The sequence below is a fragment of the Vicugna pacos genome, chromosome 21 (genome assembly GCF_048564905.1).
Source record: "Vicugna pacos chromosome 21, VicPac4, whole genome shotgun sequence".
Lineage (NCBI taxonomy): Eukaryota > Metazoa > Chordata > Mammalia > Artiodactyla > Camelidae > Vicugna > Vicugna pacos.
The window spans coordinates 1,925,828-2,070,006 of NC_133007.1; the positions used below are offsets into that span (position 1 = coordinate 1,925,828).

The following is a 144,179-nucleotide window of genomic DNA, read 5'->3' on the forward strand; positions in this document are numbered from 1 at the left end:
TTTCCCTTTATTCTGAGAGCATGGTAGAGACTCAGGTATAATGGTGGAGGGAACAGTGGTTATTCTGGAATCTCTCTAGAGTTGGGGCCTAGGGGTAACAGTCTGTTTGGAAGAAGGGCTTAGGGGATTTACCCTGAAGCCACATTTTCAATTAACATGTCATGTTGTTTTTGTCTACTATTTGAAGTTACGAGTCTTAAAACAGAATGACGAATTCTAAAAATTTCTTTACCGAAGATTGAGGAAAATGGCATTTTTCCATATTTAAGAATATTATTTTAATTTTGTGTGACTGGGGTGGTGGAAAATAGAAATGCAGGGGCTACTAAAGCATTCTCATCCCCTTCCCCACCCTCAGGCCCTTCGGACAGAAGAGAAAGAGGGATGTGAGGAGAAGACTTGGACGGTGGACCGTGCACTGCTTTTAAATCATGACAGTTACTTGTGCTTATTTTTTAACTTTCTTTTTTAATGGAGGTACTGGTGCTTGAACCCAGGACCTTGTACATGCTAAGCACGTGCTGTACCACTGAGCTATACCCATCCTTCCCCCAATATTTGTGTTTTTAGTGGGCATAATGTGCTGGTAGCAGGTACTTTAGTGTGAGACACAGTCACCTGCCTCTGAGCATCACGATAATACCTTTCCCCTGAGCTAGAGAGCTAGATAGTCTGTTTCCAAAAGTTCAATAAATTATCTATATTTCCTTTTTTCTTAAAAAAGGCATTAACTCATGTTTCTCTTTAGTATCATGTATAAATAAAATTTGAGTTTATTAACCATTTACCAAAGTTTTAAGGGTAATAAATATTAAGTACAGATTTCTGAAACATTAGTCATCACTGAAGATCCACATCTACTGTTCTCTCTCTCTGTTAGTCACCTTACTTCTGGAGTTCTGGAAGCGGCTCCAGGCAGAACTTGAGTACGAATGGGACACGGTTGAGCAGGAAGAACAAGTCCGGCCAGAATAGGAGGCGTGGTGTCCCCACGTGGAGATAGATGAGATTACCCAGGAAAAACGGGCGCTGTTTTGATGTACTTTAGTCTGTTTACTTCTGGACTTGTCAGCATTGGCTGCATGTTGGAATCACCAGGGGAACTTAAAAAATGTTGGTGCGTGGATTCCATCACTGCAAACTCTGATGGTACTTAGTAGCCTGGTGTGCATTCTGGCATAAGGAAGTTTTTAAAGCTCCTCTGGTTATTCTAATGTGCAGCCAAGGTGAAGGAGCACTGCCTGGAATGGTGGACACAGAAGAGACGTGTGGTCCTTCCTTCACAATAACAGTAAAAATGGAAAAAAGAAAAAAAGTCTGGTATAAGTGTATAAGAAAAGAGGCATTTATTTGTATCCTTTCATAACATCAATAAAAAAATCCAAAAAAAAAATTGGCCGCTATTACATGGATGTAGAAGGAAAGACACATTGGTTTTTATAGTTGACTCCCATTTTTTCACATGTGCCTTCATTATTGCGGCCTCCTTATCATCGTAGACTAGGTGCCCCTTTGTCTTGAACTAAGCCCCGCTCACTGCTCCCCTTTCTGGTTGGGATGTGCACAAAGCAGCATGGCTCTCATCCTAAAGTCAGAGAAAGAGTAGAGGAAGCAGGGAAACATTTGTTGAGGTGCCATCAGTATTTGAGCAGTGTTTGAGCTAGGCATTTTACATAATTGGAAATGTAAATTTATTGCTGCCACTCCTGCAGCAAAAGTAAAAAAATAAAACTCTGTATCTTTGTATCAACATTTCAGAGCTATGAAAAGATAATTTTTGAGTCATCTGTATTATTGCTTCTTTCCATCAGCTGAGATAATTTAGAGCTGATGGTGCTTGCAGTCAGCAGCAGCAGGAAAGTAGGTTGTGAGCATGAATTATTCTTGGAAAGAAAATGCTTTTACTAGGAGCATCTAAAATATCTCCAACTATAGATTTTATAAATTGAATCTGATCTACAGAATTTTTGCACTGAAAACGTCTGGAGGAAGCAGGTCAAATTCCTCTTTTTATAAATGGAAAAAAATGAGGTTCAGCTACCAGTAGAAAGTGACATTTGTCTTTTACAATGTAATAAGCTTCTAATAATCCCCATTATGAATAGTTCCCATTGTTTACAACTGAAGATGGGGGTCAAAGCGTATGTTGGTGAAAGACTGTACATTCAGAGATGAAAGCTGAAACTTAGACAAAATTAGATGTTCATAATGTTTTTGAGTCCTGAGAAACAAAAGCGTATCATATTGGCAGCATACAAAAAATACTGAAGAAAAGTTTTTGGTCACTTAAACTGACAATTTTAAATTTAAAATTGCCAACTAATAAGTGTAAATTTTCATTGGAACATTCTTGTTGAAAAAGTGAAAATGAAGACACATTTCACTTTATCGTTCTTCCTTATTTAAAATTGTTTAATTTGTTTTTTAGTTTTTTAATTGAAGCGTTTAACTTTTATTGCGAATGCATGCTCCATTGTTCAGAGAGGCCAGCGTTGTGGTAGTGAGACCTTGGGAATGAAGTTGCCGAAATCCATATTTGAACACAGCAGCTTGCTTCCTGAGTGATCTTGGACAACTTAAATTCTCTGTGCTGTAGTTTCTTATAAAATAAGAATAAGAGAGTTGATTCCTCATGACTGTGGTAAGGACGGGTCGAATTAATGTACAGAATCTACTTGGAAGAATTCCTGGCACAGAGGAAGGGCCATGTGCTTAGTGACAGCTATTATTATACTATATCTGCTTTTATAATCCAGGTAAATCTTGAGTCTTACTGATATCATCTCTAAAGAAAAAAATCTAAATATAAACTCTAAAATGGAAACTCTAATAGTTCATAGTTATAGCTAATTAATACATAAAGCTCAACGAAGAAACACACAGTGGAGACCAGTTAGCTGCAGACATCTGTGAAACTTCCTGTCCTGCACGGACTCTCAGCTGTCACTACAGTCACTTCTGAAATCCAAGACAAGCTCAGGAGTAGAGCTTTACACCTTGGCCTCGTCAGGTACCCAGACCCCTAAGCTCAGACAATGGCAGGGAAACAGTTTGCTGTTCACATGTGTATTTTCAAAAAATAGTATTAAAATGGACACTATACTTATTTTGTTGTATGCTTGACATCGTTAACAGAAAAGAAAAAAAACTAAAAAGGAAAAAACCCATTCAGCAACAAATAAGGAGACTATGTCTGAAAATTATTATTTTTTTAAATTATGTTTAAGATTTAGTGACCAGTTAGGAGAAAAATCATTTCATTGGTGTAATCCCTTGATTGACTAAACTTGTTTTTTAATTAGGAAGAAGAGCGTGTTCCTTTTACCACCTGGGGAAAATGTATACATATAACCATTTGTGCAAGTGCTCTTTTTCTGGGTAAGAACCTGCCACAGACTTTTTAAAATATAATGTGAAATGCTGAGAAAACTGAAAGTCAAGCTGGGAACTATGTAGTCTCATAGAGAAAACTTTTTCCAGAAAACATCTGAGCCAACGCAGGGTGCCACTCTGGAGGTTCCACAGTCTCTTCTGCTCACAGTGCTTCCCCCAATTCTTTTCACCTCATTTATTCAAATCAGATCAGTGGTTTAGGATTCTCCAGGGTTTGATTAAGAGACCAGATGGAGGCATGAAGAATTCTAAAATTTTCCAAAAGTAACAGCCAAGGTAAAATGTCTAAGAATAACCTAACAAAAGGATAGTAGGAAATATCAAATAAATAAAAGTTAAATCTACTGAAAGATATAAAAGATGCTTCAATCACATGATTCTAGATTAAAAGATCATATCTCCAAAGTATTAGAAGTTATAAAATTGATTTGGGGTTTATTGTGAATAAAATCATATTAGTAATATAATAATAAATAAGATAATGAGAGGTTTACAAGTTCAAGAATAGCCAGAGTAGAAAATAGACAGGAAGTCCAGATATGGACTCTCATATCAATAATAAATTAATATAAGAAATGGAAGGCATTACAAATATGGAGAGAAATAAAGGTTATTCAGTAAATGGAACACGTTAGCTACTTGGGGAGAAAAGAAAAGATTGAAATCATACAGTGAACCATATATTGGGATAAATTCCAGAAAGATTTAAAACAGTAACACAATTAGAAAAAAACTAGAAATAAATATGGTTGAATATACAACCTCTAGATGAGCAGTAAGTTTCAGAGGAAAATATATACAGATTTCCATGCATCAGAAGCATCGTAATTTTAAACAAAACACCAGAGGATGTTATTTGTTTACAAATCCGACAAGGGACTAATTCCATCAATACATAGAGAGTTCAGATCACTTCAAAGGTAACATCCAAAAATCTCAGGAGCGTAGAAGGCAGAAAAGATGAACACACCTTCACAAAGGAAAAAACAGATGTCACACTCCAATGGTAATTCAGTCATTTCACGTCAGAATGAAATAATTTTCCACCTCTCAACTGACATAGCTCTGTTTATGAGGATGAAGTTCCAGTGATCACCAATCCCAAGCCTAGGTTACTGGACATTTTTTGTGAAGTATGGTTGATTTACAATGCTGTGTTAATTTCTGGTGTATTCTTCCAGCCTTCTTAGAAAGCAGTCTGGCATTTCATATCAAGAGTCAAAAATATTCATATGCTTTAATCCAATAATTCTACTTTGAAAAACTTTTAATCAGGAAGTATTTCAAAATTGCAGGGAAAAGTCAGTATGGATGCAAGTCACAGACATACTTTTTTATGTATATATATATAAAATCTCAGCCAAAATATTCTTCCAACTCTTCACATAGTAGAATATTATGCAGCCATGAAAAAGTGTGTCCAGGAAAATATTTTATGACAAGTCAAAGTGTTATGCTTATGATAAGCTTGAGAATAAAATTAATATGTAAAGTGATTTGTAATATACAAACAATGCACAGTTCTGAAGGGATTATGTCAACAGGTAGAAGCATTTTTCTTATTTTATTTTTTATTCATTTTCAGAGTTGGAGTCTTTTGATTGTAGGTGACAAAATCAATCTCCAATGTGCTTAAACAACAACCAAAAAATGGGGATGCATGGGATTTGTTGGTTCCTGTAAATGAAAACCTCAGGTCTGAGGTCTGGCTTCAGTCAAGGGGAGCTACTGTAGCCCAGATGATGTCAAGGGCTGCTTTTGTCCTATCTTTATTCTGTGTCCAAGGATGTCTCAGCATGCTGCTTCTAGGCACTCAGCATTCCAGATCATCCATCCAAACCAAGAGAGGTCTCTTTTGGCAGCTTCCTTTCTTGATAGGGGAAGCTTATCATTCACATGGGCACCAGCACGTATCTCCTCACATAATAGTGGCTCTTAATGGGTTATTTGCCAATTCTCAAATCATGTGTGAGGCCAATAGAATGAGGGGTATTATTAGTCTTAATCCAACTGAGATCTACCTCTGGTGCTTCAGAAAGAGTGGGTCAATCGAGTTTAATCACAGGACTAAAAACAGAAGGGAGGTTATTTATCCTAAAGCTAAATCTGGGTCCTCTTCTAAGACTGGGGATAGATCCAGGACAGTAGTCCTGTCCACCACTGAGTACTTTCAAATTTTCTTTAATGAGCAAATATTAAAGTTATGATCAGAAAAGATGATAAGTAGGAAGAAACTTGAGGAAGGAGAATGGAAAGCTTTCCTGTTTCTTAAGAAATATTGAACCCATTAAGTGCTTGGAAGGAAAATGGAAATGTGTCAAGTTTGTAAAAGTTCTGAAATGAATTAGAATTGATTCCGCAGACCATGTAGGAGATAGTGCTATACAGTTAGTGTGTCTTTGGGCTCTTTGAGTATTTCAGTTCTTTCACTTAATAGTTGCTTCATTTGGGGCAAATTGCATCATCTTCACGTGGTTCTACTTCCTCATCTGTAAAAGAGATATAATATTACCTTCCCCACAAGGTGATTGTGAGGATTTAGAAAAATAAATGTGTTCTGAAGCAATAGTAAGCATTTAAAAATCTTAACTATTATGATTACTTAATACATAATTAAAAAAGTATTATGCAGACTTTTTAAAAATTCATACTTTTTAAATGGCCTATATGTGCTGTACAAGAGAGCAAAGCTTAATATACCTTCTATAATACACTTTTCTCAGCCTTAACTAATTTTCACATTTAATCACACACACACCAAAAAGTTATTCCTTTCACAAGCATGAAGCCTTAACTGTGAAGAAAAGGATGATGAAAGAGTGTAGAGGAGGAAATAAAATGCTTTCTCTACAAACTGATGGCTTAAAAACTAAGAAAAACAACTTTTTAAGGCTTTGGTCACCATATTCAGTGCTAATACATAGGTAGAGATTTTCACATGCCTGTGGTTAATGTTCTAATTGTTTTCACAATTAGTAAACAATTGACTCATCACAATAGTCCTATAAATTGTTATTATTATCCCCCCATTATGTGGGTGAGGAGATTTAAGTCCCTAGAGGTTAAGAAATTTGCACAAGGCCCGACAGCTAGCATCGGAGCTGGGATCCAGATGCAGGAGTGTGGCTCCAGGAGGGGCTTGTAAACACTCCCTCTGCTCTCCCCTGCAGGTGCAAGCCAGCCGCCCGCTGTTACTGTAAATAACATGATGTGGTTCACTTAGTCTTGAAATTCACATTCGTTGTAGCTTTCTCTCTGAGGCAGCCAACAGGAGCAGCCAGGGACACTGAGTACATGCTTCTGGACAATGACCAAGAAGGTAGATGGAAGGAAAACAGTTTAAAAATGGGATCTTTAATGTGCATTTTTCAATGGCCAGAAAAATACCTGCCTACTGAGGAGAGGAAACCCTATCAGCCACGTGCAAATTATGCTTCAGACACCCCCGCTGCCCTTGGGTCCACACAGTCAGAACTACAATGGATCAGGGACGTGAATCTTGTGCAAATGCAGGGAGTATGAATACCTGCCATTTTAAGATCTCAAGGAGTATGAAAAACATGTGAAGCTTCCATTAGCAGAGACCTGCTGTCACTTCCACTATTTCCCTCATGGCATGTCCACAGCTTCACTGGTCCTATTCAGAATGAAGACGACAGCTACTACCTGCTGGCCCCTGAATCAGTGATAGGTTCTCCCTTGAAAGGAAGCGTATCCCCTTCATGGGTTACAACTAGTTCATATTTGAAGTAATTCTATAGACGTATAAGGGCTATTTTCATTGGTTCTGCTATCACAGACTTGTCTCCAAGAGAACATGCCACCAGTTACTCTATTTTCACCCATTTAAAGATATGCTTAACAGGCTTCCTTCTTTAGTGTAGTTTTAGGTTTACAGAAAAATTCACAGAAAGTGGAGTTCCCATATATTCCCTATGCCCTGCACACAACTCCTCCTGCTGTCAGCATGTTACATTAGTGGATGCACTCATTCTTTTTGACATCCTTCATTCTTCCTCCCCTAAATTTTAACATGCCTGATATTCACATCTCTTGTGGCATTTATGTGCGATTTACATCTCTTCTCACATTTATGTGAGGTTTACAGCCCATGCATGTTGTCTGTTTAAGCGTGTGTTGGGGGCAAATTTTCTGTGTAAGAATACGATCGTTAGTGAGTCTCATGCTGCTGGGTTTTTGGGTTGTCAGGTCCTGTTGACCATTGCTTCAGTTATTGGGATCAATGTCTACGGACTTTCAGTGTTCATTGTATTTTCTGCAAAACTTCCCAAGAACCTGAGTGGAACAGACCCAATCCAGAAGTACCTGACTGTGCAGTTGGGCCACGCCCATCACTGCTTCCCTCATCAGTTTTATCATCATCGTGACCCTGAGCACCATATATGAGAAAGTGGCAATCATGATGACTGACTGTGGTAAGCTCCTCCTGCAGCTGAGGTCATTTCTACACCAGCTTTAGAACCAGGTCAAAACAGAGACTGTACCCTTTAGGCACTTCAATTCCAGTACATTACAGTCTTTAGAAAACTTCAAGTGTAAGCGTACTTTCTCTAGCCTATGGGAGAAGTGAATTAGCTCCAGCTTTGCATTAGTGAAAGGGGCAAAGGAAGCATTAGAATATCCAAGCTCTGTGTAAACAGGTCAGTGCTTAATAATAATTTCAATCACATTAGATCATGTACCCTATTGTTGAAATTAAATAATCTTGTATTGCAAATAAGTGGAAGAGGGTCGTGGTTCCAGTGGGAGATTTGCTTGTGCGTTACGGAGAGGACAGGTAATCACAGTTTTGTGTGTCTTCCCCCCATGCTGTTCATGTTAGTGTAGCTCCATTCTCATCAGCTGTGGCTTCTATAATAGATGTTTTTTCTCACTGGCTTGTATCCCACCCAGCGGCTTAGCGGCCCAAGTGTTTCCCACACGCTGCATGTGGCTGGGTCTTTCTCCCAGTGGTCTGTTCAGGGGTCATCTTCTGAAAACACTAAGACCAGTTCAAATTCTGAACTAGGAGGATGACCCGTTTTATGTTCCCCAAATGCTTCTAGCAAGTTGCCCCGTGTTTTGTTTGTTTTCTTCAATAGCCCTACCTTACTGCCGTTCCGGGAGACAAGAGAATATCATTTAGCAGGATGTTTAAAAGTAGTTTTCTGTCAACTTACACCTGACAGAGGACAGCTCTTGCCCATTTGATACTGTTGTGCTTATAAATTTTAAGGAATGGCTGACTTTTTTTTTTTTTTTTGCCTTGTGGGGTATTGCGTTCATAGTGGGAGAAACTCTTACAACAGTGTTTACACTTGGAATTAACATAGTAGCTATGTTAAGGAATTCAAAACAGCTTAAATGAAAACAGTGTGAATTGTGTATATATATATATATACATATTTAGAGTGTTAGCTAATGTGTCCGTGGCTTTGATTAGGGTCTCAAAGCCGTTCACAGTTTTGCAGACTTTACTTTACTTTATTCTAGCTGCAGAGCTCCCAAGGACCATATTGACTATGGGAACAACCTAGCCATGAAGGTGTTCTTCTTCCAGTTTGTCAACTACTATGCCTCGTTTTCCTACATCACATTATTTAAGGGCAGATTTGTGACTTATCCGGGAGATCTGGTGTATTGGCTGTGAAAATACAGAAATGAAGAGGTGTGAATACAGCTTTGTGTTCTGACATTCTAACCTGTTTCATGTTTTCTCTTAGTTCCCCAATGAAGAGTGTCTTTACTCTCTGTTCCTTAGATATTTTAGGCATAAAATAATGACTTTATTTCATGTTAGAGCTATCTAAAATTTAATGAGATTTCTTCCTAATACCCCGGTGTGACCCAGGTGGCTGTTTCCTTGAACTGATGGCACAGCTGACAATAATCATGGGAGGACAGTCCATCAGGAATAACATACAAGAGGTGTTACTTCCGTGAGTACTCAGTCATGTGATCTTGGGGTGAGAACGGCCCACCCATCCACGTCATTTTCCTGCGTGCCCATCTCTAAAACTGGGGAGACTCTCTGCTTATTAAAGCTTCCAGATACGATGATGCAGCCAACAGTGTAAACATACCTGCTGTTTAATAATTATGCTTAAATACCTTCCTTTTTATGTTTAATTTAAATCCCCAGGTGCTATAGTTTCTGCTTATTAGCCCATCACTGGGGACTCACTGATCAGAGCCCTTTGAGTAATGGCCCTTTTTGGGGCCGTGAACTAAGTTTTCTCACAAGTTCCCACAACTTTCTCCTCCTTTTATACATGCATTTAAAAATCCATAACAGGAATTTGTTGAGTGCCTAGTATGTGCTAGTCACTTTATTATATGTTGTACATATATGTTTGTGTGCGTGTGTGTGTGTGTACAATTTAATCACCCAAACAATCCTTATTCTTATCTTCCTTTTGGAAATGAAGATCCTGTGGCTTAAAGAGGGTAAATGATTTGCCCAAGCTCTCATTGCCGATAAGAGACCACTGTAGTACTCAGATGTAAGACCCTATCTCTCTGAATCCATGTTCTTCTAAGAACAGAGACTCTCTTGTGTTCCTAAGGCACAGGGTTACATAATGTTTTAAGAGACACTTGTCTAAAATAATAACTACAGAGTTTTTGACTTACTGTTCTCTTCCTAAAAATGAGAAAAGCAGATGGTAGCAAAGGTCACACTGTCCTTTTGATTTTCACATAAGCCCAATCCCACATCAAAGTGGACAGTCCAGTGTTATCTGCAATTTCTGAACATTTCAAGGAGCTTACTGTATTCGCTTTTTATTGCTATTGTAACAAGTATCCCCAAACGTCATGGTAGTAGGAAGAAAAAAGAAAAAGTCTCCACTAAACAACACAAATTTAACCTTGAAGTGTTCTTGAACGCAGAAGCCTGCTGAAGTCAAAGTATTGGCAGGGCTGTTTCTGAAGGCCTCAGGGGAACCTGTAACTTTGACTTTTCTGGCTCCCAGAGGCCACCAGCTTCTCTTGGCCTGTGATCTCTTTTCTCTCTCTAAACGTCAGCATGGTTATGTGTCTCTGACTCTGGTCCTGTGGTCACATGTCCTCTCCTCTCTCTCCTCTTCTGCCTCCTTTGTCCTCCTTTAACGACCCTGGTGATTACACTGGGCCCACATCTATAATCCAGCTCGTCTCTCTTAGAGTCAGCTGGTTAGCAACCTTAACCACATCTGCAAACATAGGCCCCCTTTGCCAGGGAACCTGACCTCTTCATATATTCTGGGGAATAGGACATAGACATCTTGGGGGGGGATCATTTTTCTGCCTACCACACTAACGTTTTTAAGATAATTTCTGGCTTTGAGTTTCTGTTCTCATGAAACTCTTGATCTCTCTTCTGTGTTGCCTTCCACACCAGCATTCTACTCCTGGCCAATCTAACTGCAGAGCTCACCCCTCTCTGTGGTGTCCCCCAAAACCACTTACACAAGCAGGCCTTTCTGTTTTTTGGAGCATGGAGGAGAAACTCAATCCACTTGAACTTTGAAATAAGAAACATCCATCATTTTAAAATCTTCCATGTCACTATAAAAAAAATTTTATTTTTTAACATCACTTTTAATTTTTAAACTATTTTAAACCTTGTTACTTTTTTTAAACTTTACTTTTTTTCTTATCATCCTTCATTGTAGGCTCCAGAAACCTGCTATTCTGCCCACCGCATCCAAGTTCCCTTTCATTGTTTCTCCTCCATTCCTTAACCTTCCTTCTCTCTCCCTTCTTACCAAGTTTCTGTACATTCTCTTTATAGGGCAGTTAAATTAGTTTTTCTTTCTTTCTTTCTGTTTTTCCCGAGTGAACATCTTTGGGTGTCAGTGTGTCCTTCCACATTTCTTCACAAGGGCTTCATCTTTCAGCTTCAGTATGGATTCCTGGGGTCTGTCTCTAAACAAAGGCATTTCCCTTGTCCCCCAGCTCACCACGCCCCTCAAAAAAAACAAGATTCTGATCTTTGCTGTGAAATGAATCTTTTTTTTTTCCCTACTGTGTAGTAGACAACTCTTATCCTGATCTCACAGTCAGAGTTTTCCAGAGGAGTAAAAGTAGCTCATGTGCAAATAATACTATTTTTCTCTGTGAAAAGAAATAGATCAGATAGAGGAAATACTTAAATCACATTACTCAAAAGCATTTCCTGAAGGAAATAGGTTAATTATTTAACAATAAATTTTGTTGAATCTGGTTATCAGTGAGCTATTTTTATCAATCAAGGAGAAGGATATATTCCCTAAATTGTTACTGAGCAATTCATGTGAAATGAAACTTGCTCATATGAACTAGTTTAAAGTAAAGGATGCATTATAGTATCTGTGGTCTGTTTATACCTTCCCTTAATTAAGCACATTGTTGTAGGTTCCAGTGAACTGAACTTTGCCTCCATGTATTTCTACTATGGGCTAAAATATTTAGGGAATATATTTTGAATTATGTTTCCCTTGTTTGAAAACCAGGAATGCTGAATGGTAGCCAAGTTCGAGGGTGGCTTGTGTTTTGCTCACTGCCTCTTCTCTTTGTATAATAAGGTGCCAGTTTCCTTCTTAATTTTTCATATAAAATCCTAACATACCAAAGATCTATCAATTACTCTTGCTGCACCAAAACTATACCCATCCTCAAAAATACATACGAAGGGAAAAGAAAACTTATTAAAGTTAGCGACTATTTTCATGCTATTTAAATATGTCTAAAGGAACATAATGAAATGAATTTCACCATAACTCACCTGCCTCCACCCCCCAATTCCATGTGGGTTTCTTGAGTAGGATTCTGGGAGCAAATGGAGAAGGACAGTGATGCCGTAATCCAGACTCCCCCTGGGGTCTCCCCAGCACTTGGATCGGCACCTGGTATAAAGTAGGTCTCAGTCTGAGCCAGCTGAGTGAGTGACTCACAGGCATCAAATGTGTGACATCAGTGAATTAATAGCATTCTTTGTAGGACTCAGAGAATAAGCTGAGAGCCCTGTGGCCTTCCCAGCCTCACATACTATTTTTATATTGGGGTCATTTGTGGGAATGTTATTCTGTACTTGACAAAATGCTAGTACAATTCCAGGGTTAAGCAACTTGCCCTAGGGAAATTTTATGACAAAATATTAAGAAAAATAGTTAAATGCCCAAAATAGCATAGCATTCTCCTTTGGTGTTTAGATAATTTATGGCTATATTTTTCTTACTTTATATGTTTTCAACATTTTCCACCGTGTGTATGCACTACTATATAATAAGAAAAAGCAAATGTTTAAAAGAGAAAATCTCTCTTCTCCAGATATGATTTGGTTAGAGGATGAGTCAGATACATATAATAAGAGAATCTTAAATTCATGTGTCCATAATTCACTCTTTAAATTCAGGAACAGGAAACTCAGGAATGAAATAGATTAAGAGAATCAAAGATACTTGTATTCAAGATTAACAAGTGGAAGTGTCCTCAACAGAAATGGTGATAATCTATAATGCAGGGATTAGATGTGATAATGAAGGTACAAAGACAACATGAAGTAGAAAATGCCACATGGCAAACACTGAGTAAAGGGCAATTTACTATGATTATGCCAATATGTGTGGTCAATTCCCAAGCAAATGATTGTGTAACCCCTGCTAGATGGAGAAATCTTCCAGCCTTGGCTGGAAAGGGGGGCGGATCCAGTGTCGGTATTTTTTAAAATGTCTACAGGTTCTTCTCATGTGCAGATTGATATCCCTGCACGAGAACCATAAGCCAACAGAAAACCTAAAAGACCGAGGACAATGATGGGTAGACGACAGCCCAAGCTTTTCTGCCACAGATGAGTGGTTCCACTCAGGAAGAATGAGCAAGAGGCTCAGAGTCTTAGCTAAGGACAAGCAAGTCGGGACTTCTATTATGACCTAATGCCACCGACGGGGGAGGGCACTTCAGCACAAGAAGAGAGCGCCAGGTGAGTTAACATGGAAGTTTCATCCTGGATCCACACCATGATGGATTTGGGTCCAGGGGGTAAAAGCCCTGCTTCCCTGGGGGCATGGACCGGATTTCACAAGAGGCTGAGACAGGAAGTATGAGGCAGAGAAAAATTCCCCCAGGAGTCTCCCGAGTCTGGGTGCCAGGAAGGGTGATGGACGAGTGCGGTCCCAGCGCCACCCGCACCGCAGGTCTCCGAGGGGCTGTGTAGCTGCGCGCCCCCGGCCGGACCTCAGACCTGCCTGCAGCGCTCCGGGCTGCGGCCTGGGTATCGGCTTCAGCAGCAGGCTGACCCCGTCATTCTCGTAGGAGCTGCAGTGACCCCCAAACCTGTGGCCACGGTGATCCCAAGCCAAGGGTCTAAGTGACTTCAACCCTATTTACAGGTGACCACAGCCGGTTAGCCTGTGCTGCTCAAAAGGAAGATCCCACATGGGGCTTTGATGTGTCAGGATGGATGCTACTACCTGGCCTGCTGTGAATCGTTTCATCCTGACAGCAGCCTGGGCAGTGGAAGTTTCATCTCCCAATTTTATTTCAACTTTTTTTGTTGAAAGTATAGTTGGTTTACAATATTGTGTTAATTCTTGGTGTACAGCATAGTGATTCAGTTATACATACATATATACATATTCCTTCTCATATTCTTTTCCACTATAGGCTATTAAAAGTTATTGAATGTAGTTCCCTGTGCTATACAGTAGGACCTTGTTGTTTGATGCAAAAATTACTAAACAAAGTATTTGCAGACTAAACCTAGGCATGTATGACAGAGTTGAGTTTATCTCAGGATTCATATGTAGTTTTGATCTCCAGGATCTCTTTATCAGCTTATCATATGTAAAGAGCCTGTGGACCACTTCTCAGAAAAATGTTTTAAAATCATAAGATTTAGAGAATAAAGAAGGAAGATAATTATACTGAAAAGCAGATACCAAAATATAGAAATGGGCATTTGTGATACAGTAATATCTGAATTATTGGAAGAACGTGTTGATTAAGAGGATCAAGTGATGGGTCTTCTAACCGCAACATTCTGCCATAGCAGTGAGTGTAAATCATCTTCTGAGATCTGCAACAGTTGCATTTGGAATGAAATAAAGTTAAATAACAAATAAGCCATGAAGTGTGGATTCAGATTCAGAGGTATCTCGCGTCCATATCCCCACCACTTCCCAGAGCTCCCTGCTCTTCCCCTAATGTTATTGAAAAGGGTGTGGAAAGTTTGTGAAGCGAAGGGCATGTTCCATTGCAAAGAAATCTCGTAGCAAATCTGGGAGCATGGCCAGTGAAAGTTAATGCTGGGATCAGAGGCAGTGGGAAACCTAGCAGGGACAGCTCTTTACAAGTCACATCATGTACTCTGTGTGTGTCTGTGTGTGTGCATACAGACATGTGGGCATGCATGTTGTATACACCTGCCTTTCGTGTGAAGCCGCCTCACTGTCCAAATTTGAAATCCATCCGAACGTGCAGTGCAGTCAGCCGAAGCTCAGCCAGACGCTAAGTTGTCTGTTGTTGCTCTGTCTCTTCTGCTGAACTCCACGGGTAAACAACACACCAGCTGTTGCTTTCAGGGACAACAGCTCTGTAGGCTTCAGGTCCATGCCTTGTTTCACTGCCAACTCCGATTTCATTTCAGGACAAATTGCCATTTGAAAAAGGGGAAGTATTAAGTTGGCCCACACGCCTCTGAGTGAGGAAAAAGATAAACTTTTAAGACAGCATCCAGGAGGGGGCAGAGCACTGGGCTGCAAGTCGAAGCTGTGTTTCTTTCAAGCTCTGCACTGACTTTGAGGCAGCATGCCACTTCTTTTGCCCTTGATTTTTTCAGCTTAAATTAGGGTCTTGGACCCGTTTGATTCAACGTTAGAGTATCACTTTTCTGCTTGGTGTCCCTCCATGGCTCAGCAATTCCTTCAGAGGGGAAAATGCCCACATCCTCACAGCAGTCTCTTAGGCTCCACCCCCAAAACCACCACTTATTTCCTATTCACTGTGGCCCACACCAGTCTCATGCTGTCTTTCCAGCGTGAGGGACCTCCAGGCCTGTGATCACTGTTCCCTCTGCCCCTCCTCTGCCCACTCCTTTGCCTCCATCTTTGCCTTAATCAAAGGTCACTACCCCATCCCCACTCCTCCCTACCACACATTCCTCACCCTCCTTTATTTTCCTCCGCAGCACTTATTACCAGCTCACAGACCCTGTATAACTTGCTTTTACTTATTTTCTCTGACGATTTTCAGACTGGAAAGGCCATGGTGGATAATAGCAGAGAAATGGGGGGAGAAAAGGTAAATGAGGGAAGGTATCTTCTAAAAGCTTAAATGCCCACCTGAAAAGGAGGTAGGAGATAAAGTAGTAGTTGTTACAACTTTGGTAAACCCAAGGTACATGGTCAGGACTAGTTTTCACAGTATTTGGGGGTAGGGAGTTAGCAATAAAAAGAAATTTATCCTGAAAACAAGAAATTAAATTCTTGGGAAGATGATGTGTTCAGCTTGAAATGTCAGTTATACTTTAATGACCTTGGTCTAATAATATCCTGCCTTATAATTTGATATGTTTAGCAGCTGGGTCATGAATCTAATGGTACCACAGTTACAGGAGCAGAACAGACCACCCCACAATGGGAACGGGACAACCATCTGTATCCCATGGGCAAACTGGAGTTATTTTATGAATATCTTGAAATGAGCAAGTCATCAGTGGAGATTTCGGTGTTGTTGGTTATACTAGAGCATGTTTTGGGTCTCAGAAGCATCGGTTACTGAGCCAAACAATGACCTAGCATACCAAAACGGAGCCCACTTTTCTCCATTAGATGCAATTATGCAGTCAGTCTTTCAATTAGGGTGCCTGTGTGTATCTTTGTCAATATTTATGTTGTAGAAAGCTGAAGATTTACTGCCAAGGAATGAAATGGAATGAATATTCAGGTACGTCTCCACCATTGATTCTGAGATCTTTCTGGTCATGTCATCTAAAGATGAACTCAGAACCGTTATTAGATATGACTCAGCTCAGGCTGTAGCCCGTGTGGCACAGCTGTTGGCTGATATCCTTCTAAATAGTCATGTGAGCCAGCCAGCCTGTGCAGAAAGCCCGCAAGAGCATCCTGCCTCATGGCAGCAAGGTTCACAGGGTCATCCCTTCCACATCTCACACCTACCTTTGACATTGTTGCTATTTCTTCTGGCCGATGGTTTCTGCCTGGTTCCTTGAGTGACCTCATGGAACATCACTGGCTTGAATTCAGGATGAGTTTGCTGATATGGAGTATAGGTTGAACACAGATCCCCTCCTTCTCCAATACCTTTGTCCATTTCTGAACATTTGCTTGGTTGGCTTCTGTTTCTCTTTGGTTGAACTTGGTTTTGAGATCACGGTTGCCTTTAAATGTTTGCATCTCAAAATAGATTTCCATACGAAATGTCATCTTTTCTATTATGCATGGCACACTTTTATCTACTAGAAGGCTGATGATGTGAACGTTTTGTTTCTGAGCACTTTCAGCTCACCACTGCCTTAAATTATTTAGTTTTTTTTTTTAAGCTTAGGAGACAGGAAAGGATTTTGATCAATAGGCTTTGCATTTATGCATGCGGGTTCATGTCTGCAAAGGCACCCCTTTGTGATTCCTGTTTATAAGTCTACAGATAGAGGGAGGTTTTTTTTTTCCTAAATTACATTCTATATATATGCTTTAAAAATATACATTATACATGGAAACGCATCTGGTTACCTCGGTGAGTGAAAGCTCATCTTGTGGCATCTTCAGTCAGCTATGCTTTGTGGCCTGGTGTCTGGTTTGAGTTTCATCTTTGCTTTTGTTGTGTTTCGTGACCAGGTGCCATTAAGGGTGCAGATGCAGTCTCTGCTGTAGAAGTTATGTTTGTTTATTCTGCTTATTTTCAAAAGGACTATAAGCCAATGACCTGTTATTCCAAAATGAGTCATAATGTTAAATATGTATTATTGAGGCTATTATCAGCATTAATAATAACAACAACAATCTGGGGGCAGCACATCATTTGGTATTTTAACACACACGAAAAAAGCCTTGGAAAAAATTTATTGTTCTAATTAAGTAAAATAAAGTTCATTGAAAGGAAAAGTTGTACACTTTTGGAGAAATTGATAGGACATTTAGAATTTATAGTCTCATTAAAATACCAATTAAATAATTCAGCCTCCCCCTACCCTGCAAAACGGGATGGAGTAACAGCTACTCTAGAGAGATTTTTCAGATTTATTCATTTTCCTATTATCTAAATAATCCCTAATGAATTAGAAAATTCAATCCATTTCTGAGAGTAGGCAGTCTGTTTTTCTGTATTCAACGCTGGAGTGAAACTTATTTATCTGTTCTTTTCGTTCAAGGGAGATAGAATTTCCAAGTGTCTTTTGAATTCTTTTTGTTCCTCTAAAATTAAGTGCCTTTGGTGGTGATCTCCTGACCTCAGTTTTCTCCTCCCAGTTTTCCCCATGACCATTAATGACATCCCACCTGCCTTTTTAGTTATGCCTCTTAGCTGCTGAAGGGGAACAGCTTCTGACAGATGACCCTGGAGCCCTCCATCCGTGCCTCGTTAGGCCTCGCACCCAGCCACCAACCCTAGTTTCCTTCGCCTGAAGTACCTTTCTCTGCTTTTCTGCCTGGGAGGACTCTTGCCAAGCCTTGGCAGGGACCCCTCCACTTTTTAGAGATTTTCTGCTCTCCTCTCTAGGCATGAATTGCACTTGATTCCTGTCTTGATGGTGCGTGATCGTGTCCGTGTCCATTGTGCTCCCCGGCTGGACTGATCTTGTCGGAGGCAGTAGTCAGGCTTTTCATCTTCCCGTCCATGTCTGGAGCACCATAGCCTGGACCCTGGGTCTCATATGTGTTTAAGGGACTTGAGCTTGTAGTTTCAACACACTCACATACAACTGTTAGATGAGGTGGCGGTAGTATTGCCCCCAATGCCCCCACAAGGTTCTATATGGCATATGGTCTTTTCTGAGTGAAATTTCTCTTTTGTTTGTTTTCGTGAATTCCCCACTGTCCTTTGAGATTATTAGAGTAACCCTGAGTTGTTAACCACAATGGCTCTCCCCCCACCAGCCAATGATCCTGCTGCCTGAGAACTCAGACATGGGACATAAGAGAAATAATCTATCAGTCTTAAAATCTGGAAGCCATAAGATACCGTTTTGTACTTAGAGCACCCACAGCACAAACACCAGTCTCTCAAGAATTTGACGCTGCCTTCCCAGAGTGCAGGTGCCGTAAGTGAAAGGCTGTGAGGGATGAAGTGAGAGCTCCTCGTCTCTGGTACTGCCTTTTCCACCCTTGCTGTGTTAGCTTGATCTTCCCTTCATATATTATGTTCTCCATTTAATTTACTGCATTTAATATCAGTTGTTCTTCAACATCTCCTTGCACCCGCCCCCTCCATTCCCTCTCTCTCCAGTGCTATCCCACCCACGCCTCTCCTGCGCTCTCCAGGGCCAGGACTGTCTCCCCCACGCCCTCACTTCTGTTCTGTCTGCCCACCATCTGCACTGACATTTCCTTAACTCCGCAGAATGAACTTTCCAAAATGGCAGCTGAGTAACAGGGGGTGATTGTAGACCTCTCATCTCTTTACTGATTCATTTATTTATCCAACCAACAAATATTGAGCACTGCTATGCCAAACACTGTATCAACTGCTGGGGAGACCAAGACAGGTAAGACTTGGTGTCTGCACTCCCCAGGCCAGGCGAGGCATGGCGAGTAGTTGATGGATTGCTAAGCAGGTGAACACAAATTGGACTTCCTAGAGCTGGAAATATTTGAACTGAATCTTGAAAGGTGAAAGGAAGTTAGCTCTCTATTTTGTGGTAGAGGGAGTGGACACTTCATGCAGAGAGGTAGAGACATATAAGAGTACACGGCATGAAGCGGCTTGGCCAGACTGAAGAACAACAAGTAGGGCTAGAACAAAGGATCCATAGGTGGGAATATCAGGTGCACAAGGCCTCTGTCATGATGGGCCTTGTGGGCTTAGACTTCAATGTATCCTTAAGGAAGCAGGAATATATTGGGATATTTGTAAGTAAGAGAATTGCATAATGTTTATGTTGAAGAATATCTGATTATTCTGGCAGCAGAATGGAAGATTCTATTTTTGGGGGAGGCCCATATTTTGGGGGGAAATGATATATCGGGGACCAGCCCAGGTAACCCAGACAACAAGTGGCACACGCCTGCAGAGAGGCCCTGTGCAGAAGGAGAGAGACATGGGAGACAGAAGTGGTGACTGCTGCAGAGGGGACTGCAGGGCCGGGGCGGCAGGCCGCAGAGCTGCTGAGGTGACTTTCCAGTGACCCATCCGGAGAGCGGATCTGCAGGGGGAGTGTAAGGGGAGGAGCTGGTTTTGAGGAGATTGTTCTGTGTGTGGCATTTTGAGTGCGAAGTGTCAATGGGACATCTAAGGGGTGATGTCCATTGTTAAGCTGGATTCACCAGTCAGGAGCTCAGAGGAGCTGTTGGTGAGGCCATGCGGGTGATTCAGTCCTGCCAGGCGGAGGCCTGAAGACGAGGCCCTGGGGAAAAGGGCCATGTACATGGCAAACGGGAGAAGAGAGGTCCACCAAGAGAAAGAAAAATAGCAGAGCAGTTGAGAGAAAACTATTTGAGGTAACACAGAGAAGGCTGTAACCTGGCTTTTGAGGGATTTGAACAATGACTAAAAGGAGCATAGTGAGAAAGGGGGGTGTGTGGGGCAAAAAAGCAAGGGCTAAAGCCCACCTTTAATTGTCTAAACTGAGGAAAAGGTGGAGGAGGACTATACTTAGGTAGCCTTTAAAAAACAGATCTGTGTGTGTGCATATGTGCACACAAATTTTCTGCCTGGGCTTTTAAAATTTATTTAAGTAAAACAAAACTTAAGGGGGGAAAACATTCCACTGAGAGGAAAATATTTGTCCACGGCAAAAGCTACCTGGTAATCAAATAAACAGGAGCTGAAAATGCCCGCTGGTTTGAAACACGCAGCCACCGGCAGTGCAACTCCTGTCTCAGTGCCGCGGTGAGGGCCGTGGGGGCTGCAGGGCTCTGAGCCCTGGAGGAGTCATCAGCACAGGCACTTCTCCAAGAAACTGTAATTTAAAGGGAAGAAGAAAGTATAGAAAGTATCAGAGAGCAATACAGGGCGGTGAGAGAGGGTTGGGAGAGGGTCAGTTTTGTTTTACAGGGGGCGTTTCTGGCCTTTCTTAGTTGCTAGGCCTTTGCTCTTGTTGGTCTTTGTTCCAAAAGCTTTTTAGAAAGTTCTTCTCGCTTGAATATCTGAACAGATTAAATCATGTTGGGTTATTTCAAGTGTTTTATTTTTTAATTAAAAAATTATCTGGAATCTATTTTATGTCAAAAGTGAGGACAATGTACCAGGCCTTCTAATGATTTAGCTAATTACACCAGTACTTGAATCCACTGATCTTAAGTGTCAGTTTTATAATATTACTAAAATCTCTTAAATATCCATGTCTATTCTTGAAATGTATACTATTTCATACATACTGTTTCCACGACCATAGATTAATACCTCGTACAGTTGGTCCTATTTTATCCTTTTCGAGAATGTCCCTAATACTACAAATTCAAACATCCCTCCTCATTATTTTATTTGTATATTTGTGTATATTTCTGGAAGAAATTTAGGATCACCTTTCATAATTTTTTCTTAAATCCATTCGGGATTATTAACTAAATTTGCATTCAGATACAAAATTTATTTTGGAGAAAAAATGTTCTATGTCCCCCAAATTTGAGTCTGCCCACTGAAGAGGATGGTGCATTCTACTGTAAATTCAATCATCATTTTTTTTCTTTTTTTAAGTCATTTATCAGAATCATTTTAACATTTTTCATTAATTTATTTCTGAATAGTCTTTGCCTTTGTTGTCATTATAAATGATATCTTTTCTGGGTTTGAACAGGGATGATTGCTAATGAAGTCTTAATTTATAGTTTCTCTTGAATAAGAAGGGGATCTGACAGTGTGGGGCCCACTTTCCAATATGGTGACTATGAGCAGTGCATTTCATTAGGATGTCCACTTGCCAATTTGCCAGTGGCTGCAACCACTCCACATATTTCTGCTACTTACCTGTCCCCTGTAGGCAGATGTGTTCATGTAGGGTTAGGTGGGTTATGGAAACAGATTCTGACATCACTGCTGCCACGCTGCTGACCCTGTGGCATCACTAACTCTGGTTCTTTCTCTGTGACCTCCCTGAATATGACAGCTCCTTTTTGGGCTGTGGACATGCTGCATCTTTACAGCACTGTCGGCTTTTCTGCAACACACCCCTGCCTCTCAGGTCAGAAGCAAATGTCAGCTCCTCCTACCCATCCACCCCATCCACGGTCTTGCCGTTCCTGGCCAGAGTGGTCCCTATCCCTTGACTGAGCAGTAACACTAAAGGGACTACAAACTTGTATCTCATCCACTGTCTTAGTTACATACCTGTGCTAGTTTACTTAAAAGTCTGCCAGTTAGGGTCTAAAAGTCTTATAGATCTCTGGCCTTATCATTTCTAACCGTTCCCCCACCCCATGGAATAGCTTACTGCAGATCTCTGCTGCCCGATCTGTAGCAATGCCCTGTAAATTACAGACAGAGAGAAAAGAACTTCTAAGCCACCACCATAACTTTGACTACCTGTGACCACACAGATCATAGAAATATCAAGATAAAAATTCCTGAAGAAGGATATTTTGCTTAGGAAGACACTTTAATTGCATACCTTACTGTGACTTGTAATAACTTCATAGACTCTCTGAATGTGCTGCACTCACCTTCCCAGACTCAAGGGAGCTTGCTCACTTGCCTATTTACAGTGCATTTCCTCCAGCATTCCCTATGCAGAGCTTTCCCAAAAGTACATTCCTTATTCCTATTTAAATTCTTATATACAATCACAATATTCTTTTTCTTAATCCTCAATGACAAATCATCTTCCAAGATTGTATTATTTCAACACTGAGAGTGAATAATATGCTTCAAGTTTCCCAAGTTTATTACCAGCAAATAACTATGGTGGGTTGAAGATTTTTAAGTATGTTATTCATACTAAGGGTATATATGTGAAAGAAACAGGTTGTAATGAGTCTTCTTCCCAGATATTTTATATTTGCCTTTTGTTTGGATTCTTTCACTGTTGAACATTATTATTACAATGAATATCTTTTCTCTTTGGGATTTAGTTCACCATTTGCCCCTCTCTCTTTACAGGAGTAAAGGAATTGATGTTGTCCTTCCATCCATCCACCACTCCATGTTGTGTATCCATTCGTTCAACAGATATTCAGTTTGGGTTCACCACCTTATCTGTGGCCTCTTTCCAGTGGCCCCTCTGTTGGCTCTGGAGAACAATATATTGCAAATCAGAGTGGGTATGTGGAAACTTGTCTACCCAGTATAGACGCATGGTGCCAGAAAAAGCCCAGGACATCGCAGCGTGGCAGCCCACCATGCAAGGAACAGCAATTCTGGCTGTGGTGGACCAGTGTGAGTAGAAAGGCTCCATGGGCTGAAGACCTTGAAGAGTCCAAAAATGCATTGGTGTTGCTTCCTAAGGAATCCAGTGTTAGGTATTGTTTAATATGAGAGGGAGATGCTGACACTATCATCGCTATAAACAACATATTTGTTGTAACTGTAATTGCTATTATTTTAATATATTTTCTTTATAATTATTATTTGTGGCTTACAAGAGCTCTTACAGAGGCAGTTGTTAAGAAGCGTGGCCATTATACTGTTACTGAAGTGTTAATTCAGTAGAAGCATGGTAATAGTATTAAGTACTCGCTCGTTAGATCCTCACATGGCTCTAAAGGTTACCCAGCAGTGCTTGTATAATGGAGATAGAAATCCATCCATTTAAGAGTTTGTAGAACCTAAAATAAGAGCAGTCATTCCACCGTATTTTACCATATATTCCAGACTATCAGTTTAAAGAAGAAAAAACATGATGAGGCCATACAAGCCCTTTGTGCATCCCCAATCATTCATTACATTCCTGGACCCCTGGGGCAGAGGTTCTTCCAGAAGGTGGTCCCATCTCTCCTCCCCACCCCACTCTTGGCCTTTACTACCCACTGTTGGTCATTAGCTAAGCATCCTCATGTCCTGCCTGTGTCTGAGCTGTGAGGGAACAGAACTCAGCTGTTTACAAACTGTACTGGATTTGACCAGTCTGAACAGTCTCTCTCCTTCCCTGCCCACACCCCCACAGGGCAACAGGGGGCGCACAACCACAGCAATTCCCATGCCAGCCCATCAGGGAGACTTCTTCCCTAGAAATATTCTTACAACCAGGGCTGTTTCCTCCCTTACTTCACTGCCAGTTTCACTCCCAGGTTACAGTCCCCAACAAAAGGCTATCCCAGTTTGAATTCCTAAATCAACTCATATTTATGCTAAGTCCCTGGCACTTTCCCATGAGCACTCACAGAAACAGAACAGGGCCTGGCAGTGGCTGTGGGCCAGGTTCCTGGGTGAGGGGACTTGCTGGGCCCTTCAGGTTCTGTAGTCTGGCCCGAGCTTAGCTCCCAGCACGGCGTCTTCCCATCTGCATGATTTCGGGCAAGGCTTCAACACTTCAGAGCTTCATTTTATCCCTGCTTCATATTTTAAGACTGTTATGTACCAAAAAGTGTGCTTAGGGAATTCAGTGAGTCAATGAATGGATGTCACATAAGATGGTCCTAAGGGAATGTTAGTTATTTTCATTATGCACCATCGAAAAATTTGGCTGCACAGACTTGGCCAGGTATCACAGCTACAGGCACAAGAATTTGACAATGTGTCACTGTGGATCATAGTCACTATTTTACACAGTAAAACAGCTACCTGAGACCACCCAGCAGTCAGACCACCCGACTCCCCACCCCAAGATCCCTGAATTTATCTGATTTGCTTGCTACCATTACTTTTTGGAGAAAGTTGGCAAATCACACAGTCAATGACTGCTAGGTTATGTCCATTCCCATTCACTCAATTTGCCCCATTTTCAGTATCCACTGTGCTGCAAAACATAGACTAATGTTCAGAATATGACAGCAAGGCCTTTCCCGTTCCACAGTCAGAGAAGCATGAATGTGTCATGTTTAATGTGCCATATGACAATAAGCAAGGCAGGAAAACAGGCTCCTGTGCTTTAAGAAAGTTTTTAGCAATGACGTTTGAAACTAAAAGTGTTTTTGTTTGACCTTCAGCTAACCAGAAAATTCAATTGACTCCTATTACCCATTCCTCAGATGTCCAGATTTGATTGTATTAGGCACTTTTTCCTCATCTCCCCAGCATGACTTTGCTCCATCAGCACAGATGGAGTGTCTCCAAGGCTGCTCCATGTGCATGGGCGTGTGTGTGTGCACACATGTGCCCCAACTGATTGGTGCCACTGATTCATATCCAGGGGTTGTTCTGTCTTATAACTCAGGCATTACTTTATTATATCCTAGAAAACTGCTTTTAGATCATTGATTGAACTATAGGCCATCCTCTTGCCCACATTAGGAAGTGACGTCTTCCAAGACACAGGTCCTCTGTGCTTGTATTTATGTATAAGTAAGAATTAAATATGCATGTCATCCCCTCATATATTTAATTTGTGCCTTCCCAATTGAATGTGCATAGTAAAGGCTAACTTCCCATAACAGGAGAACTTTTAGGAAGAAAGAAGAAGGAATTAGCCACCAGGGAGAAGACAGTATATCAAGCAGGAGTTTGGTATAAAATCATTTACTCTAAAACTGCTCTGGCTCAATAAATAAGTGGAATTGACATTGTTGTATCATACCAGAGCATCTGCTATTGAAGACAGATTTTAATTTACTTTGATATAACTGGAAAATTGTGTTGGAACAACATGGGAAATGAAGCACACTGCATATATCTTTACTCCTGAAGTGTGTCTCACAGCTACTCAGTTTTGAGGAAAAGTATCTTGTCTGGAGACAATACAATTATTTTCATTGTTGGAATTTTTCTAGCTTCCAGAAGCACATCTGCAGGTGATTCTGTAAAAGTCTAGAGTTGACTTAAATAGCAGGAAATTTTAGCCTATTGAAATCAGGAGAAGTGAAATATTTTTGCCTACCACCACCACCACCACCAGCAGCAGGCAAGCACGTGTACACCCAGAGAGATTTCACATCAGATGGAATGACAAAGCTGGTTCTGTTACCGAGGCCAAACTTGTTCTGCTCATTGCAAAACAGTGATAAAAAAAAGTATATCAGGAGACAAGGTTTTGGAGCAAGTTTTAGTAACTTTATTCAGAAAGCTGGCAGACCAGGAAAATGGGGGAATAATGTCCTGGAGAATCATCTTGCCCAAGTCAGAATTGAGGCCACTTTTAAGCTAAAATGGTGAGGGAATGTGGTTGGCTGTGCAAATTTCTTGCTGCAGGCATTCTTTGTTCTTGCAGTCATCCATGTGGGTCAGGCTGTGGTGTCCCTGTAAACCTCCAACAAAACAAAGGTTATTCTCTATTTTGCAACTTGCCATCCCTGCATAAGTGCAGAAGTTCTAACATCATTAAAGGTCAGAGCCCCAAGAATAGGCTTTTCTGTAGGTTTTAGGCTAAAGGCAACGTTGTTTTACAAAAGGTGCAGAGCCAGCAAGATTAAGCCTGGAAAACAGGGCAGAGTGCTTCAAACTAAAGGAACAGATCCAATGTGGCATCAGATTTGTTCTCTATTAGTTCGAGTTAGGGGAAATTTTTCAGTGGAAAATCCCCTCAGTTTTTTTCTTGCTTTACCTGATATCTTGTTTGTTGTCTTGTGGTCTCATGGTGTCTAAACCGTATGTTCAGTTGAATACTATTAAAATCATATGGTGCAGAAAACATATCTGTTCTGCTTCAAAAAATGACTGAAATATTTAGCTTTGTTTATTCCCATAGAATTTGGATTGAATCATTTCTCAACTTTCTTCTTCCTTCAAACCAGTATTTTACTGGAGGGATTAAAGCCCAAATTAAAGAATTTTGCAGGGAAATATACACAAAATGTTATGATAACTCACAGAGAAAAAGTGTGATAATGAGTGTGTATATGTCCATGAATGACTGAAAAATTGTGCTGAACACTGGAATTTGACACAACATTGTAAAATGATTATAAATCAATAAAAAATTTAAAAAAAAAGAATTTTGGAGAAGACTCATGTAATTCATAACAGCTTTACATCCGAATTTAAGGCTGACCCATATTTATACTTTTAATCAAGGAACACAATAAACTTACTTAGTCAATCATTTATGGCGTTTTTAACTTTGTCCCTTTAATCTTTTGGAAGTTGAGAGGCTTAGACACCTGATCTAACAAAACAGGAATCATTGCTTGACTCTGTGAATGAAAGAATCCCAGTATAGTTTCCTGCAAGTATATTTTATTAAAAATAATAAGGAATTCTTGCTCTCTAATAAAGCAACAGACAGAAGAACATACTGAGTGATTAAAATAAATAAGACTATGGGTTAACTTATCTAAACAAGTCAAGATAGTTTAGGGAAAAAAGTATGAACTTGAAGGAAAATACATATTGTGTAATTAATATCCTATTTTTAAGAAGAAAATGATAAAAAAAACCCAAAATTTAATCATTTATCTAGAAAGTAGTTATATAAAGCCAACTTATTTTCATAAGTTACATAAATAAAAGGGCTATCAAAATCTACATTATTAAAGATTAAATTATACCAAATAGATCACCAAGGTTGATTGATTTTCATGATATTAATAATTTTTGAAAATATAACTTACATACAACATATCCAAGCAGCCCTTCAGTTATCCACAGTACCCTAGTCTACAGTTATTCTTACTGTACTTAAAACAAGTAATAGGCAAGGTTCAGGCCCTTGTTTTTGGTCTGCCACTGGAATTCTGGATATTCCCTTAGGTTAAAGACCAAAAGCAAAGTAACAATTCTACTTTAAAGCAGTTACTTAAAGACTTTAAAACATTCACTATCTATATCCAGTTACAGGAAAGAATTAAGTTTTCTGAAGCTTAAAAAAAAGAAATCTTCTGCTGAAAATGAAATTCTGTCATGTATGCTGACCATAACTATACAGGCACAAAATTAATGCTCCCTTTACTGTTTTCCTACCAACATAGGTCATTATCTTCGCTTTCAAATTCCATTTATGCTAGATGAACGAACGCTTCTCCACATGCTCAATTCTGACAGTTGAGTGTGTGTGAAAGCCGTCAATCACCTCGCATGTTGGGAACACACAGTTTCTTTTCAGTGGGAAAATACACGACATAAATATATATGGGGAGGTACTAGCTCCAACTCGGTTTTACAGAGAAAAGTGCATGAACTTGAAACTGACACTAAGAAGCATACTGAGAAATCACATTAAGTGTTTCTATGGCTCCTCAATCCCTTTATGCTACATTAACGAACGCGTCTCCACATGCTTAATTCTGAGAGTTGAATGTGCGTGTAATCGGTCAATGACCTATCTTGTTGTGAACACACAGTTTCTCGAGAGTGTGGAACTATACCACATATATATATATGGATAGGTAGTAGCTCCAACACGATTTTACATTGAAAACTGCATGAACTTCAAACCGGCACTAGAAAACATACTTACAAATCGCAGTAAGTGTTTCTAAAGTTACAAAATCCATTTATGCTACATGAACAAACGCCTCTACACATGTTCAATTCTGAGAGTTTAATGTGTGTGAAAGCCATCAAACAACTAGCTTGTTGGGAAAACACAGTTTCTTTTCTATTGGAAACTACACGATATCTATATGGTGAGATACTAGCACCAACCTGGTTTTACAGTGGAAATTGCATGAAATTCAAACCAGACCTAGAAAAAATAATGAGAAACCAGACTAAGTGTTTCTACTGCAACCCATTGCCCTCATCCTAGATGAATGAAAGCCTCTCTCCATGCTCAGTTCTGAGAGATGAATGTGTTCAAAAGCCATCTATCGGTTAGCTTGTAGGGAACACACAGATTCTTTTGAGTGGGGAAAAACAATACATACATATATATGGGAGGTAATATTTCCAAGTCAACTTTACAGTGAAAACTGCATGAAATTCAAACCAGCACTAGGAACGAAACTGAGAAACCAGAGTAAGTGTTTCTAATGCAACCCATTCCCTTTATGCTAGATGAATGAACGTATCTTAAAATGCTCTATTCTGAGACTTAAGTCTGCGTGAAAGCCGTCAATCACCTCGCTTTTTGGGAACACACAGTTTCTTTTGAGTTGGGAATAACACTATATAAATATATATGGGACGGTACTAGCTCCAACTCTGTTTTACAGTGAAAAATGCATGAAATTCAAACCGGCACGAGGAAATATACTGAGAAACCTTAGTAAGTGTTTCTACGGCAAATCATTCCTTTCATCCTAAATGAACGAACGTCTCTCCACAGGCTCAGTTCTGAGGGTGGAATGTGTGTGAAATCATCTATCACTAGTCTTGTACAGAACACAGTTTCTTTTGACTGCGGAACTACACTACATACATATATATGGGGAGGTACTAGCTCCATGTCGATTTTACAGTGAAAACTGCATGAACTTCAAACCGGCACTAGGAAACATACTGAGACATCAGAGTAAGTGTTTCTAATGCTACCCATTCCCTTTATGTTAGATGAACGAACCAGACTCCACATGCTCAATTCTGAGAGTTAAGTGTGTGTGAAAGCCGACAATCACCTAGCCTGTTGGAAACAAACATATTCTTTTGAGTGGGAAACTACAGTGCATTCATATATATGGAGAGGTACTAGCTCCAACTGTTTTACCGTGAAACCTGCAGCAAATTTACCAACACTAGGAAACATACTAAGAAACAAGAGTAATTATTTCTTGTGCAACCCATTCCCTTTATACTAGATGAATGAAAGCCTGTCCACATGCTCTGTTCTGAGTTTAATGCTAGCGAATACCATCTATCACTTAGCTTGTAGGGAACACAGTTTCTTTTGAATGCCGAACTAACTACATACATATATACGGGGAGGTACTAGCCTGAAGACGATTTTACAATGAAAATTGAATGGACTTCAAACTGGCACGAGGAAACGTAACTGAGAAACCACATAAGTGTTTCAACTGCAACCAACTCCCTTCATCCTTGAAGAACTAACGCTTGACCCCATGCTCAGTTCTGAGAGCTGACTCTGTGTGAAAGCCATCTATCACTTAGCTTATAAGGAACACACAGTTACTTTTGATTGGGGAAATACACTACATACGTATAAATGAGGAGGTACTAGTTCCAAGTCAGTTCAAAAGTGGAAAATGCATGAAGTTCAGACCGGCACTAGTTAATATACTGAGAAAACACAGTAAGTGTTCCTATTGCTAACTATTCCCTTTATGCTATATGAATGAACGTCTCTACACATGCTGAATTCTGAGAGTTAAATGAGTGTGAAACCCATTAGTAAGCTAACTTTTTGGGAACACACAAATTCTTTTCAGTAGGAAACAACACTAAATACCTATATATGGGGGCGTAATACTTCCAACTCGGTTTTACAGTGAAAACTGCATGAACTTCAACCCGAAATAGGAAACATACTGAGAACACAGAGTAAGTGTTTCTACTGCAAATCATTCCCTTTATGCTAGTTGAAAGAACACCTCTCCACATGCTCAGTTCTGAGTGTTGAATATGTGCAAATGTAAACTGTGACTTAGCTTGTAGGGAAAACATAGTTTCCTTTGAGTGGGGAAATACTCTACATATATCTATATTGGAAGGTAATAGCTCCAAGTCGTTTTTACACTGAAAACTGCATGAATTTCAAACCACCACTAGGAAACATACTGAGAAACGAGAGTAATTATTTCAAGTGCTACCTCTTCTGTTTATGCTAGATGAAAGAACATATCTTAACACGCTCAATTCTGAGAGTAACTGAGTGTGAAAGCAGTCAATCACCTAGCTTGTTGGGGAAACACAATCTTTTTCATGGGGAAAATACATGACATAATTTTATATGCAGAGGTACTAGCCCCAACACGGTTTTACAGTGAAAACTGCATGAACTTCAAACCGGCATGAGGAAACAGACTGAGAAACCAGTGTAAGTGTTTCAACTGCAAAGAATACCCTTCATCCTAATTGAACGAAAGCCTCTACACATGCTCAGTAATGAGGGATGAATGTGTGCAAATGTAAAACATCACTTAGCTTGAAGGGAAAATATAGTTTCTAAAGAATGCAGAACAACACTACATATATATATATATATTTTGGGGTACTACCTCCAACTCTGTTTTACAATGAAAAATACATGAAATTTAAATGGACACTAGGAAACATCCTGAGAAACCAGGGTAGTTCTTTCTACTGCAAACCATTATCTTTTTGCTAAAAGAACGAACGTCTCTCCACATGTTCAATTCTGAGAATTAATTGTGTGTGAAAGCCGTCAATCATCTAGAACCTTGGAAACACACAGATTCTTTTCAGTGGGAAACTATATAAATATATATAGGGAGGTACAAGCTCCAACTCGTGTCTAAAGTGAAAAGTGTATGAACTTCAAAACGGCACTAGGAAAGATACTGAGAAACCAGAGTAAGCGTTTCTACTGCAAACCATTCCTTTTAGGTTAGACGAACGAAAATCTCTCCACATGCTAAATTCTGAGATTTAGGTCACTGTAAAAGCCATCAATTACCTAGCTTGTTTGGAAAACAAAGTTTTATTGAGCGGGATACTCCACTGTATATATATATATATATATATATATGGGATGGCATTAGCTCCAACTCGGTTTTACAGTGAAAAATGCATCAATTTCAAACCGGAATTAGGAAACATGCTAAGACCCCACAGTAAGTGTATCTACAGCAATCCATTCTGTTTAGGGTAGATGAATGAATCCCTCTTCATATTCTCAGTTTCAAAAATTGAATGTGTGTGAAAGCCGAAAATCACAAATCTCCTCGGGATCACATAGTTTGTTTACAGTGAGGAACACACTACATAAATATACATCGGCAGGTACAGTTTCCAACAAGGTTTTACACTGAAAACATCATGAACTTCAAACCGAAAATATTAAACATACCGTGAAATCAGAGTATGAGTTTCTAGTGGTACCTATTCTCTTTATGCTATATGAATAAACGTCTCTCCACTTGCTGAGTACTGAGAGTTAAGACTGTGTGGAAGCCATCAATAAACTAGCTTGTACAGAACACAGAGTTTCATTCAGTGGGAAAACAATCTACATAGATATATATGGGGGTAATAGCTCAACTCGGTTTAACAGTGAAAAATCCATGAACTTCAAACAGACACTAAAAAACGTACTGAAAATCCAGAGGAAGTGTTACTACTGCAAACCATTCACTTTCTGCTAGATGAATGGACGTCTGTCCACATGATGAACTCTGAGAAAAAGTTTGTGTGAAATCCGGGAATCACCTGACGTGTTGTGAACAAATAGTTTCTTTCTACAGGAAAAAAAATTTATACATATATTTTGGGAGGTAATAGCTCGAACTCGATTTAACAGTGAAAACTGCATGAAAGTCTAAGCGGTTCTAGGAAACATAATGAGAAACAAGAGTAAGTGTTATAACTACCACCAATTCACTTAATGATAGATAGACGAACAACACTACACATGCTCAATTATGAGAGAGATGTGTGTGTGAAAACAGACAATAACCTAGATTTTTGGGAACACAAAGACACTTTTCAGGTGGAAACAACACTACAAACATACATATGGGGAGGTATAAGCTACAACACGGATTTACATTGAAAATTGCAGGAAATAAAAATTGGCACCATGAAACAGACTGAGAAACAAGGGTGAGGGTTCCTCCAGAAACACGTATCCATTGGGAAACATGAACGAATGAATAACCGCATGTGTATCTTTCAACTGAAACGAAACTATGTGTTCCCAACAAGTTAGTAGAAGAACGGTTTTGAACACATTTATCTCTCAGAACTGAGCATGTGGAGAGAAGACATTTCATTTGGCACAAAGAGAAAGGATTGCAGGAGGAACACTTACTCTGGTATCTCAGGCTGTTTCCTTGTGCCGGTTGAAGTTCCTGCAGTTTTTACTGCAAAAACGAGTTGGAGTTTGTAACTACCCGTATATATTTCTGTGGTGGAGGCTGTAAGTGAATACAATATTTGTGTTCCCAAAAAGAAGGTGAAGGAAGGGTTTCACACATAGTTATATCTCAGAACTGAGCATGAGGACAGAATTTCGCTCATCTTGCAACAAGGGAACGTGTTGCATGAGAAACAATTACTCTGGTTTCCAGGTCTGTTTCCTAGTGCTGGATTGAAGTTCCTGCAGTTTTCAATGTAAAACCGAGTTGGAGCTTGTACCTCACAATATATATGTATGCAGTGGAGTTAGAAACTGAAAAGAAACTTTGTGTTCCCCACAAGCTACGTGAAGGATGGCTCTCACATACAATTACCCCTCAAAATTAAGCATGTAGAGAGAAGTTCATTTATCTTGCACAAAGGGAACGGGTTGCAGGGGAAACAATTGCTCTGGTTTCTCAGTCTGTTTCCTAGTGAGGGTTTGAAGTTCCAGCAGTTTTCACTGTAAAACAGCATTGGAGCTTGAACCAACCCAAATTATGTATGAAGTGGAGTTCGCAACTGAAAGGAAACTATCTGTTCCCAACAAGCTAGGTGAAGGACGGCTTTCACACACACATACCTCTCAGAACTGAGCATGTGGAGACACGTTCGTTCATCTAGCACAAAGGGAACGGATGAAGGATAAACAATACTCTGGTTGCTCAATCTGTTTCCTAGTGCCAGTTAGATGTTCCTGCAGTTTTCACTATAACATCACGTTGCAGCTTATAAATACCCATATATAAGTATGTAGTTGGGTTTGCATCTGAAAGGAAACATTGGGCTCCAAAAAAGCTAGTTGAAGGACGGCTTTCACACACACTCCTCTATCAGAACTAAACATGTGGAGAGACGTTCGTTCATCTAGCTCAAAGGGAACGGGTTGCAGGAGAAACAATTACTCTGGTTTCTCAGTTGTTTCCTAATGCTGATTTGAAGTTCAAGAAGTTTTCACTGTAAAACCGACTTGGAGCTTGTACATCCCCATATTTATGTATGCAGTGGAGTTTGAAACTGAAAAGAAACGTTGTGTTCCCTTCAAGCTAGGTGACGGACGGCTTTCACACACATTTATCTCTCAGAACTGAGCATGTGGAGAGACGTTACTTCATCCAGCACAAAGGGAACGGGTTGCAGGAGAAACCCTTACTCTGGTTTCTCAGTCTGTTTCCTAGTGCCGGTTTGAAGTACCTGCAGTTTTCCCTGTAAAACCGAGTTGGAGCTTGTACCTCCCCATATATATGTATGTAGTGAAATTTGCAACTCAGAAAAGAAACTTTGTGTTCCCTTCAAGCTAGGTTAAAAACGGCTTTTACACACAATTCTCTCTCATAACGTAGCAAGGAGAGAGACGTTCGTTCATCCAGCACAAACGGAACGGGTTGCAGGAGAAAAAATTACTCTGGTTTCTCAGATTGTTTCCTAGTTCCGGGTTGAAGTTCCTGCAGTTTTCACTGTAAAACCGAGTTGGAGCTTGGACCTCCCCATATATATATATGTAGTGGAGTATGCAACTGAGAAAAACTTTGTGTTCCCTTCAAGCTAAGTGAAGGACAGCTTTCACACACACTAATCTCTCATTACTTAGCTTGTGGAGAGACGTTCGTTCATCCAGCACAAAGGAACGGGTTGCAGGAGAAACAATTACTCTGGTTTCTCAGATTGTTTCCTACTTCCGGTTTGAAGTTCCTGAAGTTTTCACTGTAAAACCGATTTGGAGCTTTTACCTCCCCATATATATGTATGTAGTGGAATTTGCAACTGAAAAGAAACTTTGTGTTCCCTTCAAGCTAGGTGAAGGGCGGCTTTCACAGACACTTATCTCTCAGAACTGAGCATGTGGAGAGACGTTCGTTCATCCAGCACAAAGGGAACGGGTTGCTGGGGAAACACTTACTCTGGTTTCTCAGTCTATTTCCTAGTGCCAATTTGAAGTTCCTGCATTTTTCACTGTAAAACCCAGTTGGAGCTTGTACCTCCCCATATATATTTATGAAGTGGAGTTTGCAACTGAAAAGAAACTTTGTGTTCCCTTCAAGCTAGGTGAAGGACGGCTTTCACACACACTTATGTCTGAAAACTGAGCATGTGCAGAGACTTTCATTCATCTAGCACAACTGGAACGAGTGGCAGGAGAAACAATTTTCTGGTTTCTGAGTCTGTTTCCTAGTGCCGGTTTTAAGTTCCTGCAGTTTTCAATGTGAAACCGAGTTGGAACTTGTACCTCCCCATATATATGTATGTATTGGAGTTTTCAAGTGAAAAGAAACTTTGTGTTCCCTTCAAGATAGGTGAAGGACGGCTATCACACACACTAATCTCTCAGAACTGAGCATGTGGAGAGACGTTCGTTCATCCAGCACAAAGGGAACGGGTTGCAGGAGAAACACTTACTCTGGTTTCTCAGTCTCTTCCCTAGTACCAGTTTGATGTTCTAGCAATTTTCACTGTGTAACTGAGTTGGAGCTGGTATCTCCCCATATATATGTATGTAATTAAGTATGCAACTGAAAGAAAATTTGTGTTCCGTTCAATCTTGGTGAAGGAAGGCTTTCACACACACTTTTCTCTCAGAGCTGAGCATAGGGAGTGACTTTCGTTCATCTAACAGAAAGGAACGGTTTGCATGAGAAACACTTACTGTGGTTTCTCCATCTTTTTCTAGTGCCGGTTTGAAGTTCCTGCAGTTTTCACTGTGAAACCGTGTTTGAGGTTGTTTCTCCAAATATATATGTATGTAGAGGAGTTTTCAACTGAAAAGAAACTTTGTGTTCCCTTCATGCTAGGTGAAGGAAGGCTTTCACACACACTTATCTCTCAGAACTGAGCATGTGGAGAGTCGTTCGTTCATCTAGCACAAAGGGAATTGGTTGCAGGAGAAGCACTTACTCTGGTTTCTCAGTCTGTTTCCTAGTGACGGTTTGAAGTTCCTGCCGTTTTCACTGTGAAACCGAGTTGGAGCTTGTACCTCCCCATATTAATGTATGCACTGGAGTTTGCATCTGAAAAGGAACTTTGTATTCCCTTCAAGCTATGTGAAGGACGGCTTTCATACACACTTATTTCTCAGAACTGAACAAGTGGAGAGACGTTCGTTCATCCAGCACAAAGGGAACGGTTTGCAGGGAAAACACTTACTCTGGTTTCTCAGTCTGTTTCCTAGTCCCGATTTGAATTTCCTGCTGTGTTCACTGTAAACCCGTGTTGGAGCTTGTACCTCCCCAAGTATATGTATGTAGTGGAGTTTGCAACGAAAGGTAACTTTGTTTTCCCTTAAATCTAGGTGAAGGACGGCTTTCACACACACTTAACTCTCTTAACTGAGCTTGTGGAAAATCGTTCTATCATCTAGCAGATGGTGAACGGTATTTATGAGAAGCACTTACTCCGCTTTCTCAGTCTGTTTCCTAATGCCCGGTTTAAATTCCTGCTGTTTTCACTGTAAATCCGTTTTGGAGCTTGTACCCCTCAGTATATATTAAAGTAGTCGAGCTTGCAACTTCAAAGAAAGTTTGTGTTCCCAGGAAGCGAAATGACGGACGGCTTTGACACACAATTATGTCTCAGAGCAGAGCATGTGGAGAGACTTTCGTTCATCTAGCACAAAGGAAACGGGTTGCAGGTGAAACACTTACTGTGGTTTCTTTGTCTGTTTCCTAGTGCCGGCTTGAATTTCCTTCAATTTGACTGTAAAACCGAGTTTGAAATTGTACTTCCCCATATATATGTATGTATTGTGGTTTGCAAATGAAAAGAAACTTTGTGTTCCCAAAAACTTAGGTCAAGGGCTGCTTCCACACGCACTTAAATCTGATAACTGAGAATGTGGAGAGTCGTTAGTTCATCTAACTCAAAGGAAAAGGTTTGCAGGAGAAACAATACTCTGGTTGATAATTCCGTTTCCTAATGCCGGTTTGATATTCCTGCATCTTTCAATGTAACACCGCTTTGGAACTTGTTACTCCCCATATAAATGTATGTAGTGGGGTTTGCATCTGAAAGGAAACTTTGTGCTCCCAACAAGCTAGGTGAAAGACGACTTTCACACCCAATTATCTCTTAGAAATTAGCATGTGGAGAGACGTTCTTTCATGTAGCAAAGTTAACGGGTTGCTGAGGAACACATACTCTGCTTTCTCAGTCTGTTTCATACTGCATGTATGAAGTTCTTTCAATTTTCACTATAAAAACGAGTTGCAGCTTGTAAGTCCACATATATATGTATGTACAGTGGTTTGATACTGAAAAGAAACTTTGTGTTCCAAATAACCTAGTTGAAGGAAGGTTTTCACACCCAGTTAGCTCTTTGAAATAAGCATGTGGAGTGACGTTCATTCATCTAGCACAAATGGAACGGTTTACTTGTGAAACTCTTACTCTGGTTTCTCAGTCTGTTTCCTAGTGCCGGTTTGAAGTTCCTGCAGTTTTCACTGTAAAACCCAGTTGGAGCTTGTACCTCCCCATATATATGTATGAAGTGGAGTTTGCAACTGAAAAGAAACTTTGTGTTCCCTTCATGATTGGTGAAGGACGGCTTTCACACACACTAATCTCTCAGAACTGAGCATGTGGAGAGACGTTCGTTCATCTAGCACAATGGGAACAGGTTGCAGGGGAAACACTTACTGGGCTTTCTCAGTCTATTTCCTAGTGCCGGTTTGAAGTTCTAGCAATTTTCACTGTGAAACCGTGTTTGAGCAGGTATCTCCCCATATATATGTATGTAGAGAAGTTTGAAACTGAAAGAAACTTTGTGTTCCCTTCAAGCTAGGTGAAGGACGGCTTTCACACACACTTATCTCTCAGAACTGAACATGTGGAGAGACGTTCGTTCATGTAGCACAAAGGGAACGGTTTGCAGGAAAACACTTACTCTGGTTTCTCAGTCTGTTTCCTATTCCCGGTTTTAAGTTCCTGCCGTGTTCACTGTAAACCCGTGTTGGAGCTTGTACCTCCCATTTATAAGTATGTAGTGGAGTTTGCAACTGAAAAGAAACTTTGTGTTCCCTTCAAGCTAGGTGAAGGACGGCTTTCACACACACTTATCTCTCAGACCTGAGCATGTGGAGAGACGTTCGTTCATCCAGCACAAAGGGAACGGGTTGAAGGAGAGACACTTACTCTGGTTTCTCAGTGTTTTCTAGTGCCGGCTTGAAGTTCATGCAGTGTTCCGTGTAAAACCGTGTAAAACTATTTCCCAGTAGTTCCAAATTGTACTTCCCTGTATATATTTATGTCCTCTTGTTTCCCACTGAATAGTATCTCTGTATTTCTCATAAGCTAGGTGATTATCTGCTTTCACACACAGTTAACTCTAAAAATTTTGCTCATGAATAGACTTACATTCATCTGAAATAAATGAATGTGTTGCAATATTAACACTCATTTTGGTTTCTCAGTATGTTTCTTAGTGTCCATTAGAAATTTATTCCATTTGTTTTTAAACTGATTTGAAGCTTGTACCTCCCCTTATATATATCTGTAGATCAAAATCCACTGTGTGTTCCGAACAAGCTTTGTTATTGTAGTTATTGTATTCTTTCATACATATTCATCTCTCAGATTTTATCATGTTCAGAGACTATTCTTCATGAAGCATTAGTGTAATGTGGAGCAATTGTAACGCTCTGATTTTTTAGTATGTTTCCTAGTACCTGTTTCAATTTCATTCTGTTTTCTCTGTAAAACATTGTTTTAACGAGTGCTTCCCCGTATACATTTATGTAGTGTGTTTCCCCAATCGAAAGGTAATTTATGTTCCCAACAATCCAAATTATTGTCGTCTTTCACGCAGATTCATCTCTCAGAATTTTTCATGTGGAGAGGCGTTCGTTCATCTAGCATTAAACGAGTGGGGACCCGTAGAATCAATCTGATTTCTCAGTATGTTTCCTTGTCCTTTTTGAAGTTTATGCAATTTTCGCTGTAAAACCGAGTTGTAGCTAGTCCTCCCCTTATATATATATATATATATATATGTGTGTGTTTTGATTCCCCACACAAGAGAGGCTGTGTTTTCCTGACAAAATAGTGAATTGTTTGCTTTCACACACATTCAACTCTCACAAGTAGCTGTGGAGAAACGTTCGTTAGTCTAGCATAATAGAAATGGATTGCAGTAGAAAGTTTTACTCTGCATTCTTGTATGGTTTCTTAGTGCCTGTACAAAGTTCATATAATTTTCACTGTAAAACTGACTTGCAATTAATACCTCCCCTTATATATGTATGTGTTCTAGTTACCCACCCAAAAGAAACTGTGTCTTCCCAACAAGCTATGTGTTTGGCGGTATTCATACACATTCAACCCTCAGAATTCAGTATGTGTTGAGGCGTTCTTTTTTCCAGCATAAAAGGTAGAGTGAATTGTAGTAAGACATTCTCTGATTTCTCTGTATGTTTTCAAGAGCCGGTTTCAATGTAAAAATTGTTTGCTCTGGAAAATACAATTGCTGCGATTGCTTCCCCTTAGATATGTAAGTTGCGTAGTTCCTCTAGACCAGAAACTCTGGCTTTCCAAGAAGTTATGTGAAGGACGTCTCCAACACACATACTGATGTCAGAGGTGACCATGTGGAGAGACGTTCTTTCATCCAGCATAAAATGTAGAGTGACGTGTAGAAACACTTACACTGATTTCTCAGCATGATTCTTAAAGCCGGTCTCAAGTAGAAGTGGTTTGCAATGGAAAAGAGCCCTGGAGTTTTTGCTGCCCCTTAGATATGCAACAAGCCTAATTCCCCGTGGCCAGAAACTCAGGGTTTCCAAAAACCTAAGTGAAGGAGGCTGCAACACAGATTCCGTTCCCAAAATGGTACATGTGGTGACTCATTCCTTTATGTAACGTAAACAGCAAGGCTACACCTCAAGCACTTATCATGATTTCTCAGCATGTTTCCTAGAGTAGGTTTAAAGTTAAAAGCATTTTTTGCTCAAAAACCTTATTAGAGCTTGTTCCTTCTCTTATATTTATAGGTCAGGCAGTGCCCCTAACCCTACCAAAATTCTGTGTTCCAACACGGTTGGTGAAGGATGGTTTGCACACACATTCAGTTTTCTCTCCTCCTCACTCTTCTGCTAAGGGAACCATGCAGGTTGTCTATTCTGGAAGCCAAGGAAATTTTTTTCATTTAGGATCAGCCTCGGAGATAACTGAGAATTACTTCTCCTTCTTTTCCCTGGTAGATTTCCTCTTGATGCATTTCCAGATCCTCAAGGGTGAGTTCCTGTAACCAAGAAATTATTTCAAAGAAAATGAACAGGTTTCCATAAGGCCATTACTTCTTTTATATTCTTGCTTTTTAATACCTCTTTTCCATCTCTTTATCTCCAGGTATCTTATTTGTATGTCCTTTGTTTGGGGCTGAAGGCTAATCAGCAAAAGTGTAGAAATTATTGCTTGATATTACTGATCTACTTTCTTTCCATGGATATTTGAATTATCATTGGATTTTAGGGAAGATATCTTCTTTAAAAAAATTCTGGTAAGTATCTTGTGGGTGATTATGAATCTCTTCATTAAGAATTATACTGCTTAATTCCTGAATAAGTGATGCTCTCATAGAGCTCAAATTTCCAAAGGTTTGAGTGCCACCACTCTCCCAAAGCCTTTCAAACTTTTCCTTGGGGGCACACAGAACTGCATGTGTGTATGTGTGTGTGTCTTTCTGGACTTAGTTTAGCATGAAATGAGCAAAGGGAAGCCCCCCCCTTTTTACGCAAACAGCAGACGACTTTCACAAATATATAACTTTCAAAAATATATGAACTGTAAGGTTGTAGAATTTTACAAGGTGCAGTGACCTTCAGGGCTGTCAACAATGGAGGCAGAACAGTTGGAGGGACAGCAGGTGCTCGTGCTCAGTGGCTGAAGTCACATAATATCCACGGCCACCTCTGGTTAATCTTATAGAGTTGGTGCTGTCTGCAGGCTTTCAGGGCTGTGCCCCCCTCCCCACCAAATATATATATATTAGGAAAAGTGGTGAGCCTCAGTATGAGAAACAATAAAGAATTGGAAGGGGAAATTGAGTTTATTGTTTTTAAAAAGAAAAATTAGCATCCAGGTAGTTTAATTTCAGCTCTTAATAGACTGATGTGATAACACAGACAAAGATGCATAAACACCTGTAAGATCATGGGGCAGGACTGGAGACTCTGAAGCATCAATCACCACACACAACCTTCACTGCTGTCCTTGACAACCATATTGAATTACTTGATTTAAAAAAGACCATAGATGTTAAATGTCATCATTTTGAGAAAGCAGTTCTTTTGAAATCTTATATACTAATGTAACTGAATTGCATAAAGAAATGCTAAATGTGAGATAAAATATCCAAAGAGGTAACGATTACTGAAAACACCACAAATTGAAGATGACCACAGGATAATGTGCATTTATATTTTAATGATCTGGAAGAATCAGCTCACCATTGTATTCAACACATCTAGTGATGATGTCAAATGTGGTTGTCCTTGGATACCTTTTTGTGAATGTTAGAATGAAGTCAGGGTCAAGCACACAAGTTTAGTTTAAAAGCAAAAGGTGAAACAGACTTCTTTTCAAAAAGCTATTTTGTCTGGTTAGAAATCATCGAATCCATGGATCAAGGGAAGAATAAAAACCTAGTGACCACGTGACTGTTTCAGGAGCTGGTAGTAAAATGACAGTTGACAATTGTGTAAATTAGATATGATATTGATGTCCAACTGACCCAATGATTTTTAGTCCATGTGCAAAAAATATATCAAGGAATAAATACTGATTTATGTTTTCTCAGCTCTGTTGCCCCCCTTCAAGCCTGCATTCTGATTGGGAAACTAAGAACTTCTACTGCAGGGAGGAGGATTTTCAAAAAAGGAGTGTCCCCCAAACGAGAAAATAAAGAAAAATTAGACGTATACTGTAGAGACACAGGGAGATCTGTTGAGCCAGATGACACTGTGAATTAGTAGGAGGCGCAGCTTTTTGATGAGTTGGGTAACATATTGCTGCCTTTCTCAAGGTATTGCCCACGGCTCTTGAGAAGTGATGAAGTGGTGCCAAGGAATTAGCCTCTGAATGCCCTCTGCCATGGATGTTGTCTCTATTTTCCACTTTTAAGCTTTAGCTTAGACAAGTTGCAGTGTCTTGCCAAGTGAGCTACAGACAGTAAGTGCGTCTTGAAGCACATGACTCTTTCCTCCTCACTGCAGCAGAGAACCTCTCTACATTGAAGCACCCTGAGGTGGTCATTTTTCATGTTAGGAATCAGTAAGGATGCTATGTCCACATGGATGAGGAGGGTAATGTTTCAGTCTCTAAAGTGGTAATGATGGGTTGACCTTTTCACTTAAACAGTCTCACATCAACAAATGCTTGTCTGTTCTGGACCAAGAAGAAACACGTGTTTCAAAATAATAGCTTGAAAGGTCAGTGGGACAAGTCAGGCATCTTCTTCATGTCTTCAAGTTCGGGTATCAAACATGGGTTTCCTATCCTGAATGATACTGACAATTTGTTGTGCTCTGGGCCTCATGTATACAAAAGGCTTTCCTAGATAAAATGTCTAGAAATGGTATCATTCTTGATATCTGTTAAACAAGGGAAGATGAAGGAATTAAAATTAATCCCTAATGTGCATTGATTTTTTTAAAGACATCAATTTTATAGAAATTTTGAAGAATTAAATTGACAGAAAATTGCAAAGCACCTTCTCCTTCTGGTAAAAAACTGTTCTGTTTTCCTTTTTTGATGAATGTGACATAGAATCAGTACTAATATTGTTTGTATTGTATTTAGTGTTTACAGAGTGATTCATAGCTATTCTCCTATTTCATCTGTGCAATGACCTCTGAAAGATAAGATTTCCTAGTTATGCTTTTTAATGTCTATTTCTTATCTCTGTCTAAAAGCAGATTGATTGAGCTCCATTTGCTCAATTTAGAAGGCTGGACTGATTAACTGTGTCAGAACATTCCAGGAGGCAGAGGAAAGGAAGAGACAGGGGTTCTACATGACAGAATCTGCTCCTGAAATGATTTGACCAGCAGCCTTATCCATTTTTCCCAAGGCTGGAAACAAAACACAACCCAAGGCAAGGAAAACAGGGAGCCCATGTGACTCCAGCCTTGTCACGTAGAGTCACGGCTGTCCTCCTGTGCCTTGGAGAAGAGGATGCTTTGGGTCTCTGTTCTACAACCTCTGGCTTTTCCTCCACAGTGTCTTATTTTACTAGCATATGCTGAAACTTGATTTACATTTCATAGCATTAAAACTAAAATCAGGTACTCTTTATCGTTTATTAACTTTTTGGTAAATAGTTTTTGGTGAATCTTTAACTTTATTATTAGGACTTACCGTGGCAATGTACAACAGCTAGCTCCCCAGATAACAGCAGTGGCTTACACATGCTAAACTTGTATTTCCCTCTTACATAAAGAAGTCAATCAATCAGTACCGCTGGGCTGGCTTGCATGAAGGCCCCAGGGTCAGAGAACCAGATGCCTGTTATTTTCAGCCCGTCAACTTGATGGCCCAAAGTGGCTGCCTGAGGGTCAACCATCAAGTCCACATTCCAGGCAGCTGAGAGGAGGGAAGAAAGGTGCTTCAGTTCCCTTTTGGAATGGTTCTGTAAAGTCCCAGGTAGCTTTCCTGCTTTTACCTTGCTTTAGACAGAGGGTTGAGAGACAGCTTGCTATGAGGTAAGCTCAGCTGAGGACCAGCCATCTCCCTCGATGGGAGGGGAGGGAGGGGGCGGGGAGGCACCTCTCAACCTGCACGTGGTGTAAGGCACCACGATGAGCCGCCAGGGGCCTCCGCAGTCCGTCCATTGCTTCGGGCTGCACTGAGCGGCTGGTAACGGTTGAGATTTTCATGTAGAGCTGCGTGTATGCTGGAACAATTGCTCAGTTCATTTAAACTAGTGGCTACTAGAGCACGTTGGAGAACACATTTGTTCTCATCTTCTAGCCAGGGACCCTCCCGCCAGGTTTCTGTCCTGCTGTTCATTTCCACGTTATTTGCCAAGACTTCCGGAGGAAATGTAAGCAGCCTGATGCTCAAATGCTTTCCAGTGTGATTCCCACCTTGTTCTTTAAAGGAACAGCAAATTGCGTAGAGAACAGTGGACAAAATGCCAACCCCCCATTTCTTTAAGGGTCTGAGATTTGGTGTTAGGAAATAGAAGAAATTTCCAGAAACACCCTTAAGAAACATTATTTCTTTCAAATGTGGTTTGGAACAGCAAAAAACAATATATTTTATAGCACAGCTTTTAAGACAACTGAATTGGCAGTAAGTTCCCATAATGAAACGTCCAACAATTCTTTATATTTCTCCTGGAATTTCCTTGGTTCTTGATGTAAATTTTTAATAATTAATATCAGCTTTCTATTCTTTCTCTTCCTGTAGATGTAGAATTAAGGTGAAAATAGCTCTTTGTTTCACTGATAAAACCTCCTGGTCAGCCTTCTAGCTAAACAGCTTGTGTATATTTCGGTGGCAGGTGTGCTAAATAGTAGTTTTCAGGCACTTGAGGGATGCCCAGCACACCAACACTTTGGGAGCCTGTTTCTCACCCACGACCAGGTGAGACCCTCCTTTCTTCCGCTACCTCACCCAGGCCCCCATATTCTGATTCTTTCTCACGACCCATTTTCATAAATTTCAGCCCTGCACCAGCAGAGGAAGTCTTGGTTTCTCAAAGAACAGGAAATTATTTCTAGGTTTTCTGTTAAAGGACAGTGTATAAAATCAGGCACATTGATATGTCTTTTGAGGTCTCAGGATCCCTGCATTTAAAACAAGAAGTTGAGTTACAATACTATTCTCTTCCACTTTTGAAATTCTAAAGCTCCACACAATAGCTTTTTTTAATTGCTAAAATTTTTCTAGATTATATTTTTCGAAGATTCACAAATATCTGTTAATTTATATTTAAAAATGTTACATTTAAGAAATGGAATAATTATTTACATTTAAATAGGAATTTAAGTCAAGAAATGTTTGATACTGAATGTTTACTATGAGTTCAAGTATGTAAGCTTGGTTTCTGTGGTACTGTCGATAAACCACAAAATTTGAGATTTGTTGGTTAAAGTTTATCTGGGGCAAAATGAGGACCAGATTCCAGGTGACAGCATCTCAGAAAGCTTTCAGGAACTGCTCTGAAGATGAGGGGGAGCTCAGAATTATATAAGATTTCAGTGAAGGGGGACGTGAGGTCCAGTACACGTTTTGGCAGAGGCTGCTGCTAGTCAAGGAGCAGGTGTCTCTGTTAATGATTTTAGTGCTTTTACAGATAGGAAGAGATGCAAGAATTTGGGCTCAAAAAATTTCCTGAAAATGTCTAACTATCTGAAGACTTTTCTGCCCATTTTCCCAGAGCACAGAGCGCCCCATTCCTGATGTTCAGAGGGTGTTGGAGGTCAGCAGCTGCAGTGGCTCATGACTTAAGCAAATCAGAGGCAGATGACAAGTGCCAATTTTTATTTGACAATATGTATATATTGTAGGAAAAAATGTTACTTTCCAACCCTACCCGTCCTCTAGTTTTAGTTAGAGATCAACGGATTACTGTGTTAGATGACTTAGGTGAGACGAGAGGGCGACAGAGTCGTCTCGTGAGCCGGCCGGTGCTCTGTGTCAGCCTCCTTGATCACATTCAATTTTCTTTCTCTTCAAACAGCATGCTTCTGATTTTGTGAAGTTTGGAGCCTGTCCTGAGCACATGTGGTCTGGAGGTGGCCCTGATCCTGTGGTCTTTGTTTATTCTGTGAATTATGATGTGACTCTTTATGTGCCCAAGCTTCATCATAATTTCAAACTTAAAGGATTTAAATATGGGAGATGGATGCCAAGTTCTGGGAATAGATTTTCAGGATAACAGCCAGGATTGGTAAAAAGTAGGTAGAATGGATACAGCCTTCAAAAAAGAAATGCTATTTTACAATTTCTGGCAGATAAGTTAAAGTGCTTGTTGGGATTCTATCAGGAATGTTTAATTGGGAGACTTGTCTTCCATTTTCGTGAAACAAAATAATTTTATTATTTGTTCAGTGCCTACTGTCTGGCAATGAGGTAGCCCCTTTGCATATAGTTTTATCATTTAATCTCTACAGAGTCCTAGGAGAACACACGTGTCACAGGTGAGGGAACCAAGAACATCCAGGGTATGTGGCAGGAAGGCAGATGGGCTGGAGGGCTTACCCTCCTTCAGGTTGAGACAGAGACACCAAGGTTTATTGACAAGCATGTTGCTGAAGTGGTTTACTTAATAATTTGCTTCCTTCATGAAGTGGATCCCTTGAAATTGTTTATGTCTGGCTTATTTCCCCTCTCTCCTCTGCCTCAAGACTTCTCATATGTAGAATGAATTTGGCCTGAACATATTCAGTAAAACCAGAAAATATAAAATTAGCCCACAAAATGTCTGATTAGTCCTTGTAATTCAGTAATTCCTAAAACTCCTAGAAACGCAAGGAAGGTGTGTTACCTTTGGGACTGAGTATATTTGAAGAGTGAGAAATGTAGTGTGATCTGGTAAAGGCACAGGCTCTATAGACAAAGATCCGGGTTTGGATCCTGGCTCCACCAAGTACTGGAAACATGACCACCCATAGCCTCAGTTTCTTCATGTGTTGAATGGTCTGATGGAGCTCACCTCCAAGCCGTCAGGTCAAAATGAGATGGTACGAGTGACTCACAGGCAGAATGTTTGACATAGTGCTAGTTGCTCTTGCTGCTGTATAATGTCTTCTTAGGTAATTCTGTTGTCCATTGGCTTGTGAATACCTCCTCATTTGGTTTAAGAAAAATAGCATGCCTTCAGAATTTTAAAAAAAGGAATGAAGATATACTGATTAATGCTGGGTGTATTCTTATAGGTCATTTATTAAAAAAATAAGTAGGAGTTCTCTAAAGAGAATTTATTCAGTGTGCCTAGAATATGATTCAGTTAAATATGATTTTCCTTTAAATTCTTTTCAGAAATTTCCTGTGATATTTTTATTGAATAGTAGTTGAAGTTTTCTGAGGAGGGGTTACATTCTAAAAAGTTTATTCTAGTAACAATTGATACATTAAATCAGTTATTCATATCCCTGGACAGCGTAAAGTCCTTTTTTTTAATATATATAATTTTGGGGGTTAGTTCTATGACATTTTATTGGGCAGAAGTATTTCCCATTTCCATTTTACAGGCAGAGAAGATGAGTCATACGATACTCATTATACAAGAGCAGCAGAGGCTGATTAATTTGGGCAGAGGAGGAAAAGTGTGTGGAGAAAAAATTCTTGATTCTCAAACTGGACACATTCTGCGGTGCTGTGCAGCTGAAACTGTTTTGAATTTGTTTCTCAGTTGTCCTAGATTTTGGCCCATGTGCCTGGAAAGGTCTCTCAGGCAAACATGCTAATTTAAGAAGTTTCTCATTCTAAATGCTCTTAAGAGGATTAAACAAATTCCACAGCAAATAAATGAACATGTTTGGAAGGTTTTCCACCCTCATGTAATTTCCAGAAAACAGACATCATTCACTTGCTAAACCAAACACACAGGTATATTTATGAGCCTGGCTCACATGACTGGACAGCACGGAGGGAGCCTCAACTATTGGCGTGGGTTCTGCTGCAGGAACCGCACCTGAAGGTTTAATTAGAATTTATTTCCAGCGAGTGCTGCTCCAGCCTTTTTCTCCCCAATGTAAGAAAGCGCCCTCCTTGCCTGGCCGTTAGTGTGCAGAGCCCCGCGGCTCACACGATCCCCTCTTCATCAGGAGGGTGATGGAGCCAGTTTGCTTAGAAACGCTTAGCTACACTCGCAGCGGGGATCATCAGTCACTTCTGTGTGTTCACCTCCACGTGCAGGGGAGAAAATCGAGTTTTGCTGGCGACAAACGCTAATTGACCACCAGTTGTTTTAGAGGGACTGTGATGTTGAAAACTGGAGTCCCTTTCATTTTTATATGTTGGATGCAGACAAACTGCACGGCGACACCCCCACTGTAGGTACACCCACCAGGGAGGGGGTCGGAATTTGGATCTGCAGGTATTCAGATCCTGGCACTGGTCAGCTTACTGTGTTCTCGCTGGGTTTGGGAGACTGTTTCCGTAGTGATTGATTTGGTTTCCAATAAATTTGCACAGCTGTCTCCTTCAGTCGAGTTCTGATGAGATCAGTTGGGAGGGGCATGTGAAATTGGGGCATGCAGAGAGGTGCAATGAAGACTAGACACCATCTGGTTTCCTCTCATTTTTTATGGGCCTAAAATGGTTGTCTTCTTTTCTTTTCCCCTCAATCCACCCCTTCATGTCAGGGAGTCGTCTTCAAGAATATCTTCCTAAAATATAAAGTAATGAAGAAGGCAGTGTGCCTCTTTGGTTGATTTCGTTTGATTTGGGTTCATTATTAAAGATTTTCTGGTGAGGATTTTATGAGCTCTTAAAAGCTGGAAGAGCAGCACAACCAAGGAGAGAAAGTCAGAGAAACGAGTCAGCGGCCCCTGTGAGGTCTGGGGGACGAGGGCAGGAGGTGGTGCAGAGGCAGCTCCGTGGCCTCCCCTGCAGCCCTGAGGGCAACGTGCGCATGTAAAGCCAGCGTCTCTTGTCACCATGTGTTCTAACAGGACTCCCACTAAAAGAATGCGTGGAGATTTGGGGAGGCCTTACCCTTTACCCTCTTGTCAAACATCTTTAATGCTGACTGTATTTATTCAAGATGACACAGAGATCACCTGCAGAGCTTGAGGGAGCGGTGCTTGCTTCCTGTCTTGCCCGCCCCAGGCTCACTCATCAGACACCTGATTCTTGCAGGCACTGCAGTGCCCGTGGGGGGAGCTCTGCTCCTGGGGGTCTCTGCTCCTGTGGTGGGAGCTCTGCTCCTCGGGGTGCTGGGCACGGGAGTGCTCACATTGGTGCTGGTCACACCAGCGCTGATCCCTCTCCACGTGATGAGCCCTTTGTGTAAGTAGTAGAGGTGGGATCCAGAGTCTTCCTGTGTCTACAGAGTTCTACAGTAAAGCCAACTTGGAGGAAAGAAAGAAAATGCCTACTGTTTCAAGACTGTGTCCTAAGGGTTTAAAGCTCACTGTGGAGCACAAGTGAGATCTCATCCAGTAAATGCTCTGGGGTCTTGACTCAGACTTGTCATGAATTTGGCATTCTCATAATGTTATTTCTCTTATAATCTGTCTAAGCAATCATTTTTGTGTGATGGTTATATGTGCATAAATGTCCTGAAGAAACTGTTGTTGATGGAAATGTGGGCATCAGTGATACCACAAGGGCTGGTGGCCCTGGGGGCTGCCTGAGCTCCACACCGTTTGTTACCAGCAGTCTTTCAGATTGCATCTTATTCCAGAGCTCACCGGGGCTCCCATCTCTCACTACGTGTCTTGAGAGAATATTTGTTCAGAGGGGAGAGGATGGGGTGCTTCCAAGTATGGGTTCTGGGGTTCCCTGTCTAAAGGTGGCACTGGCACAAATCCTTTATTCATGAAGTAATGAAGCCCCACAATCTCGTGGCTAATTGGGCCTCCCTGTCCTTCTTCATGTGAGGAGTCGGAGGGCTTGGTTTAGGCCCCCAAACCTGTTTTTGGTGAGCTTTCAGCCCTATCACACAACCTGGGTTGTCCCGTTTCAGTCACATGACTTTGATTTTTGCAGGTAGGTGTGACTCCTGGACAGTGCCTGGGACTTCAAGGTTTCCCCTACAGTAGGGACACTGAAGAAATTTCAACCTGTAAGGTGTGTTTGGGGGCCTCGAGGACAAGTAGGGACCCACAGACAGATATCTGGGTGGGTGGCGATCAGGCCCGAGTCTTGGAAGGACTTAGATTCCATTACTGTTGTAACAGTGAACTTAAGGGAGGAATTCGGAAAGGTCAGATGCATTTGAGATTAAAAGTATTATCTGGCTTTTATTGTTAGCAGTAGTGTTTTTTAACCCTTAGACCCATTCCCGCTTTTTATAAGAAATATTTGTAGCCTTTCATTTTTGGTGCCCGGAATTGAACATCATAGAAAGTGTAACCTAAGTATAAATATGATAAACAAATAGACAGGTAGATGGAAAGATGCAGTACCTCAATTCTTATATTATGGGGTATTTTATATTTATGCTAATTTGTGACCTCTCAGGACAAAAGGCACATACAAAGGAAGTCACTTCTAATAAACTATTTTTCCAAGCCTTACCTAACTGGGAAACAAGTGGCTTCACAATGTTAGAGCACCTCCCAGGCCCCGGGGAAATCTCCTTGTCAGAGTTACACTTGCTGATGGTGTCCTGTGCCAAGTGCAAGCACATGCGGTTCGGAAGCTGCCCGGAGGCGGACTCCGGGGATTCCTTCTCCGTCGCAGCTGTGAGGGAGCCTTGCCTTTCCTGACCACAACCACAGAGGCGATTTTAAGTCTCTGAAAACTGCCATACAGTGTATACCACAACCCCCACAAGATATGTTGAATAAAGTAGAAAACTTTAAGTGCCTCCTTTAGGATAGAAATAGGATATAAAATAAATCATGATTTAAAAAATTTTAGTGCCCGAATAAGTGCTACATTACACTGGATGCATTATTAGGTTAGACAACTTCATTACTGCTTTCCATACCACATCTTCTAGTTAGATTTTATTTATGTTTTTTCCCTAAAGAAAAAAATCATATGATGCATTCTTGTGTCAGAGGTGACGAGCAGAGAGCAAGTGCAAAACCAGAAATCGTGATGCTGGTAAGTCTAATATCAGCTCCGTCACTGCACAGATCATCTTAACTCATCTTACTGCACTTTTTGGAATTACCTTCTCACTTGGAAAAACCCCTGTGTCAGTTAGATTTGTTAGTAAAACAATTCTTTTTCTTACTTAGTGCATCAGTGATGTTTTCAAGATGATAAAAAAAATCTTGCCCATGACATTTAAACAGTTGCTGGTTCTCGTAATTCATGGCTCACGGTCTCGTACTTGTCCAACTGGAGAACTGTGTTTTCTGTGTGCAAATTCTCATTGCTTTGGTGACGCAGGGACACGTGTCCTTACTGGATGGAGTATGATAGTAGTTGTTTGCATTCTCTCCCTAAATCTGAAGTCCTGTGTTATGATTCCTGTTAACTTACAAAATATGAATATTCTTATTTACCTAAATAGCTAACATCGCACCAGTAATGCATATCAAATTGGTCCAACTAGGAATTCCAATATTAAGTGAGATAGTAATTTCACAACCCACTATTCCAAAAATTTGGATTGATGGTTCAATTATACCAGGGACATTACCTGTTTTAATTGAATCAATCATTGCTTTCTTGAATAAAAGTTTCCTTTCCATCTGCTCTTTTGGTTTATTGTTCTTCAGTGTTTTGTTTGCTTTCTTTCCCAAATATATGTGATTTTGTCTTTTGTCATTGAAAATCCTTGCTGGTTTTGCTACCTCATGCTGGAGAGGAAGCCTTGTGACTGTTTTATAGTCACTGGTTTCATGGTTGTATGAGTGCTTAATGTCACCTTGCAGGGGTGTACAGACCTAATGAAGTGTGTACATAAAAGGCTTAGTCTACACTGAGTGCAGGGTTAGTGTGAGCAGCTCATGTCATCAGTAACATAGTTAATCCATTACAATCATCCTCTGTTAATCAGTGTTATCCTTCTAACGTCTCCAGGAGAGGAAATGTAGTAGTCTAAATGCAAATTTTTGCCACTCTTTTAGTCAATTCAACACCTTTAAAGCTTTGCTATAATAGGACTGTGTACCTGCTATCCCTACTTCTGCTCCTCCTGACCCAGGACGCGGTCTCCACGGCTGATGATCCACGAGACACTGGATTCTTTGTCCCATGGCTCTGTGTGTTCTGAGACATCTGGGGACTTCAGCACTGTTTTAGGGTCTTTGGGTCCCACCTCTTCATAGCATTGCTGAGATGAGATCTGTGGTTTCACCCTCATTCTTGAGTGTACGGTGCATTTTTTCTAGAACCAACACACGCCACCGTGGCAACACTGCTTTGACCATGTGCTGGGACAGCGAATGCTTGTCAGTTCTCGGGTTTAAATTTTCTGTTCTAATTTCTAAAATGGGGTATATTGACAGACACTGTCCATGTAAACAGAAGCTCTGTGGGGTTTTCAGCAACTTCAAAGAGCATAAATATTCCTGAAGCAGCTAAACTTCTTCCCAACAAGTGAGGAGCAAGCCGGCAAGTCCTGGGTGACTGTGGCAGCCAAGCTGTGCAGCCCAGGCTGCTCACTGAGGAGCAAGGAGAAAATCTTACAAACCTACTTCCATGCTGTCTTTCACATAATCTCAGAAATGAAAGGTTTAATATTTAAGAGGGGTGATTTTTTAAATAAATTTTTTATTTTTTTCCTTTTTCAGTTTTATTAGGTAGAATTATTACAGTTCAACTTAACATACACATATTACATGTAAATACATGTATAGAGTGTACTGCATTTTTTAGTTTACATATATGTACTAATTACTCTTTCTAAAACAAATTAGAAATTTAGATTTTTAAAATTACAGTTACCAGGAATAAGGACATTTACAAAAGAATAATAAACAGAATATTGTAATCCAATCACAAAGGACAGTCAGATGTGCTTACATATATTCAAGAAATCAAAATATTTAGTTCATTTTTGGTCTTATTATTATTGCTATTAATTGTAGATTCCCCATAAATGAACTCATATGGCACTTTTCTTTCTCTTTCCACCCCAGTTCACTTAGAATGACGGTCTTCAGGTCCATCCATGTTGCTGCAAATGGAATCTTTTATGGCTGAGTAGTATTCCATTGTATATTTGTATCAGCTCCTCTTTATCCAGTCATGTGCTGATGGACATTTGTGTTGTTTACATGTTCCTTGTTCTATGTCCCTTCTGACAACAATTACGGATTTTAAATATTTTCCACCTTAAAATCCTTCCTGAAGGAGATGTGGTAACTGGAATCAAAAACAGTTACAGCACAGGGTTGTGTGTGATGGGCCCTGGGGGCTTGGTAGAAAGATTGGCAGTAAGGATTTCAGATTCTTAGCAAATGATTCCACCTCTTATAGCCCTGCTGACCGCCTCTCTCACGGCCTGCCCTACAAGTCTGACCAGTCCCTTCTATGAATCCTACTGTATTGTGCAAAATTTTGTCCAAATGGTGTCATCCAGCAGGGACCTTAAGTGAGGCACCCAAGCTCCTGTGTTGGTTTCTTCCATCAGCCCTTAACTTCCTTGGGAGCCAGGACTGTCTCATTGCCCCAAGGATCCCTAATGCCTAGTGAGATGCCTGATACAGCTGGTACTTAATGAGCACATCAGTCAAATGGAAAAACCTGATTAAAGGAAAGGCCCTCATTTTTCAGACATGCCTACTTGAGTACATAGGGTAAAACGACATGTCTTCTTGAATTTGCTGTCAAATAGCTCAACAAAGGACAAATAAAAGAACAAAGGTCTGAATAAAGGAAATATGGAAAAGTTTGTGAATTCCTTAACCTGGGTGATGGGCTTATTGTACTATACTTACTGGTGTATACTTAAGTTAGTTTATAATTTTACTGTCATTAGCAGAATACCAAGTATTGATACGTATTAATTGAAATCCTTAGAACTGACCAAACTTACCCCACACAAAATCCTTAATATCCTAGTAGTCTGTCTTACAGAAATCTTTTACCACAAAGACAGGAAAAAAGGTAAAGGCGATCCGTGCAGTATATCCACGTTGTCAAAAGACCAAAGGCCGACACAAAAGAAGAGATTGTAGAAAAGATAAAGGGGCTGAAATCAATGTCCGGAAAACCTAGTTAAGAATACTAAATGGCAAAATTTAACTAATCACAGCACTGCTGCATCAAGAATGGGGCAAAAAGCACCTAGTGGATTTTTTTCTCATTTTATTTATTTTTTAACATTTTTTATTGATTTATAATCATTTTACAGTGTTGTGTCAAATTCCAGTGTTCAGCACAATTTTTCAGTCATTCATGGACATATACACAGTCATTGTCACATTTTTTTCTCTGTGATTTATCATAACATTTTGTGTATATTTCCCTGTGCTATACAGTGTAATCTTGTTTGTCTATTCTACAATTTTGAAATCCCAGTCTATCCCTTCCCACCCTCTACCCCCCTGGTAACAACAAGTCTGTATTCTCTGTCCATGAGTCTATTTCTGTCCTGTATTTGTCCTTTGTTTTTGTTTGTTTGCTTTTGTTTTTTAGATTCCACATATGAGCGATCTCATATGGTATTTTTCTTTCTCTTTCTGGCTTACTTCACTTAGAATGACATTCTCCAGGAGCATCCATGTTGCTGCAAATGGCATTATGTTGTTGGTTTTTATGGCTGAGTAGTATTCCATTCTATAAATATACCACATCTTCTTTATCCAGTCACCTGTTGATGGACATTTAGGTTGTTTCCATGTTTTGGCTATTGTAAATAGTGCTGCTATGAACATTGGAGTGCAGGTGTCATCCTGAAGTAGATTTCCTTCTGGGTACAAGCCCAGGAGTGGGATTCCTGGGTCATATGGTAAGTCTATTCCTAGTCTTTTGAGGAATCTCCACACTGTTTTCCATAGTGGCTGCACCAAACTGCATTTCCCCAGCAGTGTAGGAGGGTTCCCCTTTCTCCACAGCCTCTCCAGCATTTGTCATTTTTGGATTTTTGAATGACGGCCATTCTGACTGGTGTGAGGTGATACCTCATTGTACTTTTGATTTGCCTTTCTCTGATAATAAGTGATATTGAGCATTTTTTCATGTGCTTTTGGATCATTTGTATGTCTTCCTTGGAGAATTGCTTGTTTAGGTCTTCTGCCCATTTTTGGATTGGGTTGTTTATTTTTTTCTTATTGAGTCGTATGAGCTGCTTATATATTCTGGAGATCAAGCCTTTGTCGGTTTTACTTGCAAAAATTTTCTCCCATTCCGTAGGTTTTCTTCTTGTTTTATTCCTGGTTTCCTTTGCTCTGCAGAAGCTTGTAAGTTTCATTAGGTCCCATTTGTTTATTCTTGATTTTATTTCTTCTAGGAGAAAATTTTTGATATATATGTCAGATAATGTTTTGCCTATGTTTTCCTCTAGGAGGTTTATTGTATCTTGCCTTATGTTTAAGTCTTTAATCCATTTTGAGTTGATTTTTGTATATGGTGTAAGGGTGTGTTCTAGCTTCATTGTTTTACATGCTGCTGTCCAGTTTTCCCAACACCATTTGCTGAAGAGACTGTCTTTATTCCATTGTATACTCTTGCCTCCTTTGTCAAAGATGAGTTGACCAAAAGTTTGTGGGTTCATTTCTGGGCTCTCTATTCTGTTCCATTGGTCTATATGTCTGTTTTGGTACCAGTACCATGCTGTCTTGATGACTGTAGATCTATAGTATTGTCTGAAGTCTGGGAGAGTTATTCCTCCAGCCTCTTTTTTTCTCTTCAGTAATGCTTTAGTAATTCTAGGTCTTTGATGGTTCCATATAAATTTTATTATGATATGTTCTAGTTCTGTGAAATATGTCCTTGGTAGTTGGATAGGGATTGCATTAAATCTGTAGATTGCCTTGGGCAGTGTGACCATTTTAACAATATTGATTCTTCCAATCCAAGAGCATGGAATATCTTTCCATTTTTTAAAGTCTTCTTTAATTTCCTTCATCAATGGTTTATAGTTTTCTGTGTATAATTCTTTCACCTCCTTGGTTAGATTTATTCCCAGATATTTTATTACTTTGGGTGCTATTTTAAAGGGGATTGTTTCTTTACTTTCTTTTTCTGTTGATTTATCATTAGTGTAAAGAAATGCAACTGATTTTTGAACATTAATTTTGTAACCTGCTACCTTGCTGAATTCTTCAATCAGCTCTAGTAGCTTTTTTGTGGACCTTTTAGGGTTTTCTATATATAGTAACATGTCGTCAGCATATAATGACACTTTTACCTCTTCTTTTCCAATTTGGATCCCTTTTATGTCTTTCTCTTGCCTGATTGCTGTGGCTAGGACTTCCAGGACTATGTTGAATAGGAGTGGTGATAGTGGGCATCCTTGTATTGTCCCAGATTTTAGTGGGAAGCTTTTCAGTTTTTCACCATTGAGAACTATGCTGGCTGTAGGTTTGTCATATATAGCTTTTATTATGTTGAGATATGTTCCCTCTATACCCACTTTGGCGAGAGTTTTTATCATAAATGGGTGTTGAATTTTATCAAATGCTTTTTCTACATTGATTGAGATGATCATGTGGTTTTTGTCCTTTCTCTAGTTGATGTGATGGATTTTTATTTTAATAAACAAATAATGATCCAGTTCCTACCACAGGCGATTATGATAAGACTGAGTATAAGTTCTAACAACAAATAGTGTACAAATCATAATTTCTACTTGACTCAAACTGCTTCTTCTATAAAATTTGAATCTTTTTATTCTTAACAGATTTGTGGCATATGACCTAGTGATAAAATTTTCAACTGGCTTGTATTAAAATAGTTCACCATTGTGAGAGTTTATTACATCAACTATTCCTTTTTGGGAAACCCATGTGCCTTGTCACTCTCTTTCATAAGATTTCCTGTGGAAAATTCAATCCTTCATTCAGGAAAAGGCTGAGCAATATATCTCATGGAAAACCGTCATAAACTGCAACACAAGAAAATGAAAATGACAGCGAGCAGCCCGAGAAGCTGGCAGACACACACAGTGCACTGCTGTATTCCCGCCTCGACTTTCTGTAACCAGCAGGGAAAATTTGCATTTCAAGAAATAGACATAAACAATTTTCAGGACCTGAGCACACAATTTCCCTTTCAGGGTTTAGTGAACTTCCATTTAATTCTATGAGAAATGTTTAAAACAACAGAACAACAGCTAAGATTGGGTTTAAAGTAACTTTTATGTTAGTGAAAATAAAGCCAACTGATAGTTATCATTTTTGCTTTATTTGATTTAACTCTCTTACTTTACCTCCCCAACCTCCTCCAAAAAATGATGGTGAACATCACCTCCTGGGTCAGAAGGCTAAGTACAAAGTACCAATCACATTGAGGTGTGCTTTGTTGTTTTATTTTTCAAAACAAACAAGTTTCATTCATGTGATTTAATAATTAAGGTCAGAAACAAAGTCTACTCAATAAATGGTAGACAACACATGTCGTCATAGCTGCTCATCAGGTTTGGCCCCACGTTACACACTTTTACACGGACATGTGCCATGTGCTGTCATGGGAAACGGTGAGTGGGGACAGGGCCTCTGCTCTCACAGGGCACACAGCCTGGTGGGGGAGGTGGTGTTCAATCATTGCCCTTTTTTTTAATGTACTTACAAATAATGGGAAATGCTATTTAAAAAGAACAAAATCAGTCAATGAAAGTGAAAAATACAAGACAGTATTTAGGCTGAGGGAAGACAGGGAACCTCTTTGAAGAGCTGACACTCCACTGAGACCCAAAGGACAACTCCAGTGATGCAGGTGAAGGGCGGGGACACCCTGATAAAGGGCTGATAACCACAATATACCAAAACTTCTTTAAACTCATCAAGAAAGATGAATAATCTGATTAAAAAATGAGCAAAATACCTGAACACACACCTCATCAAAGAAGAAATCTAGATGTCAAAGAAGCCTATGGAAAGGTGCTCCATAGCATCTGTCATCAAGGGGATGCAGAGTGAAACAGAGAGATACCACTGCATACCTGTCAGAATTGCCAAAATGCAGAACACTGACAGCTCCGAATGCTGGTGAGGATGTGGAGCGTCAGGAATTTTAATGCATTGTTGGTGGGAATGTAAAATGGCCCACATACTTTGGAAGACGGTCTGGCAATTTTTTACAAAACTAAACGTACTTCTATCATATGATACAGCAACTGTGCTCCTTGGTGTTTACTCGATGAAATGGAAACTTATGTCCACACACAAATCTGCATACAGATGTTAATAGCAGCTTTATTCATACTCACCAGAATTCAGAAGCAACTAAGCTCTTCTTCAGTATGTGAATGGATAAACTGTGGTCCAGCCAGAAAATGGACTATTATTTGGTGCTTAAATGAAATGAGTTATCAAGGCATGGAAAGACATGGAGGAACCTTAAATGCATATTACTAAGTGAAAGAAGCCAATCTGGGAAGGTTCTGCAACTGTCTGATTCCACCTGTATGGTGTTCTGGGAAAGGGAAAACCACAGAGACTAAAAGATCAGTGGCAGTCAGAGGCTAGGGGGAAGGAGCAATGAATGAGGTGCAGCACGGAGCATTTTAAGGTCACTAAGACAGACGACTCTGTATGATGCTGTGATGGTGGATACATGTCATTGCACATCTGTCCAAACCCACAGAGTGCACACCACCAAGTGTAAATCCTAGTGTCAAGTATGGGCTCTGGGTGATGATGACGTGTCAGTGTAAGTTCAACCATTGTCACAAATACACACTCTACTGCAGGTGTCAACAGTGAGGAGGCTGTGGGGACAAACTGCAGTTCATACACCCAATCCAGCCCGAGCCACTGCTGTGAGTAAAGCTCTGTGGGTGTGTGGACTGTCTGGCTGCTCTGGTGTCTGAACAGCAGAGCTGAGCAGCTGCACCAGAGATCAGGAGGTTTGCAGACCCTGAAATATTTACCCCCAAGCCCTTGACAGAAAAAGTCTGCTGAGCCCTGTTCTACACGAATCAAAATTCACCCTGATGAGACAGGACAGCAGGGCCCATTCCAGGCATGGTTAATGGGACTGAAGCAATGTTTTAATTCAAACACCTTTGCTGAAGTCCTGCAGATCCAGCGACAGACTGTAGCCAGGAAGCTTCTGAAGAATGAGTCGGTAGCAGGCCTTCCCGCCAGACTCCGGGATGCCGGGCGCCGCGCGCCGCACGGGGGCCTCCCGCTTGAAGGAGGCGGACTTGCAGTGGAAGCCGATCAACTCATAGAGCTCGGAGAGGAGGCTGCACTGCGGAATTCTCTCCTCGGAACGCTGAAGCACAGGGAGAAAAGCAACAAGCATCTAAACGAAACACGTAAGTGAAAAAAGACCCGTAAAAATGTTTTCCCTTAAAACAGAGACACGATGACACAGGAAGGAAGAGGAAGGCTGACTCAGTGCACTGACGGGACCGGATGCAGAAACGCAGGGAAGCAGCGCTGTGCAGACGCTCCAGACCCCCTCCGGGCCCCACCTCTCCGCGTTCCGCCTGTCCTTTTACTAGAAAGGCCCCTATTCCCTGAAATAGAGGAATCTCCTACCTAAACATGGGACACCGAGAAGGGGAAGAGGAAAAGGAAGGGAAAGAAAAGGAACAACAGTTCATCTAAACCCTAGGGTTTGGGCGGAACTTTCACCAAACACACAACCTCTGAAAGCACAGAGCGCACAGTGAGAAGCTGACAGTGTGACTGCGACTTCTTCTCCTTAAGCACCAGCTACCTGCCAGCACACGCTGCGCCCGTTACTGAATCATTACAATCATCTCAGAAACTATTACTACCCCGGCTCACAGGCAAGGAAATCTGAAACTCGGGGAGGAATTATTATCATCCTGGACAAAGTCCCACAGTCCAGAAGTGTCAGAGCCTCCGGCAGACCCTGGAATAAAATGCTCCTCATCACCACAGGCCCTGAGCCTCAGGCTGAGGCCACGTCAGGTCTGCACGGGCCCAGAGCACAGTCTGTGGGACAGGGAATGCTCCCACTCGAAGTGCCAGGCCAAGAACCTCAGGAAGCTATGTAATGAAACCAAATCCCCAAACTCATTTCCAACCCACTGCTCTGTCCGGGAGGACTGCTCGGCCCATCTGCACTGTCACCTGTGCACAGGCTGTGCAAGGGGCCCAGACAGTGACGTGACATCCCAGTGGAAGTGGCTGGGAGGCCACTTCATCACAGAACAGACTCTCCCTGCTTTCAATGCTAACTCTCCATTCCATTTCCAACTGGAAAGTAAGTTTAGACTTGTTTTTCTCTCCAGAAACAAAGAGAGTGGTATCATCAGCGGGAAACTCAAGACTGAGGAAGAGTCTCCTGGCCATTTGGAAGGATAGGCCGGGGAGGGAACAGAGACAGGGATCAGAAAGACCCGTGTTCCAGTCCAAAGTCTGCACATCACTCGCTTTGACAGTTTCCTTTTTAATACAGGTGATAAAATCTAATTATGATTGTTGGGAAAACTAAATGAAATAATGTATTCCACTAGCACAGGTGTAAAATCCTCCATGAGTGTTCCAGAAATGGACGTGATCGTGGTTAGTTACTGTCTGCCAATTCTTGGGTGCTACGCTCACATCAGCCAACCAGAGATGTGCCAGAGAATGCCTCACCAGCCAGCAGCCTTCTCCAAGTTGGAAACTCACAGTGTCTGAAGAGCAGGCAGTGGTGGATGCTTTGGGGCACTCTGGAGGTAGCACTCCAGTGATGACTTTAAAAAGCTGGGGAGAATTTAGGGGACCATATAGTTCAAATACAGAAAACTCATTCCATGTCTACATATATTCATCTCTAGCCATGATGATTCAGAGAGGAAATACATATTGAAACGTACATCATTTTCCCACATAAGTGCATCAAAACAATTTGGAAAGAATGTAACTTTCTTCTCTAGATCACACAGCGGGGATTACAAGGTTTGTACTGACAGCCCTACATGTAAATCATCTGCAAACGTAACTGGGTCCACTATCAGTCATCATCTTTCGAAGAGAAGAATGGAAAAGAACAAAGCCAAGCTAATACACTCCAGTCTTTTGTTTGGTTATGATGTCACAGAGGATACGGACAGCTCAATAAGGAACCACTCTGCCGTGATCACGGAGCTGGGGAGCGGGATGGGCGGCAAGATGTATGACGCAGCAGTAGCTGTGCCCGCCCTTCTAGGCAGGTACCAAGAGTCACCTCGACAACGTATCAAACGTTTATGCCCACGTCCTCATCACCTGACATGTATTAAAGAGAAATGAAAATATATAAAAGGCCAATACCCTTGGTGGGTACACCGTCCAAAGAGAAAAGTCACAGTTTGACAACTGGCCATCCTGGTTCCCTGGGATTCATTCTTGGAGAACCTTAAAAGCCACTCCTCTGTCCTCAAGAAGTGCTGAATATTTCTCCTATCTTTGGCTCAGGGATACAGCATGTTCACGTGGACTTTAATGTCTGCACAGATTTGACTGTCTTTCTCCCGGTTCACTTGTCCATTCTGAAGAGGCCTGAGTTAAGCCCATCTTCCATAAGATCAATTCCCTCCAGTGACAACTTAACGAGCCTGCAATTACAAGCCAACTGAACAGCACCGTCCTCAGCTAAAAATGTCACCCACCCTTCACTGCTTTCTTAATCTCCTCTCCTGGCTAATTGCAACAGAACAACACCACCCTCCACCAAGTTCCCCAACTATGTCAAATAGAAAGTAAGGTCCATAAAATAGGAGGCAACTTCATATTGATTTCTGAATTCCTAGCATATAGTAATGTCAATAAATAGAACTATGATTATGGCTTCTTTCCTTAAAAACCTTTCTGATTATTTAAATGAGACCATGGAAGGGAGGTGTTAGGGTCCAGTATCTTGATCCAGAAGACTGAGGAGGCCTTTTTCAGAATGGCTGTCCACTGATTCATTCAAAACACAACTTCTCTTTCCGGGAGGAGCTGTGATTTTCTGCCAGGAGTTTGTGGTCACTCTCATGCCATAACAGCTTTAAACTAAATCCTTGCTTTGGATATGTTATTCCCCCCCACCACCGCTTCCAAAAAAATTAACTTTCCTTATTTCCTTGCACTGAGGAATGCTTTTTTTCTTTTCTTTCTAACTCACCCTTTTGTAAAGCAGGATTCTCAGGATGTGCTTGGCCTTACATAAGAACAGCCATTGAACTCCCAATGTGAGAGACCTCGGGCTCACCTCCTGCCCTCCTGCCAGGGCAACTGAAACTCAGTTCAGGAGTCAACAAGCACCCCAGGTCTTCTAAGCCTCACGTATCTCCCAGAATCCCTGCTTTCTGGTTTGTCTTGGCTTCTGAGGATTTCCCATTACTTTCTTGACAATTAGCCTTGCAGCTTGAAAGATGAGGAAGGAAGGTTTTATTTCTTAATCTGCATCTAAAGGAACTTATGTAATGAAGGTTTTCACGAGTTTCTAGAACCCTCCATTGCCGAGACAGAAAACATACTAGATATTTTCTAAATTTAGCTATCATGTGCATCTTTTCTTTGCTTTTGTTTTGTTAACTGCTAACAGACATTTTTTAATTAAAAAATAAAATAAGGCCAAAAATAGGATAGAAAATCGAAGGGGCAAACAAAATTTAAGGCCAAAGACAGAAAAATAATAAGTACCCTACAAAGTTAATAGAATACATACACTATGGATCAGATCAGCAATTCTCAGTAACAGCTAATTGAAACCTGACCATTAGGTAAAACGTCTCTCCTGTCAGGAGATGGCCAACAGAAAATAGAATTAAACCAACAAACTAAAATTCTAAGTCTGGCGAGGTGGAGAAATCTACTAGCTAAATGTATCTTCTTCTGGAAAAGAGGGAGACTCACCAGCTCTTTTCTGTGGAGCCTGAGCCCAGGGAATGGCGGTGAAGTGAGCTCTGTAAGTACCCAATTAGCAAAGTGAGTGATGAATAAAGAGACGTGAGCTTTGATGACAGAGATGATACTACTATTCATTTGTCCTGTAAAGTATGTCTTCACGTTCAGTGATCAATAGTTCAGCGTCCTCAGGGGTTGAGATTATAGGAAAATGCACAGCCCGGGCCCAGACCACCTCTTTGAGCTCGTGACACTGCAATTAGATATCTCAAGAGCACCTCCAACTCCACCTGCAAAGAGCTGACTTCACGGTTCTCCTCCCATAGCCGTCCTGCCCAGGGCACCTGGTTGGGGGGTAAGGTCCCCCTGCCTCTCCCAACTCAGGCCCATCACTCAAAGATGTGAATGGACCCCTCCTTCAGGGACCAGATATCCTCAGTCACCGAGTCCCACCACCCTCACCTGACCAAACAGGTACACTGGCACTCACTCAGCACTGACCCTGTGCTGGAGACCACGCTGCACACTGTGCACACATTATCTCACTGGATCTCCACAGCAGTCCTGGGAGGTCGGTACATCAATGCTTCAGTTGATTAGATAAATTGTTTCACTTCCTTGAGTGCGTCATCCAAAGTGACACGGCTAATGGGCCACAAACCTGGACTGAAAACCACTTGAAAATTGAACACTGCTACACCTCACAGCCACCCTACTCTGACTCATCACATCACCTCCTGCAGAGCCTTCTAAATGTTTCTAAGCATTCTACAAGACAAAAGTGTACTACGAGAGCACCCCACTCCCCTAGTTAAAATCTGTCAATGACGGTCCACTGTCCTTAGGAGAAAGCCCCACCGGGCCTGAGCACAGCCCAATGGCCCAGCATCCGCATTCCCTGTGCAGCCGCACCGCCTCACCCACCACTCAGCCTTACACGTGCCGTGTCCAGGACAGGGATGCTGACTCTGTACAACCCAGGGCTCGTCTCACTCAAACAATGATCACCCTCTTCGGTGGTCACCCTCTTCAATGCTGACTCTCAGAAAAATGTTTTCTCAAGGTGAATTAACATCTTTTTCCTTACAACTTCAAGTCATTGATAATGAGCTCCCCCCAAAAGAGAGAAGACTTAATCCTAAGTCTCCTTATCTGTAATGTGAGAATAACAAGGAAATATGAGAGGTTTTAAGAGAAATAATTTTCATGTGAGGCTGAGGGACAATTCCCAACATACAGTAAGCCCTCAATATGTGCTTACTTAATATTAATAAGAATAGATTCCATTCCAGCAACCCTAAATCAATGTTTTATGGCTTTGTCCAAAAGACCACCGACAATCTGTTGGGTGAACCGCTTTGAGCAGATCAGCACAGGTGTACTGGGAGAGGTAAGCGCTGACTCCAGTTACAGCTGCTGACACCCAGCACTACGGGGCGGGGGCAGTTTGCTCAAACTCTTACATGTTGCTTGAGCATTTAGTTGTAGTTATTGAATAAAGAGAGGTATTATTTATTCAAAGCTCCTGAAACATAAATCTTCGAAGATTGATGCAAATTAGGTTTCAAGTACAACACACACACTAGAAATTATTTGAAAATTTTACTCTTAGCTCCTCTGCACATCAAAAGGGCATGTTCTTAATGTATCTGACTAAATACACTGAAATGATTGTTTAAAAGAAATTAAGATTAACCATCCTGAATAAGCTCTCAGTATCATCTGCACAAAGCCCCACCCAAGGGTCTCATTTCTCACGTCCACATAGGTGTTCAGGCAGCTTAACCTAGATCTTGGTTTCTTATAACACAGGGATGGGAAGAATTGTGGATAGATTTATGTAGCAAATATAAACCTAGGGTATTTTCTGTGTAGGAATCTTGGAAATAAATTGATATATAGTCCCACCCTTAGGAAGACCAGCCTTTACATTTACAACAGCATTAAAAATAAAATGAGAGATACATTTAACAAAATTTTACAAGATTTGTACATTAAAAATTTTGAAATATCACCAAAAAATATTTAATAGATCTACATATATGGAAGGCATCCCATGTTCATGGAATGGTAGACAATATTGTTAAAAATGTTAAGACTCCCCAAAGTGATCTACAAATTTAATGGAATCTCTATCAAAATTCCAGCTGACTTCTTTCCAAAAACTGAAAAACTGATTCCAAAATTCATATGGAAGCACATGGGGCCCAGGTCAGCCAAAACAATCTTGAAAAAGAAGAGCAAAGTTGGAGGACTCACTCAAAGTTTAATACAAATCTATAGTACTCAAGTCATTATGATACTGGCATAAGTTTGGATGCATAAATCTATGAGACACAATAAAAAATCCAGGGGGAAAACTTACCTTTACAGTCAGTTTTCCACAAATGTGCCAACAACAAACCACTGAAAGAATAGTCTATTCAAAAAATGGTGCAGAGACACCTGGGTATCTGCAGGCAAAAGAATGAATCTGGAAATTGGACCCCTGGACTTTATATAACAAATAAATATTAATTCAAAATGGATCACAGACAGAAACGTAAAAACTGAATGTATAAATTTTCTAAAAGAAGACATAGTATAAATCTTTGTGGTCCTAGGATAGGCCATGGCTTCCTAGATACAATACCAAGAGCACAAGTGATTAAAAAAAAGCAGATAAAATTGACTTCATCAAAATTAAAACCATTTGTTACAAAGGACAACATCAAGAAAGTGAAATGAAAGGGGAATGTGGTAGCTCAAATGATAGAGTGCGTGCTTGGCAAAAATTAAAAAAAAGAATAAATCTAATTACCTCCCCTATAAATAAATTGTTTTAATGTTTAAAAAACTTAAAGTGAAACGACAATCTGCAGAATAGGAGAAAAATTTTGCAAAGCATATATCTAATAGAAGGCTAGTATCCAGGATATAAAACAAATGCTTACAACTGACCAATACAAAGAAAATCGAACCAATTTTTAAATTTGCCAAGGATTTAAATAGATACACAATTGGCCAATAAGCATATGAAAAGATGCTCAGCATCACTAGCGAAATCAAAATCAAATGAGATCTCATTTTACACTCACCAGGATGGTTATAATCAAAACATGGATAATAACAAGTGTTGGTCAGGAGGCAGAGAAATGGGAACACTCAATACGCAGCCGTTTGAAAGCGGCAATGGTGCAGCTTCTTTGGAAAAGCCCAGTGTTTCCTCAAAAGGTTAGAGTTATACGGCTCAGTAATTCCACTTCTACATATAGAGACATCCCTCAGTATCCTCGGGGTGTTGGTTTCAGGAACACCCCACCCTGGATACCATAATCCAAGGATGTTTGAGTCCCTTTACAATCAGCCATCTGGATCCATGAAGTGGAAACTACAGATGTGGCGGGCCAACTGTACAGCCAACAGAATGAAAAGATATTCTCACAAAATCTTTCACATCAATCTTGATAGCAGTATCATTCTGAGTAGCCAAAGGTTACAAAGAATATCCATCCATCAATGAATGGATAAAATTACCAAGAATATACCCACAAACTTTTGGTCATTGAATGTTTGACAAATGAGGTGAGAATATACAATTGAGTAAAGACAGCCTCTTCAGCAAATGGTGCAGGGAAAACCGGACAGCTGCATGTAAATCAATGAAATTAGACTACTCCCTCACAGCATACAAAAATATGAATTCAAAATGGCTTAAAGACTTAAACATGTAGACAAGACACTATAAACCTCTTAGAAGAAAACTTAGGCAAAACATCTGACATATATCTCAGCAATGTTTTCCTAGAGATGTCTACTCAAATAATAGAAATACAAGAAAAAATATACAACTGAGATCTAATTAAACTTACAAGCTTTTGCACAGCTAAGGAAACAGTAAGCAAAACTAAAAGACAACCTATGGAGTGGGAGAAAATATTTGAAATAAATGAAACTGACAAGGGCTTAATTCCCAGAATATGTAAACAGCATTTATACTTAATAAGAAAGTAAAACAAACATTTCAATTCAAAAATGGGCAGAAGTCCTAAAGAAACATTTCTCCAATGAGACATACAAATGGCCAATAGGCACATGAAAAAATGTTCAATATCATTATCAGAGAAATGCAAATCAAAACTGCAATCAAGTATCAACTCTCACCAGTCAGAATAGCCATCATTCAGAAGTTCACAGACAATAAATACTGGAGAGGCTGCGGAGAATTCGGAACCCTCCTACTCTGTGGTGGGAATGCAGTGTGGTGTAGCCATTGTGGAAAACTGTATAGAGGCTCCTCAAAAGACAAAAAATTGACCTCCCATATGACCCAGGAATCCCACTCCTGGGCATATATCCAAAAGGTTCTGTAATTCAAAAAGACACTTTCACCCCAATGTTCACAGCAGCACTATTTACAATAGCAAGACGTGGAAACAACCTAAATGTTCAATGACAGATGATTGGATAAAGAGGGTGTAGTATATTTGTCCAATAGACTACTATTCAGCCATAAAATAAGAATAAAATAATGCCATTTGCAGCAACATGAATGGACCTGGAGAATGTCATTCTAAGTGAAGTATGCCAGAAAGAGAAAGAAAATTATCATATGAGATCGCTCACATGTGGAATCTAAAAAGAAAAACAAAAAACAAAGAAACAAAAAGATAAACTTATCTACAGAACAGAAGCCGACACAGAGACATAGAAATCAAACTATGGTTACCAGAGGGGAGAGGGTGTGGGAAGCAATAAATTGGGAGACCAAGATTTGCAGATACTGAGTATGTATAGAATAAACAGCAATATTACACTGTATAGCACAGGAGAATATATTTAATATCTTATAGTAACTTATGTTCAAAAAGAATATGAAAATGAATACAGGAATTTTCCTATTTAACTGAAGTGTTTTGCTGTACACAAGAAACTAACACAAAATTATAAACTGACTAGACTTCAATGAAAATATTTTTAAATAGACCAAAAAAAAAAAAAAGAAAAACTATATTATCAAACAAAAAGAATAAAGTACTGATTCAGGCTACAATATGGATAAAACTTGAAACTTTATTGTAAAATAAGCCAGACACAAAAGGCCAAATAGTGCCCTTTAAGGTGAACTGTATCTAAGCGTTTATTGTACTACTCCTGTAAATTTTCCAGAGGTTTGAAGTCTATCAATATCAAAATAAAATGTATTATTCATTAAAAGCATAAAACACTTCCTCACAGGAGGGCTTTAATTATTAAAAGCAGAAATGCATGTAAAGCTTTGGAACAACACTTTGCACGTCCACAGACAGTCACTGCTGTCACTGCCACTCAGAGGGTGGTGCCAGCGCTGATGAGAGCTGCCTCCACTCGCTCCCCTGCAGACAGTTGTGAGGGCTTGAGCTCTGACAGGCAGGGTAAGCGTGAATCTGGGTCAGCCACAGCCACGTCCCAGACTCTGCGTTACCCAAATTTCTTATACAAACTGCAACATGTAATGTAAACACGCTAGAGGGATGTATCTTACAACACAGGGAATACAGCCAATGTTTTACAGTAACTATAAATGGAGCATCTATTGTACACCTGAAACTTATATCATTTTAAATCAGCTGTATCTTTATAAAAAATTAAATAATTTTAAAATGTTATCACTTTAATATTCAATTCGGCTTTTAAGTAACTACTAAATAGCTTAGAATGTATAAAACCATTTATGTGTGCTGTTTGTTTACATATTCACTTTGAGCCTCCTGTTAAAAGAGAAATTAAACAATTTTTTTCAACACAGCTTAACAACCATAACAACAAAAAGGCAAAACTGAGAGTGAAGAGAAAATGGAGATTCAATACTTAAATGAAACCACGGGGAGATAAACTCATAAAAATGGATTCCATGAAGTCAGGGCAAGTGTTAAAGGCCGACTAGAAATTCAGCTGTAAGATTCTTGGCAGCTAAAGCAAAAAGAAAAAGATGATGGGGCGGGTGGTAGAGCGTGTGCTTAGCGTGCACGGGGTCCTGGGATTAAGCCCCAGGTACTCCACTAACAGATAAATACACCTAATTACCTACACCCCCAAAAGAGCCCCAAAGAAAAGAATAAGAGAAATTCTTTTCCAAAAAACCTTGATATTAAATTTGGATTAAATACTTACCAAAAAAAAAAGAAAAATAGAAAAGTTAAGTGACACTGCGAAGGAAAAGCCCAGCTGGGCTAACAATCTAAGTCACAAATCTAAGTGTGATAAGTGTTGGTTTACTGATCTAAGTTTTTCTGGGCTAACTCGTAAATCTGAAGTTTATTGTCAGTTTACTGGGCTAACAAGCTAACTCGTAAATCCAAGGTCAACAATTGTCAGTAACGTGATCTGTTCCAAATTGATAAACCTCAGTGTACTGATTTCTTGCTTTTTCTTGTTTGAGCCTTATTAGACAATAGCCAAATACTTTTAATTACCCCTATAAAACCTCATGTGCAGGTCTTGGAGGTGCTCAGAGCTTCGGAGCAGAAAACCCTCTTAGCCCGCCTGCGTAATAAATCTCAGTACTCCTACCCTCCGGGTGGTGCTTTTTTCTTGGCTGACCTGTTGTTTCCGTAACAACACAAGCAATAATGCCCGTGAGATAAATCTGTAGTGGCTGCTGGCAGGTCCCCATGTCTCTCGTGGGAAAATCTGAAACATCCTTCTCACCAATCAGAGTCATCATAAGCCCACCCCACACCTCCCGCTGTTAAATGCAGGAGCACAGGCCGGGCTGGCCTTTGCTCTCTCTGTGTCAAAACAGTGAGACAGTATGGAAAGGGGCAAAGCACAGCCATTCAAGTAAGGCCACATCAATTAACATCAAAATGGAGAAGGATTCAACCCCCAATAGGCCTTGAGGCTCAGGATGAATAGATTTAACTTCTAGCAGAGCTTGAGCTTCAGTAAACACCCATTGTAATAGTAACATGGTGAATAACATGCCCCAGGCAACAAGGCAATTCCAAGGCTAGCCGCAAAAGGCCACAGGGTGGGAAATGGCCAACTCCCTGGGAATCCCAGCCCCTTGCCCTAAGGCTGGTCATTGTGACGTTTCTCTTGCCTGTCAATGTATCTCTCTGAATAAATCTACCTTTACTCAACAGTGGCTTACTCTTCAATTCTTTACTGCATGAAGCCAAGGAACAAAATCCGGTGGGGCACACCCCAGGGGCTCAACCAAAGCCTGGGATACAGCCCTTCTAATGCCGCACGTTTTTTTCTTGTATCAACAGGACTGGGTTGTGAAGGGAGCTCTGAGGCCCGAGCTAAGGGACAGAAGCAGCCCCCTGGGCTCCAATTGGAGGGCAGCCTCTCCCCCAGCAGGGGTCTTGGGGTCAGCCCTGTTTTCTGTGTTTCTCTGTTGTGCTGACTCCCCAACCAGAGAGCGTTCTCCTAGGCCTGTCCCCACAAAATCCTTCTTTCCAAAATAAAAGCACATCATGTCACAATCCTTTTGTTCAACCAGGAAATATTCAACCCACTTTTTCCGTACCCAGTAAAGTACCCAACTGTCCTCCCTCCCATTCCACCACTTCTTTCTATGTGAGAACTTTGCACTCTCCACACACCATACTGAACGCAGGTGCCTTGCTGGCTTGGACTGAGACGTTTCTTTCTCACACAGCCTGCGTCTTTTCACTTTCAACTTGTTACCTTAAAAAAGCTTTCCTGAGTCACCCACCCCTCTGATGCTGAACTTCACAAAATGCTGAGGTTGCAGTCACTGTGTGCATACCTCCCAGGTGTTGGCTGGGATTCCTTCCCAAGATCTTCATTAAGGAGCTGCATCAAGAAGTTTAAAGAGGCTAGCCTTACATCTGAGCAGAGGAGTCTGCATAAAATTAAAATGGCTTTGAAGAGAGAGTTAACCAGGGACAGAGAGGTCGCAGGTCATAGTCAACACTGTCATGAGGCAAAATGTTCCTCAAAGGCTCAGAATGGCTTTTGAACACGGAGTCGGTAGCGAGGAGGTGACAGGAAGTGAGTGGGGTGAGTGACATAGGGTACGCTCCCCCAGCTGGGGAAGAATTGGAATTTTTTCTAGTTTTCCAAACAATTTCTTACTACCTTTTTCCCTTATTGTCACATACCATTTCCTACAAATTAAGAATATCAATGTCAGTCATTTGGGCCACTTGGAAGAAGCTATACGATGCCATTCACAGGGCTGGGACATGACAGCCACACCAGTCTAGGTTGAAAGACCAGTGGGGTTTTTCCAAGGTAATCACGGGCATGCAGCAAACTCCCCAGTTTCAATGACCTCATCTCAAAGGTGGGGCCAATAAAACTACCAAGCAAAGTGCGTGATGATTATGGCCGACATCTGTTTACTAGGTAATTGCCCGTGACAGCTGCAGCTGAATGGGGAATGAGTATGATTAACAAGGTCCTGTCTACCTGGCCACACGCGCCCTGCCTTCCTCCCTTGGTGCAGCAGCAGAGTTTGTTTAGCTGAAATGAACGTCCCCAGAGCAGTCCCGACGGGAAAGCTCCCAGCTCTGCACGGTGAGACGTGTTCCTTTCCTTTTCAGAGCTGATCACAGTTTGCAGTCGTCTGTTTTTATGTTTGTCACTTTTCTAACTGCCTCTCCTCCGGAGTTTTTGCTCAAGCAACGCAGGGCCAGGTGTGTCTTGCCGCCTGCTGGATATACGGGGCTGAGAAACAGCCGAGCCCACATCTGGCTCTGGTGCTGAACGGAGAGGGCAGAAGGCCCAGGGGCCCATGCTGAACAGAGGCCCCTGCACCCAAAATTATGGTCTGACTTTCGGCAAATTTCACAGTGTTTTTTACCCTGAGATTCCTCATCTGTCCATGAAAATAACTGCCCATTGCACACAGAGTTACAAGCATTAAAGTAAATCACCAAATTCACAACCTAACCAAGGGGCTACTAGTGCATCCTCAAGAGACCAATGCTTCCTTTATGGCTCTGACACACACCAAGTGTGGTGGCCGCACAAAGTGAACACTGCTAAGTGCCAGTGTGTTAAATGCTTCATGTGTGCTATAATACTCTTTAGAATTTACAACAATCCCAGGAAGAAACGAATATTATCGTGCCCATTTCACATATGCACTAACAGGTTAAGAGAGGTTACATTCTAGTCCGAGGCCCTATGGTGATGAGATGGTGATTTAAACCGAAATATGGGCCCAGGCCTTGGCTCCTTCTCTCTCCCATCCACCTGACCACTTGCCTATGAAATCCACCTGTCCAATACACAAGTTTGCAGCTGGCCAGCTCTTAAATGCAATGTGTGCCACCGTTTGTCAATGTTGGTTAATTACCATAAACTGTTCTCAGAAACCACTACAGTAAACAAAGGTGGACTTAAGGAATTCTGCATTGTGTTCTCCTGTAATGTGCAGAAACCCTTCCCTACACCACCAAATCCAAATGTATGCTTCCTCCGTGTTTATGTTTGCACACGGCTTACTGAAGTAGAAGGTACCTGCAGTAATTCCATCTTGGTTGCTTTCCAAGGTTGCAGATTATCCATAATCAGCCCGTGAATGAAAATACCACAATGTGAATGAAAATACTGCAACCATGTCAGTAAACAAAAATACTGAAACCAAGTCTTTAGCGGCTGCCTTCACCCCCCAGCGAGGACAGGCCTGCAGCCCAGCCGCTGCAGCAACTCACAATGGTGCCCTCTGAGCAGACTCAGAATAAGAAAGGACAGGATACTTGCCCTAGATAGCTAGATACTTGTCTAAAAAATGAATTCAGTGAGTCCAAATTATATGCTTCCTCCCATACATAGAAAAGCACTAAAGTCCTGAACTTGAGATACCTGGCTTTCTTTAGATAACAAGCAATCTTTTATTGTTCCAACAACCTGGTCTTTGTTGTAAAGCTCCTATATATCCTAGTTCCTCCGCAACCTCTTTGGAGTAGTCCCTCAGAGAGATCTGACAGGCTGTCATCCCGGCTCAAGCCCTCCCGCCAAATAAAACATAAGTCTTAAATTTTAGGCTGCACATGTATTTCAGTCAACCATTTTTGACACCATGCAGGGACCCAGAGCAGACTTCTCTCCACCGGGACTCTCCAAGTAACCGGAGCCTTCGTACCAGCAGTGGCCCTTTGTGCCCATCCGCCTCCTCGGGGAGTCCAGATGAATTTGGGTGAGTCTGTCCTGGTTCTCGGATCTAACATATTGGTTGATGATCCTGAGTTTTATCTGGTGGTGTATCCAGGTAAGTGGCCCTCCAGTTGAAAGTAACTGGGGTGAATTACCCACCCAGTGGAGACATACTGGGTGGGGCCTGGTTGAATGATAACGGGAAATACCCACCTTGAGGAGACGTTCGAAGTGGGGCTGGTGGAAACATATGAGGAAAATACTCACCCAGTGGAGACGTCCCGAGTGGGTCCAAGTTGAAAGACACTGCGTTCAGGACTGAGTGGTTAGATAAGAGGCTGGTCTAATGCTTTCCTAAATTTGGTTACCTCCATTGAATTTCTCAGGATGAAAGTAAAACTCTTATGAGGAATATTTCAACTCCAAAAATGAGACCCTCCTCCTGGCTGGTAACAGCTTTCTCGGGTGGCAGAGAATCTTCCAGGAGTGGTAGAGGCAAAGACTTCATGCCATAGAGTTGTCTCAGTGGGAAATCTTACTAGCAAATTTATTCTGAGAACCAGACCTTACAACGGGGAATAGAAATTTCCAAAAATTAAAAAACAGAAAAGAAAAGAAAAAGAAATGACAGATTGCCAGCCTCCAACTCTTACCCCAGCCAGGCTTATATACGTACAAAACTTACAACATTAATTGGGTATTAGAAAAAAAAAAACTCACTCTGAAATTAACTAACCAGGCCTGATAAAAACATTTTTTGGAATTCTGAACTTATAAAAACAAATTCCACTTTAGGGGTAACTTGGATTTCTCTTCCTGTGTCCTTGAAATGTAAAAGTTTTATCTTTCTCTGGGTGTTTTAAGTGTGTGTATGTATGTGTAAATATGTGTACTTTTTTTTAAAGGAAACCTTGGACTCTGCCATACAAAAGGTACAAGTATTTTGTACATATGGTTGCCACGCAAATAAATTGAATTCTAAGCAATTCCTTGATTGTACCAATATTCAGATATTTTACCATCTTTAAATTGTTGCATCAGCCTGGACCACAAAGGCCTTTAGCTTTTGGAGAGTAAACCTTTGAATTTTATTTACACAACACCCCCACTCTCATGTGTAATAGCCTCTTCATCTTATTGTTTCAAAATCACTATATATATATATATATATATATATATATATATATATATATATAAATTGATGGTCATATGATGGATCCTTTAATTTGGAAAAACTTTTAAATTTGTGACAGTTGAAAGAGATCACATTATAAACAGCTGTTTTATTGGTACCTATTAAAATCAAGTTTAAATGTAGAAAAATACATCTAATGTTTAACCTAAGAACTTAGTTTAAAAAAAAAACTGGTTTGAAAAGCTACATTTGTGATTTTCCTTTCCACTAAATGGTTCTAGAGATGCTAATAAAAACTTAGAATAATTAATGTTAATTAAATTGAATAACTGGGAAAAGGATTGTAAAAATGTCAAAAAAAAAAGATAAGTAGCTTATCCCAAATGGATAAATATTTTTATATGGTTATTTTGAATGAGGTAAATAAAATGAATATTTTTGGATTTAGATACAAGGTTTTGATACTACACTAAGTAAAATTAAATAAAAGGGCCAAAGAGATCACCTACTGCCCCCCAACATTAAAGTTCAAACAACTCCATTTTATTCACCACAGTTTAAAATATATGTATATATAGACTGAAATACTTGATCAATGATTGGGACAACAGACCAATTAATCAAATTAAAAATTGAGAAGGTCTAAGCTCTTTGGCTGAAACTTGGGCATCCTAGAGACTGTTCTATAAAATTAGATAGAATGCACACACACACAAATAAAGGTTTCTGGCACTCCTTCTAGAAAGAAGAATTATTGATTAAACCTAATAAATATAAAAATTATAGGTATAAGATTTTAAAAAATTGAAATAAAAGTTTGTAAAATTGGTATATTTAAATGGTCTTTATATAAAACTTTTGCTTAATTATGTTGTGGGATAGATATGTTTCAATGGAAAAATGCTTCCCCTTCTTGGTATTATAAGGCTGGGCACATATCTGTCCCTCAAAAAATATTAATTGAACAAAGTAAAGGAAACCAGTAGAGTTACATGAGCTGTCCAATATAATGTAAAAATAAAACAAATATTTAGTGGCTAATAAAAAAAATAATAAAAGATTTACCCTGTGTTTAACTTATAACTCAAGGAAAAGAGAACTTACTAAATGCCTTATGCAAGCTTTGGAAGACATGATACAGTAAACCTTAAAGTTTTAAAACATGGAATTCTTTGTTTACAGGTCTTGTCACTGATACAAAAATGCCAATTAAGGACATAAAATTGGGTCTGGGTGACAGAGCAGGTTTCTGTGGAACTGGAAGGGTCTGTCTTTGTCTTGCAGATCAGAAAGGTAAATACAGCAAACAGTGACCTAGGACTGAGCCTAATTAATTAGCTCAATGAAATAGAACTTAGAGCTAAGAAATTTTTGGCATTTATGAACTCAGAACTCTAACGGGTCCTTCAGACTTTGTCAAGCAATCTTAACTGTCTGTTTCATAAATAGTAAGCCTTAGTGATTTGAGCAAGAAATTCAGCTTACTCCAACTATTATTATACCTATCTTACAAGTAAGTTTTAAAGTGAAGCTATGAGATCTTTAGCTTTTGTCTGTTTATAAGCCTGCGTACACATTATAGATGTGAGATATTTCTACTGCTAAAAAAAAAAATCAAAGTCAAAGAGCTCTGCTTAATTGACGTAAAAAACAAGAGCTTAAAAATTAAGTATTTTTAAGATAAAAACTAAACAAATTGACTTTCAGCGTCATGTGAACTGGAAAATATTCAATACAAATTTAATATTTGATATTGTTTAGTTTAAGTATGTTCTAATTAATATAGACATCTTTAAAGTCATCAATATTAACTATAATACCTTTACTGTACCCAGGTTTAATGAAAGTCAAATAAGATCCTGTAATATCTGTTGCAGATTTGTCAAAAAAAAAAAAACCGTAATGTGGTTTGGTAAAATTTTAAGTAAATTAAACGCAAATGAGATGAGAGTTTTGGGTAAATTTTTAAAACATGTTTTTAAAATGTATGCTTAAGATAATCTGTAAATGTTTGGTATCTTTAAATTCTAGAGTTGTGCTAAATTAAGTTAAATGATAGGATTTTATTTAATAGCTATGCCATTTTCAGATAAAATAAGATTGAAATATGAATTACTTAACATTTAACTTTCTCTTATAGTGAAACTAAATGTGTTTAGAAATATTAATAAATGGTTGGTGCCACCCTGAAATAGTCTCTATTAGTAAGGGAATGATCTCATCAGTATCCTACGAAAGTAATATAAATGTGTAAAGGAAGATATAAGAATGGAATTATATTTTGTTAATGAAACATAGTGAATTTCTCCTGAATCTGGGTTACTTCTGAATGGAAGAGAAAATAAGGGACACACTAATATGAGTATAGAAAGCTGTGGAAGGCTTGTGGAAGAGGAAACCTGAGGAAAGAGTTTTGTACGTGGTCAGAATTGGCTAAGTTTAGAATAAAATTGGGCAACGTAAGTGAATCTTAGAAGTAAGCTGGTACAAGGCTAGATTTGATTTTCTCTCTGTTAAGAGGAAAAATTTTTCTTAAAATGTTAATCCACTTTCAGTAACAGATTGTAAAACTTCTTATATCACTTAGTTGATCTGTTCTGCCTTTACCTTTGATGTATTTTCTTGTTAATGAATTAGTACTACTTTACAGTGATCTATATGTTTATCTGACCAAGTGTTCTGAAATCTTTTAACAAGCTCCCCAGGTATCAATTTCTAATTAAAGTTCTTTTAACCTCCAGTTAAGTTTGGGATGCTACAGAGGGCCCCTGAAACATCCCAGGGAGTGATTTTGAACTAGTAAGTTTCATTTGCCATGTTAAATAACATGGTATTGTCAAATGAATCATAAATCTTCTAAGGTTATATTGAATGAGAAAATATTATTAATATAGAAATTGTAGAAATTATATGGACTCCCTAAAATTCTGGTATATCTGAAATGTTACCAGTGATAATTCTGGATATAGTGACCAGGTTTCTTTATAGATTATAGTGTAACGGTGTTTAACCATGCTTTTAAATCTTTTGCCATATATAGACAGTTAATTGTTTTCTTCTGATGATTTTGAAATTGCTTGCTCTTCAAGGAGATTTACTGATTTCTAATAAATTCCAAACTATAGTACTGAACTAAACAGGGTAAGGAATTTTTAATGTGTAATGAAAACTCTGATTAAAAGTATTAGTTATGAGGCAGTGAGTAAACTGATGAATATGGTTATCATTTTTGATTTTGCTTGAAATACTACTGGCTTTTAACCTGTTTCCCAGACATAAAGAAACCCTTCCTCTTAAGCTAGTTATGAATCACAGAAGTTTGATAAATTATACCTATGTAAGCAGACTTGAAACAGTTAACTTTTCTCTCTATATGATCGCTCAAGAGACTAAAAACTCTTAGGTCCCCAGTGGCTCTATCAGACAAATGAGGAAGATCATCTCCTAACAGATATAGGATTCTCAAGGAATTTTAAGGATTTTAAAGAGAAAAGAATTTACCTAAATCTGTGAGGCAGAAATACACTACAAGCCCTTGATGTGGCTTTCCTGGCCTTGGCAAATGTTATTAACATTCTACCCTGAGACACCGTATTAAAACTTCCAACACAGCCAATTTAAAAAAGCCTATATGATCAAATAATCAGACTTAACTTGTAAAGAATTTAGTCTTGATTTGGCTATATTTGAGAAAAATGAGTGTAACTTTAGAGAGAAAAAAGATTATATTTTAGTGGATATTAAATTCTAGTTTTGTTAATTGAAGTCCATATTTACTAAGACACCTCCCAGATCATTCGTTGCTGTTATGTCACATTTATCTACAGTTTAACTGGATTATGAAAAGGATACACTAGTTTTGTTTCTGAAGCTCAGTAATCTATCCTTAGGTAAAGTTCCAATGCCCCATGACCTGCAGCCAGGGGACTATACATACAGGAACAGGCATGACTTAAAGAACTGTCTACAACCTGAATGGAAATGCCCTTTATCAGGGACTCTTAACTAGACCATACACACCAAAGCTGAAGGAAATGGACTCTCGGATACATTTCCTATCAGAAACAGCCCCTGCAGTGCACTGGCCTATAGAGCACTGCTCACCTTAAAACAATGCCCAAATGGAGAAAAAGCTACCAGGCCAGGATGAGAAGGAGACAAGATATGAGGAAGACAGCTGTCCCAAGACACCAGACCAAGCTTGTATAACAATTACTTTGACAATTTCTCCTACCATTGATTATGAACTACTCCAATTGTTAAGTTTATGGTAAATTACCTATGTCTAGTACTTCTGTGTTACCTTGGTGGGTTACCTTACTCCAACCCTCACACTAGATAGCCCTCAGAAACATTATTTAAAAAGAAATTATACTTCTGTTTAGGCAACTGTTGATCTTACAAGGTGAGAGACCTCACCTGGCCAATTAATACCTGTTCTGACCCTGACCATAAATATGAAATTTCTCATAAGATCACTCAAACTCAATCAGAAATACAAGCAAAATTTTAACCGAAAATTGTAGCTTCTTGACTATTAAATTCTTACTCGTGACTTCATTAACGTTACTAGCTATATTACTTATATCCTGTCTATTTTATAAAATTGTTGTCTGTTATATTTCCCAATGTGTAACTAGGCCTACAAGATTGATGATGGCTAAACATCTTGAAGGAATAGATAAAATTTATAACCCTGCATAAAATAATTATAATAGTGTGATTCTAGGTATGGGAATTAGTAATGAAGGGTAAACATTTCCTGTATCATAATAGACTAGTAAGACAGGCGATCCAGAGAAATTTTAGTATCATCCGGGCCTGAGACAAAACCTAACACCATGAATGGCAGCTCCAAAGATTGTTTACCTGAACTAGAAATGAGCCATCCTAGCACCGTGGGACAAAATTGGTCATGAAATGTCTCTCAAGATATTGGTCGAATTTAGGAAAAAGGGGGGAGCACTGTGAATGAAAATACTGCAACCATGTCAGTAAACAAAGAATGCTGAAACCAAGCTATCAGCGGCTGCTGTCAAACACCAGTGAGGACATACCTGCAGCCCAGCCTCTCAGTCACTCACAGTGGTGCCCTCTGAGCGGACTCAGAATAAGGAAGGAGAGGATACTGTCCCTACATAGCTAGGTGCTTAGAAAAGAAATGAATTCAATGACCCATATGTTTACTTCATCCCATACATAGAAAAGCACTAAATACTTGAACTTTAGATATCTGGCTTTCTTTAGATAACAAGCAATCTTTTATTGTTCCAAGTACCTGGTCTTTGTTGTAAAACTACTATTTATCCTAGCTCCTCCCATACCTCTTGGGAGCAGTCCCTCAGAGTGATCTGAGGGTCTGTCATCCTGGCTCGAGCCCTCCCACCAAATAAAACATAACTATTAAATTTTAGGCTGAAAGATTATTTCAATGAAGTCCCAGAATAGACACAACTCATCAATTCTGTAATGGAATACACTGAATCAAGAACCAAATGCGTGTTATAGTCCAGAAAAACTACGGGTCCCTCTTTCTTCCTGTCATTATACAATCCCACCAGAACTCACTAATTTGCTGTCTGCTCATCTGGCAACCAAACTCAGAGAAGAGTTAGCTCTGCAGAGCGCCCTGCTGGGGAGGACCCCCACAGAAGCAGGGCTGGCTGCCTGCCCTCCCGCACACTCTGCTGACCCCTAGTGTCCTCCGTGGAGACCAGGCCAACAGAGCTGTTCACAACAGCTGTGAAGTCCCACATATTAAATAAAAACATTTTATTTTATACTATATATTACGTATATACCCATCTCTGAAAACAGCTTTGCAAGAAGCCCAAATCTTCAACATTAATCTGCAAAGTCAAATCCGGTCCCCAAGGAAAAACAAGTCTTAAGACGATGCTAAGGCCTCCAAAGTCCTCTCCAGGACCGTCCACATAACTGCCTGCAGGTCTGCAGCTGCAGGCGGTTACATGTCTATATTTAAGCAACCCCTTCCTGCCCTCGGGAATTACAATGTCCCTCTACGCCCTCCCGTCTCAGGGTAAGAGCAGCCGTTGCAGAACCTTGCAGGGAAGTACTGACAGGGCTGGACAAAGAGGATCAGAGCTAAACTAATACATCTGATGACACGACCTTGTCACTGTGTCACTTTACAGATGAAGATATATATAGAGAGAGGTGGGGTGATATTGCTCAAAGTCACACAGCTAATTAGTGGCAAAGTCTATAACTCTGCTCCTCCCTGCGGCGTGACGCCCCAGCTGGGACGCCCACAGGGTTCTCTCGTGCCTGCCTGAGCAGTCCTTTCCTGTCACTCATAACCCACCACAGGGTCTGTCCCTAGCCTGCCTTTTCGGCATCTTTTCCCTCCAGTTTTGCAGGAACAAGGCTGCTCGGGCCACTGTATGACTTCCGGCTCCCCAAAACCTCCGTGCTCAGGCTGGCCTTGCCTGTGCATCCGGCCCCCTGCTCAGAGGCTCTTCCTCCCCTGCAGGAGGACGTTTCCACTCTCCACAGGGACACCCCCTCAGGGGAGCCCTCTTCTCGCCCTCAGCACGGCAGGTGTCCCAGGCCACATCCCGAGCTGCCCCATTAGGACTGGGGGTGCCCAGGTCTGCTAATCAGACCAGCAGCCTCAGACCCAGAGATTATGCCCGGGCCACCCTGCAAACCTACTGCCCGCCTCACAGCCCCCAGCCAGCAGCTCATCTGGAAGTCACAGCAAGTGCCCCACCCGATTCAGAAGCCTCTACATTTGCCAGCACCGCTGATGACTGGTCTCCAACCTTTGGTCAGTTTTGCAAAAAAGAGCATCTTCTTCTGTGAACCGGGGGTTTTCGCTTCTGCTCCCCATCCTTACTGGAAACGTCAAGGGAAACCAAGAGGCCTTTTATCAACCCTTTTCTTATGACACCCTCCCACCCACAATATTCACATGCTCAAGAGCTTTGCGTCCACGTGATTTTGTTTCCCTTAAGGTAACTGGCTCAAAACACTGCTTGATTTTTTTCTTCTTTGATAGTATTTGTACACAGTTTTTAGGCTTTAATCTGTTTTTGTCTCTCTCTTCAGTATCCCTAGCAGTTACCTATTCTTACTCCCTTCAGCAGACTCCCAACAACATCTAGTCTAGGAAATCAGCTTTGATGAGGGGGCCGGGGGCAGTCACAGACGATGCAACTAAGGCACAGAGAGGCTGCATAATTTGCCCAAGATCAGCTTCAACCCCCAACAGTGTGTCACTTCCCTCTGTTTAACTCTTATGCTAAGCAAGATAACTTTTTGTAGATTATGGTTATAAACAGATGAGGTATCAAAATAAATTCAAGGACACACATCAACTCTAAGATATTCATTAACTCAAATATTTTGTTTCTATTTATTTTATTTCTATTAAAAATAATTAAGAACCTCTGCAGTCAATACAGCAAAATATTTCTGGGATATAATCTAAAATATAGAGGTGTTAAGTGTGTCATAACTCATACTTATTTGTATGTTGACAAGACAAAATGATTTGAAAGTCCCTCTCCCCTCCCCCTACTCACTACGGGCTCTCACCTGAGCTCCCAGACCACACATCTAACAACCTTTCACTTTACCCACATCTGAACTCATCAGTTTTCCCTCAGAACTCCCTATGCAGCTCTCCCTCCTCAGAGCACAGCAGGACCATAATTTACCACATTAATCCACACAGAAACCTGGGTCTTAATCCATCCTACCTTCACAGAAAACATTCATCCTTTCCTTTTCAGCATCTAAACATGCCTTCAATCTGTTCGCTTTTACCCACTGACCGTCCCACCGCTCAAGAGGAAGCCACCAACACTGCCCACCTGGACCCACAAATCTCCCAAGTGGCCGCACAGCCGCTATCCCCTACTTGAGACAAATGGGATTGTGTCACTCCCGCGCTTTTTGGACTCTTTTCGAACTCACGGTTCTTAGAAGAAACTCCAAGTTCTTCACCTGCTGAAGGTCTTTGCTATGAAACTGTCAGCTCAGGGAGGGCAGGACATGCCCTCTTCCCTCGGACCCACCCACTGGGAGAGCAACAGGTTGGGAGGACCTGCTGAGCTACACCTGCCTGTATTCTAAACCTGGTCTTGAGTTCTTTGCAAACTGCTTCACTTATCCATACAAATTCAAGGTAGATTAGAAAGATTTTAGATGTTGAGCTTGACTATTGATTTGGGGATTTTGCACTTGCAACCTGCAAGGACATGTTCTAATGATTCTGTCTTCTTAAAACCACACCCAGATTCAGGTAGTATTTGTGGAATGTCTTCCGAGTGAAAGGGAGTGTACTTATACAGACTTTATGTTGTATAACATGAACAACCTGGACAGGGTCACAAATGGAACAGCCTCACTAGTGACAGAAGACAAGTTAGAGGCATATAGCAACAGGTCACAAAATGGTAAGAGCAAAGTTGTTTCTCCAAACCCCGAAAAAATTCCTTGAAGAACAGAAATCTCTGAATTTTGAAAGTAAAATACTATCATATAAAGAAATGAAATAAATAATCCTCTTCATCAGGGTTTCAAGATCTGACTGAAGAACTTTTAGCATGCCAGACTGAATCCTAGCACAGAAAAATCAGATGGACTAGTGGTGAGTATGTTCCAGGGAAACGGCAGTAATTCCTCCACTTGTAAGAGGACACACACTCAGATGACGAAGGTGATTGTAAACCACATTCTGGAGAATTTCAGAAGATTCAGTCACCGCTTCAAGATGGTGATAACACGGTAGGACAGCTTGGAAGCATGCTTCTAACTGAGTCACCGGCATTCTTTCACTGCAGGGGGAAAAGGAGGCCCCCATTCAAGAGTAGAGATGTTCCTGTCATGTATCACAGGCCGTGCCTCGGGGACTCAGTGCCCTGCAGCAGCCCTGCCCGAGGCGAGGACACTCAAGGTGGCCCACGCAAGCAGGAGGGGCACTTTGCTTGAGAAATCCCATCTCCGATGGGAGCAAGAGGGGCTGGTGGGGTTGTGTGAACCTGTAAATTCTCACTGAAACACACCTGCATATATTCAAGTGATACAATTAACAGTAGCAGGCTATTTAACAAAATTTCAATTGTCAGTGTTAATAATACAATTTCTTTCCTCTTGTCCCCTGCACTCTGACACGGGCTTAGGATCTCTCACACCTGCAGCTCTGATGCAATAGTTATGAAGTTATTTTACTTTGCTGCAAGTGTTTCCACTCCCCGTGTCGCTGTGACTGTCGTGTCTTAACACAGTCAGATGTCTTCCTGGATCGCTCCCTGAGTTCCTTGCTCCTGATTCTCAGATCCTGAGATAAAGAACAGGTGAAGGCACATGACTAGAAAAGGCACTGTGGACTTGACCAAAGTCCTCAGTGACCCCCTAGGTGAGTGCTGCCCACCCCTTACCTTTGATTCTCAAGGTTCTGCCCAGGGTGACATCCAGACAGGAGAGAGTCTTGGGCCCAATTAAAAGCTGTGTGGTTTGGTTGCGGGGACAGGTGCAGGAGCTGGTTCCAGAGCCGGGCCCCTCACCACCTCTGCTCCTCTGTCTACCGAGGCCCCGCTGCCAGGCCCCCAGTCTCCCTGATTTTCTGTCCTTCTCATCTACTCTACTCCAAGCGCTTTTCCTCTTCCTTTCTTCCCTGATTATCCCCAGCTGGGGTGATTTTTCCATCACAGTATCTGAAAAAATTTCCTGCAGCTGAAAAAGAGGTCTCCAGATGTCAATGCCAATATGCTGGTTCTTGAACAGAGCCCCTGGTTAGGGGGACTCTCACCAACAGTCACCAGGATTCAGACATGTTGCAGGTCGACCACCCCCAATAAGAGTTTGCTGTGACCACAAGGCACGCACAGCATCCCTGCTCACAAAACTGTAGTTGGCCCACTCATCCGTTATTAAGAAGCAAAAAGAAAAAAATTACTCATGTTTCTTACTAAAATTATTTATGAGGTGGAAAAAGAAATTGTAATACAAAAGAACAAATTTGACTCCATGTTAGATGCGTTCATTTCGCTTTAAACCTGTACCGTGTTTTCTAGGCTCAGACTTGCTATCTCTGCACCTTTTTTGAAAGGAAGTTGCCTTTAGCCTGAAATATACAGGAGAGCCTATTCTCCGGGCTCGGATCTTTAAGGATGTTAGCTCTTCTACACTTATGTAGAGATGGCAAGTTGCAAAATAGAGAATAACTTTTGTTTTTTTTTTTGGAGGTTTTACGGGGACACTACGATTTGACCCACATGGACAGCTGCAAGAACAAAGGATTTCAAGGACAAACAATTCGTACAGGAAGAAGTTTGCAACAACCAACCACACCCGCGCTGCTTTTTACTGTAAAAGGAGACTGAATTCTGACTTGGGGAAGAGAGATCTCCTGGATAACAGTATGCCATCTTCTGGGTCTGCCAGCTTTTCAAATAAACTCACTATTCCTTACTCCAAAATCTCATCTCCCATTATTTGGCCTGTCATGCTGCTAGCAGAACGAGTTTGGACTTGGTAAAAAAAATGACTGCATTGGAGGTAGTATGTCTCCACAGTTTCCTCATTTCCAGTATGTCACAACCTATCAATTTTATATGCTGTTTAACAACATGATCAAAAAACCTTTTATACGGAATTGATTCCACGGAAATAAAATTATTTCTACTCCTTCAAACCTTATTTTCTTCTATTTTATTTTGTTGCTTATTGAAAAGAAAATAAAAGTAAAATCATTTTATTTCACGTATTTTTTATAGCTACATGTTGTAAATACTAATAAGATTTAAATTGCAATAAAAATTGTTCATATATTATTATAAAGATATATACACAATCAATGCAGATTAGGAAAGGAGTTGATATTTACTAAAAATCCACTGCACATCCATTCTTTTACAAGCATATCCTGGAATATAAGCTCTGTTATCCAGGGGTCCCCCACCCCCATTCTCACTGCCGAGTCCCTAAGTAATCAACTACCAAAGCACCAGCATAGAACCACACGATCACTATTTTAGGTATAAATGAGAGAATTAGCTCATTCAATTCTAAATCAGAAATCTTAAAATACATACTGAACTTATTTACAGATTAAGAAAATTGGACACAAAAAAGAACAGTTTCTCCCCCACGTCACAAAGATAATAACTGGTAAAGGCAAGATTTGAACTCATCTGCCTGATTTTAAAAACAAAGGTGGAAAACCCTTCAACTGTGGAGGGTCCAGCAGCACAGTGTATCACCCTATCTTTGTTCAGATCTAGCTTTAGACAGCCTGAGACAGCACCCCATTCCTATGGAGCTCGAGGGCAAATGATAACAATAAGGATTTTATATTAAGTAGTTTCTTAGTTCTCATTTATATAAAGTGTCAGCAGGTCAGCAGAAAACTCTGGGAAATATGAGTGGGTCCATAGCTTTTTGCTGATAAGAAACTCATTCTGTCAGGACAGAGTGACCTTCCCATGAGAGGCCTCATGGACATAAACTAAAGGCAGCTGAGCAATGAAAAGTAGCAAGACCCTGGAACTCAAGCAAGAAGGATCCCTGCCATCCCCTGACCAGTTGCCTCTTCACCCGCGTGGACACGATGGCAGAAGACCCAGTTTCTTGTCCAAGTTACACCATCATGGATTCTCACCCATAAATAGTTACGACTCCATGCTCTCTTAAGTAATTTCCAACTCAAATATGATGACACCAATATCTCACCAGAATCTCTATGTCTCCACTTTCTCTCTTCTATTAGGAGACTATATTTATGGCCACAAAGCAGAAATCCAATTAAAACACCATGCACGAAGCCTGGTGAAAGTCTGCATAAAGAGACATTGTCCTCACGCTCAGTGAATGAAAACTCAGAAAAAGTAGTCTTTTTCCCTCTGCAAGTGGGAGGTAGGCTGATTATGTGTGTGTGTGTGTGTGTGTAAATCAAATATAATCAAGTCTGGGATGTGTACAGATTTTTTTAATGTCACTGTCACTTCATGGGGATGAGCCAACATTTAAAGTAATTTGAATCTAGTGTTCTGAGAGTCTCAGTCTCTTTTGGTGGAGGAGGGGAAAGGGAAAAGGAAAGAAGGAAAGAGTTAAATGAAGCAAAGCGTAAGAATACTGCTAGGGAAAGGCAAGACATTAATTTTGCTCCTACTTGCATCACACACAAATTAGGGACTGGCTTTCCCCATGTTTTGTCTAGCACTGAGTTGCAGAAGAAGAGGCGACAGCCCATTTCTCACTGAGATTGTGACTGTACGTGGGATCTTATAGACACAAATTATTTACCCTGATCAAACACTCTAGCAGCAGGCCGTAATTCTCCTATTTTGAGAGACAAGAAAACAGGAATTGAAAGAGGGTATATAACTTGACAAAAGTCAGAGGACCAATAAACTAAAGAGGATGAATTCATACTCAGATCTGAATGCAGAGTCTGATCTTCCCACTCCCAGGGCTCGAGAATCCTTAACATACAGGCTCCCCAGCTCCACTGCATTGTTCCCGGCACCAAGCATTTCTCATGGCGATGGTCTCCAGTTCTCAGACACAGCACTTTTTGCAGCCAATAACCTCCATTCGACCTTGATCATCTACCTGCCTCGCCCACCAGGTTTCACCATAGAGGCAGGAAAGCTGGCTTTCAAGTGCATACAAAACCACCCCTGGTCTGACCTGGGCTCTTCCGCGGCTTTTCCAGCGTAAAGGCAGCCATAAAACTGCTCACAGTTTGTACATGAGCCACACTACCGCTCTCCATCTGTCTCCCCACCTATACTACTTAGCTATGACCATTTTGAGAATCTTGGAAACAAATTTTTAAAAACAGAATAGAAAGGATTCTGTAACAATTACTTAATATTTGCAATTTTATATGACAATTAACAAAGTGAGAATTTACAAATCGAATCTGCCTTCCTAGGTGTCAGTTTTAACAGTTACAAAATATAATAGCAAAAAATTTTCACTTACAAAATTAACAAAAACATCAACAGTAATCTGGTATAAACTCAAAAACAATGCCCATGTTGTACATGGAGAAAGTACAGGACTGTACTGAGGGGTAAAGTAAGAGGTGTGAATGTAGAGAGATCAACATATTTTATGGAGGAAAGCAGTTTTGTAAAGATGTACTTTTTCCTAAAGGTAATTCAAAACTTACTAAAAAATCCTATGATAACCCTTTCCTGTTTTTTCTTAAGTTTAAAAATGTATTTTAGAATTCTTCAGGAGTAATAAAGTCATAATACTAGCCAAGAAAATTAGGGATGGAAGAAAGAATCAAAAAATCGCACTGTCAGACATTAAATTTTTACAATATGTAAGATATAGCACTGGAGGAAGAAAGTAAGATTGACAGAAATAAACCATGAGCTCAAAAAGAGACTGTAGTATACATAAGTATTTTGTACAGGTGGGATTTCAAATCAAAGAGCAAAGTTTGAATTCAATAATAGTCCTGGGACAATCAGAGAATCACCTGGAAAAAACAAATTCCTTTCCGGTCATAATAACCCCAATAAAAATTACAGAAAGTGATGTAAATATTAGAAAGTACTAATAACAGCAAATACAACCCTTTGCTCATATTAATTCAACTTCTCCTCACTATGACAAGTACTATTATCATCTCCATCTTAGAGATTAAAAAAACCTACAGAAGAGATTTATACCATTATAAGACAGTGTTTCTAAGAATAATATCAAGGATAAACCCAAAAAGAAGACATTTACTATCTTTAGTTTATTTTGGGCCAAAACAATATAAACCTACTGAACAAAAAGAAAGGCAAGAAATGACAAGAAGATACATGTTGGTGAAGACAAGGGGTTAATATTGATAACATACAAAGAGCTGTCACAAAGCAACAAGAAGCTCCCTCATTTAAATGTTTGCAAAGGACAAAAGGGATCATTCACTTTTTGAGAATCAGATGGCTAATGAGTGAAAAATGCTCAATACTTCACTGGTCATCAAATGCAAACTAAAACATTGAAAAAGCACTTTGGCTCATCATATTGCCAAATATTTTTCAAAGATATTCTAGCTAGTGTCCATCTGTGGGAGAAAAAACTGTGAGAGATCTTTTTGGAGGACGACGTGTCAATGGATATGTAAACTCTGAAAAATGTGTGTACACACAGACTCAACTCCACTTTTAAGAATCGTTTCGTATAGAAACAAAATCAGTTCAAAAAGATGTACTCATCAGAGCATTTACACAGCACTGTATACAATGGTGGGAAGAAAAGCTGAAGTGAAATCATATCCAGCGATAGAGCATTGGTTACATAAGTAATTCTACATCTTTTCATTCCCCACTGTAGAAGGAATTTCTTGAGTCACTTGAAAGGAGCCTGTGATGTATGTAATTGTCACATCCACGGACTAAATTTTCAGAATCCTTAACTAAAGGAATACTTATACAAGATCACAGGAATGTTTGTACAAGAAGGATGCCAGTCAAACATCCTGTCTGACAGTGGAAATTGGAGAAAACTTAAATGTCCACCATCAAGACAATGATGCCGTAAATGAAGGCGAGCTGTGGGCACTAAGGGGCTGGCGTTTCAGCGTGGCCTAAGGCCTTGTCCACAGTACACTCCCACCAAAGTTGTCCTTAAACAAGAGACCAAACTTGCACATCAGGAGACCCCTCTATCTGAAAGGACCGGGTGAGTCTGGAGTGGGAGGACGTCTATGATATACACTGGAGTGAATAAACCGAGCTGCAGAATACATATAGTATGGCCTTATTTTTCAATAAAGTATATATACACACACATATACATAGATTTCTCATATACGCATCTGTATGTATGTGTGTATATATATATATAACATAGGCATAAAGTTCATGATATACATACTCCACATTGTCAGCAGTTTCTACTCTCAGGAAAAAAGGGGAAGGGATGTAGCTGTCTTTCGGTACAACCACAGTTCTCTTTTCAGTATATCAGTTAAGTATACTTGGAATTTAAAAGTTTATTTAATTCCGAAATAAAATGGATGATGCCTCCACAAAACAGAATGCTATACTGGTCATTAGAAATCATGCCAGGGGAGATAGAATATTGTAGAAAAACGTGTAATAAGCCGAATGGAAAATGGAGGTCTCCACATAGTAATCAGGCATAGAGTGCTCGCTGGTTTTTATGACAGAGGTAATACACACTGATGAAAAGAACAGAAAATAGATGTTAAAGTGTTTATTATTATCTCTGAGTAGTCAGACCAGGATAGACACTTTTGCCCCTTTATTCAGACTCTTATATTAAATACACATTATTTTTCATCTGGAAAAAGCATTTTTAGATGTCTAGTAAAACACATTGAAAAAAATGCACGAGTACTTACCGAAACAAATAACTAGGAGACACCGCAGCAGCATCACACAATGTAGAACGGTGATCCTGAATAACACCAAGCAGTTACATAAGGACCCACAAAGTGAGAGCACCTGCTGTAACAGGGCATGGCCCCCTTCTAGTTGTCAGTTGTGTCTTCAGGGCTGAGGCAGTTCTGAGCACGGCCAGTGTCAGTGCTGGTGTCTGGATGGATGCCACTGGAGGTAAGGGCACCTGCAATCCGAGAGGAAGAACAGAAATCATCCTCTGCTTTTTCTGTCTTATTTCATTGTTACTTTAAAAGAGAGGCGTAAATAAGATAAAGAATCTTCCCTACTGAAATTTCAGTAATGAAACCGGTTTTAAAGTGTTCACAACTTATATTCTGCCTATAACTGTCTTTTCAACAAAGCATCATATCTATTAAATGTTAATTAACTCAGTTAATTAACTACCTGTTGAAACCTTTTAAAGAACATGAAATGTACTATGTAAAAACATCACGTCTGCAGTGACTAGCCCAGCTGTCTTGATGGCAGTGCAGTCAACCCCCACCATCCAGTGGCCCTGAGCTCCTGATGCTGGTAAGAGAGCACGCTGCCGCCTCAGATAGAGAGGCACGGTGAAACCATTTTCTGAAATCTACAGCACTGACAAAACATAACTGACAATTCCCAGGCTCCTTTGAGGCTGTCATTTTCGGTTTCTGGCCAACACCCGTCAATGTGCAGAACCACCCCATTCCCGAGCCATGGGACTCACGTGGGAAGCACTTTTGGAGAAATTTCCAGGTATAGAATGTAACCAACTATACGTAGAACTCTCACAAAAGAAAAGATGCAATACTCTGGTTTTGAAAGACACTCAAAATATTCTCCTAAGCCTTAGTAGATGGAAAGGCTGGGCTTCTCCTCAGCCACTTATTTATTTCACAGCCAGTTAGCATCTCCCACAAACCCTGTTTCCCTGTGTCTGCAGGGAGACTGAGGCACACTGCTGCTGTCGATCTTATAAGTCACAGGGCAGAGGTGTGTGTCTCACGCCTGTAACCCTCACACAGGGTCGCTTCCTAGCCTCACTATCTGAACTTGGCCCCATTTTCTCACCTGTTTATTTTGGTATCTGTTCTTCTGTAAGCTGCCTGAAATGCTCCTTGGAAAAAGTCAGAAGAATCAGTGGGTAGATAAATGGACAGATGGAAAGGTGAACAAAAGAAGAAAGAAAAGGGGAACAAAAAAAATTTCCTATGTAAAACCCTCTTGTAGTCAGGGAAGAAAACCACCATGGAGAATTGTGAAGAGGCAGGTAGCTTAGGACTGTCTCCTGGATTCCATGAAAAGTCACACCAAGAGATGAGAGGGTAGCATTATAAATAGTAAAAAAATAAAATAGCATGAATGGTTGAAAAATATATCTACAATATGTACTTTATAAAGAATAGATTCAAATCAGCAGGGCCCAATAACACAATCATTGGGTATTCACTGAAGTGAGAATCCCATCTCCAAACCACAAGGCATCCCTTTGGAGCAGAGAGTCAACACGGAGCGGTCATAAAACCGTCACCACAAAAGCTATGCCATCCTGCACTTACGAGGAACGAGCAGCTGTGCTCGGGCTGCCCACGCGCGTCATTTACGCCCCACAGAACCTCTACGGGGGGGGGGGACGCCTAGCGAGCCCCGTCTCTGCAGGACAGAAAACAAGTCCTGGAGAGGCTAAGCCGACCTACTTGTAGTTCTCCATCTCACAGGACTGGTGACTCCAGAACTGGACTCGAACTTGGAACCACGTTTGTAACCACAGTACTACCGTAATTTATGTGCTTTTTGTGTGTATAATACATTTGTTTCTGGCATGAAAGGATATTTAATTAATGTTCGGTTGTTTTGTCTATATCATTAGCTCACAGTTTTTATATTTTTGAACTGTACTCTTTTCCCCTGGAGAATGAACGGAAAGAGCAGGGGTCAGAATGAGGTGGCGCTCAATTCTTTATCTGTTACCTCATCTCATCCAAGTCCCCAACCAGGGAGAAGGATCAAATGTTCTCTTCACCTTTTAAAGAGAGGTTTCCAGTGATGGTGACTTACTCAACTCCAAAACCAAGGCTGGAGAAAGGCACATGCAGCAACCAGAGCAGTATCAGCTGTAGGAAGGCAAAAAGAGCTCAGGGGAGGGCTCAGGGTGTCAGCCTAATTTAATTTCATTTGATAAAAGAATACCACAGTCTAAAAATACTAGCATGCAATGGATTTGCCCTTTCTTGACATCTAAAACGTTTCCACAGCCCACATGTAACATTATCGTGAACTAGTGAAAGGAAGAGCCCACAGACAGGGAAAATCAATGCCACAGACAGGCTGAAACACAGGCTGGAGGAAAGGAAGAGAAAGGGCATAGTTAAGAAGAGGGGAAAGGCTGGGAAAAAGACATCATCACAAGGACTCTCAAGCATCATCCAACAATCATATAATCATTCATTCAAGAGAGAGTTACTGACGTCCTATTTTGTGCAAGATTTTACAGCGGGCAAAGAAACCGCAGCGTCCATGGTGACAGCAAGTGGCGGGGCTATAATACAATTCTGATCCCGGTACCTTGCACACTTTTACTCAGTATAAAGGCAAAAAAAAAAATAATAAAATAATACTATGTAAACTCTACGCATTTTTTGAAAAAAAATTAAAGAAGACCTAAATACCTGGACAGACAGACACACCACGCACATTCCTGGAACAAATGACAGCGCTCTTGGGATGGCAGTGCTCCCCAGAGCGATCCGTATACTCAACGTGGTCTCGATCACAATCCCAGTGGGCTCCTCTGCAGTAACTGACTAGCTGCTGCTACAATTCATATGGGAATTCGAGGGTCTCAGTAACTACAATGTACTTGAAAAAGAAGAACAACGTGAGAGGACTTGTAATTCTCAATTTCAAACCTTACAACTGTATCTCCAGGTGAGATTAGAGGCCATTTTTAAGTTATTACTGAGTTTATCCTTATTTTCTAAATTCTGTAGCATGAATATACCTGTTAGAATAAGAAAAATAAAAAGTAAGCTATATTTTAAAACATGCACACCGATTCATTCATTGAGAAAAAAATATTTTAACTATAAAGAGGTAAACACATATCTAGTGAAAAAGGACTACTTAAAAACAAGTGGGCATATACAATTTTCATAATTTGAAAACTGAAAAGCACAAACACAAGTTTCTAGGGAGACCGGTGAAACATACTAATAGTTATTTTCAAAACTTCTAATTGAACAATGAAATCTCAAGAAAGGCAAAATCCTAATTGGCAGCCAACTGCAAACACATGGAGAGCGAAGGCCTAGATATCACAGATCATTTAACTCTGTTACTATCTCAATAGGAGAGGAAATTCCTCACTGAGGGGACAGTGGAATCCCATGCATAAGACAGGATACACAGTACAAACTGCAATATTATGGGGAGTGAATTTCTTAGAAGAATTCTAAAGTTACAACATTGCTGAAAATGTATAAAAACACTGTCAGACAGATTAAAACACACAGTCATATATATTATATAGAAACATATGTAGTCTGCTCCCATGTTGCATAGAAATACAAACATATTAGCTCATTTATAGGCACTGATTACTTTATCACAGTTTGAATATTTCAACTAAAACAAATAATCAATACTACAGTCCTCTTGTCAAAGCTACATGATAAGTTATTCTGCTAAGTAACCATAAAGTGTCTAAGATAGATCTAAAATTAGTGAAAATGATCATTGTATGGTTCCTTGAATTCTTCTCAAAATTCCAAGCTTAATTTTAAAATAGATCTGAGCAGTATTTCTATATTATCTTTTCCCTTGGGAAATGAACAACACAGTCTGTGGTCAAAATTCTGTCCTGACAATGATTCACGAGCACCGTATCCTCACAAATCTGATGGACAGAAAGGCACTATCCAGACACTGTGAACAAACCAATGAAACACAAGGAAGACAGTGACCCTAGCCTGGAGGGCTTATAGTCTGTGTCAACACCGGAGTTTTTATTTGATTGGTTTCATTGGGTAGCAAAATAAAATCAATCAAATACTTTCTTCTTTGAGCATTCTGTAAGTCATGACTGTTTTAAGTGTCAAGAGGAGGAAAGACTTAAGCATGACTTGATTAGGTCAACTAGCAACAATCATCACTGGAGAGTGAGTAATAAAGAAGTTATCTGACAACAATGCTTCTGTCTACATGAGACCTAAAATAAATCTACACTGATTTCCGAAAGGAAAATGAGGAGATGTGGTCCCCAAAGAGAAAACAAACAAGAAATCAAAAAAGGAAAGATGTTTTCATTAACGACTCCAGGCAGTAGTGGAGCATGGTGGTGAAGAGCACAGATGCTGGGGACAAACATGAGGGTCTGAACTCCCACAGCACTGGGTAGCTGTGACACTGATATTTCAGTGAAATTTTCTGCATCTCAGTCTCCTATCCATAGACTGGGGACAGCAACCTCACCCATCTCCTAGAACGGTCCTATGATTTATGTTATTTTATATATACAAGTTTAAATAAAATAACTCAGATTTTAAATAATACCCCAAAAGCACAAGGAACAAAGAAAACAGAGATAAATTGGAGTTCATCAAAATTTAGAAATTTGCTTCAAACAGCACCATCCAGAAAGTGAAAAAACAACACACAGGAGAAAATTTTTCAAATCATTTATCTGATTAGGAATTTGTATCTCCAAATGTAAAAAAAAAACAAAAACAAAAACAAAAAATCCCAAAAAACTCCTACATCTCAACACTAAAAAGGCAACTCAATTAAAAGGTGAATAAAGGATCTGAAAATGTATTATTCAAGGAAAATATACAAATGGCCAATAAGCACAATGAAACGATGTTCAATATCATTAGCTGTAAGGGAAATGAAGTCAAAACCACTAGGAGAAACCGCTTCACACTAACTACAATAGGTTATAAGAAAAAAAAAGTAACAAGCACTAATGGGGACACAGAGGGAGCGGAGCACGCAGCCCTTGCTGGTGAGGACATAACACAGTGTGGCCACTTTGGAAAACAGCCTGGTAGGTCCTCAGAGAGTTGAACATTTGGTTTCTGAATGACCCAGCAATTCTGCTGTCTGGGCACACACGTAAGAGAACTGAAAACAAATGTCCACATAAAAACTCCTAAAGGAATATTCACGGCAACACTACTCATCACAGCCAAAAAGCAGCAACAACCCAAATGCCTATCACGTGATGAATCGGTAAACAGTGGGGCCCAGCCATACAGTGGAATATTATTCAGCAATAGCAAAACATAGAGTACTGACCCAGGCCACAATGTGGACAAACATTGAAAACGTTACTCAGTGTGGAACAATTCAGTCACAATAGACGGTTCCACTTACAAGAAGTGACAGGGTTTACATGAAATGTCCAGCACAGGCAAACCCACAGAGAAAGAAGAGTGGCTCCTTGGGGCTGGGGGAGGATGGGGAAGATGGGAATGACTGCTTATGCGTACAGGGCTTCCTGTTGGGGAGATGAAAATGTTCTAATATTGACTGCGATGCACAATTCTGGGCATAGAGTAAAAACCGCTGTACACTTAAATGGGTGAATTGTATTAAAACTTTTAAGAAAAAAAGCACCCCGGGACAGTACATTCCATAGTAATGCAAATTGCTAACTTTTGTTAGAGGAAGAGGAAACTGCCCTCAGCATGAAAGCACGAGATCAGCAAATGTGAGTTAACCGAAATTGGACAAGAGCATTTCACTTGAAACAGTTGCTGAGTGTACACGAAATATTCAGAAATACGAAAATCAGTTTGACATCACGAAGAAGCATTCTGCTTCAAATGCAGATCAAGTATTGGGCAAGCCCAACAGCTACAGAAGTACAGAGAAGAAACTTGTTTCTTAAAACAAGCACCAGAGCCAACAAGGAAATCGTGGTGAGGAAAGCAGGCGGCCGAAAATCTGGAACAGTTTGCAACAAATAATTTCTCCACTGAAAATTTAAAAATAAAATGAAACTGATGAAATGCTCTGTTGACCTCACGTGAATGGGCTTCCTCCGGTGCTCGACTGTTGGGTAACCCAGATTGAAAGACTCAGGGAATCATCATGGCTCCTGGGAGTCCCCAAAGGACTGCCCACCAGCACGCTGTCCACCATCAAATCTGCCAGCGTTATACAGAGAAAAGACCAACTTCTGAAAGGCACAGGAAATGTTGACAAGGGAAGAAAAGGCTGCAGTCAGTCCTGGGACAGAGGCCCTCTGAGCAGAGGCCAGAAGGCTGCAGGTGAACTGCAGTGGCCCTGGGGCAGGAAGGGACCACTAGGGAGCAGATCTCAATTCTCTTCTCTCTCTCCATTTGGTAGGAGAGATAAAGCCTGCATCGTTCTCACCTGGAACTGTGGGTCCTGGCTGGCAGAAGTCTTACCCATATGGAATGATTATTCAAGACTCTGTGGAAAAAGTCAAGAAATCGAGAAGGAGTAGGGAGTCAACTCCAAGAGGCTCTAAAATGCTCCCATATTTATTGTGTATAATCAAAGGAAAAATTCATTAACAGTTGTGTGATAGTAAGGAGGAACTTCGGGAAAGACAGGGTGAGGCAGAGATTGTAGAATACACAATGAGTACAAAGGATTAGTTTAATTTTAAGGAAGTAATGGGGTGAAGGGAACAAGATACATTTTTAGATATGTGAATTACAAAGCAGACCACCAGACCAGCCAGGCCTTGTTTTGGGGATAATAGACTTTCTAACAGCACACAAGCCTAGCGTTTATAGCTGAGGGCCTCGGTCCTTGCTTTGCAACCAGCAGAGTGCTATCTAAAACTTCAACTATGCAAGCAAAGCATTGTCTCTGCTTTTTAAGGCAAGGAGACTGGAGTGAGGATGCACAGGAACTTGCTTGCTAAGCAGTTTCTAAGCATATTTTTCTCTTCATAAAGTTCACAGGCGGCTGGGGTGTGTTACAATTTGTTAACGCAATCATGGGCTCCCACATGGAACCATTATGGAGGACAGACTAGGATGACAAATCCTGGCTGTCGGTCTTTTCCTGCCAGCTGCAGCCACTCTAGCAGGGACTAGACACATCCGTGAATAACAATCCTACAGAACCACCCACACTCTTTAACTCCTGGTGCTTGAAACTTAATAGTAGCTCTACACAACTTACCGAAGAAAAGTTTCAGAAATAAAAGTTATTACAATCCCTTTATATCTCATAATATTACTGATTTTTCTGATTGCTCTAAGCTGTTTCTACTTAGTAAAGCACCTAATTCTGCAGGTGAATTCAGTAATTCCCATTGGGCATATCTTGCCAGCTTGGGCTCACTAACTTCAATTGGTCAAATACAGATAAACTTAATTGATTTCCTTGTTTATCAATTTCAGCCGGGAGGAGAGGGAGTGTCACTCTGTTCCTCAGCCCAACCTCAACACTTTTCTCATCAACTCAGGTCTCCTGAAAACAAAACAAAGCATTTGTTTCCCTTCCAATCTTTCCACAAACCCAGCAGGAAACATCAGCCTGGAGAAAGAATTCAACACAAATGTTAAAACAAAAATGTATAAACCTGAAGCAACTCCATCTCCGAATCATGATACACAATGACATGAGAGTAAGTGTGTCAGGCACAAAGCATGCGGGAGCCTGACCACCTGATTTCTATTCTTCAAAGGAAGGAAGGTTTTCGTATTTTTTATTATAATTCTTTGTCATTGTTTCTGATTATGCCAAAAAATAGTTTATGAAGTAATTATGCACTGCAATAACAGACATTTATTGTATAAATTACAGAAGGCATTCAGAGGGGTAGGAAAACCCACATCTGTAAAAAATACAAAATTTCTTCCCCTGTTAAGAACACGTATACAAAATACAACAGAGAATTCAAATTCTTGTGGAGAGGAGCAAAAGTCACAGAACCAAAGCAAAGTCATTACAATGAGTCAATTCAAAATTCACTGGACAAACATGCTCAATGCATTCAAATAATATTAAAGGCACACTGCTAACCATTCACTTAATGATCTGCAGGCTAGAGGAAGAATTTTCCTCTTTAACAGACAAAAGAAATCAATAGGGAGCCCCAAAAAACAAGGACCAAATAACAATCAGGTTTTTTACAGTTCTGATAAATCAGCATGTTCTAAAGATCAAAATCCAGAAATTTTAAACTTTCATTCAAACCACAATGAAACAAGCACGTAAAAAAAAAAAAAAAAGAAACTAAGCTCATAGATCATGTACATAGATCAATGAGAATTTCTTGTACCGCTGGAAGAAAGAACAGGCAATAGCCTTTTACTTGAAAAATAAAACTACTTTTAAAGATAACTGCTAAAACACATTTCATCATTCATGTTGCCTTGAAAAATCTGAGGCACTTGTATCTGATCAGAAAAGCAATTCTGAGTAATACTAGGTTACAATTCAGTGCCAGTTTGCTTTAGAAGAAAAGAGAAATGAAAAGCTACTGTTTCTCATATCCTGCACAAAGTGTGTAGTGCCTCCTTGCCTCTTTCTCCTCCCATTTTCCAAGCTCATGCTCCCCAAGACTTCTGAAACAAGTATGAGAACCTCTTATTCCCAACAATATGCCAAATGACAAACAATATCAATTTATTTGTGTAAATATATGCCTACACCTTGAACTGGAGGAGAAAGGTATCCGAAGTCTATATGGAACTTATTTCTACCTTCCTGAAATCACACACACAAACGTTCACACAGGCACAGACACTTACCCCTGGATTACTGGGCACTTCACAAGCTTAGTACTTACAACTTCTAGAAGATAACTTTTTAGTTAGTTTAAAATACAAAACTGTCAGCTTTTGAAAGCCTTGATCATCTGCTAAACCATCCAAATACGAAAGAGACCCAATTAGCCTTCTATGTAGAATGTAATTTCCCTTGATGGCAAAACAGACCCTAAGGATTACTGGATCAAAGATTCATGTTTATCACTACCTATGATCGTTTTTAAGCACATTAACAGATTCAGAAATTATTTCTCAACAACAATTATTCGTATTGAAATAGCATACGTGTTCAATTGTCTATACAGAGACTAGGTATCTTGATGGTGTTTAAGAGCTATTTTGTTTATTGCAATAGTTATTTTCAAGTGCAGACAAGGAGGGTGTGTATTACTCAGTTGTTGAACACCTGCTTAGGATGCACAATGTCCTGGCTTTATTCTGCAGTACCTCCAAAAAAATAAATAAAAATAAGTGCATATTTAAAAATAAGAATAAAGTTATAAAAAAATGCAGACTAAAAACCACTGCAATCTAAGAACCACAATTATAATAAAAAACAAGTGTTTCTATCAAATATTGAATATAAGCCAATCACAGAGACAACCACAAATCACACCTGACCACCATCACGTGTGATTCTCAGCAACCCTACTAAGTTGACACGGAAGAGGAACCCGGCGCTGCAGATGAGGAGACGGAGCTCGGAGGAGCCGGGGACGCTGACCGTCCTGCTCCCCGTGACACCACGTCAGCCCAGGGCAAGCACTGACGGAGCTGCTCTGAGGGGACACCCAGCTGCATGGAACCTTGGGGCACTGGGGAGTCCCAGAAAACACTCAAAAGTGTTCAGTGGAAAACCAGCTCAAATATATTACACTGTGCCGCATCCTTTAAAAAGGGAAAATGACTGAGACCTTTTTGATGCCTCCGTGTCCTTTCTGCCATCATCAATTTTTGCATTCTCAGCGTGACCAGTGATGAACTGGACCCCAAAGGAACTGCACTCAGATGGAAGAGATTTTAAAGTTATTTTATGAAGTTTGTAAGACTCTGTCTATGCCTCACACAGGCGGTCATCCATCACTTCTCACCTGTGTGGGCGTACCACCTGAAATCACTCCTTTCTGCTTTTTAAAATCCCTTCATCTAATCCAGACTTTTCAACAGCAAAGAAGAAGCTCAACCACAGACACAGGACAGTTTTTCACCAAACGGACTCGAACAGCCCATTAGACAACCTGGAAGCCCTTTTCTTCTATTAAACCCACTTCCAGGTACTTCATCATTTTCTGTTTGGTGGACTTGGCCTCTGACTGGCCTACTCAGAGAGCTCCCAGCCTCACATCCGGGGGTGGGAGAGGACCCTGCTGTTGGGGGAAATCAGTGCGGTTGGTGGAAATCCTCCAGCCAGGTCTGCTCGGGTTGAAGTGCCACAACGTGCTCAGAAATTATACCGTCAGCACACCTGGGCTCCCATGGACTGGTTTCACATTAACCAAACTCATGACACACTGATGAAAGAAAACCAGAAACTTACCTTATTAATGTAACAGAAGATGTGACACTATGAACCAGACTGAAATATCAGAGTTCAACCATGAGTACATTTTCTCCTCCACCGCCCAATCACGGGCAGGCAGTCACATGGCAACCATAGACAGAAGCAGAGCAGGAAGGGATTCTAGATTAACTCAATGGACTAAATTTCTGTTATAAGAACTGATATACTGCCTGGAAAACAATTAACGCCAATCACAGTGCACTTTCCGTGGACAGTGGCCGAGATACGACTATGAGCACCTGTGTAACTCTCCTTTCCCTGTCCTTTCTGGGCTAACTTATGCACAGGGGTACATAGATTCAGGGATACAGATAATGCTAAACACCCAAAGCCCATCTCTGGGATCCTCAAAACCAGACAGCGAGGGTTTAAATACCAGCTCTGCCACTTACTAGTTCTGTGATTTTGGCCAACTTACTTACCCTCTGTATGCCTCAATTTCCACATTGTAAACCTGAGACAACAATCAAATTTTCCTTACTCGCTTGTTGAGAAGATTGAAGGATTCATTTCTGTAAAACTCTCAGAAAAGAAAGTAGCACACTTTTGGTGCTCAACAAATGTTAAATTAATATCAAAGTAATTTACAAGTCTGCCTTCTAATCATTTATGTGTTTCCTGGCTAGTCTAAGTCACAAAGAAAATCCTTATTTCTACTTTTATATAAACTCTTGGGGAGCACCCTTCTCTTCTATCTCACCACCTGTTTAAACCACGGGAGGGGATGCCTCCTAACCACTCCTCTGGGCCATCGAGAGTGCTTCTCCCTTCACACCCCTGGCACCTGGCCCACATCTAGCCCTCATCACAGTAACAGAGTGAGGTGTGAGTCTGGGAAGACAAGCAGTGCATTTGAAATCCTTCCTTTCCCTCCAGTGTTGGTCACCATTGGGAAGCACCAGGGATGCTCAGTTCCATGGCAGGAAAGCCCTGTGCATGAAGGGGCAGGTCCTCTCAAGGGAAGGCTCGCTGTGGCCCAGAGCTACATGGGACAGCGTGAGTCTCTAATTCTGGGACACAGTGTCATGACATGCATTTCCCACAGCCCTGAATTTCATGCAGAATGTGGCTTCATCAGTAACAAAGAAGACATTTATCGCATGCCTACTTTTTTGTGTCATCTCTCAGTTGGCTGCCGGAGACAACATGTGTATAAGTATTGGATCTCCTTAGGCCCCAACATATATGAAGTAACAAATAATTCTGTGGCTTAACGTTGGTTAAGGATGACTGTGTAACAGTTCTTACTCTGCTGATGCTTAATTATGGGTATAGGAAATATGGAAGCTCCTCAAATATCTTTCATCATAAAACCAGATTTTCTTATTTTCCTGTTTCTTAGTAATTTCCAAAGACTCTCAAATGATGGCTTCACACAAAACAGCAGCTAAAGTTTTTGAGCCCTCTTGACATACCCACTGTGGTAAATTCTTTACATAATTTCTAATTCTCACAATTCTACAAAGCAGATATGAATGTCCCCATCTCACAGAAGAGGGAAAATCTCAAAACGAACTGACTCAGGCTCACGTGGCTCAGTGGCAGCGCGTGCATGCAAACCCAAGTCAAAAACTACACCCCTTCGTAAATGCACCAAATCTCCTACCACCAATTAACACACAGCGGCAGGGTCAATACTCAGGGAACTCAATACACTTTTCAGCTTTAAGGTGCTCCAGAGGCCACTTCTAGCTGTTTTATAAAATCCCGGCTCACTGGTTTCTAACACTGGAAGACAAGACGAATTTTGCCATTGTTTGCAAAGCAAGTCTGAAATGTTCACAGTGACATGACAGAATAAAACTAAGATATAAGCAGAATAATTTTTCCAGGTAGACAGACATAATGGACATTGGGCTATTCTGAAACATTAAGCAAAGGAATCAAAATAAAATAACGTTGTTTAAGCCTTCTTTTACAAACAGGAAAATCAAGACTGTAAGAAAGTGCAACAGCGCCACCTATGGCTAAAAAGACCTTCTAGGTTGCCGGGAAAGATGCAACAAAAAAATTGCCTGTAGGATCAGAAACGAGAATCAGATAACTAAAAGCTTATGTAGCACATACTGCACTTTGATTCCGGGGAAGGGAGGGGTATTCAGTATTTAATCTGATATTGCTAATACTCCTGAATATAAACAGAAGACATAGGCTCATGGAAACTCATCTTAGAAGAGGAAAGATTCCAGTCCAGCCACTTCATTTTGCAGGAGGGGAAACTGAGACATGGGATCTGTCCTCCTGTTAATCGGCAGCAAAGCTCTCCTAGGTCTCATGTCTTGCACTGTAGCAAAAGCACTGTACTAGGCACTATATTCATAAAAGTCACGTTTGTATTTTTCCAACAGTAGGATATCTAAGTATTTTGCAAAGTACTTCTAAAAGAGCCAGGATATCATACAAGTTTATTGAAATACAAAAACATTTATTTACATAATAAAACAGCATGAGCTTTATTCTATTAGAAAAGTGACATGTCAAATCAATATTTTGATATTTTAAACCTGTTAAGAGTACAGGAAAAAAAATCAAAATTTTCGTTAATCGCAAGAGAAGCTTATTCCCTAAAAATGATCAATGTGGATTTTACTAAACTTAATTGATCTGGTCAGAATCCCACGAATTTAAATGTCTGAGTGCATGGTTACACGGCAACATGAATTCTGAGTTGTAACAATACATATTCTGTGTAATTAATCTTCAAGGTCATCTGATTAAGGCAATTTAACTAGTCCCTGTCTCACTAGAATGATACAGATTTCATTAAAACTTCATACTACACCAAAAAAAAAATGAATCCTTCTTACTTTAAACCATATTCAAATATATCATATATATATATTGAATATGCATCAGAAATAAGCGAAACTCTTTAGTATTCAGAGTTGATCCTTCTAAAATATCTGTCATTGTGACAGCACACTTTTATTAATCACCTCTTGGGTTCTTTGTATACAAGGCGTCTAACTCTCACAGTCAGACAATTTAAACGATATTACTCAAATTTCACAAATGAGGAAATGTACTTAAGCCATGGAAACAACTTACATTTTCATCAACAGGAAAGAAAAGAGTAAAGATTTTACTTACAATATTCACTGACAATCTTTTCTTCCATATTAAGACTACATAAAGCAATTCAGTCTTTGTAAGTATTTCTGTCAATAAGGGCCACTAGAGAAAAACAAGTAACATCATTAGCACTGGATAGACTTTCAAAGCCCACTTCTCTTTTGCACTATAATTATTTTTAATGTTTGGTTTTCAGTGCTTACAGAGCAATAAAATAAATTAACTTTTCATATAATTACCTGAGAATTAAACATTTGTGAAAATGTACAATTTTAATTTATGCCACTCTGTCTCACATTCTCAATGGTGTCTCTCCTTTGAAGGCCTCATCAGGCTGAGATCACTAAAATCGGCCATTTATGGAGCCACAGGAGTAAGGGTAACCACTTAATGGGAGGCTCATTAGAGGAGCAGTTGAGAATGCATAGTGTGCAGCCTGGATTCCAGCACCGAGCTAACCACCACCAGCTGCGCGTGATTCGCGACAAGCTGCTCCATCTCTCAATCCCTCAGCTGCAAAAAAGGAGACACTGATACCTACCGTCAAACACCTGCTATGAAGTAAAACACGAGGAAAGCATTTTAGACTTAGGTAGGTGTCCACTCAGAGCGAGTTTGGTCATCATGATGATGAGGATGGCTGTTAGTAAATTAAGTTAGGCCAAAAAGGAGAAATCACCTTAAAGTAGAAACATTTTAAGTCAATGAGCATTTCTTTTTGGATGGATTGCAGAATATTCTATTGATTTTTTTAATAAAACAAGTTTTGTCCATTAATTATAGATTTACAGGTTCATGACAAGTCTCCAGATAAAGAATTAGAGGCCTCTAACCTCTGAATACTAAGAAAGTAAAGTTTAAAAAAAATTACGGGGGAGATTATACCTCATTTTGGAGAGTATGTGCTCAGCATGCATGAGGCCCTCAGTTCAGTCCCCATTAACTCCATTTAAAAACTATGTTTTTTAAGAAATGGAGAATTAAAGCAAAAAGATGGAGGATTACAGAATTTTTTAGAGACCCATCTCAGATTTTAGATTGGGAAGAAACCATCCATTTCTCAGAAGAAATCTTGAGAACTATGTAAACTGGATCTGAGATGTCTAGTCTTCTAACATTATTCATGGATTCATATTACCAAGTCTTAAAACTACCTGAAAACCCACAGTGGTGATACTGATCGTAACAGCTGCCAACGTGGATCGATCTCCGGCTCCGACTGCTCTGTTCTGACATCTCTGCCCCTGAGGCCTCACCAGGCTGAGTGCAGTAAATTCGGTCATTAATGAGCATCTCAGGTAAGTCCTCCATTTGCGTTTCTCACTCTCCCCTCACCACCTCCTCTGAGGGAAGCACTGTTATCATCTTCCCCACCCGCATACAAGGCCACTGAGGCACAGAGACTAAACCCGTTCCAGGTCACATTGGCTTTAAAGGACGTCTGTATTTCTGCTGTTTTGCTTTTGACAAAGGAACCTGAGATATCAATTCAAGGGAGACTGTTAAATAATCAAGTCTGTCAGGTCTTCACCTCAAAGAGCATATACTATAAATTCCTGTTGTAGGATGAGGCTGCCGCTACAAATTGGCTCAGCTAGAAATTAAAATCCAAGATGAAGCAGCGGATACACGTAAATATTCATGACTGTCAACTCCGCTCACAGGTCTGGGCCCTTCACTGCCTGAACGGGGGTGAAATCCCCACCCGTGTCCGGGAGGGAAGCGCGGCTCTTCCCGGTCTCACCCAGGATTCACGGGCTATTTCCCCCCCACACAGGCCTCAATAATTAAAAGCTGTCAAGATTTTTACACCATGCAAAACTAAAAGACATTTCTGCAGATGGAGCACTTCCTCAGGCTTAAATCTTTTTTGCCTACACACAGCAAGGGGGAAAAATGAAACATGATTCTACAAAGTCTCTGACCCTCAACATTCACAGGAGTAGAACGGCCACAGCACAAGATGACTCTTGACATGGCAGGATGAGAACAAATTAAAGCCGCCCTACAACAGGCACTCCCAGACACAGCGCTCAGCAGTCTTCTGCACACTCACGGTTGTGCAGCCCTTACCACCATCTATTTCCAGAACACTTCATCACCCCAAAAGAATCCCCCTTTCACTAGCAGTCACTCCCTAATCCCCCTCCACCAAGCCCCTTGCAACCATCACCTGCTCTCTGCCTCTGCATGTGACTATTCTGGGCATTTCAGATCACTGAATTCAACAGTATGTGGCCGTTTGTGTCTGGTTCCTTTCACTTAACGTGCTGTTATCAAGGCTTGTCAATTTTGAAGTGGTATCAGCATCTCTCTTTTTCTTTTGGAAAACGTTAAAGATTATTAGAAGGTGGTAAGTACTATCAAAAAGAGTAGAGTGGAGCATAAGTGATTGGGTTTCAAAGGGAAAAGGGCGAGTTGAACATTCAGGGTGGACTTTCCAAAACAGGTGGCCTTTTTCATTTTCCTCTTTTTTTTTCATTTTTATTCACTCTTACGTGTGAATAATGTTCCACTACATGGAGATACTACATTCTGTTCATCCATTCAACAGCTATGTATGGACGAGGTTCAGAAGAATGAGTGTAAGAGGTGACTATCAGGGATGGCATTTAAGCAAAGGGCAAGATGTGCTTTCAAAGAAAAAAAGCCAACAAACAGAGGCACAAGGAAATTCATTGCGTTTCTGAGCAAAGTGCATGCTTGCTTCGGCAGGACTACCATGCAGGGCTGGGGCGGATATTGGCAGGAATCACGGTGTGGGAGTCACCTGAGAAGACTCTTCACTGAAAGCAGCTCAGCCAATTCTCCTCCCATATCCTGTATTGTTGGAGCAATGCTTCTAGGTTACTCTTATTTCAAGTAATAGCACTTTACTGTACATCTGAACATCTCCATCAGACCACATTACCTCCAAGCCAGAGAAAATCATTCACTGACCGGAGCAGATCCAAGACATATCGATGATGGATCAGGGAGTCCTGCAGCATCCCAGACTGCAGGCACAAACCCCACATGTGCCCTGGTGATGTCTGGAAAATAAAATGCATGGAAATATCTCACTGCTGGTACACGAAATCTGCCCTCAAATTGCCACAGAATCATACTGGCAAAGCAATACTCAACCCTCTCACTACAAAAAACAAAAAGCTAAGAAGGCAAGTTTAGGCTCTTCCTTTGAAAATCAGCAACCATCACTGCCAGTATCTGAGCTGGAATGCTCCTGACTTTGAAAACCACTGCGCAGTTACTTTTCAAACGTGAAACTCATATATGTATTCCACGTAGATGATATTACAGTAGGATTTTTCTTTTCAAAATTTCCAGTTGCAGCATAAGCACAAGAAAGTTTATGTTTCAGTTTTTAAAAAAATCAATTATCCTCCACTTTCTTAATTTTGAACTTATTAATATTTTATAAATGGGGCTATGCTCCGTATTATAAACCTACTCTTTGATTTCTGCAAACAAGACCTTTATGACCTCACTATTTTAGAGCAAACTTTAACGATTCTTTGAGAGGTGGGGCCTGGGGCGCTCACTAACAGCTCTTTAAATACTGACAAGGATGTTCTATTAAGTAGTGCAAAGTCTCTAACTACACCAAAGACTTACTTTAACAATTTTATATATTCCTATTCTTTTGAATATTAAATTTCTTAAAAGATATGATTTTTTTTGAAAAAGACAACAGCTGTATTAAATTTCCTATCACCAAGAAAGCAATCTTTATCAAGAATAAAAACCCCTATGGAAATCGCAATGACAGGACATTTCTAGCTAAGTGAACATCCAGAACTGAACACTAACTTAGATCCTATCAGATCTCACTCGAACGAGCTCAACAACGTCCTGGGCTACCCTGGAAACTAGCTCTTCTGTTCCAAATGTTGGCTGAGCTAAGATCATCACACAAGGCAGGGAAGGAGAGAATAGGAAAGTCCACCTGGCAGCCTCAATCAATTTTCTTCCAGCCACAAGGTGCCTCTAGGGCAGCCACACTAACAAGCCCTCCCCATAAGGAAATCCGGCATCCACACTAGCCCTGCCGTCCCCAAGCAGCCCCGACGCCCCTCTCCCTGCGTGTGGATGGTCTTCTAATGACCCCCCAGTTGGTGGCACCCTCCCCCTCTTCCCCGCTACACACACACACACACACACAGAGCAACGGCAGCCTTCACAAATCACAAATTTGATTACATCACCCCCACTTCAAACTCTTCACAGGCTCCCTGGTGGAATTCTAGCCCCACCCCAGACACTGCTCGCCCAGCCTCACCTCAGTACACAGGTCCCCAGTGACCTCAGGGGCCACCTGACCTGCTCCTAATTCCCACTTGCCTCCAGGCTCATTTTGACTGTTTCCCAAGGAAGCCTTCCCTCCCTCCAAACTCCACAATTTGTTCCTCTGTTCCTAGAACATTCTAGCCTAAGTCAACTTCTGACACTGCTAAGCTCTCAAGAAGCAAATACATTTTGCTTACTAATGTGGCTCCAACCTCTCTCCCCTAGACTCACAGAAATACCCGTGTTATGAATAAATGAATGACGGGGTTGGTTTCAAAGGGACAGACATACCTGCTCTCGCCCGTCCCGACCCTCTGTCTGTAGAATATCAGAAGCAAAACCAGAAGTATCTTTCCTGACGGTCACTTTCTAATGACACCCTTCACTGCCTACTGTGTCAGTTCTAGTAAAACCCAATTTCTTCCAAAGCCCTCCACCCCGCACTCTCTCCAGTGTCCTCCCCAGCAGGGGCACCCACCACCCTGGACCACACAGGGCATTCTCCCCGGGTCCCCATGCCAAATGCCTCCAGGCCTCTGCCTGGGCTGCACCTGTGACCTGAGCCACATTCTTGACTCCTTCTCCTGCCTGACACTTACTCTGTCCTCACAACTGAATGTAGGGCCCATTTCTTCCAGGAAGTCCTCTCTGATAATGTCCTTTAGGTCTTGGCTGGGCTCTATCTATAGCAGAAGTACATGGTGACCAACAGGGTGTTTGCCCGCTCCTTTGAGACCACGAATTCTTGGGGGCCACGTGGGAAGGAGTGAGAGATTACAAGAGGGGTGGGGGAAGCAAAAAGCAAAAATCACAGCCCAAGTCCCAAATTCAAGGATACCTTCTCAGAAAAAAGTATAAACTATTTCACATGTGTGCAATTTGTCTACTATTTTTGTGGCTTGTGGACAGCAAGAACTTGGTGTTCTAGTCCAAAGCCCAGATTACATGCAAATAAATGTATATATTCATATCCAAAGGTAACCAGAGCTGCTTAACAACAGTTTGCAGTTAGAATTGAAAGGAACTTTGATAAAGGCAATCTCTCTCTCTCTCTTCTTTCTATTCTGGCATCATGTAATTTTAGAAGTGTTTACGTGACTAAGAGATGGCTACAGCCCGTGATACTGCACTGCAGTGTTTGGGGCTGAGGAAGCCCAGATTATATTCACTGTGTAAATGCAATCACACCAACACACTGATAGGTGCCGTGTTGGTGGAGCTGACGTTCCAAAGCGGGCAACCTTATGTTGTAAGAGAACTCTAAATAGAAAGTAAGAAATGCAATGTTCTGTACTCAATTTCATTTGTTATATGGGTCATTAACTGAGAGTATATCTTGACTAATGAAACCCAAAAATAAATTGTCAACGTCAATTTTCTTCATCTGACCGTTTTATGCTAACTTTGGATATCAAACTCTCACTCCATAAGTAAAGATCAGGTTTACGCTGCAGCACAGCTACATCCCGTGGAAGAAAGCCAATCAAGGGATAACTGGAGAGTTTCCCTCCAGAAGCTTCTAAGTCTGGCTTTGCACCTGTACGTCATTTGCCACCACGTCATCCTCAAAGGAGTAAGACCTTACCTCTGTGGGGTGAAAAGCACTGCGGTGCTTCAGAAGCATCAAAGAACGCTGAGCTTTGTGAAACAGTCCTGAGGCACTTAAATCGCACTTTTTCTGAAAGGCTCCAAAACTGACCCACTTCACCATTCCAGGCAAAACAGGGAGGTACCGGAATTAGTAGAGAAAACTTGCCCTTGAAGTCTGACAAGGCCCTGCTTGAATCCTGCTACAGCATTTACTAGCCACTAAACGGACCAATTCCTTAACCCCTGTGAGAATGCTTCCCAATCTGCAAAACGGGGCTGCCACCGCCCACCTGGGAGTCATGGATATGAATGCAAAATGCAAGTAGGGCAGCCGACTGATACCTGACACTGGGCCTGGCTAGTTTCCCTCCACTGCCCTTCTCTCCCTTTAAACTTGCACTGTTCCCCCGGTAAGGATCAAGCCCCCGGAACAGACTGCCCGTATCTTCTGTGTATCCCCAGATACATGCCTTACACTTAGGAGGCCAGAAAAACTGCCTCCTCCCCAGTCACTATCAATGTTCTTAAGATTCTGGGTTTTTTTATCTCTCGTTTTCAGGGAGACTATTCCAGAACTTTCCAAGCACCATTCTCCAGGTTGGCTCCCCTGCCAGCGCCCATCCCTTCTCACCTCAGATGCTCTGTATTATTGCCTTCTGTTCATGGGAAAACGAGTTCGATAGGATGGGGACTCCCAAGGACTACCCCCTCCCTGACAGGTGAGTGTGACTACCTTCTCCCCACTCCAACTCCAGCTTCTAAGAAGTCTACCCTCCCAGACCCTGCAGCCTCTTTATCTTCCCAAGACACACACGTGGCCACGACCCTCCCTTCAGATTTCTTCCTGGCTGGCCCTGCCCACAGCCCAGCCCCTTAAAGATAAATGGCATTGCTCTGAAAATCCCAAATGCCGCTGACTGACACACTAAAGCTGCATGGTCTGGGCTTTCCTCCAACACAGGCACAGCCATGCACCCCCTCTGCCTCAGTCTGCAGCTCTCCAGATGATCTAATTCATATGCAAGGCTGTGAACACCAGCTAAGAATGACGACTCCCAACGTGTATCTCTAGTCCGGCTCCTTCACCTGAGCCCCAGTCTCATAGACACGAGTGCCTATTTGAAGTCCTAACTTGAATGAGAAATGGCATCTTAAAAATGCCAAATGTCCACCATTTACTCTGGAATTCGATTCCTGACAGGTACCTCCCAGGCTCCCCATTTTAGTAACAGCCCCAGCACCCAGCTATGTGTTTGAGGTCAAATTCAAGTTCCCCTGTTCCCTCCCCCCAGCCCTGCCCTGGAATCAGTCCTATTATTTCCATCGCTAAGCCCATCTCAAGTCTGGTTCTGCAGGGACCATGGCCGGAAACCCACAAGCTCACAGCATGGTGCAGTCACAGTCCTCCGAAGGGTGCTCCCTGGAGGGGGAGGCATCTCCTGGCACGGTTCACCTCAGAAGGCACTAGATTCTCACAATGGAGGCCCAGGAGAAGGGACTCAAGTTTCTCCCGTGGTCTGAGCTTTGAAGGGCCCAAGGTCTAGGGAAGCTCCTAATTAGCAGACACACTTGCCAGTGATCAGATGAGGATGGAGGATCCCAGGAAAGGCTGTTCTCAATCCGACCCCTGGGCTCTCGGGAGCCACGGGAAAGGCCTGTGTCCAGGGCACAGCCCAGCCATCACAGATCCCAGCCTGCATTTGCCAACCCAGACAGCCTGAACTCCATCTACTTGTGACACTTACATCTGTTCTGTTCCCCACACAGAATGTGATGGACTCATTCAGATATTCTGACCTGTTTCAAGCGAGACAAATTCAGTGAAAAATGAAGTGTCCACATTTGGACCAGAGCATGAAAGGGGAAACAAGGCCTCATGGACAGCATGATGGTGGTGGCGAAACCCTTCCCCCGGGTGAGATAAACCAGGGTAGGAGTGAGAATCCAATGTCCTAGGTCTACAGAAGCATCTTCCTTCATGGCTGACTGGGGTGTTGGAGACTCATTTCCGCAAACTAACAACAAGGCCGACAGTGGTGGACGTCAGCTGCAACAGACACAGAGTCAGCTATTTACTGCCGCCATGGGTTAAAAGTAAAGGGCGGGGCAGGGAGTCCTGCACGGCTGCTGAGGCAAACCACAGACCCGGCTCTGAATGCCCACTGGCTGAAGCAGAGAGGAAGCTACGGTCCCCTTTAGCAGTCCCTGTGTCCACCAGATCCAGGTGAGCCAGCTACTTAGGAGAAGGCCATGTAGTCCTGATACTCAGAAGAACCAGCCTCGGAAAGGGAAAAAAAAATAGTGGCATGGATTTTAGACCCAATTCTGCCCCTTTATAAAGGCAAAGTAAAGTAAATGGCACGGGGAGTTGAATGCAAAAAAGAAAAATTATATAACAAAATTATGACTGCTTCCACCAACAGCGTCCCCTGCAGCTGTTCACCCCCGGGCCTGCCACTTCCTCACCAGTGACCGCCGGCCAGGAAGCGCCGTCACGCACGTCACACAGCGACAGCCAGGAACCGTGTGCCGAGCACGTTTGTGTAAAAGCAGGAATTGAGCAAGATCCTGCAGAATTTGACTTTACAAGTTTAAATACTACATGAAAAGAATCCCTCAGCAATCGCCTAAATCAATTCGCATCTCACTTCTTCAAAACACTCAAAGAAATTTAATAAGGGTGCTTTTGTCACCAAATATAAGGAAGACCAAACAGGTTTCTCAAAGCAAGGATTTTAACAGGTATGAAACTCCAGTGGGTGATAGGCTAACAAAGCAAAAATTCCAAAAAACTAGAAAATAAAACGATGACTAGGATAATACAAGGATCAAGGCAGCCATAAAGTTTTTGCTTTTTAAAGAGATGGAGACAGTACGGAGGGCAATCTGGCTATTTCCAATGCAGGGTTTGAACAGCCCACATTTTCAGACACAACAACATGCTCACTGGGCAGTACAAGAGAAAAAGGAATAAAGAAAAAGGAAAAGAGGAACAAGAGAAAATTAGAAACACACAAAAACAAAAATGATTTTTACAGCATGTACAAGAATTTATGTGAGTGTGATGAGGACAGGGACGCAGGGATGGTGAGACCACCCTCACCTCCTGATCCAGGAAAGGCAGGGGCCTGAGGGTATTGGCGCTGCCGGGGGAAACCAACGTGGTCAGCACCCCTAACCAAAACTCCACCTACATGCGTCTAGGCAGCTTTTGAGCTACAAATTGTGGTCGCATTTCAGGCTGGACAGTTTTACTCACTTCCACCAAGAGCAGCAGGAGAGAATTAGGCTCTGCTCCTGCACCAAAGCATTGTTTAAAAAATTAATGACTGTGGAATAGTAAAAGCAACAATGGAGTAAAAGTGACTGGAGGAGAATGTGCTTGACCCGAGCTCACAGACCGCGTTATCTCACTGACTTTAAGAAGCTGGCTGAGCTCTTATGGAACCAGAACAGACAGACCCACAAGAAGGGAGGTTTAATGCGCTGCTCTATTTGATGCCGAGAGCCATGCCTCGTACATGAGGTTCTCGGTAAACAGTGTTGACAATGTCAACCACTATGGGCTAAACACACATCCAGCTACTCCGCCAAATCCCAAGGGCAGACTTCAAAAAGCAAAAAAAAGCTGGCATTCTCTGGTGGGTCTGCAGACTCACAGCCAAGCAGTTGCTGAGCAAAAATGTCACCAGTGCCTCCTATGACAAAAGAAGAGGCACTGGCCTGGGGGCTGGGGGCTGGGGCAGGGCTCCAGGCTTCCACTGCTCACCCACCAGCCTGTCCATGGGGAGAAGGTGGTCGCTGCTTACTTTGTACCGCTGCACCTACCTTGACTGATGCCTGGGGCCTCAGCAGGTGGTGACATGTGAGGTTAACGGAGCCAGCCTCCGTGTAGCACAGTGCTGGCAGCTATGCCGTCAGCAATGCCCAGGCTCTTAAACATGCCAGCTTATTTCCAAGAAGCAGAAGGGGAGTGCGGGCGTGTAAATCACAGGGCCCTGTGAGGACAAGTACAGATCATGGCCACGACATGCCTCTCCCCTTCCTTAAGCCATAGATGGATGTCCGGGAGGAACAGAAAATTCATCCAGAGCCCGTTAGTTGGGCTCTCGCAGATGGGACTCGGGTACCCTGTGCCTCTCACTCACAGGCCTGGTCTGGACATTCTTTTTTTCAATTCTCTAGCATCTTCTCCTCCAACTTACCAACAACCAGAAAGTAGGATCTGATCTTAGGTAAGTTCAAGAATCACAGAGCACCGCTTTCACAGCGGGCCCGGCAGCACGTGCCAGGTCCTCCGACCGTCACCTGTGGGACCGCCATGAGCGCCTCCAGACTTAAGGCCCGAGGCCGTAGGCCGGGGGGACACAGCTTCCCTCACTCTCCCCAGCAAAGGGGGACCACCTCTCGACAAAGGCATCTCACCCTATTCTGCCCGAGGGACAGCACGAAAGACACACGGGGAAACAGAGCAGAAGGTGCAGGGTAGGCAGCCCAGAAGAGCTCGTCTACACTTCCGAGGCAAAGTGGGGCCGTTGACTTAATCACAGGGACAAAGTGAGAATGAACATTTCCCTGCTATGTCCCATACACCGTGATACGCCTCTCCCTGTGTAAGGAGTTCATTCGGAAGTCCCTGGCGGTGTTTCTGATGTCCTAAATTGGCATGGTAGCTGTCGGGCAGGAAGAGAGTGCCTGAGCCGAACAGGTGCTGGGCCTGGGAAGCAGGAGACACCGGCTCCAGCTCCAGCTCAACCAGAGCCTCGTTCTGCCTCTCGGGATTCACCATCTCATCTATAAGCAAAGGGATGAGACTCTCAGGACAGGCTGCCCAACAGAAATGAAATGAGAGCCATATAAAGAAAGTTTCCCAGTTCCCACGTTTAAAATGGTAAATAAAGTAACAAACCAACAAACAAAAAACAAATACTAGAAACTGATTTTAAGAACAGATCTTACTTAATCTACTATATGTAAAATACTACCCTCTTGACATGTAATCAATATAGGAAGTAACGAGATAGTTTATATACTTTTGCTAGACAAGCCTCAGCATCTGATGTGCATTTGACCTACAGCACATCTCAGCTCAGTCCAGCCTCTTCCCCAGTGCTCCTAGCATCAGTGGCTGTAGCTACTTTATTAGACAGCAACTTCAGGGGTCCCACCATGGTCCTGGAGTAAAAGCGGGAGTAAGTGTCCACACTAACCCTAAAAGGATATCTCTGAAACAATGGCGGATTCACTTTGAAATGTCTGTAAACCGGCGGGCTGCACCTCCCTCCCCTCTTGGCTACAAGACAGTCCTCTTCCTTGCTGATTCCTTTCTGGATGTAGGGAAGCAATCCGGCACACACCCAGGGTGGACTGGCCTCCAGGTAAACTTACCTGCTGTCTGTGTCCAGTCCCATGATGTCCTCCTTCTCAAACGGGATGCAATGGAGGGGGATCTTGTCCCCAGACTTCTTGGGGCCCCCATCCAGCCACTTGGACTTGAGCAAGATGAAGAGTGACTCAGTGAAGTCCTCGATCCTCTTCTTCACCACCCTGCAGGCCTCGTAGATTGAAGGACACGTCGGTGCGCGGCTGCTCGGCTACCTCCCCATGCAGCACAAAGACAAAGAGCTGAGAGTCATTAAGCTTGGTGCCATACAGCTCCTCTGCACGTGGAGCTTCTCGAAGGCATTGGCAGAGAGACAGTCAGTAATGGTGACAATGCCCACGACCTTGCGGTGGGTCTGGAAGACGCTCCACCCATTCCTGGGCAAATAGTGGTGCCTGTAGTGGATACAGAGTGTCCACTGGGAGCCGCATGGGCTGATATGGCTCACCAAGGTTAGCAGCTTATAGATGCAAAAGAAATTCTCCTCTGAGATGATCCCCACGGGTTGGACCACAATGGGAAGAGTCTGGTGGTCCTCAGCACACTGCACGTAGTCATGGATGCTCATGTTGCAGGCCCTGCTGAGAGGGGAGAGAAGATCGAGGTACATACTATGCTCTGTGCTGCGGGCCCATCTGGGTTGTTGTGATCTGGTGTGTACCAGCCAGAAGGCAAGGGAAGCCAAAGCAAATCCAGGGGTGTAGTTTGTCCTCAGAGTCTGCCCATGGCTACTGTAGCTCAGATCACATTACCCAGCTTTTGGTCTCGGCTTCCTGCCCCTGCAGAGAAGGGTCATTTCTTATTTTCTTCTTCCAAGCACCTAACAAGGCCCTGATGCAAAGTCACAGCTCAAAAATGCTGAATAAAGAAATGAACAAAGAAAATACTTTCCCCAACCCCCTTCAGCAGAATATAAAGAAAAGGACCACAGTAGGATGAAAAGGTCTGGATTTCTATCCAATTTATTTGAATCCCTAAGCTTCATAATAATGGATAAGAAAACTTGTCTTGGGGAGGAGGGTACAGTTCAGTGGTAGAGCATGTGCTTAGCATGTACGAGGTCCTGGGTTCAAATCCAGTAACTCATTTTAAAGTATGAAACAAATAAATACACCTAATTACCGTCCCGAAAAAATATTTTTTAATTCAAAAGTCAAAAAACACCTTACAATTGACACAACATTGTAAACATGACTCTACTTCAATTAAAAAAAAATCCTTGCCTTACAAGAATATATCTGGATTATGGAAGTTTGCAAATGTAAAATGCCTAGGGTACCACCTGCATAAAAAGAGGTGACTGTACAAATTTACTATCCCTCATTTATGAGCTATACTTCCTTTGGGGGGGTTATAACCTCTCAGAGCTAATTTTCTCAGATTAAAAAAAATAAACATTACCTGATTCTCAGTACTGCTGAAGAATCAGATAAACCTATAAAAGCATCTGACCCACAGAGTTTACTCAATAAATGTTTGTTGAATGAATGAATAAACAAGCAAAGTGAATGCTGCTCCCTGCCACAGACTATCATAATGGTACTGCCTGGAAATCCCAAGCCCACGTTCACCCGACTCTGCACTAACCATGTGGGTGACCTGGGCAGGCCTGTGTGCTTCTCTAAGCCCCAGTTTAATCGTGAATAGAAATGAAGGCAATAACACAAACCTCAAATTGTTAGTGAGTCAGTAATGAATTGTACCCCAACATTGCAAGATGGAACCATTAAGGAAAACTGGGCAAAGGGTTCATATGCCCTCTCCATATAATCTCTTACTACAACACGGGAATCTACATTACATCTCAAAATAAAAAGCCTAATTTTTTAAAGTGGTTATTGAGGTTACGTGAGCTCACTGTCTCAAATAAGGAACACACAGTACAAATAGGACAATGCCCAGCCCATGAGATACACTCAGTTAACATTCCCACTGAACCCACTGGTACCTCCAACTTCAGAGCAAGAGGATGGGTCCTCGTGGCAACAGGCCACAGCACCTGAAGCTAGCAAAGCTAATGGTGCCCACTTCAAAGAGCCCCGTCACCAACCTTGTTTTAATTTTCTATTTGTAATTTTTTTCTATTTATTAAATAGAAATTCCCAATTGCATAGCCTTCACTTGACCAGACATCATGATGGCAGCCCTTCAAGACCTGACCACAGAGATTATGATGGCAGCCCTTCTTGTTGAAACAATAAAATGAAAAGCCATTTCCAGAAGACCTCTGTGTAAATCTACTAGGGAACTTCATCCTGGACTGAGGAAGAGGACTGGGGAGGAGGGGGTAATCTGGGGCACAGACAACTATGGGTCACCTGTCCCACGATGGGCTTTAGACTCACCCTCACCCTCCAGGAACTTCAAAATACACACAGACAGAGTGCTATGGACAAGATTTTTTTTAAAACAAATCCCTGAATCCCTAGCAGGTCTTGTTTCTACCGAGACACAAATGTCTTATATGTATAATGTTTCACAAAAGCCTTAAAATATTATCACCCCAACTTGACACATCAAGAAACTGAGGTAGAGAAATTTATCACATTCTACAAAATTAGAGAGAGGACACGTCAGACGCCGTATTTAAATCCAGGCACCTGCTCCAGTGCTCACACTAAAAAGTGTGACTTACTGCCCCTTTCCTGCCCTCTCCCTGCAATAAATCTCTGAAGAGTCTTTTCTGTGTCACCTGGAATCACAATCACATCAATTTTCCACAAAGGGCTATGTCACTCCTTGGAGGACTTATCAAAATCTTAAGTGTTGGGTTGAGAGGAGAAATTTGCATTCTCTGTTTCTCAAAGGAAACATGGCTTTAAAAGAAACTGAAAAGCACTTATCTAGTCTAAGCCCTCATTGTGCAGAGAAAGAAACGGAGGCTCAGATGAGATGAGGAAAGGGCCTTATTAACAAATATTGCCTCAGCACAGCACCAAGCCAGCCCTGGGCACTTGTGGGGGAGGATCTGAAAGGCCCAGGAGAATGAGTGTTAGAAAACAGAAAGAGAAGAAGCATACAAGTCCCCGTCTCTACACCACCATACCATGAAGTTCCACCAAATTACCCAGTATGGGTGCAGCCAATATTAAGGTTTTCTAAACAGGTTATAGAAACCTGGAATTCTCAACCATAGTGGAAATTCCAACATTTACTGTGCTTTTTTCCCAATTCAAGCATCAATTCATTGGGCACTCTGTACCAGGGACTACACGAGGCCTAGAGTTCTCCCAAATACAGATCTCTATTACCACGTGTGCAAACCACATAAAGGCCACCAGAAGAAAAGCACCCACAATAAGATGGAATTACTGAAACTGAAAGCAGCCAAAGAGCATATATTACTAGGAAAAACGGTGCTCCTAGAAATGGACTCATGGTCATAGAAAGCAAACTGTGGTTAGCAGGCAGGAAAGGGGGAATTAACAGATACAAATTAGTTAATATAAAATAAATGACAAGGACCTGCTATATAACACAGGGAACTATATTAAATTTCTTGTAATGAGTTGTGATAAAAACAATCTAAAACATATTTATATACATATGCATATGTTTATAACTGAATCTCTGATGTACACCTGAAACTAACATTGTAAATTGACTACACTTAAATAAAAATTAATTTTAGAAAATAAGTAAAAATAAAAGCAACACCATTAAGAAAAAATAAAAGAACTCTCTAATCCCCTAAGCTGTAGGTGGTGAATTCTGGTTGCAAGCACCAAGTCCACTGGATCACTCCAGCAATGGCTGTCACTCTTTCTGAACATCAGAGAGTCACTTGATTCACTGAGGTTACTTTTCTCTTCTGTGAAAGGCTACAGTTGCAACTAACGATGTATAGAATCTCATCAATCACAAGCCCAACATGTAGTGAGGACTTCCATGGGCCAGGCTCTGGACAGATGAAAAGATAGGGTCCCAGATATATTCATGGGTAGAAGAAGTTTATTCCATAAAGACATTAATTCTTCCTGCTTTGATAGACAGATTCATTGCAATTCTGATTAGAATTCCTCCCAGATATTTCATGGAATGTAACAAGTTAATTTATGGTCAGGAACAGCCAAGAAACTTCTTTAGAACCACCACTGGGTAGGGGTGGATAGGACATGCATTTCCACTGGTCTTTCTGATGTGATGAAAACGTTCTGGAATAATAATGGTTGCACAAATGTGAATATGCTAAAAGCTGCTGAATTGTAACATTTTAGTGGGTGTACTTCATGGTGTGTGAACAATATCACAATAAAGCTGTTATATGAAAAAATGCTTCTTGCCAATTATTTTTCCCTCTATACTACTAGTCTGTCCCACAATTTAAGAAAAAAAAAACAAAACAAAAAAAAAAACAAGCCAGATTTTGCCAGGAGCTCTTTAGGACTGCAATGTCCCTGGGAGTCCAATGCCTCAGGTGGTGCTGTTCCTGTTAACACACACTAGCTGGGCTGGACTAGTTAGGGACTGTAAGTATCTTTTTAAGATCGATGGTCTCACGTTTCACCCTGGGAGAATGAAGGATGGAGGATGTCACAGCCTCATGCCTTCAGCTCATTTTTAACTGAACCAAGCCCTGCTTTCACCACTTTAATCCCTCTTACTATAAAAACACGTAACATCAACAAGCACCGCCATCATAACACCTGAAAGTGTTCAAGGTACTTACCTGGGGCAGAAATACTGAGCGAGGAGACAGAAGCTCCCTCAGCACTGGGGCTCCCTTTTCCGGACTCCACCAGAAGCTGGGCGTTACAGCCAGAGGATCTCAGCCTGGAGAGCAGCGCCCACGCCGCTGATCTGGACCTCAGGGATCGGGAAAGGGAGAGGAGGGCAGCCCCGGGTTCGCGGGTCAGGGAAAGCGGGGGGTGGGGAACGCGGGCTGCAGCCCTTTTCGGATGCCAGCCCCAGCCCCAGCCCCAGCCGCCCGCCCCCGTTCGGGTCCGCAGACCCCGCCCGCCCGGGACACAGCCCACTCAGTGATGCGGACGGGTAGGTGGCCAAGGAGAGGAAGCCCGGGAGGAGAGGACTCCCGGGCGGGAGAGGGGACGCGGTCGCCATCCGCGGACTGAGGGGAGCCCGGCTGGGCCAAGGGGCGGCAGGGGCACACCTGGCCTTGGACAGCTGTGGCCGGGGCGCCGGGGCAGGTGGAGCGGGTAGAGGGGACTGGCCCGAGGAATTCAGCTGAAAACACGCTGACTGGCGCCCTGGGGGGCTGTGACATGCCGACCGCCCTCCCGCAGCCGCCTGACCCCTTTCCCGAGATCCCCCCACCTTGCACTTCCACAGCCAGAATCCCCAGCCCCAGGCAGGAGCCAAAGGCCTACCGGGCGACAGAGCTGAGAAGCCTTTGGGGCCGATCCCCGGCTCGGAGCTGGAGCTTCCAACTCGCGGTCCAGCTGGCAGCGACTGCTCATGCGCGGGAGGGCCAGCGATCAGCTCTGGGTTCTGCTAGAGAAGGTGGGGAACCGAGGGAGGGAAGATATGGGAGGGGGAGGGGAGGAGGGGAAAAGTGGAGGGAGACAGATGGACAGGAGGTGCAGAGAGAAGGCAGGTATCTGGAGTTGGGAGGGGAGTAGCAGAGATGGGCAGAAAGCGTTTTACCTCTGGGGGCACCGCAAAGGAGGCAGCAGTCCTGCCTATGCACCCTTCTTAAACCCTCAATGCCCACAGCTCATATTTTACGTCCCTGGCCCAGCCCTCCAGCTAAGGTCTCTGCAGAACCCCTATGGGTATCACACTCGTTGCCCCCACAAGGAGCTGGGTTTACTGTTTCTCCAGGAACCAAGCACCCGCAGGTGTCGCTCATAACTACCTTGGGAAGTGTACATATTCCCCTTTTACACGCTGGGAAACAGGTAGGTACGATCTCTGCCTTAGCTCCACTGTCCTAAGTGTTGGGCTGGCAGGGAGCGGGAGGTAAAATGTCAGAGCCCCAGAAGGAGCCGACTGCCTGGCTCTTGGTGCATAGTCCCCATCCCTCCTGGGTAAACCACACCCCAACCTCGGGAATAATCAAGGGCTCACAGTAGGCCCCTGTGTGTGGGAGAGCTGCCCTCAGTTCCAGTGCCCAGCTTGATAGGTAGGTAGAAGTGTTACTGAGTCCAAATTCATTCTCCTCAGTGCAGGACAGGCCAATAAGTTGGGAGACCAGGTGTTGGGGCATGGAATAGCAAGTTTCTGTAGACCTAGATGGCAAAATAATGTCCTGGAAAACCATCTCCGCAAGTCAGAATTCAGGCTCCTTTCCTATGTGCTTGGTTTTTGCAAACTTCTTGGTGTAGGAATTCCTTCTTGTTAGAATCCTTTGTTCTTGCAGCTATCTCCCGGGGTCAGATCCCTGTAAACCTCCAACAAAACAAACGTTATTTCCTATTCTGCAACTTGTTATCTTTATATGATTGGAAAAGTTTAAAATACCCTTAAAGATCAGAGCCTTCATAATAGGCTCTCCTGTATATTTTAGGCTCTAGGCAACACTGTTTTACAATCAAGATGAAGCCTAGGAGAAAGAGCACAGCGTTAAATTCAAAGGAACAGATCAAATATGGAGTCAGATTTGTTCTTTTCTATTACCGTGGCAGAAGCCACTTGAGGATTTAAATCCCTTTATGTTAAAAATAAGTTAAACTTTAAAGGAATTTACATACATTGCTGGGAATGTGCATAGCATACCTGGAAAAGCAGACAAAGGATTGTAAACAGTGGCATCTCCAGGGAGGCGTGTAAGAACAGAGGATGAGGGAAAACTTCTTTCACTTGAGTATTTTTTGCTCTGTTTGAATTTTTTAACCATATGCATATATTTCTTTTTCAGTTAAAATAAAAGTGTAATGGAGTAAAGAGTAACTAGCTCAGCATATACAGCAGCCATGGAATCACTGAATCATCACTTTTGATTTAAGCCAGGAAGCATTGATTGTCTCTCTCCTATGTTCCCAGTGCTGTTTTAAGACTTCTTTTATACATTTTTTTAAATAATAACATGCTATCTCTCACCCCTGCCCAAGGCTGGTGGAAAACCAACTGAGTTTTTATTGAGTTGTTTTCCAAGGAGTAGAGATGAGTTATAAACAGAACACATCTTCAGGGCAAAACAGGCGGAGTGCTTTTCCAGCAGGCCAGATAGCGATGACGAGTTTTCAATAGAGGCGCCCAGAGGCTGAGAGAGAAAGCCTCCAGGACCCTACAGAAAGCTGCCCAAAGTGCTTTCCCCATGGCACTACTGAAATAGGAAAGAACAAATCTGACTCCATATTAGATCTGTTCCTTTGATTTTGACACTGTGCCCTGTTTCCTAGGCTTAGTCTTGTTGTTTCTGCAGCTTTTGTGAAACAATGTTGCCTAGAGCCTGAAATATACAGGAGGCTCTATTCTCAAGGCTCTGACTTTGAAGGATATTAACACTTTTCCATTTGTATAAAGATAACAAGATACAGAATAGAAAATAACATTTGTTTGTTGGAGATTTACACGGATCTGACCCAGGTGAAGAGCTGCAAGAACAAAGGATTCTAACAACAAAGAATTCACACACCAAGTTTGCAACAACCAAGCATTCCTGCTACCCCTTTTTAATATAAGAAGAGCCTGAATTCTGACTTGGGTTGATGGTTCTCCAGGACATTGGTCTACCATCTTCTCAGCTGGCTTTCCAATTTAAAGTCACTATTTCTTACCCCAAAACCTGGTCTCCTGATATGTTGGCCTGTAAGGCACGAGCAGAACAAGCCTGGACTCGGAAGCACAAACATATATTGAAAGTACGCATTTGGTATATTAAATGACCTGCTTCCACTGGTCTTCCTGACGTTTTCTTCTCTTGACCACTCCTGCTATGTTCATGAAAAACTTGTCATGTGGACACATTTCCATCACTAGCCACTACCCTTCCAGGTAAGAACTGATGCCAAGAATGCACTGGAAGTTGCTAGAAGGTATTACCAGCCCAAAAAAGAGCAGAAGTGGGTTCTGGCTGATATTCAGGAGCAGGCTGGGACACCGGACAAGATGTCATAAGTATGGATAGACAGCTGGGCACCAAAGGGGAAGCTTCTAAACTTCCATGAGGAACTTGTTGGATAGGAAGGAAAAGTCCCAGACTATACCTCTGATCCCACCACGAGCTTCCTGGGCAAGGCTGGGCAAGTCATTTAAATTCTCTAGGCCCGTGCTGTCCAACATGGGAGCCACCAGCCACATGCAGGATTATGATGTTATTCTCTAGCCAGACAGAATTATAAATAAACATTTTATTGCAAAGGGTCAGAAGGTATAATATTTAAAAACATTATTGGTTATCTTGCCCTAACAAGTTATTTGTGTATGTCTAGCTCTCTGTGGTTTGTAATGCCTGCGACTAATGATTCCCATACAGTGAGGTATTTTGAAATTATATGTTACTGGACACAGTACCCTCATATCACAGTTGAGAAACACTGACCCACATAAGCAAGGAGATCTGACTTAGTAGTTATGAGCAGGGGCTCTAGGGCCAGCCTGCGTGAGTATAAATTCTCACTCTCCTTCCAGGGGGTTCTGTGTGAATCTTGGACAAATTATTGTTGTTGTTGTTGTCATTGTTATTATTTGTGCCTCTTTTTCCTTACCTTTTAAATAGCGAGGAATATGTAGACTCTATCCCCTACTGTGTTGGCAGGATTAAATGAGTAAATGTCTGTGCTGCCCACTTCCCTGGGTTTCAGCGTTCTCCAGGCAATCAGTGCCAAACTCAGTGGCATTCTCCACTGTCTTCATCAGTCTGGGATGCTGTAACAAATTACCGTGGGTCGGGTGGCTTAAACAACCAGCATGTTCCTTACGGTTTGGAGGCTGAGGCTTTCAAGGTCAATGTATCTGGGAGAGGATTGCCAGCTCGAAGATGGCTGTCTTCCCACTATCTTTATGGGCCAGAGAGCAGAGAGAAGCAAGCACTCTAGGGCCCTGTATAAGAACACTAATACCATTCATGAGGGCTCTACTCCCATGACCTCATTTTATCCTACTAATCACCTCCCAAATGTCCCGCCTCCCTATACCATCACCCTGGGAGATGGGGTTTCGTCATATGGATTTTGAGGAGATGAAGACATTCAGTCCACACATCGGCTAACTCTCCCCAACATGCAGTCATCAAACCTGTAGCTAATTTCAAAGTAGTGTTTATATCTCTCTGCCCATTTCCATTCCTACATCCACTAACACTGAAGCCCTGTTACATTTTATTCCTTATTTTTCTGGTAGAGGTTTAATTCATTCCTCTAACTCCAATGCTCCCCTCGCTCCAGTCTGCTTTAAAGCCCTGCCAGGTAGGTCTTCCTTAAAACACCTTCCCACTTCACCTGGTTGTTTTTAAGGTGTAAATGTCAGAATTCTCTCCACACCCCATCCTATACCTTTAATCCCTTACACTACCGCTCACTATGTTATTTTCCTATTATCACTGTAGCAAATTTCCATAAGCTTAATAGCTTAAACTAGCACAGAATTATCAGCTTATGTCTGTGTAGGTCAGAGACCCAACACAGTTCTCATTGGGCTAAATTCAAGGTACCAGCAGGGTTCCTTCCTTCTAGAGGGTCTAGAAGAGATTTTTTCCTTGTTTTTTTTTTTCCAGTTTACAGAGGTCACCCATCTTCCTTAGCTTGTGCCCCACAACTTCCTCCATATTCATGGTCAGCAGCCTTTCTGAACATTGCTCCATGGCTACACCTCCCTCTGATTTTAAACTCAGCTGGGAAATATCCTCCAGTTTAAGGAACCCTGTGGTTACATTCGGCCCACCTGGACAATCCAGGCTACTCACCATATTGTCTCATCTCAGGATCCCCTTGCCCCATCCCACTCAGGCATTATGTATGTGGCTGTGACATTCACCTTGTGTAACATTTCCTCTCATGAGCAATTTATGGTTCAAGGCACTTATAAGTGACTTTTTGTTTTTCTTCCTTATCCTTTCTACATTCAGTTTGTCTGGTGAGATTATATGAATCCTTTTTATTTGTGCCCCTGCACTAATCTTTAATAATGTACTATGGATTTAAAAGGCTAACTAATAGACAATTTAGGAGACAGAAATCCTCTAAGATTTTTGTCCTAAAATATCTGTTATCCCTTTTGCCATGTAGAGTAACATGTCACAGTTGGCTACCCTGTGGCCGGGGAGGGACGTGATTCTGCTATCACACTCCCCTCATTCTCAACAATGTGCTGATCACCTAACCAAGGATCTATGCTCCCCGCTGCACTCACTTCCTCCTCCTTTCCTTTGACTATCCTGTTCCCACTGCTTCCTTCATTCACCACATCAGGATTTCATGACTACATTCTTCTCTAAATGAAATAGGTATCTTGCATCTAATGTCTGACAGCTGTTCTTATTTTATATACACACACTGACCTACACATAACCCCGTCCATCTCTTTATTTTCCTAGAATCTTCCAGAGGAATCAGTTCCATGATGATGATGATGATGATACTGACAATGATGACAGGGGCCTCTCAAGGATTCTGTTAAAGAGGGAATCAATAAAGGGAGGGAATCATTGCAAAATTGCCCCAGAAACAGGCTTAAAGCTAAATAAATGCTATAGTGTTTAATGAAATTGACTAATATTTAACTATTTTTTAAAACTTGATATCACTGAATTTAAAATTTTAAAGAGAATTTTCATTCACCACTAACCAAGATTCAACTCTAGGACCAAAATCTTAGGATTTCTGTCTTCTAAAAAATTGTCCACTAGACTTTTAAACACGTGATCCTTTTAAAAAGTTTAGTGCTGGGCTGAAAATCAGCAGGATTCATATAATCTCACAAGACACAGTGAATGTGGAAAGACTAAGGAAGAGAAACAAAAAGCCATTCATAACGTCTTGAACTTTACGTTGCTCACAGGGGAAAATGTTAGCCAAGGTGAGTGTCACATCAACATGATGACTGAGTGGGATGGGGAAGCTGATCTTCCTCATCAGATATTTATGCTGATTTGTTAGATGCAAAAACAGTCTCCTCAATGGATTTGCTTCTAATAAGTATGGAAGAATTTAGGTTCTACCAAAAGCAGGCTAAACATTTTCCCCTGCTCTCAGGTCTCTGCACTGAATGTTCCCACAAGAAGGACATGATTATGTTTCATAGGGAAGACTTCCTGAGAAGCAACAGGCTTTTCTAGGGCAGAACTGCAGGGCCCCCCATGGAGGGCTGGAGGAGGGCTAGAGGGGACACTGGAAAAACAGCAGGAGTGAGTTCAGATATTGCTGCTCAGGTCGCCAAAGACAGCATTGCTATCTCTAAGGATATGACATTCTCCCAAAATTTCCATGAGTGAAGGAGCCTGTGAACACTAAGCAGGTTGTTGAGACAAAGCAGCGCATAATTTGCGTGACAACACAATGAGAGTATGATTTGATATTTGGAAAATAATTAGCCCATTGTTCTTTGAAACTGCAGCAGTAGCAATAGAAATAAAAAAGACTGAGCCTTCTTGGAGGCAACAATCAATAAACAATTCTAAATCTGCAGGATTCCTTGACAATATGCAAGCAATGAGCTAGATTTGTGCTGCAGATATCTCTTACTGCAGGGCTCCCTCCTGCAAAGCATAGAATTAGTTTCTCAGCAGACAGAGGGAACCAAGTCAAGATTCCTAATCTTTTGAGATTTACTATCTGGCTGGAAAGATCAGACAAGTACATACAGCCAAATATGAATAAATGTAATCAAATATTATCAAAGGTGATTGGAGCACAGATGAAAGAGAAATTCCTTTCACCTAGGATCTAGAGAGACTTCTTCAGAAAATGTGGCTTTGGATATGTCCAAAGATATGGGTGGAATTTTGGCAGAACAGGTTGTAAGGAATTTAAAAACTGATTCTAAAATTCATATAAAAATTCAAAGAATCCCAAATATCCAAAACAATTTTGAACAAGAAAACAAAGTTGGAAGACTTGCACAATCTGATTTTCAGAATTTTTTTATAAAGCTACAGTAATCAGAAAGTATGGTGTTGGTGTAAAACAGGAAAATAGAATAATGGAACACAATAGAATGTTCAGAACTAAACCAACACTTATATAGACAATTGATTCTCAAAAAGGATGCAGTGGAGAAAGGATCTTTTCAACATGCAGTGCTGGAAAAATTAGATAGTGATACGCAAAAAAAAAAAAAACATGAATTTTCATCCACACCTCACAAAATATAAAAAATTTAACTCAAAATGGATCATCGATCTTAATAGGAAATCTAAAACTATAAAACAGCTAGGAGAAAAAGGATAGGCTTAAGCTTTATGTCCTTGGGTTTGGCAAATATTTCTTTGCTATGACACCAGAAGTATCATCTATTTTAAAAAGAAACTGATAGAGTGAACTTTATCAACATGAAGACTCTTCAAAGCTCTTCTAAACACTGCTAAGCAAATGAAAAGACAAGCCATAGACAGAAGTTATCTGCAGATCATATATCTGATAAAGATCTCTCTTTGTATCTGATCCAGAATAAAAAGGTCTCAAAATTCAATAATAATGCAAACACCTGAATGAATGAATGAGGCCAGGAAACACACTTCAGTAAAGATATCCAGATGGATAATAAGCATATGAAATGATGCTGATTAAAGATGCCATTAGTCATTAGAGAAATGCTTTTAAAAACCACAGTGAGATACTAGTTCACATACATACTAGAATGAATACGATTAGAAAGACCGACCTTACAAAGTTCTGGCAAGGAAGTAGAGCAACCAGAACTGATACACACCACGAGGAATTTACAATAGTACAACTATTTTGGAAAAGTCTTTAACAGTTTCTTTAAAAAAGGTAAACACCTTTGTACCATATAACCCAGATATTCCTCATCTGGTGCTTTAGAAAAGAAAAGCATATGTCCATACAAAGACTTGTAAACAAATATTCACTGCAATTTTATTTATAATAGCTCAAGTTGTAAATAACCCATGCATCCTTCAAGAAGTAAATGCAGAAAGAAATGATGGTCTATTCAAACACTGGCCACAATAAACTATTCAGTAAAAACTCAGCACTGAACAATACTCTGCTATAAGACAAATAAGCTATTAATACAGCAACACAGATGACTCTCAAAATAATTACACTGAATGAAAGAAGTCAGACAACATAGAGTAGATACTGCATGTATCCATTCATACAAGGATCTTGAAAATGCAAACCAATATGTTGTGAAAGAAAGCAGATCAATGGTTTCCAGGGGAAGAGATGGGGAGGGAGGGAGGGACAACAAAAGGCAGGAGAGAAGCTATGTGGGTGATGGGTATGTTCACTGTCTTGAGTGTGGTCATGGTTTCTTGGGGATATACCTACGTCAAAACGTATTAAGCTGTACACTTTAAACGTGTGAAAATTGTTTTGCCAAGTATACCTCAAAGCTGTTTTAAGAAAAAAGGCACTTCAGGCCTGATCCAACTCAGCGCCTGATTGGAGTGACATGATAAGTCCCTCACCCTGTCTGCCTAATGGGAAGGTAGAAAACCTTTCACGGATGATAATGTATGGATTTTTGATCTGCAGTGTCTGCCATGTAATAAAGAATTTCTAGACATGCAACATGTCAAGACTATATGACGGATAATATAAGAATAAGAAGCATTAGACAAAGGATGTAAACCCCCAGGTGATGTAGGCATCAGAGTTACCCCTAAAGGCTATAAAATACTTTTAATATATTCAAGAAAATAAGGAAATGATGGGAGAATAGATAACAGGGTAAAGACTCTCACCAGAGAAATATACTGGAATGTATTTTTAAGAAAAATCAAACAGATACTCTAAAACTGAAACTTTCAGCTCTGGAAACAGGTAAACAGAGTTAATTAGGATCTCTTTTAAGTAAAATTTTCAGTAATGCCGGGTAAAATACAACAACAAAAGTAACACAGAGCTAAATATGGAGAGAGAATATCCCAGGTGACAATACAAAGAGGACACTTAAAGCCCAGAGTAGTCATCTTGTGAGCTGATGCCACCGCAACCTGGAGGGAAAGGGTTTTAATCTGCACATAAATAGGGATACAATGTCCATTTAGGAAAAAGGGTCCATACCAGATGTAGAAGACTCTTTCTTTATATCTATATAGTCAGAGACAGAGATATAAAGTGGCAGCAGCGGTCACAGTGCCACAGGGCCCTGTGCCAAGGAGTGTGAGCACCTCTGCAAGAGGGGAAATGTAGGAAGACGAATCTCTCCCTAGAGCCTCGGTGTGGAACGTAGCCTTGGCCACACGTTGGTTTTAGCCCAGTGACATTGACTTTGCACTTCTGTACCCTAGAACAGTGGGAAGATGAATGTGTATTGCTTTAAGCCACTGAGTCTGTGGTCCTTTGTTACAACAGCAATAGGAAAGGAACTCAGAAACCAACATGAACATGAACCACAGGCTGCCTGCTGTGCTGGCAGGAAGTCTTTTCTCTCTGATCCTGGGGGAGTCTCCTGACTTCTGGCAGCATCCACAAACTACCTCATGCTAACTTGGCAGCTTGCAGAGGGTTAAATCTTAACCCTGCACCGTTCTTGGTATTTAGTTAATAAAAATGATGGTGTCATCATTGGTATTTTTCCATCTTTTAAATATTTTTCAGTCTTCTAATAAAGCTACTTCTAATTAAGGGACTGTATAAATAGTCTTCAATCTTCATAATAAATAACTATGGTTTTATCTGGTTACTAAAGTTATGAATAATAATATTCACATTTTTAAAAGTTATTAAAATCAACATTGTTTAATGAAAATATCATTTCTTTTTGCATAAACATATATTAACTACAAGAAATGTTCCATGCTTTGTTCTATGATTTACTGTTAGAGTCTTAAAGAATAATATTTTCCTCAAAAGATATTATGGTGAAGGGATTTCTATTGGTGGAAGAGTTCCTACATCAAATCTGGTGCATGGCTCAGGCCACTAGGAACCTAGAGATGATAGAAATTAGGAGGCATTATACACACAGTATCATTTTTAAAGGAATTAAATAACTGGATGTGTGAAAACAAAGAATCAGAGAATATTCTGGTGAAATAAATGTATTTTTTAGCTTAAGCAAGACACGGGGTGAATAAATCTAAAATGAAAAAAACATCCAGAGATTAGCAGCGACTTATGCATGCAGTGTGACTGATCAAAATCAAGTAGCTTCCAAACCAGTGTGCAGGCTTGATGTCTTCATGAATCAAGCCTGTGTGGCACCAGAACACCTCGAATACATGTTGATGAGGTATTTATAAGCCCTCCTACATCCCAGCTCAAAGCCCACACACGAGCCGCACCACTATCACCTACACATCTGCAAAACACACAGCATGGTGAATAGCACTTTTCTTGTTCAGTAGCCGGTGGCAGGGCACTGTGAGCAGACAGAGATACAGGGACACAGGGACACAGAGGCACCTCCCCTCACTCAGCTGATAACCGTCCGTGCATTCCTGGGTACAGGATTGTCATAAAACGCACCATGGATTGATCCTCCTCCTAGGAAAGGAATGGTAGGGCTGCCCTCAGGTTTGAGCAAAGGTGGCCGGAGGATTTCAGAAGAGTTGTTTCAACACAACCAATAGAAATGTCGGCCACCGTGACCATGAAAGACAAGTCCCCTGCCATCCCGGTAGGCACTTGGGCTCCTGACAAAAGCTGGGCTCAGTAAAGAGTTGAGTAGAAGGCACAGACCTGAGGGATGCCCCAGCAATAGGCAGGAGGTAGGGCCTGGTTTATACTGCTCTGGGTGTCTCCCAGCCTCATCCGAATACAAAATCAGAAATTTGCAAAACAGCAGAGCTGGGATGGATCACCTACTCCTGACTCCTCACCTTACAGTTAAAAGGGTGGCATCCCTGACAGGCTGAGCAACGTGCTAACGGCAGAGCGTGGAAGTGGCAGCGCCAAATTAAACGCACCGTGCCAACCCCCGTTCAAGGACGCTGACACTGAGGACGGGGCCAAGGTTTCCAAAGAGGAGAATGAGACAGTGTAAATACTTTGTTCCCCCCAAAACCCCAAATGATTTTTAAAGGCACAAAAACTCACCTTAACAAGCTCTCTTCTGAGGGGGGCTCTCTTCTGTCTCTTCGTCTTTCTGTCTGCCTCCATTTCTCTCTCTCAGACAGAAACACGTACAATTTTGTGAAAGGGGACTTCCTGCCATACAAAGACAGACTTCACATCTTCAGAAAGACAGTTGACAAAGCAGTTTCTCAATTCAAGTCTTTGTGTGAGGTCTGGGCAACTGCCTTATTTTCTAGAAAAATTGGTGGTTCCAAAATCAGGAGATCATCTTCCCCAGAGGAAGAGTTCTGGTCCGTGTTGATGAAGTTGGGGATGTCACATTTCGTGAGGCTGTTTGGCTCCTCCTCTGGCCATTTGCTGCATCTGATGGCTTCCTGGAGCCGAATATCATTGTCAAGGGCAATGGTTGAGATACCAGCTTTGGCCTTGTCCAAGTGGTCCACTTCACTGATGTAGCAGTGAAAGAGGGACCTAGATTCGTTATTGCCCTGCCAGAGAACACCTTGGGCAGCAGCTGTCCTCCAAAGTCTGACACAAAGCTGTTCAGTCTGAACCTCTTCTCGGGAGAATCTGCATTGCTATAAAGAAAAGCAAAATAAAAGGTCGCTCACAGCTCGGTGACCTGAAGAATCATAGTTTTTGCCATCTACTGAGAGCAAATCCCTGCACAGAGCATGCTGACAAGAACTGGAAGTGAAAGACATCACTTCTGAACACATACAAATAAACCCAAGGCAAAAGTCACAAGTGAGGGCCCTTGGACTACCCTGAAAAGACATCGTTCCCTGAGAATCCTAAATATTGGTGCCTCGCACACCAGTGTTCCTCAGAGGGACACTCAGATCATCTTCACCAGAATTAGTTAAAGTGTTTCTTAAAATGCAGAATTCTGGGGTGCACACCCTCAGAGTCTCCAGAGGTAGGGACCGGTAGTCTGTATTTCCATAGCCACCAAGATCACTAAACATGCTCAGGTTTAGCACCGCCATCTACATCGGGTCACCTGAGCATCGACAATGCTGTCTCACGGGGTGGGGGGTGCCATGTGTGTCAGGGTGCTGTCCTACCCACGTGTCTCCCCTGATTCTCAGAACTCACAGTGCAGCCCCATTGGGCAAGAAATACCACCATTTCACAATGCATACGCAGGGCGCCCGACTGACAGATACAATCAGTGATAGGACAGGGGACAAAGCTCAGGTTCCTGATCCCTTGTTTCACTTACTGTGGGAAAAATTATCAATTCAAGGATAATAAATCAGTGAGTGAGTGAATAACATGACTCTCGTTAGTCCCACGAGTGCCTGGAAGAGTGAGCCTGGGCACACTGAGGACCGAAACAGCCCATCTACTTAATTGCCATCCTCCACAGATCTATGTAAAGGTTACTTCCACCCAGGCAGTGACTCCTGAAGGGCAAGAATCATGTCTGAACACACTCTCAAATCCAGAAAAGAACCTGACAACAATTAGGCTCTGGAGTCTCTGTTTAGCGAGTATTGAATCTCAGTGATTCCAGCTCTTACACCTTGCCTTCCCATCCCATCCCTCAAGATATGGCCCTTATGACCAGTTCTCCCGGGGCTGGGGCCACGGAACACTTTTACAGGACTGGTAGAATCTGATCATGTAAACCATCCCCCAGAATATCATCAAGAGTCACATGCATTTCAGGGATCAGTAATCCCAGAAGCTTTGCAGTTCAGGCAGCCGAGGGATTCTTATATCAGCTCTGTCTTCTACTGTGACTGCCTGGGTGACATCAGACAAGGAATTCTGAAAAGCCAGAACTTTTCCTTTCAGGAATAATCTAATTAACAAATCTCGTTGACCACTCAACAAATGTGATGTGAAGATCAATGACTTGCACAGGAGTACAACATTCACTAGGTCGTGGATTTAGAATCAGAGAAAAATCATTTGAGAAAGATTGACAGAATGTAGCTTTAATGCAAATTTCAGTTTTCTTACCTTTCAGTAAATCATCTTCCCCTACTTATCACTTCACCCAAGTTTAAAAGATGTTTGAGAACAGGGATGAGTGTGCCAGCAATCTGTGACCCAATAACCTAAAATGTCACCTTGGAAAAAGAGTGGAGTAACACATTTTTAAAAAGCATGGTGAGGATGGCGGGGGCCATCCCCCAACTCCAGGCTAAGAAGCTCTGAGTAATAGCTTTTGTGCCTGCCTGAGGCATCAGCTGATATTAAAACCCACCCAGAAACCTCACTGTCCAGCAGCTCTTCCGTAACACAGGCTACACTTTCTCAGGATTAAGAATTGGGTCCAGTAACCACTTCGCTGAAGAGTAAAGACATAGGAGAAGAGACTTCTGCCCCTCACCAGGGGAGAGCCCAGACCTTGGGCTGCATGTACTGTGCCCACCTCCCAGGAGAAAGATAAACTGGAGAAGGGCGTCCTGCGAAACTGGGCAGCAAAGTTTGAGATTGGAACAAATTGACCAGCTGGCCAGGGACAACTCCCTCCGTCGCTGTCTTGGCAGCTGCCTCCGCCCCCTCAGCACATCTTGCCCACCTCCGGTGGCTAAGCTGTCAGGGAAACTGTGCTTTGTGACCAGGGGCAAAAGAGGCTGCCACCCAGCCAAGCTGCGGGGGAGATGGGAGCTATACCACTAGCTCCCAAGCGGCAGGCTCCATACCCCCGCCAACACCCCGCCGCCCCCGCACCCTACCACACCCCCGGGGCAATATGACCCGGAGAAGGGTGACCTGGGAACGAGGGGCAGAAGATGCCGCCCCCACGTCAGGCTTCCAAAGAGATGGGAGCTTATCCTCCAGCTCGCCAGGGGCAGCCCCCTCTCCTCTCCAACCCCTGATCTCACCGCGCCCACCTCCCAGGAGCAACCAGACCGGGTGTGGGGTGTCAGGCGAATCTTGTGCGGGAGAGGCCGTCCCCAGGCCATGTCAGGGGAGAGGAGAAGAAGTGGCCCCATTTGGCGGGGCAGCCGGCCGTCGCAGCTGCCTCTGCCCCTCGACCGCATCGCGCCCGCCTCCCAGGAGCAAGCTGACATGGAGACGGGCATCCGGCTTCTTGGGCAGCAGAGGACGCCCCCAGGATTGGCCGCGGGGAAGAGGAGAGCAAATTGACAGGCTCCGCGCTGCAGGTCCTCTACCCCTGCCTATGCAACCCCGCACCTTAAAGGCACCGCCCAGGGCGCCCCTCCCCCAGCAGGCTGAATGAGACAGGTGTGTCTGGTGATCTGGGGCAGGAGAGGCCACTCCCACACCAGGCCATAGGGGAGATGGGAGCCAATCCACCCACTCCGCAAGGCATACCCATCCCCCCGCAGCAGCCACCATTTTTGCCCCCTGACCTCACGGTGGCCTCCTCTAAGGAGCAGGCTGACCTGGAGATGGATGTCCGGCGAACTTGGGACAACAGGGACCGCCCCCAGGGCAAACCATGGGGGGAAATGGGAGCAAATGGACCAGCTCCATGGGAAAACCTGCCGCTGCTGCCACCACACCCAACGTACCACGCCCGCCTCACGGGGTCAGGCTGACTTGGATACACGTGTCCCGTAACCCAGGGCAAAAGAGACCGCCCCCAGGACAAGCCGCGGGGAAGATGGGAGCAAGTGGGCCCGCTCCCCCGCTGCAGGCCCCCGACTCCTGCCACCCCTGCACCCTGACTTCCCTGCCTCCCTCCCCCTGCAGGCAAAGTCGGACAGGGGTGTCCCGGTACCTGGCGCAGCAGAGGCCTCCTGCAGGCCACGCTGCAAAGACATGGGAGCTAATCCACAAGCTCCCCCGGGGCAGCCTCCCTATCCCCGCAGCAACCAACTTACCAGCCCCCTGACAGCACCGCACCCATCTCCCAGGAGCAAGCTCACCTGGAGTCGGACCTCAGGCAAATCTCCGGCGGCAGAGGTCGCCCCCAGGCCTGGCCAGTCCAGGCCGCGAGAGAGAGAAGAAATGGAGCAGCTCCCTGGAACGGATCCCCTCCCCCTGCGGCCGCTGCCCCGCCTCCCAGGAGCAAGATCACCTGGAGACCGGCCTCCCGCCTCTAGGGCAGCGGAGGCCGCTCCCAGGCTCCGCCGCGGGAGAGAGCGGAGCGAATTGACCGGCTTCCGCGCGGCAGCCCCCCTCCCCCCGTGGGCCCCTCACCTTAATGGCACCGCCCCCACTCCCCACTCAGCAAGCTGAGTGGGACAGGCGTGTCCGGCGACCTGGGGCAGCACAGGCCTCTCCCAGGCCCGGCAGCCGGGACAAGGCAGCTATTCCACCAGTTCGCCAGGGGCAGCCCCGCTCTGCCCCCCTGCCGCTGCCGCCGCCCCCTGACCTAACCGCCCCACCTCCCAGGAGCAAGCTTACCTGGAGTCCAACATCTGGCGAATCTCCAGCGGCCAAGCCACACCCCAGGCCAGGCTGCAGGGAAGAGAAGAAATCGACCGGCTTGCCCGGGCAGCCTCCCACCCGCCGCCGCCGCCGCCTCCGCCACCGCCGCCGCCGCCCCAAACCATTCCACCAGCCTCCCAGGGTCAGGCTGACTGCCCGGATGTGCACTTGCCTTCTGATCCTACCCAAGTGCCTGAGCACCTCCCTGCATCCCTACACTTCCTGCAATTCTGCACTCACGGCACTTCTGCATCCCTGAACCCCCGCATCCCCTGAACTGCCTGCGCCCTCCACAGCCCCTGAACCCCTGTCACCACTTACAGTTTTGCACTGCCTACTCTCCTGCACCCCTGCATGTCCCACACACCACCTCTTGGGCCTTTGGCAGAGTCTCTGCTGTTAGACCAATGCAAAGGGACTCACATCTTTGCCAGTATATGATGCATCAGTGGACGTCTGGGATTGGCTGCAGGAAGGTACATGTTCCCGGTCACTAGCCTGGGCCACTAGAGTGATCTCTGTGAGGTCATCCAGGATGGGCTTAGAGATGCTGTTTTCCAGGAAGAGAGGAGTTGAAACCCGTCCTGATGGCAGAGCTGTGCTCACCAGGCCGTCCACGCTTCATGTATTACACAGGGCTTGAGGAAGTGAAATGGACCCGTCCAAGTAAGACCGGCCTTTTGTGCACCCACCTCAGTCCTGGGCTCTGAGGCAAACCGACTGACTCCCACCCTGAGGGCCCAATTTGGGCACCTGAATGGTCCTTTGGAGGCATCCCAGCAGTTCTCAGGAAGAAGTCTGGCTGCTTCCACCCCATGGCCCTCCCTCCTACTGTGCTGGCCTCAGGAAGGTTCCTTATTTGGGGAAGAAGGCAGCCCACCCCCTACCCCACCCTTCATCATGCTCTCACCCCAGCTGGTGCTCTCTCTGCCTGTCAGAATCTGGGAAGCCATCCCTCTTCAGTTATGTCCCTTCTGAGATGGACTTGCTGCCACTCAATTCTAGGCGAGGATGCACCATGGAATGCACTGGGTAAGAGAACCAAAATAAATAGTTTCTTCTGTGAGGTTGTCTGTTTATCTACTGGGGCTGGGCTGTGTGTAGTTTGCTACAGCTATTGGTGTGAGAGGCTAAAACAGCCTGTGTGTCCTTGTTTTCATCTCCCCGCTGTCTTTGGGTTTTCCCTAGACACTCCTGAGACATTTACTTCTTTAGTTTTGTTCCTCTTATTACACAGAAGCCCTAATGTCATGGAGGTAAGGTGTTGGGGGAGTGGGACAGATCAGGGCATCTGTAGTCCTGTGATTAGTTCTCATTGAGCTGTGCCCTGAGCTGTGACCTCCACAAGTGTGTCTCTTTCCCCCCACCCAAATTTGGGTGAGACAGAAGGGATTTCCCTTCTCCCAGGTTGGTTAGGCTCTGGTAAAATAATTTCTCATTAAAAAAACAGACAAAAAACAACTTCCCCCAATGAAACAGAATTTTCTGGGTGTATTTCAATAGAGTTATTTTCTCCTTTCCAGGCAGGAAGCATGAGGAGTTATCCTCTGACCTTCATTCTGAGAACAGGACATGGTTCTGGATGTAAAATGCATGAAAAAGAGCATGGGGCCCCTCTGACTGGCCCCCTGGAGTTGTCACACTGTGATTTCCCCAAGCTGAGCCTCCCGCTGGCTTCAGGGACCTGTTAAATCTGCCTGACCCCGGGGTTCTTACAAAAGCGGGTTCTGCCTTGGGAGCTGTGACTCTCCAAGCCTTCCCAGCTGCCTCTCTGGGTTGGGAGCAGCTTTTCCCCTCAGTTTTCTGGGATCTAAGAAGAGCAGTGGGTTTTCACCTCCCTCAGCTCTGGTGTTGTTTTCAGGACAGGAGGAAGAACTTCTGAGCTCCTCACAATCTGGACCAGAGGCTTGAATCCTCCCTTCCTCTGCCTCCGTGCAATCTGTGGCTGTGGTTCTAGCCGAGTTTCTGAAGATGTGGATTTAAACACACACATCCCAGCCCCTACAGGAGCACACAGTCCCACAAATCCCCCCAGTTTCCACTGGTAACTATGGAGCCGATGGGGACACGGGTTTCGGGACCACAGAGGCCTGACCGCACGACTTGCTCCGTGGTCTATTAAAGTGGTTGCTCTGGGCCTTGTCTGAATTGGCTTGCTTACCACATCTGGTACATGGGAAACACAAAATAAGTACTAGAACCTTCACTTTTTCTCCCTCCAGGGCCTTCAAACATAGAAATTAATAAGTGAACTCACACGGCCTGATCACCACAATGAGGTCCGTCCAGCCTGGCTCTCCTGAGTGATGGGCACTGACTTGCACCTTTACTCGGAACAGTAGGAGAACCACCTTCCTCTAACTGGGCATCTCTGCACAGCGGGCACACCCTCAGCTGAGACGGGGCCAGCTCCTCCACTGAGGTGTGTGCTGGTGGCTTCAGTGTGACCTGGCCCTGCCGGGATGTGAACCTGCAGTGAGTGAGGTGGAGGGTCAGGTGGAGGGGAGTCCATTCTGGGGTGGCAGGGGGCCCGGTAGCACCCTGCCCGGCCTGGTGCCTGGGGCTCCCTAACACCTCCTACAGCTCCTGGGTTGGCTCCGGTCCTGGCCACTCCACACACCCTCCCAGTATCTTTTCATTAAGTCCCTTTTCTGCTTTTATCAGCGAGAAGTGGCTTCTGTTGCTTGTTCAGTGAAACAGTGCATCGGGAAACCAGACTACTTCTAACATCAGTAAAATACCAGCCGCGGTCAGCTCGCCGGGCAGACCGTGCAGCACAAAGGCCTACACAGGGCTGTGTGAACGGCTTACGTGAAGGGTCCTCATCATCTGTCTTCAGAGATACAGAAGCTGGTGGTTCAGGTAAAACCTCAGGGAGGGATTGAGGAATCCAAAGCTGGTTGGTTTCAAAGGCTAACTTGTCAGACCAGACCCCTGAGCTGTGGTCAGAAGCCTGGCTCAACATCACACAGACTCAGCGCCCTAAATGCCGGGTGGGGCCGGTGATGTTCCCTTTGCAGGCTTTCGTTGGGGATTCACTGTAGCCCCTTAAATGCAGCAGAGATTCCAGCCCCCTTAGCCCCCACCCTGAGTGTTCCATGACACAAATCCCGGGAGTGTTTAACTTGCATCTGTGTTTAGGAGGATGAAGGTGGGGCAAGAGGAGACATAAATTCACACTTAGTGACACCAAGTCACAGCCAGTACCTCCTCCATGGAGAGCTATGTGCTCCCACAGTGGTGGCTGGGGGCTGGGCAGAGACCGTCTGCTGGTCCCAGAAGGACTCGCTCCTCTGGCCACAACTGATGGGTTGGACAACAGATCCAGAGGGAGACAGAACATCTTTCCTGAGAATTTGGATCTGACACAGAGAAATCAAGTTCACTCATCTGGGGATTGGCGGAGGGGAGGGGTGGTGGTTGGAAATCAAATGAAACCAGAGCATGAGAGAAAGTTAGAAGTGAAAGAGCGAGAGACAGAGAGACTGAGCTTGTGAGAGCAAATTGTCAGAAAGAAACCAAACAATCAGGGGACAGAGGAATTCCACCTCCTGACTGTCTAGTCTGTCCCAGCCCATCAACGACCCCGCGGGATGCTTAATAACATTCCAGTTTTGCAGATTAGGAAACAGGCTGAAAGAGGTGTTGGCTGGGTTTGGGTGCACAGTTAATTCAAATGCCGCTGGACCCCTCACTTCCCATTGCCTGAAGGCACCCTAATACTCACTGGGACCCCTGTGGTCCCCTGACAGCCCAGCACCCTGATCAAAGGGCCCCTGCGGGAGTGGGAACCCCTCTGAGTGTGGAGAGTTCCCTGCCCCGAGATGCCATGCATCAGCAGGCTCCTGCTCACCCCAGGTTAACATTACCCCAGCTGTGCAGTCTCCTGACCCGCTTCCCTCCCTGCCAGGCACCCCCGTCCTTACCACCGAGTGTACTGCAGGAATTCAGGCACAGGGATGCCCAAAGCAACACGAGCCCACCGGCTATACAAACAGCAGACTCCCAGCCACACCTGGGTTGCAAGGGGACAGTAGGTGTCCTCAACTTTCATGTGTCTAAGACAACCTTCTTCTTCAGCTGGAGGTTATAGAGAAAAATAAAAGGTCCAAAACATAGTTCGGTGAGGAATTCCTCCAAGGACCTGACTCCAGAGTCTACAACCAGGTGTACCTACCGCCCGGACTTGGGGTGAAGGTGGATTATTGATCAGCACAACCCCCGGTGGCCCAGCTCTTGGGCTTGGCTGCCCAGAGGGGGCTGGGGGAATGGATAAGGCCACGGCACTCTGGAAAAGCAGAGAGGACCTGACCTCTCCCCTCTGCACTCGTAAACACTTCCCCAAATCTCAAGGCATCGGATAGAGAGCCACCACAATAATGAGATGCTCCCATCTCTTCACTCACTCCTGTCAGTTCACTTACATGCTGAGCATCCACTGGGTCCCAGGACATGACACATAGGATGGCTGATGGGACAGGCTTGGTCATTCCCCCTGGAACCTGTTCAATCTGATAAAAGAATGATCACTCATAAAGAGTTTCTCAAAATTATACAGAGACCAAAGACCAACTGCAGAGTGAACCAAATTTAAAAATATATATGAAGATCCCCCAGTCTCCCCGCCTAAGGTTAATAGCATAAAGCAAAAAATTCTTGCCTTTGATCACCAAGGAAGTTATCATCCCCTCTCAGGTGGAAAGGAGAGTTATTTTTTGAGCACGACACAGAAGTGCTAAATCGGATTGGACCAGGGCATCTACATTCATTCAGCAAATGTGTATAAGCTCCTACTACGTATGGGAATCTTCTAATTAGACCCGTTCCCAAGGCTCTCGGGCTTTATCATTTAACAATATAGACATGACTCCCCATCACTGGGGGCTCAGAATTTTAGCAGAGGAAACAGGCAGCATGTTGGGGGTAGCAAGAGTTTGGAAAAATTTTTTAAAAAACTGATATGAGCAACCTCGGGTGATGGCGGTGAGGTGGGAGGCAGGCAGAAAGGAATAAGGCAATCCTGGCAGATCTCATGGAGTAATGAACTTGAAGCAGAATAGATCCGGAGGAAGAAGGAAGAGCCGGAGACAGAGGCCCCCAGACTGAGGGGGAGAGTGTGGGTGGAGAGACAGAGCACGCTGGGTCCTGAGGCCTTTGTGACGACTTTGGCTCCCAATGACATGGTGACCCATTTAGTGAGTTTTGAGGGGAGGGGTGATGTAGTCCAACTTATGCTTTTGTGTTTGTGTTTTTTGGGGGGAGGTAATTTATTTATTTTAATGAAGGTGCTGGGGATTGAACCCAGGATCTCATGCATGCTAAGCATGAGCCCTACCACTGAGCTACACCCACCACCCCTAATGTATGTTTTTACAGGCTCCTTTTGACTCTGTGTGGATGATAGATTGTAGGAAAGCAAAGATGGAAACAGGAGGCTATTGGTGTCCAGGAAGGGCTGAAGGTGGCTTTTAGGAGGGCGGGGAGCAGATAGCAGGTATTTATTGAAGACAGAGTATCCAGAATTTTCTAACAAGCTGGATTTGCTGTCTGTGAGTGTAAGAGAAAGAGAGAGAAAGGACATGGTTCCAACATCTGGACCTGGACAATGGGAGGGATGTCCTCTCCATCCACAGGGGATGGGACAAGGTGGGGCTGAGCAGGTGGAAAGGGGCTGGTATCAGCTCAGTTCTTCAATGTCATGGTTAAGGGGTGTATTACATATTGCCACAGAAGTGCCTAATAGGTAGAGGAATCTGTTTTCTTTTTCTTTTTAACATTTAAAAAATATAATTTAAATGTATTAATTGTATTATGTGAATGATTTGGGAATATGGTTTCATGCCAAGGTATATGTTACATATAGCCAAATGGAAAATATATCAAAAAAGTGGAGAAATGAGGGCTTTCACATAAACTGACTGTCCATAACGTAGGTAAAATTTCAATAAAACCAGTCTTCAGGGCAAAAACCTCATCTCGGTGTTACATAAAAATAAATGAAAAACGACTATGTTGATGTTTCATTATTTCATGTTACATAATATCCCCAAACTAACACAGTGTTTAACTATGAGGCTTGTAGAAATACTATTTGCTTTATTCACATAAATACAGAAATGCAGAAATGTTCTAAGGTAGAATTAGCATCTAAGTGGAAATAATACATATTTGAGCATTTTACATGATATATAAGTACTGATTCAAAATTTGGAAAAGTAATTACATAGTAGAACATATGTATGAATGTGAAAGCAAGATGAATGAAAGGAAAAGAATGTGAGTCTCAGGGATAAACGTCCAGATGGAAAGGAGAAATCAGGGAATTTTGGAGAAATCGAGAAATTGATGGCATGCCAATTTCCAAGGCTGGGTTGCTTCCACCAAAGGAATAGCAGAGAGAGAGAGGAGAGGCCCAGGAACTGACCCTGGGGCACACCCACAGTATATGTTTGGAAACAAGAGACATTGGCAAGGGACCAGCCAGCAGGCCAAAAGCAGAAACAGACAGAGCAATGGGCTGGAGGTTGAATGAAGCAAGAACACGGGGTAGGAGGGATGGAAGAGCTGGGTCAAATGCTGCTGAGGGGTCACGCATTATGAGGAGTCAAAATTGACTAGTATATTTAGCAACATGGGGTCACTGATGACCTTGACAGGGCAGTTTTCATAGAGCGAGGGATCAGGCGAAAAGCCAGAGTGGGTGTAAAAGGGGATGGCTCAAGAGAAGATGCAGACAGTGAGTTTAAACAACTCCTTAAAGATTTGCTGCAAAGACACAGGGTGGCAATTGGTGGGGGTGAATTAGATTCAAGGAGTGCTGTTTGTTTAAGAGGATGGAGGTTTATATACTGATGGGTGCCAACTAGCAGGAGAACAAAATAGATGAGGCAGTGAAAGAGAGGATGGTTTTGGGAGTGACAACCCAGAGAAGATGGGAGGGATGGGGCCCCGGGGACTTTTGGAGGAACTGGCTTTTGATGTCACCTGTTATAAGCGGTGGGGCACCGAGAGTGAGGTCACAGACATCAGAAGGCGAGCGGATGTGCTGGGAGTTGCTTGTGAAATTTCTCTTCTGTTGGCTTGTTTGCTTGTTCAAAGTAGAAAAGTAACCTTACCAGCTGAGGAACGAGGAGGAAGAAAGAGTTACTGGAGCCATGAGCAGAAGATAAGAAAGAGCCTTCCAGGGAGGATGGGACAGTGAAAAGGGCAGGGGGAGGCGGGGGAGTGCGCTCTCAGAAAGTTAACATTTTCTCTTTGACGTCCCCAAATGTGTGATGTGTGATTACCCTTCCTGCTGTCTACAAAATAAAAATTAATTATGGTTCAGAGGAAATGCTATTTCATTCTAAGAGGCAGCCTGTTTCTCAGGAATGGTCATCTTAAACTGCAAATATTACAAAAAATGTTGAAAAGATGAACCTGTGTACCTAAAATCCCCTATTTTCTATTAATCTGGTTACTACTTAGTTCCTTTATCAATAACACATAATAAATACTGCCATGTTGGAGGTACATCGATGTTTAAAAGGAAATGAGATCTGTGTCCTTTTGCTAAATTCCATGGCTTCCTTAATAAGCACTTCCCCTTGGAAGTTAGGAATGTCTGGTATAAGAAGTGAGAAACAGTTTGAGAAAATCCCGGCTCAGAATTACACAGCACAACCACATCTCATAAGTATATACAGCCGTAAAAAAGTTTAAAAGCAAAACTCCGTAACTACTCTTAAAGACCTTTGCAAACCTGGGCCTGCCAAGATGTTTCCAAACTGGAAAGGAACTCCAATCACTTGCCTGGTACAGGACCAGAGGCTGGCCAGCCTTTACTGTAAAAGCGAATGAGGACTTTCCCGGGAAAGCTGGAAGTTACTTTCAGTAATTTGTCTAAAGATTTCTTTTTTATTTCCCCTTTACGACTCATAAAACCTCTCCCAGGTATGGGACCATTATCCAGGGATCTATCAGGAAATGCAGGAGAGGGGTGGGGGTGGGGGAGAGCGGAGGGTAGATCAGAGCCCACGGAGAGGAGATGCCCCTCCCAGGAGCCACACACTGGGCAGTGGCTGCTGGCATCCAGCTCTCCTGTTCTCAGGCCCATTTCACCTGCGGGGTTTTCCAAAAAAACAATGGTGGAAGGGCCATGGAGGACACCTAGACCTTCCAGAATAGACAGGGGTAGCAGAGTCACCATGCTGGCCCTGGGCTTGGAGACAGACCTGCAGTGGAGACCACAGGCTTCTGAGAAGCCAGTTTCGAAATAAAGGCAGTATGCGCTGGAATACCCGGTTCGAGAGAGTGCTTCATCATAGACATGTAATTTACATAGTTCTCACCATGAAACTCTGTGTTCCCAACATGCTACATGAATGACGGCTTCAACACACATTCATTTCTGAGATGTGAACAAGTGTAGAGCCGCTCTTTCATCCAGCATAATGGGCATGGTTACACCTAAGAACACTTACCAAGATTTCTCAGCAAGAGCCAATTTCGAAATAAAGGCAGTTTGCGCAGGAAAAGCCTGTTGGAGTGAGGGCTTCCCCATACACATGTAAGTTATAGAGTTCCCCTCACCATGAAACGCTGTTCCCAACATGCTACATGCATGAAGGCTTCGACACACATTGAGTTCTAAGATGTTAGCATGTGGAGAGCCGCTCTTTCATTCACCACAAAAGGCATGGTTACACCCAGGAAGATTTACCCAGATTTCTCAGCTGGTTCCTTCACCCAGATTCAAAATAAAGGCAGTTTGTGCTGGGAAAGCCTGTTGGAGAGTGTTCAGAGCTGTTTCAGGCTCTGTTCCAGCTGGAGGGTGCAAACCCCAACCTCCAGAAAGAGGGACCAGGACCCCACCCACCAGGTGGTGTTGCCTTTGTTGGGGAACAGTGATCTTTGGGTTAGATATTTTGCGGCTCTCTCTAAAAACTGCTTTGACTTAAGTTTGCATCCTAGTCACCAGTTCCAGGGCAAAAGAAAAAGCATACCCTACATCCCTTTGCACTCAAATCTTTCCAAAAGAGCAAATATTTGCCCATGAAAATACCAGCTGCTCTTCTAAGGCCCCCTAAATACCCAGCAGTGTGGGCGGTGCACTGTTGATCAGGGACAGGAGGAGAGGGAACAGCGGTCCCGGCAGGCTTGGCTTGGTGTGACAGCTGCACTGTGGGTGCCTGGTGGGGAGGGCATACAGGGAATCCTGTTTGAGGGGCCTCTGTGCACGCCTGCATTATGATCTGAGGTTTCATACAATGGCTCCAGGCATCCTAACTGGTCAAAAACAGCACCCACCCTCGGGCTGGAACCACCAGGAGCTAAGTACCTGTAACAGGGACAGTGCCTGGTGTGGGGAGAGGTCATGGGACACTCCGGGGGCAGGGGCGGTGGTGCTGGGGAAGGCAGGGGATGCAGTGAAGGGTGGAGGGAGTCCTTTGCTTGGGGGTGCGAGTTCTTTGGGAAACCACAGAGCATGACACACATCATCCCCACCCCATACCCCAAATTCCTAGCCCGGCCAACACAGGGGCTGCTCTGCACCCTCTCACCGTGGCTCTCCTTTAAGACGCCACCCAACCCGGCATCTGGCACCCTGCCCTACCTCCCCTCTTGGGACAGATCCCGTCTTCTTGGAAACTGCCTTGCAGCGCATATTCAAGGCCGGGAGCGGGCCTGGCGAATCTGCACTTCAGGTGCCCTACCTGGCCAGGCGTGCGTGCCTGGGCTCAGTCCACTATCTTGCCCACCGGCAGCCTGGGTCCACGTCCGGTGCAAGCGGAGGCCGCGGAGCCCAGACTGAGTCCCGCACACAGACAGGTGAGGGTGCCCCCGCGCCGCTGTCCCGCTGCCCGGCTGCCCGGCTGCCCGGCTGCCCCGCTGCCCCGCTGCCCCGCTGCCCCGCTGGCCCGCTGCCCCGCTGGCCCGCCCACTGGTAGCAGCACCGCCCCAGCTTCTGGCCGCGCCACCTGCAGGTCAGGACTTCCGCGCGGCCCCGCCCGCCGCAGCCCCGCCCAGCTGCCCCATAAGCCTCACCCCGTCCCCGTCCTGGCCGCGTCCTGGCTCCCATTGGCTCCGCAAGTTCGGCCATCGCACGTCTAGCCTCGGGAAGACGCAGACGCAAGCGCTAGGGGAGGGCCCCGCGGCGTTGCCATGGCTACAGGCGCGGCGCTCCGCGCGGGCTGGCGTGCGCTTCTGGGGCGGGCAGCGGGCTCCGTAATTGTGCAGCTGCCTGGGACCGTGGCGGTGCTTGCTGCTGGGGATGGCGGCTTGCTCGGCCGGGCGACTAGTTCTGGCCTCGTCAGTCGGGGGCCGACATCCTTTCTGGGGCTGCGTCCCACAGACGGTAAACGTACGGCCGCGCCGTCGGCGGGGCCAGTGGACATGGACCGGGGTGGGATCCGGGTTGGTGTGGCGGCCGGGGAGGGGCTGTGGTGCCGGGGAGCGGGTTGGGGCGGGGGGGACAGGGCTGGGGCACAGCCTCGGGCTTTCCTCCCCCTCGGG

The 144,179-nt window shown here is 42.4% G+C and overlaps 1 long non-coding RNA gene across 1 annotated transcript; it reads right to left on the reverse strand.

Annotated features, from left to right (window-relative positions):
- Positions 1-58,227: 58,227 nt before the first annotated feature.
- LOC140687999 (uncharacterized) lies at positions 58,228-113,505 on the reverse strand. The gene is made up of 5 exons (XR_012062640.1): positions 113,286-113,505; positions 91,301-91,490; positions 90,690-90,745; positions 88,607-88,830; positions 58,228-58,473 (listed from the first exon to the last, which is right to left on the reverse strand). It is a non-coding gene; the product is annotated as an uncharacterized lncRNA (long non-coding RNA).
- Between the last annotated feature and the right edge of the window lie 30,674 nt (positions 113,506-144,179).